A 144,179-nucleotide genomic window follows, 5' to 3' on the forward strand; every position below is an offset into this window, starting at 1 on the left:
TGTAGAGGGTAATAGTAAGATACATACATAAGATAAGAGAAATAGCTTTAAATCAGGAATCGGAAGAGGAGAAGGAGGAAGTGGTAGAGCTGCTGCCTCACAGCAGCAGAGACCTGGGTTTGATCCGGACAACTGGCTGTTGTCCATGCAGAGTTTGTACGTTCTCCTTGTAAACTTGTGGGTTTACTCTGGGTGCTTCGGTTTCCTCCCACAATTCAAAGATGTGCAGGTTTGTAGGTTAATTGGTTTCTGTAAATTGTCCCTAGTATGGAGGATGTGAAAGTGGGATAACATAGAATTAGTGATGGTCAGTGTAGATTTGGTGGGCTGAAGGGCCTATTTCCACACGGTATCTCTAAACAGTGAAACCTTGGGAATATGTGAATTATCAGGGAAATGGTACCGAGCTCATTGTGGGAGCAGTGGGCTGACATCTTTGGACCTTGATATGCTATTCCAGAGTCTTAAAATTTAAGTGGCTGATGAAAAAGGCAGATTAGTTTAGTTCAGAGATACAGCGTGGAAACAGGCCCTTCGGCCCAACATATCCACGCCGACCAGTGATCCCCACACTTTAACACTATCCTACACACACAAAGGATAATTTACAATTTTACCAAGCCAATTAACCTACAAACCTGTACATCTTTGAAGTGTGGGAGGAAACCAAAGATCTCGGTGAAAACCCATGCAGGTCACGGGGAGAACGTACAAACTCTGTACAGACTAGCACCCGTAGTCAGGATCGAACCCGGGTCTCAGGCGCTGTAAGGCAGTAACTCTACCACTGCACCACTGTGTAAGTTCTGATTGTCTTTATTATCTATGGCTCTCAACATTTTATGTACTTCTTTCAGGTCTCTCTGCACCCTCTGGTGTTCCAGAGAAAACAACCCAAGCCTGTCCAACCTCCCCCTTATTCCAAGGAACATAGTAATTATTTTGCTGAACACTTGTACTCACTTGTACTTAGCAGAACACAAGTCCTTCTGGATCTCTTAGTTGCTAACCATTTTAACTCACCCTCCCGTTCCCATATGGACCAATTTTGGCCTTGGCCTCCCCCATTGGCAGAGTGAGACCACACGCAATTGAAAGAACAGCTCCTCATATTCTGCTTGGGCAACTTATAACTGAACAGTATGCACATTGAATTCTCCAATTTTAGGTAACAATCCTGCCCTTTCCCCCCCCCCCCATTCCTCCTGTGTTCCCCATTCCGTGCATACTGGTTTCTCCCACTATTCTACCATACCTTTTCCCTTCCTCCACCCCCCCTGTTCTCTTCCACCTCTCTGTGTAAAGGAGCTGTCCCACTTGGGCGACCTAATCCGCGAGTTAAGAAGAGTGTCTTCGACCTTCAAGCTCAAGGGCACTCGCCTGGAAAGCCTCGAGCTGGATCGACCGTCCGCGTTGAAACCGCAAGCTGGATCGACCGACCGCGCGCACACGCACACGCGCGCACACACACAAAATCATCACAAAGGCGGGGGCCAGGGAAAGCGGGAAATTCAGACCCGCGATGAAGAAGAAGGTAAAAGACGGTTGCACAGTGTACGGTAAGTCCTTTAGAGAGTGCGGGGGGAAGGGGAGAGAGGGGGAGAGAAAGGGGGGGGGGGGGGGGGGGGGGGGGGGGGGGGGGGGGGGATGGGGAGAAGAAGGGGGGGGGGGAGGAATGGAGACACTTTTAAGAAGTATAATAAAGTTTAGCGGGGATTTTACCACCGGTAGGTTTTCTTTGGTCCTGAAAACTCCAATGAGCCAATCATAATGCCTGGTTAGCGAAGGAGATTCCCTACGGCTGCCCTTGACTGCCTGTAACTAAATAGCGACCCCACTCCACTGCACTACGAGTTTAAAAGACCCATGCCGACCAAATTTTACTTGCAAAAATTATTTCAACATGTTGAAAAATTTTCCGCGACCTAGCTGAGGCCATGAGTATTCGGGAACTTCCCTTGAGCATGAAGGAGAGTTCCAGCGACCTCATAGGACCTCCTAGGACCGCGTGTCGACCATGCTGCGAGTTTGAAGGTCGAAGACACTCTCCTAAACTCGCAGATTAGGTCGCCCAAGTGGGACAGCCCCTTAACAGCGCCATACATTAAAGGGGCTGTCCCACTGCGGCGACCTAATTGGCGAGTTTAGAAGAGTTTGTCCTCGACGCATACTCACAGCATGGTCGACACGAGGTCCTAGGATGTCTGTGTAACTCTCCTTCATGCTGGAGAGTAGTCCCCGTTGTTATATTCCGGATGGCAGAATGAAGAAAGGGGGTGTCCCACTGCAGTGACCTAATCCGCCAGTTAAGAAGAGTGTCCTCGACCTTCAAGCTCGAGGGCACTCGCCTGGAAAACCTCGAGCTGGATCGACTGTCTGCGTTGAAACCATGAGCTGGATCGACCGACCGTACACACACAGAAACACGGGATTGCAAATGCGGGGGGGATGGCCAGGGAAAGCGGGGGAGCGCTGCCTGAAATTCACACCCGCAATGAAGAGGAAGGTATACGGTAAGTCCTTTAGAGAGCACGGGGGGGGGGGGGGGGGGGGGGGGGGGGGGGGGGGGGGGAGGAAGGAGGGAGAGACGGGGAGAGAAGGGTGGGGGGGGGGGGGGGGGGGGGGAGGGGGAGTGGAGTGGGGACACTTTTAAGAAATATAATAAAATTTAGCGGGTATGTAACTTACCGGTCAGTCTTCCTTGGTCCTGAAAACTCCAATGAGCCAATCAAAATGCCCGGTCAATGAAGGAGATTGCCTATGGCTGTCCTCAACTGCCTAACTGCCTGTAACAAAATAGCGACCCCATTCCACTGCATTACAAGTTAAAAAGAACTATGCCAACCAAATGTTACTCGCGGAAATTGTTTCCAACATGCTGAAAAAAGTTCCGCGACCTAGCTGAGGCCACGAGTATGTGGGAACTTCCCTCGAGCATGAAGGAGAGTTTCAGTGATGCCATAGGACCTCCTTGGACCATGTGTTGACCATTCTGCAAGTTTGAGTTGAACTCTTCTAAACTCTCAGATTAGGTCGCCGCAGTGGGACAGCCCCTTAACAACTTACACGCAGGTTGCCTGGATCAGATAGAGAGTTTTATTACCCAACATTCCCTGCTTATATTGAACACCAACTTATTAACATGTACATGAATATATATGAATACATTACGCTGCTCTCCTTTTTTAAGTATTAAATCTAAGTACATGGTTACAATTTTGTTGTTGTGATACTTGATTTAAACCAGTATTTATGAAATCTTAAATGATAAACATAATATACTTATTTTACATATCTACACATTTCGTTTTACTTATTCAGTGAGTTACTTAACTTACAAACCTAATCTGACTACTGGTTTACGAATCCTGCCAGATCGTCTAACAGTAACAGATGTAACAGGTTTAGGTGTTGACTCAACTGTTGGCTTGTTTGGCTCTGTTTTAGTACCCTGACTTTGACCAGAGGAATCTGTTTATTTGTCAGTACTGACTGAACTTTGTGCTTCAATCACAGTGGTCTCTTCCAACTCACTTTCCGATAAAAACTCAGGGATTAGGACTTCATGCTCAGTTTTTGGTTCATCTTTGTCTGGAATCATTTGATCAACATGAACACTTTTGATCCTATCTCCAACATCAACTAAGTATCTTTTTGTTCCACACACTTCCATTATTTTCCCAACATCCCATTTGTCTCGACTGGACGTGATGGGAGGACTGAGAATATGAACTTGCTCATCTGGCTGAAGTACCTCTCCTTTTTGTGGCAGTCAAAAAGGTGTTTTTGACTCAACTGTTTTTGCTCAACTCTCAAGGACAAATTGGGTTGAACTAGACTTAGGCATCTTCTTAGCCTTCTCTTCCTCAACAGTTCTGCAGGTGAGTAACCCGTCATGCTGAGCTTTGAACTTCCCTGCAAAACCTGTTTCTTGAGAGCGTCTTTGACAACTCTAACAGACCGTTCCGCTGCCCCGTTGGAGGCTGGATGGTATGGGGGAACAAGTGTGTGTGTGTTACACCATTCTGCTGCATGAACTCTTTGAACTGTTCTGAACTAAACTGAGGCCCGTTATCAGAAACAAGTTCTTCCGGTAAACCATGAAATGCAAAAATGGATCCCAACTCAACTATGGTATGTTCAGTAGTAGTGCTTGACCCCATATGCTTAACCTCAATCCATTTGGAATGACTATCTACCAGCACCAGAAAGTGATCATTACCCTTTTCACAAAAATCTACATGAACTCTCTGAAAAGGTCTCATTGGCCATGACCAGGGTTGCAGTGGTGTTTTTGGTGGTTTACTCCGGAAATTTTGGCAGCCGCTACATTTGCAAACCAGTGACTCGATGTCACTGTCAATACCAGGCCAATACACAAAACTTCTGCCAATTGACTTCATGCTTACTATGCCAGGATTTCGGCATGAAGTTCGTTCGTAGTTTTGTTTCTCAAAGACTCTGGTACAACCACTCTGTAACCCCACTTAACGCATCCCTGCTCACATGATAATTCATGGCGTCAATTATGGAAAGGCTTCAGCTCTGAGTTCAGAACTGAGTTCAATCCATTATCGATTTCAGTCCAACCGTTCAATGTCTGGTCATAGACCCACTTCAGCACATTGTCTTTCTTTGTTTCTGCTGCAATTTCTGTTGCAGTCACCAGAAAGTTTTCATCTACAACTTGGGTACGGCCACAATTGGCGTTGCCCAGTTACTCTGGTCTGTCTTCATGAGTACGTCATTCCGCTCTAATCTGTCGAGTTCTTTCTCCACTTGTTGTTTTAGTGCATATGGTACAGGGCTTGGTCGACAATACACAGGGCTTGGTCGGCAATACACAATACACATCTTGCTTAAGTCGAGTGTGTGCAGAGTACCCTGTTATTCCCCTGTAACTGTCAGCAATAATGTTTGCATGTTTGCTTATGACGTTTTCAAGACGTGATTTGGACAAATTAACGCTGAAAATGTTCTTCCAGTCTAATTCTATTCTACTCAGCCAACCCTTTCCAAGGAGGGTTGGTTTATTTCTGTAGCTACTATGATGGGCAGTGTTACTGACTGACCATTATGCTGAACTTTACAGTTCATTTGTCCACATGTCTCCAAAACCTCGCTCGAGTAGGTTCTCAGCTTGACCTTACTCGCACACAATGGTATCTGTGGGAACTTTGTTTCATACAGGTCTTTGCTCATGACCGAACAATCTGCTTCAGTGTCAATACACATATCGATTAACTGTTCATTTATCAATAGTTTAGTTCAAAGGTCCTTGCCTTGGTTGGTTGTAGGCTTATCGATGTTGGTTGCATAAATGGTGTACAACCCAAGTTCATTTCCATCTGAGTTCACCTCCACGTTGTGAACTCCTTTCTGGTGTTGTTGCTTGATTCCGCAGATGCTGCTTGTTGGTTTCCTGTTTTAAGCTTGGCCCGGCATGCTGAGGCGATATGGCCTTTCTTCTGTCAATTTGAATTGACACAATTTGGATGAGTGATTACCGTTGCAACGATTAACAACTGGCTGAACTCGGTTCCCCGGCATACTTTGGTTTTGGTTTAGCACCTTGTGATTTGGCCATAGACACTGCCTTGTGACTGTAAACAACCACTGTACTCCGTGGTGCATGAAACTCGCGAGCATTCTTTGATGCCATCTCCATTGTGGTAGCAACCTTGCATGGTTTTTCGAATGTAAGATCTGGAGTGTTCATGAGTTTGGACTGAATTTGTTCATCCTCTGGACCACAAACAAATCTGTTGCATAGTGCGCATCCGAGAAAGGTTCCAGAATTACAGTGCAAACTTAAGATTTTCAAGGCAACAATGATGGTCTCATTCTGCTTCTGATTTCTAGTGCAAAATTAATAACTTTCTGCAATTTCCAGAGGCTTTAGGTTGAAGTGCTCCTCCAACTTCTTCATACTGTCCGCAAGTAAAAAAAGGTCGCCATGGAAAAAATTTATATATTTTTTAATCGTAGGTCTAGTCGAAGTAGGTCGTAGTAGGTCGGCATGTTATTCGTAGGGAATTGAGGGTAGTCGAAGGTAATCAAAGGTAGTCGAAGGTAATCATAGATAGTCTTCAACATAGTGGAAGGGAGATCGAAGGAGATCGAAGGAGGTCGTCTTCACTCTCTACTATTTGGTGTCCAATTTTCCCGAAGCTAGTCGAAGCTAGTCTTCAACATAGTCGAAGGAGATTCTTCAACATAATCGAAGGAGGTCTTCAACATGACACTTTTTCAAACTCTCCTAAACTGTTCTAAACTCGCCAATTAGGTCGCCACAGTGGGACAGCCCCTTAACAGTATAAACTATCCCTCACAAAAGAACACAAACATTGTTTGGAATCCAAACTGTAAATGATTCCCACAATTATGTGATTATTATAGTCAACAAATGGCAGTTTTCAAAATAAATCACCATCTTAGAGTTAGAAGAATGATCCTAATCCAAAATGTCACCTGTACTTTCCCTCTACAAATGCTGAGTTCATCCAGATTCCAGCATCTGCAGTTTGTTGGAACTTCCAATCTTGGTAGTTTTTGTTTCTGTAATCCCCATAATTATCTTTTTCTAGTGGTTGGTTTATTTTTGGTTATACGAACTTGCCGGTCATCTTCTGTAAACGATGATAACTGTGATTAATGTGTAAGCTTGTGTAATGTGGAATCCAAACAGCAGTGTCCATGTGAAATGGCTTAGTAGCATAAGGGATAAAGAATATATTTCTGTTCAAAGATATTTCAGCTAGAGGATGCTCAGTGAAGAATCTTCCTCAGCACGTCTGCTGGTAGCAACTTGCCGCGCTACTTCACAACATCCCCATTATCTCATATTTATCATTTGATTTTAACAGATTACTGGATGCAGTTGAATATGCAATATTTGAACTATAATACCTTTCACAGGAACTCGACTAACACTTCCAACATGTCTTGAATAGCACTTCTTTCTTAACATCATAGAATTAGCACTTACATCCAAATATAGCAACATAAGCTGATAGAGAGCCACAGTTGTATATTGCGGTATGAGATAACTGACTATGATTCTTGTTGAATATCTTGGCATACTTCTTAGTTTAGTTTAGTTTAGTTTAGAGATACAACACAGAAACAAGCCCTTCCCCCCCACCGAGTCTGCGCCAACCAGCGATCCCTGTAGATCAGCACTATCCTACACACTAGCGACAATTTACTAATTACAGAAGCTAATAAACCTGTATGTCTTTGGTGTGGGAGGAAACCAGAGCACACAGAGGAAACCCATATGGTTACAGGGAAAACGTACAAACTTCGTACAGACAGGATGTTTAGTCAGGATTGTACCTGGGTCTCTGGCACTGTAAGGCAGTAGCTCTACCACTGCACCACTGTGTAAGTTCTGATTGTATTTCTTATCTATGCCTCTCAAAATGTTATGTACTTCTCTCAGGTCTCTTTGCATCCTCTGGTGTTCCAGTGAAAACAACCCAAGTCTGTCCAACCTCCCACTGATCCCAACGAATATATCAATTATTTTGCTACTTACAGAAGCCAATAAACCTGTATGTCTTTTGAGTGTGGGAGGAAACCAGAACACACAGAGAAAACCCATGTGGTCACAGGGAAAACGTACAAATACCGTACAAACAGGACGTTTAGTCAGGTACACAAAAATGCTGGAGAATACTCAGCGGGTGCAGCAGCATCTATGGAGCCCGTTTAGTCAGGGTCGGTCCCGGGTCTCTGGTGCTATAAGGCAACAATTCTACCGCTGTGCCACTGCGCTACCCTTCTACAGTTTACAGTTTATTGTCACATGTACTGAGGTCCAGTGAAAATCTTTTGTTACCTTCTATCCAGTCAGCAGAAAGCCAACACATGATTACAATTGAGCCATTTACAGTGTATAGATACATGATAAGGTGAAGCCAACAAAGTCCGATTAAGGATAGACTGATGGTCACCAAAGAGGTAGATAGTAGTTCAGCACTGCTCTCTCGTTGTGGTAGGATGATTCAGTTACCTGATAACAGCTGGGAAGGAACTGTCCCTGAATCTGGCGGTGTGCGTTTCCATTCTATACCTTTTGACTGATGGGAAAGGGGAGAAGAGGGAGTGACCAGGGTGCGACTCATCCTCGATAATGCTGTTGACCTTGCCGAGGCAGCGTGCGGTATAAATGGAGTCAATAGAACGGAGTGTGGTCTGTGTGATGGTTTGGACTGCAACCATAAATCGTTGCAATTTCTTGCGATGTTGGATGGAGCTGTTCCCAAACCAAGCTGTGAAGCATCCTGATAAAATGCTTTCTACGGTGCATCTGTAGAAGTTGGTGAGAGTTGTAGGGGACATGCCAAGGTTCCTAATCCTCTATGGAAGTAGAAGCATTGTTGTGCTTTCTTGGTCGCTGCTTCGATATGGGTGGTCTAGTTGTTGGTGATATTGACTCCTAGGAATTGATACTTTTCAACCATCTCTACTTCAGCACCGTCAATGCAAACTGGCGTATGTGTACCGCATCACTTCCTGACGTCTGTGCATGTGTCCAAGGTAATGGATTGTTGAGTGCACATTTCTCTACAATGCTGGACCTCTGTGTACTCTGAGCAGGCATTTGACTCTTTGAAGGACACTTTGGCATGTTGAGGGCATCCACACCACACGCGATGATTTGTAGTCACCACCTGAGAAATGTCCTTGAAATCGTGGCACCCTCCATTACAATTTCCAGATTACGGGCACACCGCAGGTTACGGCTGGATTTTGTTCCTGGAACTGTGCATAATGCAAAGAGTTCACAAGTCAAAAATGCTGCTACCAACTGAGTTTTCACATGGCAGATGTCTGCAGAGGTGGAAAAGGAATGGGTCGTCTGGAAAAGCATTTTATTTAAGTTTCATTTTGCCATTCTTCATATTGAAGTTGATAATTAACATATTTAGCGTGAGCCTTGCTTGAGCTAATAGTAATGTTTGTTTAAAGGAGTTTACTGCAGACAAGGTTTTAAATTATATTGTCAGTTTTAAAAAGGACACTGCTGCTGGCCCAGACAGTATGTTTCTGGATAAAATTAACAAAATGGACATCAACATGTTAATTAGACAATAGTATTGTACTTCCGGTGGCGCTGGTGTCAGCAGCCTCCACCTACAGCCCGGTATCTTTTTGTATTTTTGTTTATTTAGTTTGAAAAAGTGTGTTTTTTTGTGTTTTTATGTGGGGGAAGAGGGCACGGTGCGGGGGATACCGTCCTTCAGCCGCTTCCTGGTGAGGACGCGACTATTATTCGAGTCGCGTCCTCGCCCCCCCCCCCACCCCCCACAGTGGCCTACCTACCTGGATTGGCGTGGCCTTTCCTGCCGGGATCGACCGGAGCTCCAACAGCGGCGGGACAGCGCTGGAACATCGCGGGGTTGGCGATGCCTTACCGGGGGGCGCCGTCTGGAGCCCGGAGTGCTGGACCTGCTGCACCGACATCCTTGAGCTGCGGTTTGCAGAGCTCCCAACGCGGGCGGCACTGATAGACAGCGCGGGGTCCTGTGACTCTGCCCGGCTCGGCCTGTGGACTCAGGAGCTGCAGACTCCGGCAGCGGGAGGCGGCTGATCAGGTGGTCCGGGCCGCTGAGGAGGAGGATGCTCACCGTCGGGGTTCGGCGGCGGCGTTCCACCAGCCCGGCGTGAGGGCCTGAACATCGGGCCACCCGGGGCGGCGACTGCGGGTGCTCGGAAGGCCCCGACCACGGATGAACACGGAGGGGAGGCTGGCTGGACTATGGTGCCATCCTCACCTTGGTGCCATTTATGTTATGTTGTGTCGTGGACTTTCTGTGTTTGTGCTTTTTTTTAATTCAATTTCAATTTTATTTTTAATATGTTTTATTATTTATTTATTTATTTATTTTTTAATTTATTTTTTTTATTTTATGATACTGCCTGTAAGGGAAATTCATTTCGTTGTCTCAAATTGAGACAATGACAATAAATTTGAATACAATACAATACAATACAATATTGTTCCTGAGTTCAATCTGGTAAAATTCCAGCTGCTCCAGGTGTTAAGAACTGTCACCTGCAGCCTTGCAGCAGCCGGCAAGTCCATCCCATCAGTTTCCCAAACCATCGTTTGTATGTACAGGCTGTATACAATTCAGGTCTTTGTAAACCTGGTGCGAGCTGTAATGTCTGATAGTCTGGTTAACTTTCTTTGTATTCCTTTATGGGTCGTGAATATTGCTGCCAAAGTCTGTGTTATGGATTATTCAGGAGTTATATATAGAATCACATGGCATTAATTCAAACCAGAATTAGTCTTCAGAATACCTGTTCCAGTGTACATTTCAAGTAGTAATCTGTTTGAAATTAAAAGGATAGCTTTATAAACAAACAATTTACATACGGGATTGTGCACGCCATCAGCTGAATGCAAGTAAAGTTGAGTTTACTCTAATATGCACAGGTAGAGTGACGTACAGGTACCATGAAATCTTGCATGCAGTAGCATCACAGCAACATAGACCCACACAAAAACATGTTACACATCAATTATACAAGACTGCGCAAAACTAGACATTAGTGCAAAAGCAACATTAGAATACAAGTCCAGGCTAGTGCAAGAGGAGATCCCTTGTGTTTCATTGTCATGGTGGGATTATAATTGTGTAGGTCAATTTCAGAACTTGATGGTTGTAGGAAAGTTGCTGTTCCTGAACCTGGTTGTGGGAAACTCAGGCTTCGGTATCTCCTGCTCAATGCAGCAACAAGCAGAGAGCATGTGCCAGATAGTTGGGATCCTTGATGATGGGTACTGCCTCTTGGGGTGTATGTTAATTGGCCCACATCAAACATCTTGAGCCTAAGTTATTTTGCACCATTGTGATATAGATCAACAAGCTTCCAAACCAGACTTATGTTTGTTTCTTGGTACATCAGACATGGTCCATCAATAGGTGAAACAAAGAACTGTAGATGCTGGTTTATACCAAAGATAGACACAAAGTGCTAGAGTAACTCAACGGTTCAGGCAGCATCTCTAGAGATAAATGTTTCAGGTCAGGACTGAAGAAGGGTCCCAAAATGAAATGTCACCCATCTTTTTTCTCCAGAGATGCCGCCCGACCCACTGAGTTCCTCCAGCACTTTGTGTCCATCTTTGTTCCATCAATAATTGTGTACTCAGAGGGTCAGGCCTCACAATACAAATTTTGGGTGATGGATTACTCAGAAGCTTTTAGACTATCTGTTTGAATTACTGTGTCCTAGCAATGGTGTTTGGACATTCAGAAGTGTCTCATCCATTATAATGCACCCACAGTGTATATGTGTAATTCAATGAAACCATTTGTCACACTCAAAGTATCAAAGCAAACACTGTCATTGGAGCTATTGAAATCATATTTAATCACCTGCTTTTATCTTTGATGTTAAGAACCTTAAAACTTGATGTACTTTGGGTCTGGGAGAATTTACCTCAGTGGTCTCCAAGAGAATGTCTGTTTCTCCTGATAAATGAAGACTTTTATATCAACAACTTCAATGTCTGAGTAACTCAGTTCAGTAAATACTACAGTTGGTGTTTACTGGAAACACAAGGAACTGCAGAGCTTGAATCCGGAGCAAAACACAAAGTACTGGAGGAACTCAGCGGTTCAAGCAGCATTTGTGGAGGGAATGGACTGATGACTCTATGGGTCGGAACTTTTCTTCAGCTTTCTGAGGTCGCCTATCCATCCCCTCCACAAATGCAGGCGCCGTCCTGTATGGGTATGGCTGCCCAGCCTGCAGCTGTCCGTTTTCTCACCTCTTTTTTAAAAATTTTTAGTGAGTCAAGTGTTTTGTTTTTGGAGGTCTATTCTTTTTTTATGTGGGGGGGTGGGGGAGGGGGAAACTGCTTTTCAGGGCCTCTGCCTGGTCGGAGAGGCGGCTTTCCTCCGAGCAGCAACTTCGACCTGTCCTCACGGCCTTCCATCGGGGTCTGGAGCGGCGTTTCCTGAGGGGCCCCGACCAGAACCTCGGCTTCGGCGGCGGCACAGTGCTGGAGCGCTATCGCGGAGCGGAGTGGGCGATGCCTTGCCCGGGTCGCCGTGCTGGTACTCCAATGAGCTGGGACCGCCGATAAAAACATCGCGGAGCTGCGGGTCTGTGAAGCGGCCAGCTGGGGGCGGCGGCGCTGAACTTTACATCGGGAGCCTGGGTTCTCTCGCCGAGATCGGCAGTGGTGGAGCTCCATCCAGCACAGCCTGTTGGCTTCGGAAGTCGCGGTCTCCGGTAAGGACGCAGCCGTTCCAGTTTTCCCAGGCCGCTGAGAGGATTCTCCCGACGCCGGAGCACCATCACCCGGCGAGAACGGCTTGGAACATCGGGCCTCCGTAAAGGCGACTGCGGAGGCCTCAATAGGCCCGACTATGGTGGACATGGGGATGGGACCTGGACTTTGTGCCTTCCCTCATAATGGGAACCATTGTGGGGGGGATGTTTTTATGTTTAAATATCTTTATTATTGTTATGTTGTATTCTTTTTTAATGTGCTGCATTGGCAATAAGCATTTCACTACACCAATTGGTGTATGTGACTAATCAAGAACCGTTGAACCTTTGAGCACTGTGTTTTGCAGGCAGTTTATTGTCCATTCCTAATTGTCCCACTTCTAGAGTGACTGGCAAGATCATTTCAGAGAGCAGTTATGAGTTAACCACATGGATGAATCACAGTACCACACGTTTGTTGAAGTTGGCTCTAAACTAAAGCAATCATAATGACCATTGCCTCGAGATAGTTCTCCAAATAAACTTTCCAGGAAAAAGCGAAGCAGAACCTGAAAACGGAGAACAAATTACATCCACTGGCGGCTGCAGATCCCAGAAAACTTAACCCTCAACTGACATTTTACTTTATTTGACTAATCTATAACAAAAATATCAATAGTCCAGAATCAGAGAGCCATACAAAATAGAAACAGACCCTCGGGATCAAAATGTTTAAGAAAGAATTGTAGATGCTGGTAAAATCAAAGGTAGATAAAAAATGCTGGAGAAACTCAGTGGGTGAGGCAACATCTATGGAGAGAAGGAATTTGCGACGTTTCGGGTTCCTGAAATGTCGCCAATTCCTTCTCTCCATATATTCTGCCTCACCTGCTGAGTTTCTCTAGCACTTTTTGCCTACCTCCGGCTCAATTTATGTCGCCTGTGTAAATCCCACAAAGATCACTTTCATGAGAGAGGTACTCATTAACATCAGATATACGGTACCTCCAAACAAGTTCCGGATTTCCCTCACTTGCTGGATTATTTGGACATACTAGTCGGCGGGACTGTGGAGGAACAGCACCTCATATTCCGTTTGGGGAGTCTACACCCCCGGGGCATGAACATCGAATTCTCCCAATTCAGTTAGTCCTTGCTGTCTCCTCCCCTTCCTCAGCTCCCCTACTGTCTCCTCCCACCCTCCAGCCTTCTGGCTACTCCTCCTTTTCCCTTTCTTGTCCCCCCCCACCCCCACCCCCGATCAGTCTGAAGAAGGGTTTCGGCCCGAAACGTTGCCTATTTCCTTCGCTCCATAGATGCTGCTGCACCCGCTGAGTTTCTCCAGCTTTTCTGTGTAACCTTCGATTCTCCAGCATCTGCAGTTCCCTCTTTAATTCTCTGATCATTGTTTTGTTTAGTTCACCTTACTTCGACCTACAGGCAGACACTAAAAGCTGCTAAGCCTGTGGTCAGAACAATGAAAAAGTGGACAAACGAAGGCATTGAAAACCTACAATTCTGCTTTGACTGCACGGATTGGAATGTGTTCAGGGAAGCAACCACAAGCCTCGATGAATATACAGACACCGTGACATCATATGTCAGCTTTTGTGAGGGCAGTTGCATTCCCACTAGGACCCGGATCAGGTTCAACAAATACAAGCCCTGGTTCACTGCAGAACTCAGACAGCTCCGCCAGTCTAAAGATGAGGCCTACAGGAGCGGGGATGCATGCCTCTACAGGCAGGCCAAGTACAAGCTGAGAAGAGGAATCAGAACTGCCAATGAAAGGTACTCTGAGAAGTTGAGCAGCAAGTTCTCAGCTAGTGACTCATCTTCAGTGTGGAAGGGCTTGCAAGAAATTACCAGCTACAAGAGGAAACCCCTCCGCTCCTTGGTTAATCGTCAGCTGACCAACAACCTGAATGAGTTCTACTGCAGGTTCGATAAACAGAAACATAACCCTGACACCCCCTCCCATTCCCCACTTCACACCCACTTACTGCCTGACCAGTCTGCAAAGACTGGGCCCTCGTCCACTTCCCACTTCCCTTTGCCCAACATCAGTCTGCCCTCTTCTCCATCACTAACAATAGAAATTAAGGAGGTGGAGAAGCTATTCAGGAGACAAAGCTGTAAACCTCTAGGACTGGACAATGTTTCTCCCTGTACCTTCAATCTCTGTGCCGAAGGTAGAGTTAGATAGAGCTCTAGGGGCTAGTGGAGTCAAGGGATATGGGGAGAAGACAGGCACGGGTTATTGATAGGGGACAATCAGCCATGATCCCAATGAATGGCGGTGCTGGCTCGAAGGGCTGAATGGCCTCCTCCTGCACCTATTTTCTATGTTTCTATTAACAACTGGCATCAGTCTACACATACATTTTTAACCAGTCCCTGCAAACCTGTACTGTCCCTGCCTGCTTCAAAGTCTCCATTATTGTTCCCGTATCCAAAACACCAAAGATTACTGGTCTTAATGGCTACAGGCCTGTCGCACTGACCTCTGTAATCATGAAGACCCTTGAAAGGCTCACCTGAAAAGTATCACATGGCAAGGTGATGTGCTGGAGGGTGCAGGCGGTCCCTGATGGACCGCCTGCAGTTTGCATACCGGGCAAATAAATCTGTGGATGACGCAGTCAACCTGGGCCTGCACTTCATCCTCCAGCACCTAGATCACAAGGGAACCTACAGTATGCAAGGATTTTGTTTGTTGATTTTAGCTCTGCATTCAACACCATTGTGCCAGAGCTACTACACTCCAAACTCTCCCAGTTAACATTTTGCTGTCCACCCTAAGAATGGTGGCATATAAATTAGGGATTAGAGGGGAACATGAGAGAACTGGTCCTTCTTGGGACATTGTGACTGATCAGGCATTTAACCCAGTATAATGTGGATAAATGTGAGGTTATCCATTTTGGTGGCAAAAATGGGAAAGCAGACTATTATCTAAATGGTGGCCGATTGGGAAAGGGGGAGATGCAGCGAGACCTGGGTGTCATGGTACATCAGTCATTGAAGGTGGGCATGCAGGTGCAGCAGGCAGTAAAGAAAGCGAATGGTATGTTAGCTTTCATAGCAAAAGGATTTGAGTATAGGAGCAGGGAGGTTCTACTGCAGTTGTACAGGGTCTTGGTGAGACCACACCTGGAGTATTGCGTACAGTTTTGGTCTCCAAATCTGAGGAAGGACCTTATTGCCATAGAGGGAGTGCACAGAAGGTTCACCAGACTGATTCCTGGGATGTCAGGACTGTCTTATGAAGAAAGACTGGATAGACTTGGTTTATACTCTCTAGAATTTAGGAGATTGAGAGGAGATCTTATAGAAACTTACAAAATTCTTAAGGGGTTGGACAGGCTAGATGCAGGAAGATTGTTCCCGATGTTGGGGAAGTCCAGGAGAAGGGGTCACAGCTTAAGGATAAGGGGGAAATCCTTTAAAGCCGAGATGAGGAGAACTTTTTTCACACGGAGAGTGGTGAATCTCTGGAACTCTCTGCCACAGAGGGTAGTCGAGGCCAGTTCATTGGCTATATTTAAGAGGGAGTTAGATGTGGCCCTTGTGGCCAAGGGGATCAGAGGGTATGGAGAGAGGGCAGGTACGGGATACTGAGTTGGATGATCAGCCATGATCATATTGAATGGCGGTGCAGGCTCGAAGGGCCGAATGGCCTACTCCTGCACCTAATTTCTATGTTTCTAACCTGCTGCCATTGACTTCTGTTCTAACTTCCAGCCTCCCACCGGCCTCAGTATTGGATTGGATCCTATCACCTGACAATCTAAATCTCATATAATAAAAAAATATTCTAACTACATCTGAAGATTTTCTGGAAATACACTCATCATTATTTGGAGAGCCCTGTGTTGCATTAATTAATTTTTAATAAGACTATAAATGCAAGTCTAAAAATGGGTTTAAAATGCAATCAGATAGGAGTTGCTGGTTCTTGGATTGCTTTCAGGTTGTATACTTTACCTAAAATGTTCTCACTTACCAAAGTGAATGTATAATTAATATATAAACTGCAATTTTAATAAGAGTATTGGGTAATCCAGAGACCAGGATTAATAAATTAATAGAATATAAATTCACAAAGTAAGAACTACCAATAAAAAGCTATTATCATTAAAATTGAACAGGAAATTGCTGGATGACTATACAAACATACTGGCTCACCAATGAGAAGGAAAGCTATGCCAAAGATTGGAATATAAATCAGGGAATCCACTGCAGATGCTCATTTCCCAAAAATAGACACAAAGTGCTGGAGTAACTTTGTGGGCCAGACGCATCTCTAAGAACATTAATATGTGACACGGGTCTGAAGAAGGGTCCCAACCCGAAACGTTACTTATCCAAGTTCTCCAGAGTTGCTGCTGTGTTACTTTGTGTCTTTGATGGAAAATATTTAACTTGAGATTTTAATCAAATACACTAAAAGCCAATTGGTGCATTCAAAGTAGACTGAAATAAAATCCACCTTGTGCTTTATAAACAGATATTCCACCCCCCCCTCGCCCCTCTCTCTCCCTCTCAACTCCCATTACATGATCCTTCCTTTAATCCACATATTTGAGAAGATACAAACACATAACAGATGCTAAAGGTCGTTCTTCAAACATCTAGGCTGAGATCTGATGATACTTTTGGATTTGACTGCAACTTTAATCTGCTCTGTGGAGAATTCCAATCTAACGTCTCAAAAAACATACTTTGATGGGATCAGGAGGATGAATTCATTGAGGCAAGATTAGTTCTGATTGACACGGTCTTGTTTATTTTCCTACAACTTCTCTCTCTTCCACAATCAAATCATTTGTTTTTAGTAACGGTTTACTATTGTCACAAGAACCGAGATACAGTGAAAAACGTTGTTTTGTTCGTTATCCATGTAAATCATCCAAACATGATTATAGTCATAGAACATAAAATAGTACAACACAGGAACAGATCCTTCAGCCACCAATGTCTGCGCCGAATATGCCGACTCTTACCAGCCTGCACATAATCCATATCACTCCATTGCCTGCATATCCTTGTGCCTCTTTAAAAGTCTTTAAATGCCTCTATTTTACTTCAGAGTCATGTGAGTGACTACATGAAGAAGCCCGTTCAGCCGCACGTGCGTCATTACGTCAGACGCAATGGTGCAGGCGACCGGTTGGGGCAGCAGGAGCTCCCCAGCCCGGTAAGTTTTAAACTAAAGAAAGGTAATCTTGTTTTCTTACCTGTTTTGTTCCTTGCAGGAACCTCTTGTTCCAGAGGCTTCCTGCTGGCGGATTCACAAGGCCCAACGAGGGAACCAGCTATGGGCTGTGGGGAAACCCCGGTTCTTGCCGCGGGAGCGGATAGCTGGGAATGTCGGGTGTCGCGAAGTCGGTCGCTGACGGGTGGTCAGTGGCTTCCAGGTGCTCCGGGTGCCGAGAGGGTTTCCCACCGATAGGCAGGTACACGCTGGGGTTCCCGGGGGAGGGGACCTCCAGTAGACCGGGAGTCAGGTGGGTTTCCCCCTGATATGAATATTAATGCCGGGTGTCGGGAGGATTTTCCCTGATATACATATAGAGGCTGGAGTTCTCGGGTAGGGGAATCCAGTAATTATGCGGCTTTCAGACCGCCGGGGTCCCCAGGAAAGGGGTTAAACGGACCGGAACGGTCAGCTCTGATGCCGGTAGGGGTTTTCCCTCTGGTAATATATAAGGGTGCTGGGATTCCCGAGGGAGGGGAAATCCACCAGTTATGCGGTGACCAGACCACAGGGGTCCCCAAGATATGGGGTAAATCAACCCAAGTGGTCAGTCCTGGTGCCAGGAGGGTTCCCTTCCGGTAAAATGAATAATGTGGAAGTTGACCAAGGAGCCTTATTGAGAGGAGGCTCAAGATAGATACACCCTAACATCAGGAGTTGTGTCAGTACGGGACTATAGGAAAGTCCACGCCAGCAGCAGGGCTGCTTAAAGGGGACGCTGAGTCTATGGCAGTGTTGGGCAGATGGAAGAGCCAGTGCCAGCAGCGTCCTGTAACAGGGCTACTTAATGTCTCCCTTATGGAAGAGGAGAACATGCCGGGTCAGTGTAATCTGATGCCGAGGCTGAGGGTATAGCGTGGAGCATACCTCAAGGGATGAAGGGCACATGTCAGAGGTACGATTCCTGGCAGCAAGGTTGCCATCCCAACACAATGCAGTGAACACCGCTATCAGGGGACGTTAGAGCCACTCGCCGAATCTTCTACTCAGGTAAGACCTATTCCACAGGCAAAACCTGAAGGACGAAGCATAAGCTGTTGGACCAATTAGGCCAACGACGAGTAAGGATTCATAGTTTAGGGGAAAACGCACCCCATGGCCTCATCGGCAGTAAGCGGTTCACTGAAGCTGGTAGCAGCATTGAAGCTGACCAGAGTTACTCTACAACTAAGTGACCACGAACAAGTTGGTAAGATTTACAATTGGTTGTGCAATACACAAATGATTGAGACATTGTCATCTACTCAGAGGCATTTTAACCAGGTAAACTGGACATTACTAGTATTCCAAGAAGGTTGGAATTTGGCCAGAAGAGTGTTACATAGAAACATAGAAAGTAGGTGCGAGAGTAGACCACCAGGTCCGTCGAGCCCGCACCGCCATTCGCTCATGGCTGAACACGAAACAGACACACTTACCCACAAACAGTAGACACAAGACACAGAACACAAGACACTACCCTCCCCTTTATACCGCTATCACCCCTCTCCACCCCAAGAACCTCGTGATCTCCTGGGGGAGGCAAAAAACCGGATAAAAACCCAGGTCCAATTCGGGAAAAAAATCCGGGAAATTCCTCTCCGACCCCAATCCAGGCGATCGACACTTGTCCAGGAGATCACTCAGGTCTTACTATACTAACCATACCTAGGTCCATATCCCTGCCCTCTCCCCGTAGCCCCTTATCCCCTTGGCAGCTAAAAAAACATCTATTTTAGTCTTAAATATATTTAAAGTTTCTGCTTCCACTGCTCCCTGGGGCAGTGAATTCCATAAATTAACCACCCTCTGGGTGAAGAAGTTCTTCCTCATCTCAGTTTTAAAAGAGCCCCCCCTTATTCTGCAACTATGTCCCCTAGTTCTAGTTTCCCCGATCATTGGGAACATCCTCGGTGCATCCACCCGATCAAGGCCCCTCACGATCTTATATGTTTCAATGAGATCGCCTCTCATTCTTCTAAACTCCAAAGAGTAGAGTTCCAGCCTACTTAACCTTTCCTCATATGTCAATCCCCTCATTGCAGGAATTAATCTTGTAAACCTTCGCTGCACTGCCTCCAGGGCTAGTACATCCTTTCTTAAGTATGGACCCCAGAACTGTACACAGTATTCCAAATGCGGTCTCACTAATACTGTGTACAGCTGCAGCAAGACCTCCGTGTTTTTATACTCAATCCCCCTAGCAATAAAGGCCAAAACTCCATTGGCCTTCCTGATTGCTTGCTGCACCTGCATACTAACTTTCAGTGATTCATGTACTAATACCCCTAGATCCCTTTGCGTTGCATTACAACGCAGCTCCTCCTCATTTAGAAAATAACTTGCCCTATCATTTTTTTTCCCAAAGTGAATGACTTCACATTTATTAGTATTAAATTTCATCTGCCAAGTTGTTGCCCACTCACCTAGCTTATCTATATCCTTTTGCAGACTCTTCCTATCCTCCTCATCCCCTACTTTTCCTCCCATTTTTGTATCGTCCGCAAATTTTGATATATTACACTTGGTTCCCTCCTCCAAATCATTTATATAAATTGTGAACAACTGGGGTCCCAGCACCGACCCTTGCGGAACCCCGCTAGTTACCGGTTGCCATCCCGAGTATGAACCATTTATCCCCACTCTCTGCTTCCTATTTGTTAGCCAATCCTCTACCCATGCTAATATATTACCCCCAATCCCATAATTTTTTATTTTTAGCAATAGTCTCTTATGTGGCACCTTGTCAAAAGCCTTTTGGAAGTCCAAGTATACCACATCCACCGGTTCCCCTTTATCCACCCGGGTTGTTACTTCCTCAAAGAATTCGAGCAGATTCGTTAAACAGGACTTCCCCTTCACAAAACCATGCTGGTTCTGTCCGATGAAGTCATGTTTATCCAAGTGCCCCGTTAGTGTTTCTTTAATAATTGTCTCTAACATTTTACCCACCACCGATGTTAGACTAACCGGTCTATAGTTACCCGCCTTCTGTTTACTTCCTTTTTTAAATATAGGTGTTACATTGGCCATTTTCCAATCCACTGGGACCGTTCCTGCCTCCAGGGAGTTTTGAAAAATTATCACCAATGCATCCACAATCCCCACCGCTATCTCCCTCAAGACCCTTGGATGTAATCCATCAGGCCCAGGGGATTTATCCTCCTTCAGCCTCATTAATTTCCCTAATACCACCTCCTTGGTGATCTTAATAGTATTTAGCTCCTCCATTCCTACCGCCCCCTGTTTATCCAGCGTTGGAATATTTTTTGTGTCTTCTATGGTGAAGACTGATACAAAATACTCGTTTAATGCCTTTGCCATTTCCATGTTCCCCACCAACAACTCTCCAGTCTCACCCTCCAATGGACCAACGTTCACCTTAGCCACCCTTTTTCTTTTTATATAGCTATAAAAACTCTTACTATTAGTTTTTATGTTGTTCGCTAAATTCCTTTCATAGTCTATTTTCCCCGTCTTAATTAATCTCTTAGTTATTTTTTGCTGACCTTTAAATGCTTCCCAATCCTCTACCCTCCCACTATCTCTGGCTACCTTATATGCCCTTGCCTTCAGCCGAATACTATCCTTTATAGTTTTACTGAGCCATGGCTGACTGTTCTTACCCTTACCCCTTTTTTTCTTCATAGGAATAAATTTTTCTTGAAGGTTATACAGTATACCCTTAAACGTACACCACTGCTCATGTACCGTCTTATTCTTGAGTCTGCTATCCCAGTCAACTTTGATCAGCTCAGTCCTCATACCTTCATAATCCCCCTTATTTAGACTAAGCACCCTAGCCTGAGTTTCAACCTGCTCCCCTTCTATTTGAATATGGAATTCGACCATGTTGTGGTCACTTGTTCCCAACGAGTCCCTAACTATGACATTTTTAATTAATCCTGCTTCATTACACAGGACCAGATCCAAGATTGCCTCCCCCCTTGTCGGTTCTGTGACATACTGTTCTAGGAACCCGTCTCTAATACATTCTATAAACTCTTCCTCTAGTCTACCCTGCCCAGTTTGGTTTGCCCAATTAATATGAAAATTGAAGTCCCCCATGATTACAGCAGTTCCCTTTTTACATGCGTCAACTATTTGCAGATTTATGTTCTGACTAACAGCGTCACAGCTATTTGGAGGTCTATAAATTACACCCACTAATGTTTTTTTCCCCTTATTATTCTCTATCTGTACCCAAGCTGTTTCACTATCCTGATCCTTCAACGCAATATCCTTCCTCTCTATTGCCGTTATTCCCTCCCTTATTTAAAGGGCCACCCCTCCTCCCTTTCTTTCCTGTCTATCTTTCCTAATTGTCGAGTACCCCTCTATATTTAACTCCCAGTCCTGATCCCCTTGCAGCCATGTCTCCGTAATGGCCACGATATCATAACTATATATACTTAATTGCACCGTTAATTCATTTATCTTATTACGAATACTCCGTGCATTTAGATAAAGCACTTTCAGATGATTTTTACTACCCTTCCTTTCCGTTTTTGCCCCTTTTACATCTAAAGCTTTATCTTCACACATTCTGTCTCCTGTCACATTTTGACTTTCCGCTTCCCCACTGATACCCTGCTCTATTTCCTCTACCCCTGCCGTTATTACCCCCCTTGATACCTCCCCCCCGCTACTTAGTTTAAAGACCTCTCTACTGCCCTAGTTATATGATTTGCCAGGACCCCAGTCCCAGCACCGTTCAGGTGAAGTCCGTCCTTACAGAACAGATCTCCCCTGTCCCAGTACTGGTGCCAGTGGCCCAATGTTGAGCCAGGTCCAGTATTTTAGCCAGGTTTGCCTTCAAGACAGTATGGCAAGAGTTATCTTGGGACATGTGAGAATTATCAGAACCAGGCCAGAGTTGCCGTTCAGGGCAGACACGAAATGATGGCAGGTGTGGCCTGTTCATTATGAAAGAGGGGTGATCAAACTAATTTCATAGGGTTTTCCATGTACAATGATCATCACAGATATTTGAAGGCATTGCTATTATGAGGCAATTTAACAGTATGATAACAATAAATCATTCAAAGGACTACTCAGAGTTCAAAAACACTTGTGATGTATTGTCCGGATTATATTTTGACGCTGTATTTGGCTAAAATCCAATGTTTCAGTCTCAAGCTACTTGAGAAATTGTTCTCTCATATCCAGTTAAATTGGGTTGTTATCAAATGGATAGTTGGCCTGTGACTCCGCCCTGAGCAACAGATTGGAGTCAATAGAAACCTGGAACTGTCTTGTTGTTATAAAGCAGTTCTATTCATTAGACTAACTGGCAAAGTAATAGATGTGATGCAGCTGTGTAAGTGGGAGAACTGACAGCATGCTTAATGGCAAACAATAAGGGCCATGAAGGTCATTGATAATACAACATTGCTATTACCAGCTGATGCTACTAAAGTCACTATGATAGACAAACAGTATTCAGCATTGCTCCAGTAGTTGATCAATAAATATGTAATTATATTGCAAAATGATGCTATGGCTTAAGGTGGGAAAATGCAAATGTCATCTAATTGGAGGTGCAGGAGAGTTGCATGAGTTATTCACTCTTCAGTATTGGTATCAACTATCTATAGACCCTGTGCATTTTATGGGTTAAAGAGTGATTGAGTGAATATGCATAGGAGCATGCGCAACTTCATGTTGATACATTATGATGTGGCATATGATAAGCACGAGGGTGCAATCAGGTAAAATATCCTGTAAAAGATACATAATCTCATTTGCCACTGGAGTATCATTAAGTACAGATCAATGTCAACACAGAACGGGTGTTGGACCACACCGTATTTATGAAATTCTGATTCAATGCAACACCGAATATCGATATGTTTTTTTCATGCTATTTCAAAGGTTGCAAAAATGTGTGGCATAACAGTGGCGAAAGATACATTCTCACTACAAGCATGAGGAATGGTCTTTTATGTCTTCCTCCATTTTGCTTTATGAGTCAGGTCTTGAAATAAAGTAATCAAGAGCCGCTTTAGGTTCCAGCTGTGGAATTGGCCTATGCAGTTTGATTCACGATTTGTCGGGAATAATAATAATGCAACCTTATATGGTTATTTTAAACGTAACTTGCTGGTTCAGCCTGTGGCTTGGGAGATCAGCCGTCGCATGATAAAATCAATATATGTTCTACAGATTCTCAATAGACTGCTTACGGCTTGGGTTATCACGCCTATTTTTGTATGTATTCAGTGCTGGAATGGTACCAAAAAGCGGTACTTTGCTGCTTGAGGAGATGGGAAGCGTTTGTTTAATGCTCATGTTACATTTAAAATGGTACAGATTCTGAGTTATTGCAGTTCATTTAAATGGTCTTTGACAATATTGAGTTATAGGATCATTAACTGTGCCAAGATGCTTTCCATCAGACTTACTGCAGCTAACGAGGTCCAAGTTGTTGAGTTCACCTCGGATATCGAGTTAGTAAAGGATATCTGTTACACAAGTTTCCCAGGACAAGTACAATGCAGTATGGGAGATTGACATTGTGTAACACTATTTCACCAGGGGGTACCAGCTACATTCTTAGCTTTGATCGGACCTCATTAGGTAGTTATCCTCCTGGCGCTGGTTAGCGCAACGGGTCACTTGCTTCATTATTACGACAGGAGAGGATGATTACATCTGCAAATATATGCATGGTATTTTATGTTATAATTAATTTAAGCAGAGCAGTAGGGGTTTCAGGTTTCAAAATAGTTCAAGACATACCCAGGAACCTTTCGTTATGTGGGGACACACATATACAACAATACGTCAAGGTCACCAAGAGCCTTTGAGGCTGAGCTAACTACGATTGTTAGTTACAAAATACGTTATAAGAACCTATCTGATCAGATCTTGCAAGGTGTTAAAACAGAGTTGAGTTATGCAGGAGTAGATACTGATCCGTATCTCACTCCACCAGGGCTGCTATAACAACAGCAGCAAGGGATAATTACGTTCTGCTGGACCACATCCTAACGGCTGTAGCGTGGTCAAACGAACAAATTTCAAACATGTTATAATAAGCCAAACCAGGGGTATTTCTCAATTTATTTTATGTTCAGATTCAGATTCAGATTCAATTTTAATTGTCATTGTCAGTGTACAGTACAGAGACAACGAAATGCATTTAGCATCTCCCTGGAAGAGCGACATAGCAAATGATTTGAATAAATAATAATAAGTGTCCGGGGGGGGGGGGTGGTGATTGGCAGTCACCGAGGTACGTTGTTGAGTAGAGTGACAGCCGCCGGGAAGAAGCTGTTCCTCGACCTGCTGGTTCGGCAATGGAGAGACCTGTAGCGCCTCCCGGATGGTAGGAGGGTAAACAGTCCATGGTTGGGGTGAGAGCAGTCCTTGGCGATGCTGAGCGCCCTCCGCAGACAGCGCTTGCTTTGGACAGACTCAATGGAGGGGAGCGAGGAACCGGTGATGCGTTGGGCAATTTTCACCACCCTCTGCAATGCCTTCCGGTTGGAGACAGAGCAGTTGCCATACCATACTGTGATGCAGTTGGTAAGGATGCTCTCGATGGTGCAGCGGTAGAAGTTCACCAGGATCTGTTATAGGTCCCATCCGGATGAGAGATGTGACTATTGTTATTGTTTATTTAACAGCATCAGCATGTTTAAATCTATGTCATGACTGTATGCATTATGAATGTTTTCCCTCATTTGTCAATGGGGCAGTTGTGGTTGTGTAGACTTGTTTCTCACGGCATGAAATCACAGAGCTTTGAAATCTTCACATAGTCACTCACGTGACTCCGAAGTAAAATAGTAAGATTAAACTAGAACTTACCTGTTTGAAGTTTGATCTTTATTTTATGAGGAGTTACGATGAGGGATTACGTACTCTCTGCTCCAAGCCCTCATTAAGATCATCTGGTAGTTCTAGTCGTCTTTCATCTTACTATCATACTTCAGTCACTATTACCTGTGATTTCACAACGCTGCTTTGAAGATTGACGCACGTGCGGCTAAACAGGCTTCACGTAATCCCTCATCGTAACTCCTCATATAATAAAGATCAAACTTCAAACTGGTAAGCTCGTTTAATCTTGCTATTGTATTTGCCTCAATAACTACTCCTGGCAGCACATTACAAGCATTCTCCACCCAATGTGCAAAGAAAGTGCCCCACACATCACCGTTAAACTTTCTCCCTCTCAGTTTAAGCCTACGTCCTCTAGCAGTCAATGTTTCCATCCTGGGAATAAGTTCCGACTGTCTCCCCTATCTATGTCTCTCATAATTTTTGAAGGTTTCAAAGGTCTTTTATAGTCACGCAAACCAATTAAGGTAGTGATATTTGATTTACCATATTGCCCTACTCAAAAAAGCAGCAAGACACACAACACAAAAGTTAACATAACCATCCATCACAGTGGATTCCCCACATTCCTCACTGTGATGGAAGGCAATAAAGTCTAATCTTCTTCACTCCTTATTCTCCCGCAGTTGTGGCAGTCGAACCATCCGCAGTCGAGGTGATTGAAACTCCTGCAGCCAGCGATCGAAGCTCCTGCGGCTTGGAGTTCCGATGTCGGTCTCTAACCAGGGACTGCGAGCTCCACGATGTTAAAGTCCGCAGGCTCCCACAGTTGGAACTCCAAGGTTGATCCCTGACAGGGATCGCCAGTTCCATGATGGTAAGTCTGCAGCCTCCCTCGGTTGGAGCACCTGAAGTCGGTCCCCAGTAAAGGCCGCCAGCTCCACGAAGTTAGGCCACAGTGCAGACGGAAATACGATACGGAAAACAAATAGCATCTCCGTTGAGGTATGAGATTAAAAAATGTTTCCCCACATAAAACAAGGTAAAGAACACTGACAGACATTTAACACATACTAAAAAACAACAAAGAAGGAAAAGGACAAGACACTATTGGCGAGGCAGCCATATACTTGTGTCAGATCTCCTGTCAACCTCTGGCATTCCAGAGAAAACAATCCAAATCTGTCCAACAGCTTCCTGTAGCTAATACCCCCTCAACAATGCATCATTCTCATTAAGTACATTAAGACTTACTAATCACTCCATTCTCATTCAAATCATTAATATATAAACAACAGGGAATCTAGCACCGATCCTTGCCACACACCACTGACCACAGGCTTCCAATCTGAAAAAAAAACCTTCCTTCACCACCCTCTGACTCCTATCAGCAATGCAATTTTATATCCAATTGGCTAGTTCACCTTGTATTCCATGTGATTTAAACTTTTGGATGCTACTATGTGGGACTTTGTAAAGGCACTGCTAAAGTCCATGTAATCAATTTCTACCACCCTGCCCTCATCAATCCACTTGACCATCTCTTCAGAGATTCAATTAAACATTGAGAGACATGATTTCCTATGCACAAAGCTATGCTGACTATCCCTGATCAGTCTTTGACAAATGCAAATGGTTCCAGTCTTTCAGAATCCCCTCCAATAACTCTCACAAATGATGTTTGGCTCACCAGCCTGTAGCTCTCTGGCTTGTCCTTTCAGTTCATCTAAAGTAAGGCCCAACAATCGCCACCCTCCCATCTTCCAGTATCTTGCCTGTGACTTAGAAAGTACAAAATATCAGCCAGGGCTGCAGCAATTTCTTCCCTTGGACACACGTAGTCCTGCCCTCGGGATTTATCCACTTTTATCTTTCTCTGAGCTGCCATTAACTACTTTTCATAATGTTGACATGTTTCAGGGCATCACTGTTCTCTTCCCCAGCTTCCATGACCTTCTTGGTAAAATGATTAATTTAAGTCCTCACTCAACTCTTTTGGCTCCACCCACAAACATCCACATTCTCTCTAGTTATCCTTTTAACAGGATATTTATAGAATCTTTATAGTATTTTTACTTATAGTATATATTATTTATAGTATATTTATAGATTCTTTACCCTATCTGCCAAAAAATGAAAAATCATGTTGTCATTTCATTGATTCAAAAATCATTTTGTCCTCCTGATTTCCTTAAGTATATTCCTCAAAAGAATTGCCTGAATATGTAGGAAGTTACTGCAGATGCTGGTTTAAACCAAAGATAGACACAAAAAGCTGGAGTAATTCAGCGGGTCAGGCAGCATCTCTGGAGAAAAGGAATGGGTGACATTTTGGGTCGAGACCTTTCTTCAGACCAGTTAGGGAAAAGGGAAACTAGAGATATAGATGATGATGTAGAGATAAAGGACAATGAATGAAATTACCTCTCTCTCTCTATCCCTCGCCCACCGAAGATGCACCAGCTTGTCGTTTTCACCCAACAGCTAACAATGGCCTGTTTCCTTTATCATCGTTACCTTTTTACATATCTTTCATTCATTGTTCTTTATCACTCTACATCATCATCTATATCTCTTGTTTCCCTTATCCCTAGCTAGTCTGAAGAAGGATCTTGACCCGAAACGTTACCCATTCATTCTCTCCAGAGATGCTGCCTGTCCCACTGAGTTACTCCTGCTTTTTGTGTCTAGGCCTGATAAAATATACTATCTTATGGGTTAATGTATCAAGGTTCTCCAAGGATTGAGTCATGAGGGTGTTCTGAATTAACTAAGGAACAATTATGTTATAAACCTGAGATTGTAACAGGAGCAACTGGAGATACAGATACGACATAGATGCAGCCTGACTGCTGAATGGTTCTAGTTTTTTTCTGTTTTTACTTTCTCCCATTTATTTAATCTGCACAGCAAACCTCTATTATCACATTAATAAAAAATTAAAAGATAAGTTCAGCAACAAAGCATATTTCGAATGATATCTTTGATTGATAAACTGCATAAATTCCACTGGCCCCTCCGTCGTCTTTGTTTAGGAATGTCAAAAGAGCTTCAGTTTTAATCAGAGGGGAAAAGACAAATCTGGAAATTGTTATAAATGTGAAGGAGTGTGGTTGGCTGAAGTATTGTGGTGCTGTGTTTATATTGTTGTGTGGATTAACTTTCTTATGACCAAGGTTAGGAGAGTTTAATGATCAATTTGACTGGAATCATCACTCTTCTATCATCTATTTCTTTTGGCAATTCTCTTATGCTGTTCAGTTTGCTTTGATGTACCTTGGCTGAGCTGTGCTCAATGATACTGCACAAAGCCCAAGCACAAAATGAACAAAGAAACTGCAAGAACTGGTCTCTCAGCACAGACATCATTTCCTGCACAGCTGACAGAGATCTGCTCTGACAGCAAACTGCATTCTAATCTGTGCCAATTCAAGCAGCAAACCTAAAACAGCAATAGTGAGAATGGAACAAAGATCTCGCTGACAGCTGGCATGGGGGAAATGAATCATTTATATATAGTATATGATGTCAAATTACTTTAATAATAAGACTCACTGAACTGATGTATGCAATTCCTTTATTTGAAAACAAACAGTTTTCATTCTGAAAAAGAAATGGCAAGACCATTATATTTTTATACATTATATACTTATATTTTTAAGTTGAATAGTAGAAAACATTTTAACCAGAAAATAATCTTGATATTGTTAATGAATGCGTGGTAGATACAGCATAAAATAAGAAAATTATGATCTTTATTCAAGGCCAGATTGGCCGTTAAAACAAAAGAATATTGCGCATAATAATTTATAAAGTTATCACATTCTTATAATTAATTACCAGCCAATATGTTTATATTGCTTAAAATATACACGTCATTTTGTACAAAACCAAATACACTTAAATATCAATTCAAATAGCTTATTTGACGCATATTGTTGAATGCATGAAATGAACGGATAAAATATCACTCGTTAGTGTAAGGATTCATATAATTAAGTAAGAGTTTCAGAGATAAATAAAAATGTTAGGATCATTTAAAAATATACTATCTTTTGTATTATTTACAGTTAGGAATCACAATAGATTTAATGCTTCTATCAGAAGATAAACAAATCTAGTTTTCATTTATTTCAAAAGCTGTATCCTGCTGCTATTAAAGCCTGATCCCTGATTGCAATTTTATCTTTTATAATTATCCATTTTGCAGCATTTTAATTAGTGAATTGGAGAATGCATAGTAATAACACAGTACTTCAAAATGTATCACTTTTGGGCTGGTGCGCAGCAGAACCAAAACTCTCCCCATCAAAATAAAGATCTCTCAATTTTCTGGAGTAAATTTAAAGCAATCAGAAATAGTGGTTGAGGCATCAGCCTCTGGACTTTACTGCAAAAAAAAAAATGAAACTTCCAATGCAATTTCAGGCACATTTACTCTTGGAAGGTTAGAACAAAAAAAAAAATGACAAGTGACGTGCACTTTATTACACCTTAGCAGTTCTTGGTCCAATATTAGTAAATTGTGTAGGATTTTCATTACAGGGAACAAAATTGCAAAAAGATAAAATTTAAATGTTTTTGAAGAATTAAATGAAAAGGTGGAATTAATTTAAGAAATCCTTGACTGCAAAAACCTTGAAAGATAATTCAACTTGCATAAAGCTTTGCCATGGCTAAAGTGTTTAGGTATCGTTTTATTGTTGTCCCATGTACCAAGGTACAGTGAAAAGCTTTGATTTGCATGTTATCCAAATAGATCAGATAAACCTAACAGAATCAATGGATATGGGGAGAATGCAGGAACGGGGAACTGGTTTTGGATGATCAGACGTGATCATATTGATCATGGCTCAAAGAGCTAAATGGGCTACCCTTGCACCTATTTTATATGTTTCTATGTTTACATAGATACAATCATTTCATACACAGGTAAAATAAATAGACATAAGGAGAAAATACAATTTAGAATATAGTTCTCAGCATCGTAGCGCATCAGTTCCATATGTAAAGTCCAATGTCTTTAATGGATGAGAGGTGAATCGAACAGTTCCCTAGTTTATGGAAGAACTGTTCAGAAGCCTGATAGCAGAAGTTCCTGAGTCTCGTTGTGCTCAGGAAGTGGGCAGAACTGAAAAGAAAGAAAGCAAAAAGGAACAGGCAGAAATCTGGTGGCAATTCCTCACCCGAGATCCTAATAATGATCTGTTCAAGTGCATGTGCAGGGTGAACGTGTTCGCATTGCAAAGAACCACCCCCACTGGTCTGTTTCACAGTGTGCTTTGAAGGAACTAAAGGCAAATTTTGAGGTCTTCACTGATCATATCCCTTATTTGAGCTGCAGGTGTTCTCAAATTTGAAGCAGATATCAGTGGATGAGTGAACCAAGATCTAAAGCTGTCATCATATGTAGCTGGGCAACATGATCAGTGAGCATTCGTTCACACAATACATTTACATCATGGGCTGAGTGTTTTCCTCAGTGGTAGCATTCCTGCTCTGAGTTACAACACATTTCTCTTGACATCAAGGCAGCATTTGATTTACTCTGGTATTGAGGTAAAACAAATTCAATGGATATCAAATGGAAAACATTCCAGTGGTCGGTGTTGTATCTTGCATCAAGAAAGATGACTGCAGTTTTAAGAGGTTTTGTTTTTTTCAGATGAATTAATGATTAGATGGAGATGTATTGCAGTCTCAATATATTGCAAAGGCTTGATCCAACTTCAAATATCTATCTATATCAAATGTTACATAGCCACTAAATGTACCAACTTGGAGACGTGCCAATATTCCTGATTAAATCACGATTACACTCCACTTGTTTTAAAGTAACTGATGCTTAAGCAAGAAATAGCTTACCTGCTTTTCATACATATTTAAAAGTAAAATTGCTAAATATGTATTTTATCTTCTAACTATTAAAATTCTGTTCTTGGATGTGTGTGTGTGTGTGTGTGTGTGTGTGTGTGTGTGTGTGTGTGTGTGTTTATTTATTTGTGTGCCGTTTGTCTGTGATTCACATCTCCTCGAAAACACGACGTGCTAATGGTGAAATGTTTACATATTCCGATAGATATTTACCTCATGTCAAAAATATTCTGATACATATTTACCTATGTCAAAAATTGCCTTATCTGAAAATTCGATTAATTATTTTGTGAGTTATTTATTAAAATTGTTCACAAATCTGAAATCTTTTTTAAAGTTAACAAGCTGATGATGTCACAATGGCTCTGCTCCTCGCGGCCCGCTGTGCTCAGTTTTCAACGCACAGCCTGCTGGGCACTGTTTTACACACGCTGCGAGTTACAGCACCCTAACTCTTCAATATCGAGTATATCTACAGCGGCTAAGATGGCACATGTTTACCACCTGCAATTAATAAAATAATTCTACAAATATAGCTCAAATGTATTTTTAAAACAAAAAGAGTAAATCTATGACACCATTGTGCTAACCATGGGCTTGCCAGGAGATAACAGTTCCCAAACCCCTGCCTTTCACCTCTGAGACCATCACAAATACCAGGATTGGGAGACCATCATCAACTCCATGTTCCTGTCTCATTATACATAGTTCTAAATTTGAAGTATGCCCTTATTTCTCAATGCTATTGTTTCATGATCCTTTCATTTCATATCTAAGATCACCATAGATGTATTCTCATTTGAAAGACTCTAGCGGTTCAAGAGGAAATGTCACTGGCACTTTATCAAAGTAATAGACAATAAAAAATGTCACATCTTCGGACAAATCACATAAACCACTCCCGACAATGCAAGAAACTAATCCATTCATTAAATTGGAAAACAAATGAAATGACAATCAATTTTCTTTGCCAATGTGAACTAGAGGTTACTTGACATACATTAAATCATTTTGGGTAATTTGTATGCCTTTACTTGGTGAAGGGTTGAGGTAGTCCCAAAGGGGTAGTGTGATTAGAAAAAAAATCTCCAAAAGGTCAGGTGGTCACCAGGGGTTTTAAACTATATATGAACATATTTTACCTTTTTTTCCATTGAGTCATAATTATACCATGTGTAAAATGCTGACTAATTGATTCCAGATGCTGGTAAAATGGGCACCAACTTACTGCAGGGTACAAAGTGAATTTTATTTTCCATATTATGACACTGTAAAAATCTATTCCTCATGTCTGGTGAGGAAAACTGGAGTATAGAATTGCATTCGCTTTAATAAATGTGGCTACTCGCAAAGTTTATAACAAAATTACAGTGAGAAAACTGGAAATTTAGCCACAGGATAAAAGTTAATCTCTTAGCAGTCCTTTAATCACTTTAACACAATTGTGCATTGAAAGGTTGGTGATTGTGTTAAAAGTTTTTTAAAAAATCCATTACTCATTTGTAGGAAGATCTGCTTTTACTAATTCTAGCAAAAATTTAGTTAAAAAAAAAAACACTATTTTGTTACTTCATGCAGGTGTTTAACTTACAATTAAAGTTTCTCAGGAATTTCATATCTATTACTTAAAACGCAAACTTATTCTTATTGTGTAACTAAAAGTAAACTGTTTCTTCCCAACATATTCAACCATGTTTAATGGAAAACAATTGATTTTAGTTGCTTCAAGTACACTGTCACTTGAAAGTGAAAAGCATTTTTTTTTATAATGGTGAAGTTATTCCATTTTACTGAATTAGGCCAGAGGGTCTTTTGCTGTGCGTTCGACTGAATCTTACTCTGATACTCTGTACTGAAGAAGTGATAAAACGTTTAGGAGGTTCTATGTGTGTTCATGTCTGTCTCTCACTTTTTATTTACCTTATTCATAACCCTCCACATAAAATATAAAGTGGTGAATATTTAGGTGATGGAATTATAACCTGTGTGGCGGGACTCGCAGAAGTCCAGCCAGGAATGAAACGGGACACAAAGTTTGTGTAATCAATCGGCCTTTAATGGTTCTCACAGTACTGGTCCCTATTCCTATAAAAGGGCACAGGCGTTGCCCGACCTTATATATTCCCAGGGAAGCCCCGTGACCTGCACCACCCACACCAAGACACTCGACTCCTTCCTCCAAAGCCGAGGGTTCGCTCTGTGCCTGGTTCACCACCAGGTGCCATCACATGACGACCCGCCAGCCCGCATGCGCGTCAAACTTCGAAGCAATTGTATGAAACCACAGACCACTTGCACCAAATTAAACTATAGAAAGATTAATAACCCTTCACTTACCGAATGATCTTTATGAGATTCAGGGTTGGGAGTGGAGGGCACGTAGTCTCTCACTCCGACTTCTCATAAACTAAAGATCAAACTTCAAATAGTAAGTTCTCGTTTAATCTTTCTATTTTATATCAAAGTCTCGTGATGAGACTACGTGAAGCCTTCGAAGCTCTGTAGTTTCATGCAGTAAACCAATCTGTATGTGAACACATTACACAGATAAACCATAAATGGTTGAAAGAAAAACATAGGCCATTCAAACATGATGCTAATTATACATACATGTATATCGCCCTTAACAAACCAAAATCCCATTACATCGGGTTAGACAAATGTCTTAATTAACACAAACCAGAATTCTATCTGCAAATTGCCCAGTTCTGTTAATCGGTTTATTATAAAACTTCCGAAACGTGCGTTCATCTGACCATCCTGGCGTTGCGAGAATGTGATCACGAAAATAACACTTTCTTGTCAGATACAACAGAGTTATCCAGACAGTGTTTGTGCAAAGATTGAGCTCTTTGCGCTGAAATAAGTGCCAAAAGCAAAAGGGGGTATGGAGAGATGGCAGGTACAGGATACTGAGTTGGATGATCAGCCATGATCTTATTGAATGGCGGTGCAGGCTCGAAAGGCCAAATGGCCTACTCCTGCACCTATTTTCTATGTTTCTTTATCATCCACTTGTTCAGGGGATTCGAGTTCCTTGTCGATTTCCCCACAGTCAGAGTCAACCATGTAATAATCCTCAACACTTCCCTCCTCTGAGCGGGAGATATTATAATGTAACCCTGAACCAGGTACTGCTGCCGCATGCATCTGACTGGAACTGTGTACGGAGCACATTCCCTTCCACCAGCCTCTCAATCAGGTTTTTCTAATTTTGAGAGCCGGCAGATGATATCCTCAATGGACGTTGAGTTGGTACCTTCCTGCCCAGAATTGTCCTTTTGGACATTTTTTGCCGATTTGGCCTGGCCTTCCCCAAACTCGGGGTTACCAAACTGCTCCCTTTTGGAGCTGAAGCGGAGGTTGCTGTGCAGGCTGTGCCTGCCAGCGTTTCCGAGATAGATACCGACGGCCACCGACCTCTCCCGTCGCCGCGGTTATCTGCTGCTGACTATTCAGCTGCACGTTTGCCTTTGGTTTTAGGTTTCTCCATTCTTGGGACTTAAACCAACGTCGACCATTCTCCGTGTGCTTATCTTCCGGCTTTTAAAGCTGTATCGCTGGGGAATCCTGACGTCCATTCCCCATCTGAATCTCGCGCCATGCGTCGACGTATTGAGGTGCATGCGGGCTGGTGGGTTCTTCACGTAGTCTCATCACAAGACTTCGATATAAAACAAACGTCGTTTGCCAGTGCCGCAGCACCTGAAAGGGACCCTCATAAAGGCGCTGCAAGGACGACCTGTGGGCGTCGTGGCGCAGAAAGACGCAAGGACTGTCCGCGAGCATTGGTGGCACATGGAATGGAGCCACCCCATGACGAGACGCGGGATGGGAGACAAGGCGTTGACCCTCTGCCGCAAGCACACAACAAAGATGACGGCGGCTCCCGGGACCCATCAGCGACCGGGATAAACTCCCCGGGAACGGTGAGCGGAGCACCATAAACTAATTCTGCCGAGGACGATGATAAATCCTCCTTCGGGGTGGTCCGAATTCCGAGCAGGACCCACGGCAACTCGTCCATTCATTCAGGGCCCGTGAGGCGGGTCTTCAAGGCGTCCTTAAATAGTGGTGGAACCGCTCCACCAACTCATTCGATTGGGGATGGTATGCTGTCGAATGGTGGAGCTGTGTCCCCAGCAGATTGGTCATTGCAGACCACAGTTCGGACATGAACTGGCACCCCGGTCGGAAGTGATGCCCAGCGGCACCCTGAAGTGGGGAATCCAATTGGCCACGAGGGCACGGCTGGGCAGATGTGTCCATGAGCGGGATGGCCTCCGGCCACCGTGTAAAATGATCCACCATCGTCAGCAGGTCCAGAACACCCGGGATGGAGGCAGCGGCCCCATGATGTCCACGTGCACGTGGTCGAAGCGTCGGCGAGGCACTGCAAATTCGTGAACCGGTGCCCGGATGTGCCGAGGTACCCTTGATGTTTGGCACGGAATGCATGCCCGGGCCCAGCGACCGACTTGCTTCCGCAACCTGTGCCGTATAAACCTCGCGGCCACAATCACCACCGTGGCCTGGATAGGTGGGTGGGCAATCCCATGAATTTCGTCAAAAATGCGACGGCGCTAGGCTGCCGGAACAATAAGCCGCGGCTGCCCCGTGGGCACGTCGTACAGCACAGTACTGCCCGAGGGAACCAACGGCACGTCCTTGAGCACCAAATCCGAGGTCGCAGTTCGATATGCCAGCATCTCCTCGTCCACCAACAGCACCGCAGCCAAGGCGGTGTAGTCAGTTCCGGAAACCACGTTGAGAATGGCTGTGATAACCAGGCGGGACAACGCATTCGCAACCAGGTTATATTTACCGGCAATGTGTCGGATGTCAGTGGTGAACTCCGAAATTGACGCGAGCTGGCGCTGCTGGTGGGCGGACCAAGGATCCGAGAACTTGGAGAACACAAGGGGCTTATATAACCATATAACAATTACAGCACGGAAACAGGCCATCTCGGCCATTCTAGTCCGTGCCGAACACTTATTTTCCCCTAGTCCCATCTACCTGCACTCAGACCATAACCCTCCATTCCTTTCCCGTCTATATACCTATCCAATTTATTTTTAAATGATAAAATCAAACCTGCCTCCACCACTTCCACTGGAAGCTCATTCCACACAGCTACCACTCTCTGAGTAAAGAAGTTCCCCCTCATGTTACCCCTAAACTTCTGTCCCTTAATTCTGAAGTCATGTCCTCTTGTTTGAATCTTCCCTACCTTCAGGGAACTATGCACAGTTATTCCTAGATCCCTCTGTTCAACTGCATTCCTCAATTCACTACCATTTACCATGTACGTCCTATTTTGATTTGTCCTGCCAAGATGTAGCATCTTAATGCTGATAAGATGTAGCACCTCACACTTATCAGCATTAAATTCCATCTGCCATCTTTCAGCCCACTCTTCCAAATGGCCTAAATCTCTCTGTAGACTTTGAAAATCTACTTCATTATCCACAACACCACCTATCTTAGTATCATCTGCCATACTTACTAAACCAATTTACCACACCATCATCCAGATCATTGATGTATATGACAAACATCAGTGGACCCAACACAGATACCTGAGGCACCCCACTAGTCACCGGCCTCCAACCTGACAAACAGCCATCCACCATTACTCTCTGGCATCTCCCATTCAGCCACTGTTGAGTCCATCTTGCTACTCCTGCATTAATATCCAACAATTGAACCTTCTTAACCAACCTTCCATGAGGAATCTTGTCAAAGGCCTCACTAAAGTCCATATAGACAACATCCACTGCTTTACCCTAACTAATTTCCCTAGTAACCTCTTCATAAAATTCAAGAAGATTAGTCAAACATGACCTTCCAGGCACAAATCCATGTTGACTGTTCCTAATCAGACCCTGTTTATCCAGATGCTTATATATATTATCTCTAAGTATCCTTTCCATTAATTTGCCCACCACTGAGGTCAAACTAACAGGTCTATAATAATAAGATTAAACGAGAACTTACCAGTTTGAAGTTTGATCTTGATTTTATGAGGAGTTACGATGAGCGATTACGTGAAGAAGGGCCGTCCGTCTGCGTGCGCGTCAATCTTTAAAGCAGCGGTGTTAAATCACAGATAAAGAGAAGACCTGAGAATAGTAAGATTGTGAAGAACTTCTATATGACCTTGATAGTATGAGGGTGGGAGCGGTGGGCACGTAATCGCTCATCGTAACTCCTCATAAAATCAAGATCAAACTTCAAACTGGTAAGTTCTCGTTTAATCTTACTGTTTTACTTCGGAGTCACGTGAGTGACTACGTGAAGATTTCAAAGCTCTGTGATTTCACGCCGGTTACGAATCAAGGCGTCTCACACTGAATGGATTGACCATGGATGAGAGTATTATTAAAGCATTCAGACATAACGTAGTTTGTAAAGACACTGATGCTTTAAAGAAAATAATTTTCTTTTTAATAGCTCCCCCACCCAACCTGGGGGAAACCTAGGTAACAGAACTTAAGATGGCATGAGCAAATACCCCTGGTCCAGTTATGGGTTTGTTATAAAACCGTTGGAACGTTCTTTCATTCGCCCATCCTGCAGCCGCTAGGATGTCATCAAGGGGTACGTCCATCGTTCTTGCTGCCGATGTAGATGCAGCCCTGATGGAGTGAGATTTGAAGATGAGTGTTTACTCCCGCTACCACCATTACCTCCTTTAACCATCTGGAGATAGTTTGTGTTGACACCTTGTGGTGTGGTTTTTTGAGGCTGATGAGGACCGATTGTTCTGAGCCTCTGAGGTTCTCCGTAACTCTCAGGTAGTGGTGTGTAAAAGAATATGTGTGTTATGATTGTGTTTATAATTTGTTTGGTTGTTTGTCTTTTGCACAAAAGTCCGCGAGCATTGCCACTTTCATTTCACTGCACATCTCGTATGTGTACGTGACAAATAGACTTGACTTGACTTGACTTGAAATGTGTTACCACACACAATCGTTTGTCCTCTGGATATGCCAGATCCCGCGACACATGCCCGATCGCCGATCCCATGCGATGGATCTTGCTGACCACCGCGGTGACTATCGGCGGCGGGCCCCATCGTTTCCTGGAAACGAACATTCGGACAGCATTGGCAGACTGCTGAACTCCAGCGCAGGTGGTAGAAACACCACATTCTTGTATCAGCTTCTTATGCGCCCACTTCCTGCTGCCTGGTCACGCGGCTTCTGCTGGAGGAACTTGTATTCTAAAAGTAGGCAGGGCCGGCGCTCGCCCATGAGCGTGAGCATCTCGTTCATGAGGGCCGAAGGCTTCTGGTCGCTGAAACCGCCCATGTTAAGTATGCGCGCTGCTCGCTCCAGGCGGCTGAGCCCGAAGGCACGGAGCAGCAGCTCCTAAATACCTTCATATTTATTCACCGCTGGCAGATTGTCCAGGAACAACATCACCTGACCGACTGTTTCCTGGTCGAGTGCACTCATGACGCAGTGATAACGGGTTTCGACGATCATCACCCCGCGGATATGGAATTAGGACTTGGCCACCCGGAATCATACCTGCGGCTGCAAGGTCCAGAAGGTTGGTAACCTCAAGGCAACTGCGTTCACTTCGGCCTGGTCGGCGGCAACAACGCGTTAGGCGTTAGCGGGGCGCATTTTCTCTTCCAGAATGACAATTCTGGACGTCGGCGTCACCAATGTGGCGGGACTCGCAGAAGTCCAGCCAGGAATGAAATGGGACACAAAGTTTGTGTAATCAATCGGTCTTTAATGGTTCTCACAGTACTGCTCCCTACTCCTACAAAAGGGCACGGGCGTTGCCTGACCATAAATATTCCCTTGGGAGCCCCGTGACCTGCACCTCCCACAACGAGACACTCGACTCCTCCCTCCAGAGCCGAGGGTTCGCTCTGCGCGTGGCTTCAGGTTTCTGCTACTTATCCATATGGATCACACAGAATTACATAGTGGTTCAATTAAGCAAATCTAAACAATGAAATGGCATCAGGATGTCATTTGCTTGGTAAACAAAGTTACTAAGAAAGACAATCTTTAGGAAAGGTATGTGATTTTAGACCTTCATTAAAAATCGTGAAATCAATATTTACTTGGAAAAACTTTGAGAAATCCAAGGACACCAAAATATTGCTTAACTTGTGCAATTTTGCTCTAAAATTAAATTACAATGGCCTCTTTGGGGGCGTAAAAAAAGGTGACTGGGATGTCCCAGGGTAGGGATGTCTAAAACATGACTGCATATATTGAAGGTGAGAATGGAAAGATTTAAAATAGACCCAGGAGCAAATTTTTCCATACAGAGGGTGGGGGATATCTGGAATGAGCAGCCAGAGGAGATAGATACAAAAAGCTGGAGTAACTCAGCGAGTCAGGTAGCATCACTGGAGAGGAAAAAAAGGTGACGTTCAGGTTGTGACCCTTCTTCATGACTGCGAATCAGGGGGAAGAGGAACAAGAGATATAGGCAGTACTTAAGAGAAATGAATGGAAGATATACAAAAAGCAATGATAATCAAGGAAATGTGAGGCACACAATAGGCCATTGTTAACTGTGGGATAGGTGACAGCGAGTATACAGACAGAAGAACCAACATGAAGACAGTAAAACTAGTACGACAACTAGGGTGTGGAGGGATGGAGAGAGAGGGGATGCAAGGGTTATTTGAAGTTAAAGAAATCAATATTCATACAGCTGGGTTGCAAGCTGCCCTAGCAAAATATGAGATGCTGTTCCTCCAATTTATGTTTGGCCTCACTCTGACAGTGGAGGAGGACAGAAAGGTCAGTATGGGAATGGGAAAGGGAATTTATGACAGGTACAATTACAAGACATTTTAAAAACATTTGGATGGTGTATGAGGCATATATAACCAAATAGAACTAGCTCCAGTCACCCAGACCTAATTGGTTGGCAGGGACCAGTTGGGTCGAAGGGCCCTTTTCTGTGCTATATAGCTATGATTCTACGACTCCTCATTTTAAGAATCATTATAATTTGACCTGCTCGATCAAGCAGACTTTTGGCACAGGCTGTCATAGAGATGGGGGATTGTTACAAACCACAGAGGTGTTGAGAAAAGGGGAGCATGGGTGTAATGGCATATTGTGTCCATATGCGAGTCTTCCTCCCACCAATGTGCAGTAGACCAATCGCACCCCAAGCCACAGCAGCAGCTTAGTACTGCTGGTTGAGGCAAATATAACCTGAAGATATCCATCCACTTTACCCTAATGCAAGATTCAACACTTTCAGCTCGAAGTGCTCCTCCTTTATTCAGACCAAAAATAAGTGATAGGTCAAGATCTTTTGATCTGATTTCTACTGTAACTAATGAATGGAGGGTGTGCATATTGAAGACATATCATGTAAGCAAAATATGACAGTGAAGTAATACTTGTATTAGCGTGGATAGTAACAGCATGTGTCCTGTCCAATTTTTTGATGGATAGAAATGCAACAGGAAATAGGCACAAACAATTCTAATCATTCATACAATGTGTTTTTTGTAGATGTTTCATGCATAAATTCATAAATCATGCAAATTGACTTAATATCTGGACAATTATATCCGTCTGTCGTTTTAAATATTTTGGAAACTTCAGTGGAAAACATAATTTTCAAGATGTCATGTTGTCACTTTTACGTTCTGGCCATTTTCTGTAAAAATGAACACCAAATTGAGATTCCAACTGAATAAAGTTTGCTTTGCAATGTTTACTATTAGAAATAGGTTTGTTACCTTGTCAAACCCAATACTGATTGTGCCTCAAGGTTGGATTGGTCGTACGACAATGCTGTACCATTTCTGCATCAATCTGTTTACAGTTATTAAGTAAAGTCGCGGTTTCGTTTGACTTGGAGGCTGTTGAGGAAGTTTGGTTCTGTCTGTCTGCCAATGAGGGACTGCTGCTATTACCAGTATTAAGGTGCGTGACGGTGACAGACGGCACTGTTGGGCTCCTCTCTACTGGGAGAAAGCTCGTAGTGTTTATGCCACCGTTATTAGGACAATTAGTTGTTAAAGGTTTGCGGTTTGGTTTCTTCTTTTGTTTTATCAAAATCACAATAAAGATAACGATGATCAAAAGTGCTAGAAAAGAGAGGGCCAGAATTATATACAGAGACCTGGAACTGCGAATGGGATTTGCAACAGGTTTTGCACCGACTGGCCCTATTGTTACCCGTGGCACATAACCTCTCAATGTCACATCTGGGACAGAGGCATTACTCTTACGATTTTCCCAGTGTGATTTGTCTTGCCACCGTAGCATAATTGTAGTAGGCTTGAGAGTGGGAACCTCTGTTTGTGCTCCAAGTCGTAAACTTCCTGAAGTTGCTGCAACTGATGTAAATGAATCGAGAGGTGGTGGATTTTCACATGTGTTGTTTAGTGTTGTGGAACCATTAAACGGGATAATGCTATAGAGAAAGACACCCTCCGCTGGTTGGACATCGTTTGCAGTCAAAATAAATACAAAAGAATCATTCAACAAGTCTATTCCTGTCATATTGGCTTCAACCTCAAGCAGAACAAGACCTAGTTCAATGTCTTTCTGAGTAAAAATGTTTGTGGCTTCTCTGTGGCCTCTGACCATGTGGTTTGGTCTTACAAATCTACCATAGATAGGTAAATGTTTTATTTCAAACCTGGGAACACTTCCAGTCTGGTTGGCCAATCTACTTGCATCAAGCACATCTGTTCCAAAATAGCAAGTAGTTCCAGATGGTATCTTAAAGTCTTCTGCCATTTTCAGTAGAGGCCGTACAATAATGCTAACTAGCTGCTCAGTGACATTACCTTCAGAAGTCTTTACCATGAACTCAAAACTATCCTGTGATGCAGAAAGGTTGGTCATATGATAAACCAAATGTCCTTTTACAAGGTCGTCCTGTTCAAACAAGGTCACCCTGTTGTTTCCAAGTAAAATGTGTCCAGCCCGTGGGGGCCTAGTTATTTCATAAAGTATCATCGTAACTTTCCCATTAGTTTGTGCAGCCAAGTGTTCATTGGTGATAGTACAAATACTTTGTCCTTGTTGAATTTCCAGTTGAGTGTTGTTTATAAGCGTGATGACTATAGGTATAACCTCAAAATTAAATAATTTGTACAGTGGTCGGTGTTTGCCATCAGTGACACTGAAGTAAAACACCGCAGATGATGAGCTTCCATCCTGAACAAACCAGATTTCACCACTATTTATATCAGCTTGAGTAAAGTGCTTGATCGACCCACTCAGATTCTTTGATGCTGCCACATAGCCATTATTCGGTCCACTGATAATGCTGTATTTAATTTCTTCTGGAGCGTTATCTAAATCTACAACATTTAAATGGTCAGAAGTAATTGCAGCATTGTAACCCTGCATAACCTTCAAACTGGGAGCTTTGCTTTTCAGCTCCAGGGGTTGATCATTAACTGGAATAATGGTAATATTGAACATCTCTTCCACCACTTCACTGTCGTTCAAGGGCCTTGATGCAACTTTGCTCTTTAGGTTTCCCCATGCAGCAAAGGTAAAGTTATCCTTAAGGCTTTCTGAATCATCGTGCAGATAGGCTATCCCATACTTGTTCACAATAAACTGCGAAAAGTAGGGTTTCTGCTTGGTAATGTTACGCTCACCAACAATAATCACACCATACACTGGCAAGGATGTCACTTGATACCATACTTCATACAGCAAGCGCTGAGATTCCGGAAGTCTGGCCATTAGGTTTGAAGCATCCAACTTGAATTTGTCAATTATTACTTTTTCACCTTCTGTAACAGTAGCGCCTGGAGAGAAAAATAAAGACTGCCCCTAAGTAAAACAAACTGTACACGGTTGGAGACACAAAGAACTGCAGATGCTGCTTTACAAAAAAAATAAATAAATAAATGTTGGAGTAACTCAGGTCAAGAAGAATCTCTGCAGAACATGGATAGGCAATGTTTTGGGTCCCTACTAAAAAGCTGTTCATATCCTCCAGAGATGTTGCCTGATCCATTGAGTTACTCCAATACTTTATGCAAAGTTTACACTATTTTACATTTGCAAAAGCCCTTCCATACCCCGAGACACTGAAAATTTGGATCTTCATGAGACACAAGGCCATTTCTTCCTATCATTATGACACTGAGGATCAATTTCAGGGTGGAGTAATAACTGAACTGATGCTTGTAGGTGTTTGGGGAAGATGGATAGACTATAACGGGGGTGAACGGGGAAGCGGAAGGATCTATCTGTAGAGTTGATCAGAGAGGGGCAGTTGAGAAGGAAGATGGCTGGTGAGGAGGCTCGGTTGTGAGACGGGGAAGGGCAAGAAGAAAAAATGTTGAGGGAATTGTTATGATTGTGTACTTTGAATGATAGGAAGGCAAGCCTCGACCTAGCTGTTATGATCTGCTATTACATCTGAGGTTTTCACCGTCGGTAGTCCTATTGTGCGGTACAATCTAACCAAGAGACTTAGAAGCTTTACTATCAATACTTCACCTGCATTTGCAAGAAGACGACTGGATCGTCCAACAATATCATACGAGATGATGATGTGAAACTCCTGGGGTTCCAATGAGGCCGGTGAGGAATACACTATAAATTGAAATGAGTCTTCAACACTCCAATTTACAGCCTCAGTGTGTGTATGCTCATATGCAATCATATTCTCATCAACCTATTGGAAACAATAAAGTTCAGAAGCACAAGTTTACCCCATAAATTAGTAAAGTATTGATGTTAAAATCTAACATTATGACTTAAAACATTTTGTAAATAACTATGGACACCTTCTAACCACTGGCCTTTCTCTCATCTACGTAACTATTATACTTATAACTTTCAATAGATCAAATTTAAAAAATGCATGAGGCAAGGCATAATAGGTACATTTTATTATCTGGTTCTTTTGAGGATATGTAAACCTTATTAATCCTTTGGAAAGCTTAATGCATTGTTATTCAGATTTTTGGAGAAGGGGTAATCAGTGTTACTCTGAAGAAAATTCTCACATGCTAGATATGACTAGACATTTGTCATGGAATCATAGATTCATATAGCATGGAAACGGGCACTTCAACCCAACCAACCAGGCTGACCAAGCTTTATAACTGAGCTTTTCCATTTGCCTGCATTTGGCCCATATCCCTCAATATTTCCAATCCACGTACCTGCCTAAAGATCTTTTAAATGTAAACTTTGTATCCAGCTTCCTTTGATAGCTCATTCCATGTGCTCTGTGTGAAGGAAATGCCCTTCACGCCTCTAAATCTCTCCTCTCTTACCATAAACCTACGTCTTTGAGTCATGCAGCTTGGAAACAGGCCATTTGGCCCACCTCATCCATGCTGACCAAGATGCCCCATCTAAGCTAGTCCCATTTCCCTGCATTTGGCCCATTTCTCTCTAAACTTTTCTTATCCGTGTCCAAGTATATTTTAAATGCTGTTATAGTACCTGCCTCAACTTCTGGTAGCTTGTTCCATACATCCACTCTGGTTCTAGACTCCTCTACCCTGGGGAAAACATTCACCGTATCTAGGCCTCTCATGATTTTGTACACAACCACAAAGGTAATCTCTCAGCCTGCAATGCTTAAGGAAAAAAAGTTCCAGCCTCTTCATAATTCATGCCCATCTGGTGACATCCTGGTCAATCTCTTCTGCAGTCTTTCCTGCTTGTAACAAGGCAGCCTGAACTGCACACAATAAATGTAGAGATCATGAGATGCCTCCAAATGCATGTGATAAGCACGTGATTATTGAAGTGGCTGCATAACGTACTCTGGAATTATGCTTCCAAATTCTGGAAGTGGTGCACAATGCAGATAAATTACTTTATTGTGTGTTTAGTTCATGCGACAATGGATGAACTTGTGCATCAAAACATTTCTAACATAGCACCATCTAAAGGCATAACTGGTATTGAAGACCACATTGTAAATGTAAACTCAATTCCCAACAGCGGATGGACTGGGGATGTGTCAAAAATTAAATTGAAAAAATAAATCTTTAGTGGCGATGGAACAAGCATTGCCAGATGATCCGCTCGAGGGAAATGGACCATATATAATATAGTAATGAGATTACCAGTCCTCATTTTAATGGAGAGCTATCTTTAAAAAACAACACATAGCTGAAAGCAAGCAAGGAGGGCTAAATCCATGATGCAAGTGTTTGTGGGGAAAAAAGATCAGCAGTGATTCCTGCAGGGCCCAACAAGCTAATTTAATTAACGTGCTATCGTTGTCCATTATCCATCTGATCCCCGCATTATCAATGAAAGAAATTAGGATAGTCAGCAGTAGTGGAAAAGTCCTAATGTAATCCTCGCCTCCCTGCAATTTAGGTCCTTTGAGGTTCTATATCTGCCATCTTCACCATCTAACAATAGTTACTTACCCTTACCTACCTGTTGTTCTAAGGTTTGATCGTGTAAAACTATACTTACCTTTGGAAAGACCCGCAACCTGTCAATGAACTTGACATCACTATGTCAGTCAATGAACATGAAGCCAGGAGGGAGGTTTCTCTTTTGGAACGCTGCAGAAAATGTATCATCTAGCAAACTGAATCTGTTTAAAGTGCAGAGCAAACAGAAACTGCTGCAACTTCTCTCTGTGATTGAGAGTAATTTGGGACAGGAGAAATATTACATATGAAATGTGTATATTAAATCAAACAGTGTCAATAAATTATCAACATTTATTGATTCATGAAATCACCTCATCATTTCCATTCTGGTTGCCTAAAACAATGCCATTATTTCCAGCCAATAAAAAAAACTGCTTACATGCAGTTGACCCTCAGAGCTATTCCAGCACGTTGTATTTTTTCCAGCAAATTGTTGCTGTGTAACTTGCATCAATGAACATCTGTGGGCTCAGCACCTGACCACAAGCTCAGGGCACCGATCTGGCATTACATTGGGGTTGCAAGATGGGGAAGAGGGGACAAACACTTATGTACATCTCATATTACTGGTTCAGAATTATTGTGTAACTATCCATGTTATTTGAGGGATGAATGCCATACCATAACTGCAAAGTGATTTATGTTGAAGTTGGTTTAGGACAATAATTTAAAAAAACTGAGCAAAATGCCTAGTTTAAGTCTATAAGCAGCTGCTGGAAGAACATTCTTCTAGTACATTACTATCTTCACAATTATGGTAATATATGAACTCGTAATAGTCTATTCTTACCAATTTTGCATATCCAGTGAGACAGGCATTCTGAAGCAGTGTCCCTGCCCAAAATGTGGCCATCCATCCCTTCACAGATGCTGCCTGACCCTCTGAGAACCTCCAGCACTTTGTGTTTTGCTCAGAATACAGGTTTATTTATTAGCCAATTAATAGAGAACAGATACAGTTAACAAGGTACAGTGAAGGTTAACTATGCTTGTTGCAGCAGCTTGTTGAAACATCTCTGTTGTTTCATACTGAAAATAAAGGGTGACAGTACTTTTGAGATGCAAGTGGTCAAACAAATGTCCCAAAGTAAATCCGAGGAGCGGCATGGTGGCACAACATTAGAGTTGCTGCTTTACAGTGCCAGAGACCTGGGTTCAATCTATGCGGAGTTTGTACGTTCTCCCCATGACCGCACGGATTTTCCCCGGGTGCCTCAGTTTCCGCCCACACTCCAAAGGCGAGCACGTTTGTAGGTTAATTGGCTTGGGTAAGGATTGTAAATTGTACCTTGTATGCGGGATAGTGCTAGTGTACGGGGATCGTTGGTTGGCTCGGACTCAGTGGGCCGAAGGACCTGTTTCCGCGCTGTATCTCTAAACTAAACTAATATCCTCTCACAAGACCAACTCAGCAGCGACATCATGCCGGTGCCTCCAGGTACTCGGAATTCCATTAGTAGTAGTTCAAAAAGCTGTGTTTTACTACTTTGTAAAAAGTTTATACATTTCTGTACAAGGATACTGGAACAACAGTTACATGTAACTTGATCCCACACACCTCCTCAGCTTAGCAGTAGGAAGTCTGTTGAAAGTATGTTGAACATTTTCAAAAAATCCAGATCCCAAGATCAAACATGCATCTTGGAAACAGAAACAAGAAAAATAACTGCATGCATACTCTAACGAGTTCTTTGAAGTAAGCGTGGTTTTCATTTATTACAAAGACTGAACAAATAAAAGTTAATGAATCGGACCAAATTGTGCAACTATCCAATATTGGGTCTGATCTCTCGTTATTTTTGTTGGATATATAGATCCTCTTCATCACGTCTACAAATAATGACAGAATATTTCATGTGGCTCATGATACTGTGTGAATTATTTAAGGTGCTTTTACAGGAGTTAAATTCAATACGGTAGGTAGACATAAGATGCTGGAGTAACTCAGTGGGACAGGCAGCATCTCTGGAGAGAAGGAATGGGTGACGTTTCAGGTCAAGACCCTTCTTCAGACTGATGTCAGCGGAGTGGGCGGGACAGAGATAGAATGTAGTTGGAGACAGTAACATTGGTGGGAGAACTGGGAAGGGGGAGAAGATGGAGAGAGAGGGAAAGCAAGGGCTATTTGAAGTTAGGGAAGTCAATGTGAGCAACCAGGAGATCATACCGCTGGGGTGTAAGCTGCCCAAGCGAAATATGAGGTGCTGTTTCCCCAATTTGCACTGGACTTCACTCTGAGAATGGAGGAGGCTCAGGCCCAGATCAGACTCCAACCTCATCTACCAAATTCGCTGTTTCAAGTGTCAACTTCTGTACATCGGCGAGACTAAGCACAGGCTCGGCGATCATTTCGCTGAACACCTCTGCTCAGTCCTCCTTAATCTACCTGATCCCCCTGTTGCTCAGGACTTTAACTCCCCCTCCCATTCCTAATCTGACCTTTCTGTCCTGGGTCTCCTCCATTGTCAGTGAAGTCCAGCGCAAATTGGAGGAACATCACCTAATATTTCGCTTGGGCAGCTTACACCACAGCGGTATGAACATTGACTTCTCTAACCTCAAATAGCCCTTGCTTTCCCTCTCTCTCTCCATCCCCTCCTCCTTCCCAGTTCTCCCACCAGTCTTACTGTTTCCGACTATATTCTATCTCTATCCCGCTCACTCCCCTGACATCAGTATGAAGAAGGGTCTTGACCCGACACGTCACCCATTCCTTCTCTCCAGAGATGCTGCCTGTACCGCTGAGTTACTCCAGCCTTTTGTGTTTACCTTCGACTTAAACCAGCATCTGCAGTTCTTTCCTACACAATTCAATATAGTAGTTCTTTATTCAATTATACTCCCTGTCCGACTGTTTTCTTCTATTAATAACAGTTCCTTTGTTTTGACAAACTACACATGAAAATATGTTGGGATATATACTTATCTGAATACCTTATCATGGATCCTTAGTTAAATACTATTATAGATTAACAAACACCACCGCAGATGCATGCTGAAGTAACAAGTATCATCTGAGGAATGATTATACAATGTAATAGACTAGAAATTCTTTACAGCATGCAGTTGAAGATTGGCAGCTGGGACAAACGCAAGTCCGTGATCAGAGGGGTCTAAAGCTCAGTTGACCCTCTATATGAAAGGAGACTTATCTGAGATTAGGATATGGTCAGGATGTTGAAAAAGCGCGGAATGACGCAAACTGCCTTCCCTAAGCTCCAGTCAAGTGTTAAAGAGTCAGAGCACAGAAACAGGACCTTTGGCCCAACTTGCTCATCCCGACCAAAATGCCCCATCTACATTAGTTCCACCTGCCCATGTTTGGGCCATATCCCTCTAAACCTTTCCTATCCATGTACTTATCCAATTGTGCTGTAAATATTGTTGTATTACCTGCCTCAACTACCTCCTCCGACAGCTCGTTCCATACACCTGCCACGTTCTGTATGAAAAAGTTATCTCTCAGGTTCCTAATAAATCTTTCCCCTTTCACCTTAAATCTATGTTCTCTGATTCTTGATTCCTCTACTCTGGGTAAAAGAAGGCCCTGTGCATTCCCCAAACTATTCCCCCATGATTATATATAAGATTATTCGTCTGCCTCCTGCACTTCAAGGAATAAAGTCCTAGCCTGCCGAACCTCTCCCTATAGCCCAGGCTCTCAAATCCTTGCAACATCCTTGTAAACCTTCTCTGCACTCTTCCCAGCTTAATGCCATCCTTCCAAAAGCAGGGGTGACTGATTGTCTTAAGTCCATTGTTCAGATGAAACTGAAGTCTCAACTACTTTTCAGGGTTTATATAAAAGATCCCATGGCACTATTTGAAGATGAAAAGGGATGTTCCTCTGGTGGCATGAACTGAATTTCCAAAGCCAAACTACTAGCTGGGATAAAATGGGTAGGAAAGAACTGCAGATGCTGGTTTAAATCGAAGGTAGACACAAAATGCTGGAGTAGCTCAGGTGGTACAGGCAGCATCTCTGGAAAGAAGGAATGGGCGACGTTTCGGGGCGAGATCCTTCTTCAGACTGATGTCTGAGGAGTGGGCGGGCATTCTAGAGATAGAATGTAGTCAGAGGCAGTAAGACTGGTGGGAGAACTGGGATGGGGGAGTGGATGGAGTGAGAGGAAAAGCAAGGGCTATTTGAACAATAGCTCCTTCTTTTCCTCTCACTCCATCCCATCCCCTTCCCAGTTCTTCCACCAGTCTTACTAGTCTCCGACTACATTCTATCGCTGTCCCGCCCACTCCCCTAACATCAGTTTGAAGAAGGGTCTCGACCAGACACATCACCCATTCCTTCCCTCCAGAGATGCTGCCTGTCCCGCTGAGGTACTAGCAGGAAAACACGCAGTCTCAATAACAGGCGCAAAGTAAATATAACAATAATAATACATTTTATTTGTGGGCGCCTTTCAAAAGTCTCAAGGACACCTTACAGAATTTAACAAGAGTAAAAAACATATAATCGGAGTAAAATAAATAATAAAGACATCACCAATACACAAATTAAAGACAGAATTCGATCCAAAGACAAAAAAAATCAAAAACACAATGTGAAGAGAGAGCAGCGGCAGCTAAACCGCGCCAGCGTACACTCTCCCTTCCGACAGCCATCTTGGACACAAACTAAAATAATCACTTACACACAAAAATCATCCCCCCACAATGGTTACCACTGTGGGGGAAGGCACAATGTCCAGTCCCCATCCCCAGTTCTCCCAAAGTCAGGCCTATTGAGGCCTCCGCTGTTGCTTCTACGGAGGCCCGATGTTCCTGGCCGTTCTCACCGGGTGCTGTTGCCCCGGCGTCGGGAGAGTCCTCTCAGCGGCTGAGCCACGTGGAACGGCCGCTTCCTTACCGGAGACCGCGGCTTCCAAAGCCGACAAGGCCGTGCCGGTTTGGAACTCCCAGGCTCCCGATGTTGAAGTCGGCGCCACCCGCTCCGCTCCGCAGACCCGCAGCCCAGAGGTGTCGAACACGGCGGTCACAGCTCACCAGAGCTCCAGTGCGTCGATCCAGCGCGGCGACCCAGGCAAGGCATCACCCGCTCCGCTCCGCGATAGCGCTCCAGCGCTGTGCCGCCACCGAAGCCGTGGTGCTGGGCGGTCCCCACCAGGAACCAGCGCTCCACGCCCGCTGGTAGGCCACGAGGACGGGTCGGCGGGGCAGCTCGGAGAAAAAGCTGCCTCACCGACCAGGTAGGGACCTAGAAATATAGTTACCCCCTTCCCCCCCCATTAAAAAGTCTATTTCTCCCACAAACAAAACACAGGACTCACTAGAACTACAAAAAAAAAGTGAATTAAACGGATGGCTGCTGGTTAGCAGCCGTTCCCCAAGATGGCTCCTCCTCGACTCTGATATGAAGTATGAAATCCTTAGACTCAGAATTGTACAGCATGGAAACAAGAATGTCAGCCCACTTTGCCCTTTTAAATTATTCAATCTTAGATCAATCAGATAAGATGGGGGCGGCACGACCAACGTTGCAGGCGGCCTCTGCAGCCCGTCTGTCTTTTTTATTTTTTTGTCCCGTTGAGTGTAGTTTGTAGTGGTTTTTACATTGTTTTTAACTGTATGTGTGGGGGGGCAGGAACTTTTAAATCTCTTCCCTGCACCGGAGACCCGATCTTTTCTTTGTTGGGTGTCCGTTGTCTTTGGGGCCTAGCACCATGGAGCAGCTTCTGACCGGATCGACCTGGGGCCCCAGTCGCGGAGCCTGCGGACCTACCATCGTGGAACGCTGGCCGAGTTTGGAACGGGAGAAGCTGTGGTGGCGACCCGACTCTGGAGCTCGGAGGCTCCAGCCGCAGGTCCGGTGGATGGTGACATCGGGAGCTCGCGAGCCCCTAGTGGGAGACCACTTTTCGGAGCTCCCGCAACGGCAACTTCTCCCGCCCGAATTGCGGGGTTGAACCTGGAGCGGGACCTTACATGGCCCACCGCGGCTTTAACGGCCGCGGGACTTGCTAGCACCCGCCGGGGGCTCCAACATCAAGACCCGGAGCGCGACCTTGCATCACCCGGCGTGGCCTTAATGGCCGCGGGACTTACCATCGCCCGCCGGGGGCTTTGACATCAGGAGAAGAATGGAGAGCAGGGGAGAGACAAGACTTTGCCTTCCATCATAGTGAGTGAGGAGATTCACTGTGATGGATGTTTGTGTAAATTGTGTTGGTGTGTGTCATGGTTCTTTTCTTGTTGTATGACTGCAGAAACCAAATTTCATTTGAACTTAATTTGAGGTTCAAATGACAATAAACGGTATTGTATTGTATTGTATATTGACATGTATTCATTATTAAACTTATAAGATGCAGACCAAACAGTTCAATGAACACGAAACTTACCATTCTTTGGGTGAAGTTAGCCACTTCGAGCGTCACATTGTCCTTCTCAACCTTCACAACTCTGCCAAGCTTTGGAAAGTCCACCACAGTGTATGTTATGAGTCGATTTTCAATGTTGGCATCATTGGTTACAGCTTTTAAATGTTGGGAATTAATAAATTGTAACATTCCTGTAAGAACACAGCGAAGATTGATTCTATAATTGGTTCAATTTGGATCAAGCAGAGAAACCACAGAAGATCACTCAGTAACTTGTGGCACAAAAGTATTTTACTATCATTAAGGAAAAATATTTATTCCATATAATTTGCACTAAAATCAAAAATGCACAAGTACATTGGATTGCATTGCGTTTATGTGGTCATATATTGAGCTCGCTGAATTCCTGCACCTGCCCCAACTCTGAGGCTCTATGAAGGCCTCGGCCTTGTTGCCAGGGTCATTCCATGAGGTGGACCATTATGTGAATGGTAACTTGGCCTCAGATGATGGATCTTAAACCTCTGCACTGCCCTGCCCTGCCCAGGCATCTTTAGACAGATATTTTTTAAAGGTTGTTAAATGTCTCTGATAATCAGAAATATTAACATATTTTGATTGATTTAAATAATTAAAAAACTGTTAAAAGTATTTTATGTATCCAGATTAACAAAAAAATATTAAAAAAAAAAAAAACCTGAACCTTCCTTTTCTAATCAGATCAGCAACCCTACTCATTTAGTAAAGTTTGAGTGCTGCCTGACCACTGAGTTACTCCAGCTATTGTGTCTGTCTTCGGTTTAAACCAACATCTGCAGTTCCTTCCTTCACAGTCAAGTTTGAATGTTGGATGTGAAGTGCACCTGCCCCCTCGGACCATCCCAGCTAAACTCTGCACCAGATGTATTGACATAACAAGGTATGTTTCAGATGACTGTTTCAGATGGCTGTTTGACATTCACAACCAGTGAACTCGACTACTTCTGCTTGATCTCTTTTATGCAGCCATTTACATAAATGCTTCATTGGTGTTAGGATAGATTTTGGGCAGAAGCCAATTGGTTATTTCAGAACGGATAGCACTCTGCCACGTTGCAATCCAAATTTGGTGTGCCTATAGGAGAAAAATCATTGAAAAGAGAAACACTGACATTTCAAGCCCTTGTAAACTTACCCAATTCCTCTTTAAAAGTGATGCCATCAGGAAGAAGATATAGGAGCCTGAAAACTAATGTCCAGGTTCAGGAGCAGCTTCTTCCCTATAACCATCTGCCTATTAAACTACAACCTCAAATAGGCAAACCAGATGTATGACATAACAAGGTATGTTTCAGATGACCTGTTTCAGATGGCTGTTTGACATTCACATCCAGTGAACTCGACTACTTTGCTTGACTGCAAATATTTCTTCTTTGATCTCTTTGGCACGCAAACATTCCATAAATGCTTCATTGGTGTTATTGGATACATTTTGGGCAGAATTTTCATTGGTTATTTCAGAATACCCACTCTCCACGTTGCAATCCAAATTGGTGTGCCTATAGGAGAAAAATCATTGAAAAGAGAAACACTGACATTTCAAGCCCTTGTAAACTTACCCAATTCCTCTTTAAAAGTGATGCCATCAGGAAGAAGATATAGGAGCCTGAAAACTAATGTCCAGGTTCAGGAGCAGCTTCTTCCCTATAACCATCTGCCTATTAAACAGTACAACCTCCAAATAGGCTCCAAACTATATAGACTTGTGGATATTTTTGACTTTGCAAAAACTACTATTGCCTATTAAGAGTAAATTGTTTACATATTTCTTGTGCTTCAGCAAGTAAGAATTTCATTGTTCTGTTTCCAGACATAAGATGATAAAAAAAACTCTTGACTGAATCTACTTCCAATATCCTTTCAGATTATTAATTCCAGTTCCAGTCTGTGCTAAAAAGATTTACCTCGTGCCACACTTGCAAGGTTCTCAGTAGGTCACATATAGCACCTTCTTGGAAATGTATCAACTTTGCTTGATCATGCTTTGTTCAAGCACAGTAATTGAACAGTGACTAGTGGAGTTCCACAAGGGTCGGTGCTGGGGCCACTACGCTTCACGTTGTATATTAATGATTTGGTCGAGGTAATTGAAGGAGTTGGGGCAAAGTTTGAGGATGATACGAAAGTAGTTGGAGGGGCAGGTAGTGCAGAGAAAGCAGGGACTCTGCAGAAACATAGAAACATAGAAATTAGGTGCAGGAGTAGGCCATTCGGCCCTTCGAGCCTGCACCGCCATTCAATATGATCATGGCTGATCATCCAACTCAGTATCCCGTACCTGCCTTCTCTCCATACCCTCTGATCCCCTTAGCCACAAGGGCCACATCTAACTCCCTCTTAAATATAGCCAATGAACTGGCCTCGACTACCCTCTGCGGCAGAGAGTTCCAGAGATTCACCACTCTCTGTGTGAAAAAACGTTCTTCTCATCTCGGTTTTAAAGGATTTCCCCCTTATCCTTAAGCTGTGACCCCTTGTCCTGGACTTCTCCAACATCGGGAGCAATCTTCCTGCATCTAGCCTGTCCAACCCCTTAAGAATTTTGTAAGTTTCTATAAGATCCCCTCTCAATCTCCTAAATTCTAGAGAGTATAAACCAAGTCTATCCAGTCTTTCTTCATAAGACAGTCCTGACATCCCAGGAATCAGTCTGGTGAACCTTCTCTGCACTCCCTCTATGGCAATAATGTCCTTCCTCAGATTTGGAGACCAAAACTGTACGCAATACTCCAGGTGTGGTCTCACCAAGACCCTGTACAACTGCAGTAGAACCTCCCTGCTCCTATACTCAAATCCTTTTGCTATGAAAGCTAACATACCATTCACTTTCTTCACTGCCTGCTGCACCTGCATGCCTACTTTCAATGACTGGTGTACCATGACACCCAGGTCTCGCTGCATCTCCCCTTTTCCTAGTCGGCCACCATTTAGATAATAGTCTCCTTTCCTGTTTTTGCCACCAAAATGGATAATATCACATTTATCCACATTATACTGCAGAAGGACTTGGACAGGTTGGGAGAGTGGGCAGAGAAGCAACAGATGGAATATAGTGTAGCAAAGTGTGGAGTCATGCATTTTGGTAGTAGGAATAAAGGTGTAGACTATTTTTAAAATTGGGTGAGAATCCAGAAATTGGAGGTGCAAAGGGACTCGTGAGTGCTGCTGCAGGATTCCCAAAAAGTCAATCTGCAAGTCGAATCAGTAGAAAAGAAAGCAAACTTAATGCTAGTAATTATTAGGACGGTAGGCGGCGCGACTCTGGTCAGCAGTGGCCTCTGCAGCCTGTCCGCGTTTTTATTATTTTTTGTCTGTGTTTTTATGTAGTTTTTGTTATTTTATGTTGGGGTGTGTGTGTGGGGGGGTGGGGGTGGGGTGGGAAACTTTTGAATCTCTCCCTGCACTGGAGACCCGACCTTTTCTCGTCGGGTCTCAGCTGTCGTTGGGGCCCCAACGAGGAGCGGCCTCCAACAGGAAGAAGCCGGGGACTCAGGTGCCGACTCACCTCACCGTCGCGGAGCTGGCCGAGACCGGAGCGGGTGGAGCGGTGGAGGAGCGTTGCCGCTGCTGCTGCTGCTGCTGCTGCTGAGTCGGAGGCTGCTGCTGCGGGTCTGCGGACGGCGGCACCGGGAGCCCGCGGATCCCTGGAGGGAGACCGCTTTTCGGGGCTCCTGCAACGGCGACTTCTCCCGCCCGAGTTGCGGGGTCGAAGAGCTCCTGGAGCGGGGCTTAGCACCACTGCCCCGCGCGGCTTGGAATGCGGGACTTTGCGAGCGCACACCGGGGGCTCCAACATCAAGACCCGGTGTGCGACCTCGCACCACCCGGCGTGGCTTTAATGGCCGCGGGACAATCGCCATCGCCAGCCGGGGGCTTTGACTTTGACTCTGACATCGGGGGGGAGAGAGTGCAGTGGAGAGATAAGTTTATTTGGCCTTCCATCACAGCTATGTGATGGATGTTTATGTAAAATGTAATTATGTTGTGTCTGGGGTCTATTTGTGTGTAATGTATGGCTGCAGAAACGGCATTTCATTTGGACCTCCAGGGGTCCAAATGACAATTAAATATACTCTTGATACTCTTGATATTTCAAGAGGGCGCGTATACCAAACAGGGACGTAATGTTGAGGCTCTAAAAGGTGCTGGTAAGGCCACATTTGGAATATTGTGAGCAATTTTGGGCACCATATCTGAGGAAGGAATGTGCTGGCTCTGGAGAGGGTCCAGAGGAGGTTTACAAGAATGATCAGAGGAATGAGTAGGTTAACCTATGATGAGCGTTTGATGGCAAGGGGCCTGTACTCACTGGAGTTTAGAAAAATTAGGGGGAACCTCACTGAAACATACAGAATAATGAAAGGCTTGGATAGAGTGGATGTGGAGAGGATGTTTCCACTAGTGGGAGAGTCTAGGGCTAGATGTCATAGCCTCATAATTAAAGGACGTTCTTATAAGAAGGAGATGACGCAAAATGTATTTACTCAGAGTGTGGTGTATCTGTGGGATTCTTTGCCACAGAAGGTTGTGGATGCCAAGTCAGTGGATATATTTAAGGTGGGGATGGATAAATGGACGGGTGTCAGAGGTTATGGGGAGAAGGCAGGAGAATGGGGTTAGGAAGGAGAGACAGATCAGCCATGATTGAATGGTAGATTAGACTTGATGGGCTGAATGGCTGAATTATATTCCTATTCCTTATGACTCTATGACCTAATTCCTCCACATAACAAAACTATGGGAGCATTTTCATCAGATAACAACATGAGAAATAGCACGTATGCCATCTGTGCAAAAAATGCAAACTGCTAGAAGAACTCAGTGGGTCAGGCAGTAAATGGACAGACGACAAGCTGGGTCAGGGCCCGTCTTCTGACCCATTTCTTCAGATGCCATTTGTGCTTATACAAACATGCCGCTTGTACAAGGTAAGTTGAGTTTCTTCATTAAGAATGTAGTTGATTTTTTTTTAAACTTTGGTTTAACATTTATTCTGCCATTTTCCTGCACAAACAGCCTGTTGCCAGATTGCCTTGAATTACAAAGGCACACTACCACCTTGTTCCAACAATAAATGTTGCCTTTGCCAGCATTGCCCACAACTTTCAAATGAACATAAGTGTCTCACACCACAGTCCATGAAAGTAATGGGCTACATGCAACATAATACATTTTCATTTGACACAAAATTATTTAGAGTTCTTCCTGCAATAATTCAGCAGTATCTGACATTTGAAATCAACACTCAATCCAAATATCTCAGAACCTGTGGAAATCTCGGATGACTGTACACTCATTTGATGTATCACAGTGATGAGACATTTTCATCGGAAATAGACAAGGTAAAGCTACCTTAAGTAAAAAACACACAATACATTCATCGTGAATGTAATTATGAAGTCAGAGCGATACAGCATGAACATAGACCCTTCAGCCCACCAAGTCTGCACCTATAAATCAACCACCCATTTACATACATCATACACTAATCCAATTTTGTGATTCTGCCCACATTCCCATCAAACCCTCTCCAGAATCTACCCCTCACCTACACTCTAGGGGCAATCACTGTGATCAATAAACCTGCAAACCACACACCTTTAGGAAGTCCTACCCCTCCTGATCATTTTCCAATGTTCAATCGATTCAGGATCAGTTCCTGTGGATTGGAGGATAGCTAATGTTATCCCACTTTTCAAGAAAGGAGCGAGAGAGAGAAAACGGGGAATTGCAGACCAGTTAGCCTGACTTTGGTGGTGGGAAAGATGCTGGAGTCAATTATTAAAGAGGTAATAATGGAGCATTTGGATAGCAGTAAAAGGATTAGTCCAAGTCAACATGGATTTATGAAAGGGAAATCATGCTTGATTAATCTTCTGGATATTTTTGAGGATGTGACAAGTAAAATGGATGAAGGGGTGCCAGTGGATGTAGTGGATCTAGACTTTCAGAAAGCCTTTGATAAGGTCCCGCACGGGAGACTGGTGACTAAAATTAGAGCACATGGTATTGGGGGTAGGGTGTTGACATGGATAGAAAATTGGTTGTGAACTGTGAAGAGGATGATAGGAGGTTGCAGGGTGAGGTTGGACAGGTTGAGTGAGTGGGCAGATGCGTGGCAGATGCAGTATAATATAGATAAATGTGAGGTTATCCACTTTGGCGGCAAAAACAAGGGGGCAGATTATTATCTCAATTCAGATTCAGATTCAAACTTTATTGTCATTGTGCAGTGTACAGTACAGAGACAACAAAATGCAGTTAGCATCTCCCTAGAAGAGCGACTTAGGGGGGGGGGGGGGGGGGGGGGAGGGGGCAATCACCGAGGTGCAGTGTTGAGTAATGTAACAGCCACAGGGAAGAAGCTGTTCCTGGACCTGCTGGTCCGGCAATGGAGAGACCTGTAGCGCCTCCCGAATGGTAGGAGGGTAAACAGTCTGTGGTTGGGGTAAGAGCAGTCCTTGACGATGCTGAGCGCCCTTCGCAGGCATCGCTTGTTTTGGACAGACTCAATGGAGGGGAGTGAGGTAAGGGGGAGGTGCAGTGAGACCCGGGCGTCCTTGTACACCGGTCACTGAAAGTTGGCTTACAGGTACAGCAGGCAGTGAACAAAGCTAAAGGAATGTTGGCCTTCATAACAAGAGGATTTCAGTATAGGAGTAAAGAGCTTCTTCTGCAGTTGGACAGGGCTCTGGTGAGACCACATCTGGAGTATTGTGTACAGTTTTGGTCTCCTAATTTGAGGAAGGACATCCTTGTGATTGAGGCAGTGCTCACGAGATTGATCCCTGGGATGGCGGGACTGTCATATGAGGAAAGATTGAAAAGACTAGGCTTGTATTCACTGGAGTTTAGAAGGATGAGGGGAAATCTTATAGAAACATATAAAATTATAAAAGGACTGGACCAGCTAGATACATGAACATTTTTCCCAATGTTGGGCGAGTCCAGAACCAGGGGCCACAGTCTTAGAATGAAGGGGAGGTCATTTAAGACTGAGGTGAGAAAAAACTTTTTCACCCATAGAGTTGTGAAATTAATGGAATTCCCTGCCACAGAGGGCAGTGGAGGCCAAGTCACTGGATGGATTTAAGAGAGAGTTAGATAGAGCTCTAGGGGCTAGTGGAGTCAAGGGATATGGGGAGAAGGCAGGCATGGGTTATTGATAGGGGACGATCAGCCATGATCACAATGAATGGCGGTGCTGGCTCGAAAGGCCGAATGGCCTCCTCCTGCACCTTTTTTCTATGTTTCTATGTTACACATCTTAAAATGGTTGTGCAGCTCCAGCAGCATTATACCAAGGCATCGTGTGTGGTAGAATAAGATTCTCATCCGCAAGTGCATTTATTTCACAATTTCCAGTCACTGTAGTGACTACAATTAATTGGCTTCAAATTACTTTGGGATGTCCTAAAAGGGATGCAAAATCCATCAAATTTAACTCTAATTGAGGTAACCTTATTATATTTAAGCCTGCATTATATTTAATGTATATTGATTTCAACCTTGGTTCTCATGCTTCACAATCATGTGGCCAAAGATTCAAGCCTCCTACAAAAGTAGTAGTGAGTTCTAACATCAGCTGACATACAACCCCTTTGTTAAGTGATTCATAATAATAATCTGTATAATCTAATTACATTGTTGCTCTTAATTTTTTCCTGAGAGAACATTTCTGCTGCATTTTTGTAATACAACATTGATTATAATTCGAATGTACTTATTAGTTCTCAAGTGCTTTCAAGTAACTGAGGTGATGAAAAATGCAATTCTCATTAATAATTTTCCTTTACAGAGCATGGAAACAGGCCCTTTGGCCCATCAAGTTCTCACAGACCTTCAATCAACCACTCACGCATGTTCTGCTATCTCACTTTCTCATCCGATCCCCACCCATTTGGGGTGATTTAATTTAGACAGCCCAATTAGCCTACACATACACACATCTATGGAACATGGAAGGAATCCAAAGGAAACCTACGCGGTCACAGGAAGAACGTGCAAACCATACCGACATATCAAACCCAGGACACTGGCAGTGAGTCAACAGCTCAATCAGCTAACTCCCCACAACACCACCCCTCCACCTTGTCCCACCAGGTCTAGCACCCATTTCTCCCCAACTCTTCCACCTACATTCCTTACTCTAGCCTCATTATTCACAACTCTCCAATCCTTTTGTCTCTCGACTTGTTTTTTTGTGGCCTTTGTCCAACCATCTGCCTACCAAATACCCCACCCACTTGTGTTACCTGCCAGTCTTTATCCCACCCCTCCTTTCTTTGAGGCATTCTCCCCTCCCATTAGTCTGAAGAAGGGTCACAACCCAAAATGTCACCCATCCATGTTCTCCAGAGATGCTGCCTGACCCACTGAGCTACGCCAGCACTTTGTGTCTTCATTTGTAGCCCAGCATCTGCAGTTCCTTGTTTCTACACCTCTACCAGCTTGCATCGTATTCAGAGTAAAGGAAAACAAAAGGCAATTTATATTTAAACATTTAACACAATTTTATTTTGAACAAAGTATTAACAGGACACACCCACAGAAGATTAAAAATATGACCTCTGAATTGTTTTTCGATTCTGGAACCCGGTGAGTGCCAGGAAGGGAACCTTGTTCACAGGATATGGAAACTTTGTCCCAAGTTCACAGATGCAGGGGTGCATTCCTGTATGACTCTTATGCAATTACATTTGTGGTAATGTGGTTCCCAATATTCTACACCCACCCTTCCTTGCTGCAACCTTATGCACCACCACACTTCAACAAAATGCAGGGGTGCATTCCAACTTTTCCATCCCTTAGCCCACTGCACCAAAAATAACCTCCAAAAACCAACTTGTATTTACATCTTTAAATAATACAACATTGCTTCACAGTGCAACTCCAAAGACGGACAGGTTTGTAGGCTAATTGTCTTGGTTACATGTAAATTGTCCCTAGTATGTGTGGGATAGTGTTAATGTGCGCCGAAGGGCCTGTTTCCCTGCTGTATCTTTTTTTTTAAAAAGTGGGCACTTTATGGCAAGAGACCCAAATAAGCTGTTGCTAGGAAGCTGAAGAGAAAGATTTTATGTTCACCATTCATCGGAAGCAAATTCACAAGCTGGAGGAATAGGGAATTTGGGGATTGTAAAGCTGGTGGTAAGCATTATAAATAGGGAGGTGCGAGGCCAAACAGGGATTTTAACGTGATACACACATCTTAAATTCACCCAATTGAGAGATTAGGAATTTAAGTGAATGGGAACTGGAGCAGTGAGTGAATAAGATTTAATGTGGTATACACTAAATTCATTAGAACTTCAAATGAACCAAAATATATGTGGAAGGAGAAAGAAAGGGTGGAATGAGAGGCACTGTACTAACATAAAACAGACGGTAAACAGTCCCGATGTTTGGCATGACACTAAACACAAGATCACTCTATTTTGCCTGTACACTTTGAAAAGATTGCTTAGTTGATGGAAAGAGTACAAACCGTTTGTGCAGAGGATGTGTAATCAAGACAGATTGAGAAGGGATGGTTCACATGGTAGCAGTCACATTGAATGTAATTTGCCACTTTGATGGGATTATTTCAGAACAATGATAGGGTGGAAACCTAATTTAGAATGAATCAAACCAGAAGTTCTGGGAAGGATAACACATGGTTTTTGGAGGAAACAACACATTCAATGTTTTGTAGAGGTAATATAATTCAAAATGATACAGAAAAGCTCACGGACAGATATAAAGGATCAAGATTTGAGCTGCAAAATAAAACTAAAGCATTTTTTTGGATTAACATACAAAGATAGATAATTAAAACTTTTTGTGATTGTCTAAAGTGGACAATAACAAATTGACATTTATTTGTGCTTTAATACCAATGATGTCCATTGAAATAACTAATAGAAGAGATATAAAACTGGCTACTGAGTCACCATTAAATGCAGTCCAGGCTTCGATCTTTATTATTTTTGTTGAAATACTGCCTAATTTTACTATTTTTCTATGTACAAAATAAAAACATTAGAACGCCCCAAATCCCTCAATTTACAAAATAGAAACAAACTACAGATTTCAAATAAATTTTAAGTTATGTCTGCATCAGTAGCCTCTTCTTGAGCCTCTGTGGAATTCAGTCAGTTAATGTGGATATAACATTGCTTCTGAGGAAATCACAAACAGACAACATTCCTTGATTCTAGATAATACTGGAATGTCTCAATTTGTATAAAAATCTGACATAGCTTCCTTTAACGTCTGCAGCTCAGACTAGAGTGAACACTTAAATCAGTGATTGTCCTAAAAAAATGTTTGCTATTCTAATAGCCTCATAGAAAGTGCAAATCAACAGCTTGAAATACGTTTGGGCTCACACGATGTAGCCTCCACAGTGGAATAGCTTTGTGCACTCATTGTCTGGACTTGCACACGAGGAACTGGAGTAACTTGTTGGTAGTCTGCTGAACTGCCAGATTAGTACCTTTTGGGACAGAAGGGGAGAAGATTGGAATAGGTATATATTTCAGCATCTTCTGGATAATTTCAAAACAATTAAAAATCAGCTCCAAATTCAAAATAAGCAAGTTTGGAAGCTTACTGATCAGGAATACACAATTACAATACACTGCTGTCCAGATGGACTAAAAAATTCCCTACAGAGCCTAAAATGAAATTAAATCTCATTATTTTACTTCCCAAATCTGATATTATAACAAAAGGTATGAAATGTAAACTTATTTCAAGTTGTCTAATTGATTGATGGCCTTGTAATGGGGAAGGGCAGGGAACGTGGGTACAGATTTTAGGCTCAAATATTGGGATTAATATGTACCCAAAATGGTGGTATTTTACCCCCTGCAGATACCCTACTGGTGAACATCTGAAATACTGTTGGATCAGGTAACAGATCACTCACATAGGACCCATTGCAGAAGCGTCCACGTTGCGGGGCTGGAAACTGGATGTATCCTGAGCTAATTCTGCAACCACAATCATCTATTGCAACGTGATGGCTCCCACTGATTGTCGCCGGAAGCTTGTGTCCTTTTCAGGACGGACGATGACAGCAATGTCAAAATTTCAAACATGGAAGATGGACACGATAGAAGAAGACTCACATAGAACTCCAATCACTACTTCAGGAAATAAGATATCAGTGCTTGCACCATGTGCGTTCTAACCAAAGTTACTACCAATAAAGATGAAAAGAACTCTATAAAAGGCAAGTTATGTTTGTAAAGCAAACTTGTTGGGACCTGCAAAGCTATTGTGTGCCATTATTGTTGTGAACTACCAAACCTATAATTGCCAAAATTTAACCGATTCTGAGAACCTAGTAAAGGTAATGGATAAATGTCAAAGAGGTACATATTTGATTCAGATTCAGATTCAACTTTAATTGTCATTGTCAGTGTACAGTACAGAGACAACGAAATGCAGTTAGCATCTCCCTGGAAGAGCGACATAGAATATGATTTCAATAAATAAATCTATTTACATGTATACAGACATAGTGTTTTTCCTGTGGGAGGAGTGTCCGGGGGGGGGGGGGTGATTGGCAGTCACCGAGGTACATTGTTGAGTAGTGTGACAGCCGCAGGGAAGAAGCTGTTCCTGGACCTGCTGGTCTGGCAACGGAGAGACCTGTAGCGCTTCCCGGATGGTAGGAGGGTAAACAGTCCATGGTTGGGGTGAGAGCAGTCCTTGGCGATGCTGAGCGCTCTCCGCAGACAACGCTTGCTTTGGACAGACTCAATGGAGGGGAGCGAGGAACCGGTGATGCGTTGGGCAGTTTTCACCACCCTCTGCAATGCCTTCCGGTCGGAGACAGAGTAGTTGCCATACCATACTGTGATAGTTGGTAAGGATGCTCTCGATGGTGCAGCGGGAGAAGTTCACCAGGATCTGAGGAGACAGATGGACCTTCTTCAGTCTCCTCAGGAAGAAGAGACGCTAGTGAGCCTTCTTGACCAGAGTTGAGGTATTGTGGGTCCAAGAGAGGTCATCGGAGATGTTGACCCCCAGGAACCTGAAGCTGGAAACACGTTCCACCTCCATCCCGTTGATGTGGATTGGGGTGTGTGTGCCGCCCCTAGACTTCCTGAAGTCTACAATGAGCTCCTTGGTCTTCTTGGAGTTAAGGGCCAGGTTGTTGTCAGCGCACCATGCTGCTAGGAGCTGGACCTCCTCCCTATAGGCCGACTCATCGTTGTTGCTAATGAGGCCAATCACCGTTGTATCATCAGCATACTTGATGATGGTGTTAGTACCATGTACAGGTGTGCAGTCGTAGGTGAAGAGCGAGTAGAGGAGGGGGCTCAGCACACAGCCCAGTGGAACGCCAGACTTCAGGGTGAGGGTTGAAGAGGTGTGCTTGTCTAACCTAGCAGACTGTGGTCTGTTGGTTAGAAAGTCCAGTATCCAGTTGCAGAGGGAGGGGTCGATGCCCAGTTTACCGAGTTTGGTAATCCGAGGGTATAATGGTGTTGAATGCTGAGCAGTAATCGATGAACAGCATTCTCAGCATTTGCCACGATTGAACGCGTTTTCCAGTGCCCAGGGATGCCTTCTATAGGTAATTCATGTCTTGACAGGCAGAGATTACTGCTGCCTTGCAGACAGAGAGTTTTGTACCAGGTGTGAGGTCTGATTCTTCAAATATCATTTTTCTCAATTGGAAAATGCAGTGCTGGCGAACTGAAGGTGGTGGCAGAAGGATAAGTAAACTTCCATCAGCATCCCCTTCCAGGCCAACTTCCTCAGTACTGAAGCCCTGATTACTCTCAGTTGGATATTTTGTGTTGTTGTTTCTGTGCTGAACGCCACACTCCCAAGACATACATTTCATTGAGCTTTGTTGTGGCAAGAGATTAATAGGCAGACAGAGAAGAACCAAGAATGTCCACAAAGCATTTTTGAAGATGCGCAATATCCTCAATGACTCCTGGGAAAATCTGGCCCATGGCCTCACCAAATGGTTGACCATTGGGATGGTATAGAGAATTGAGTCTATGCAAATAGACGGAGAGTAGCTAGAAGGTCTACATAAGCAGCGCACACCTCAAACTATCCGTCCGTCCATCCAATCAATGGGATTGGGAAATTGCCCATCTGTGGAGGAAACTATAGTTCCACATTGGTTTCATTAGCCAACTCAGAACCCACAACACCCAAGTAGATGCAAGGCAATCTTGATCCCGAGAGACTGCCTAAGGCGAAATACTTCCGTCCTTCCTTGGATTAATTTCCAAATCTTCCAGTAACACCAGCCCACAGAAGCCCACTGCACATATTTTATGTGCTCAACTGGCAGTGTAGTTGTTTAAAAGCCACAGTCCTTATTAAGAACACGTTTCATAATATCCAGGCTGCTGAAGTTGAAAGCTAGTGTGTTGGCGTGCTCCTTTAAAGCATGGAGCTTCCCAGGAAATAATGTTGTGAAAACATGGCTTGGTCTACAATTGACCAAAGACAGATACAGCAGTTTGAAAACGTTGTTGTATGTCAGGAAGCGTGCATTGATGTCACAATTGCAATGCAAGTGTCAATTGCCATTAGAATTATCCAGCCTAATTTCCAGAGTGATTCAAAATTACCATAAAATTGCATTATTACATTCTACTTCTGAAAAAAAACTCGATTGCAAAATGTTGTAAAAGTATCGTTTGATTGAATTTTGGATTTCAATCGTTATAGCATATATTTTTACTGCTACCTGTAGTCACAATCTGATTCACAACAATAGTGAATGTACTATTCACTAGTCAAGTGAATGTACTATTGTGCTTTTGGCAGACCATCTCAAGACCTTGACAGGTTCATGCAACACAGGAAAATGACAACAGTGAACATCTTCCTTACAATTATCTCGGGTGCATCAATGTGTTTTTTCCAGAACCATTCAGATGAGGCATAACTCCAGCATTTAATGGAACATGTTTAAATAAGCAATTTGTTTTGCCTACAGAACATCTTATAAAATGTTTTACTCAGCTCATAAAAAGCCTTCCTCCTTAATTATTGATCCACAGTATAGCAAATACGTTTTATAGCCAGCAGGTAATTAGTTTCTTGCTTGGGATCTAGGATAGTTTTACTATCCAAAGAACACAATTCACAAAACTGGAAAACTTGAAACACAAATTGCCCCAGAACTTGTGCCAAAGAAACAGTGCTTCTATCTCATTCAACATCACTTAAAACTGCAGAACACTGCAGTGTAACATAACTATTAAAAAATCTCCAAGTATATTTATGGAACTGTGTTAAAATCTTCACAGCAAAAGGTTAACAGTTAATAATCATTCTAGTTCAATTCAAAATAGTGTGATATTGAATTTTCTTAATTTGGGCCAATACTTTGATAACTTGTGAGTATACGAATTATGAGATGGTACAGTAGAGTCAAGAGCGCTTAGTATCATGTTAAAATATCCCCCAATTATCAATCAGCAAATACATTAAAGTGACAGTCTTTCCATGACAAGTTTAATGTCCTTTTTAAAACTGTTCATTTCTGTTTGTGATTTGTAAACTTAAAAGGACATAAAATACAAAGGCCTAGAAATTACCGTGTTCCCAAATTGATGAAGATTGGAGACAGATGAATAAGGTTCGGTATGTCCTAACTACCTTCTTACAGATGACTGATAGAAGAATCGCCAGACATGTTACAGAAAATAGGTTAGAAATAAATAAGTGGAGTAAAATGGAATTTATGGGAAAGCTCTGAGAACTGGCAGTAGACTTCTATGATGTAGAAATAAAGTGAGGAACCTGGACCCGTGGAGGTTAGTTTGGGGGGGTTGGAGGATTGAGGCTTGAATAATCGGGCTCTGTAGGGCAGGGATGGGGTCCTTGGTGTAACAGTGCTTCAGTTTTGCAGCCAGCTTGAGGTGGCATTAATCAGGACCACAATCAAGCGGTCCATATACTCTCCCAGCATGCACCCGAAAGAGGACTTTCCACATTCCTCCACCACCATCATCAATAAACAGGAAGGTTTCCTTGTCAGTTTCCTTGGAGCTATTCACAGGATCCTGGTAATCCCTCATGCCCTTGGTATGGCAAATGGAAGGTAAATCGATGGGAAAGGTTTAGTGGAATATAGGCCAAATGTGGGAAAATGGGACTAGTTTAGATGTGGCATTTTGGTCAACATGGACTAGTTGGGCCAAAGGGCCTGTTTCCATGCTGTATCACTTTATTGATGTATTCATATGTTCCGTATACACATCTAGGAATGTGTTTGATCACAGTGCCTAAGCATGCCTCTTTTTTCCTGACTAGAACCTCACCAGCCTTCATCAGCCAGGGTTCCCTAATCCTGCCAGATTTGCCCTTCACTCTAACAGGAACTTGTTGGCCATGATCTCTCCCTTTCTCTAATTTGAAAACCTCCCATTTGTCGTTCAACATCTCTTTACCTACTTGAAGCCTCTCCCAAGCAACTGTTGCAATGTAATGCCAGTAAAACCAACCTTGCAGCAATTTAGGTAAAACCCTGCTAATCCAGTAAAACTGATAATCCAGCATTTTAAACTATGGAGGAAGCAAGTGAGCTATAAAATTAAAATAAAGACATAATTGTAGACCAATCTCCTTCCGGGGGGGGGGGGGGAGAGGGTGCACCTGTAAATATCAATTAGGAATCAAAAGCAACTGAAAAGAACTACAAAGATTTAGATACACAATGAACTGTAGATGCTGAATCTTGAGCAAATCCCAAAGTAATGGAGTAATTCAGCAGGTCAGGCAACATCTCTCCAGGGAATGGATAGGTGACATTTTGGGTTGTGACCTCTTCATACTGATTGTAGTAGAGAATAGAAAGTTGGAAAGATATGGGAGCAGGACAAAGCCAGGCAAGTGATAGGTGAACACAGATGAGGAAGGTTTGATGGACAGATACTGAAATTACACTGCCGGATTCCGAAGGTGCCGGATTCCGAATGCCTCATGGCCTGGGCCTCGCGGGCCGGAGGTAGAGCACCGCAGGCCGGAACCTCGCGGGTCAGAGGTGGAGCCTCGCGGGTCGACGAAGCCCGCAGCCATCGGTGCCTGGGTCATTGGGGCCTGGGTCGGCGCCACGGCGATGTCCGGAGAAGACCCGGCAGCGTTAGTAGAGAGGTCAGTGTGGCGTTCGGTGATAACAACGACTGACGGATGAGGATGGAAACGTGGAAATGAGGGGCGTCGCTGCCGAGGGAAGGAATAAAGGAGGACCCGGCATGGGGAGTCTGTCCTGAGGGAGGGGGTAAGTGAAGTTTTAACTTTGTAAGTGGCGACTATGGTCTTAGGTAGGCAAGCACATGTGACAATACATTATTCAATTCAATTACCAATACAATACGAATGAATCAATGTCACACATTTCCAAGAGAGTTACACGTGGTACATGGTTTATTTAAATACAACATTTTTATTAATGCCTTGGTGTTGCCCTGTAGACAACCTTATACGAATTACATCCTCAGTAGATACTGAGTTACTGATATTGTTTGCTGACAGAAACCAGCTTTTAGAAATTTGCAGATGACACTAAAGTGGAAGGTTTAGTAAATAATGAAGCTAGTTGTCAAAAATTGCAGCAGGATGTTGTTCAGTTGGGCAGACGGGTTGAAGAATAGTTGATGGAGTTTAATAACGAGAAGTGTGAGGTGTTGAATTTTGGGACTTCTAACCAAGGCAAGACCTACATAGTGAATGGCAGGGCACTGGGGAGTGTTGTCGAGTAAGAATGCAGATACATAGTTCTTTTAAAGTGGCATCACAAGTAAATAGTGTGGTCAAGAAGGCTTTTGGCACATTGGCCTTCATCTGTCAGAGTACTGAAAATAGAAGTTAGGAGTCTACGTTACGGTTGTACAAGGCATTGGTAGGGCCACATTTTGAATATTGTATTCAGTTTTCCTGTTATAGGAAAGATGGTGTTAAGCTGGAAATGGTGCCGTGAGGATTTACGAGGATATTGCCAGGACTTGAGGGCCTGAGCTATGGGGAGAGGTTGAGCAGGTTAGGACTTTATTCCTTGGAGTGCAGGAGGATGAGGGGTGAACTTATAGAGGTGTATAAGATCTTGATAGGAATAGATAGGGGAAATGCATCAAGTCTTTTACCCAGAGTAGAGGAATCAAGAATCAGAGGACATAGTATTAAGGTGCGGGGAAAAGATTTACAAAAAACATTTACTCAAATGGTGGTAGGTATATGGAATGAGCTGCCGGAGAAGGTAATTGAAGCAGATACTATCACAACTTTTAAAACTCAGTGCTAAAAATACCAGAAAACAGACAAGTTTATTTTGGACAGTTACAGCCAGAACAACGAACAAAGTTCTCCCTTGCTAAGAGTACACATCAAAGTTATTTTTTCCCTTTAGGGATGATGGAACTATGGAATGACCACCAAAGTTCGTATTTATTGAGTATTAACAGTAGAGATAAATTAACCCTGGTGTGACCACAGCCAGAACAACGCACAAAGTTCCTCCCTTGCTCAAAGAAATTATGCACTTATGATGAGTTTCACAAAAGTACATGCTTAGGATAGGTTTATTGGAACGTGGGCCAAACACAGGCAGGTGGGACTAATGTAGATGGGGCATGTTGGTCCGCGTGGGCATGTTGGGCCAAGGTGCCCGTTTCCACACTGTACGACTCCATGAAATGCTGACAAAAGGGCCAGACACAATTCTCCTGCATTCACTGAGTGCAACGTAATTCTTTGCAACTCAAATCTCAGGGAAACTGTCTCAAACAATGATCCCGGTCATCATAGCACTGGTACTTACAACAGACTCCCATAAAACTCAGTGCTAAAAATACCAGAAAAATGCCTGTTTTGCCGTGTTCATCAGTTACAGTATATTAAAAACAACAACCAGGATAAGAAAAGACATCAAACAGTACACATCAAGCTTATTTTTCCCGTTAGGGAATGATAAATAAATGACCACAAAGTTAGTATTTATTGAGTATAACAGTAGAGACAATTTACCTTAGAGAGACAATAAATTACCCTGGTGTGACCACAGCCAGAACAACACACGTAGTTCTCCCTTGCTCAAAGAAATGATGCACTTATGATAGGAGTTTCACAAAATGTTCACAAGTTTGATTTATGAGATGGCATGTTTAGCTTGTGAGATGTGATATGGCAGTCTGGGTCTCTATTATCTAGACGACAGATGAATGAGGCCCTCTCACTGAATCATGAAGAATCTTCAAGAGGCTTGGCAGGAAAGATTTAGAGGGTACACAAAAATGCTGGAGAAACTCAGCGGGTGCAGCAGCATCTATAGAGCCAAAACCCGAAACGTTGCCCATTTCCTTCGCTCCATAGATGATGCTACACCCGCTGAGTTTCTCCAGCATTTTTTTGTACCTTCGATTTTCCAGCATCTGCAGTTCCTTCTTAAAGATTTAGAGGGCTTTGGGCTAAATATAATGGAGGTGGGGACTAGAATAGATGGGGCACGGTAGTCATCAGGTTGGGCCGAAGGGCCCATTTTCTTGCTATATGGCTATGTGATTGCAGTAATAACCTGTTTTCCGGCTGGGGTGTCTTGAACCAGGGGTCACAATCTCAGAATGAGGACTGGCTATTGGGGGGGGAGCGGTCAAGATGCAATTTCTTCACTAGGAGGGTGGTGACATTCTCAACCAAAGAGAGCAGTGGGGATTCAATGCAGCGAGTATATGTTCAAGATAAAGGTTGATTTAAAATATTGTGAATTAAGGGATATGAGGATTATACAGGAAAGTCAAGCAGAGGTAAAGATCCACCATGACTTGATTGCATTGCAAGGCAGTCACATGGTGTGCTACTCATTCTACTTCTGACGTTCTTCATTTCGGAAACAAATGCTATGGGCATCATCAAGGATACAAAGGGTTATAACTCTGAATGGGTAGGAGAACAAGCAATAGAGAGTGTTATATCAACAAAACACGAACCAAAGGATGTTACAAGATTAATAACAATACCTTGCATTTACTGATGATTATGTAAGCCCTTTCTGGATGAAAATATCATTAAATGCTGCCTTTAAACTGTGATCCACCATCAACAACATCACTGGTTTTAATACATCTTATTTGTTATCGTTAAATTGCCAAGGGATTTGTACTTAAAAAGCAGATCACGAGTAAGATTAGTCATTGACTTTGCAATGCTAAATATGCTGAACTTTATAATCCAGGTCTTGATTGAGGGAGGACAACTTCAGGCAATTCGGTATTAAAATTTGAGATGGGCTTGTGGATTCTCTGCATAAAGAAAACTTAATACAAGATACAAGATACATTTAATACAAGATACAAGATACATTTAATTGTCATTTGGACCCCTTGAGGTCCAAACGAAATGCCGTTTCTGCAGCCATACATTACAAACAAATAGACCCAAGACACAACATAATTTACATAAACATCCATCACATCGCTGTGATGGAAGGCCAAATAAACTTATCTCTCCACTGCACTCTCCCCCCCCCCCCCCCCCCCATGTCAGAGTCAAAGTCAAAGCCCCCGGCTGGCGATGGCGATTGTCCCGCGGCCATTAAAGCCACGCCGGGTGGTGCGAGGTCGCACACCGGGTCTTGGTGTTAGAGCCCCCGGCGTGCGCTCGCAGAGTACCGCGGCCATTCCAAGCCGCGCGGGGCGGTGATGTCAGTCCCCGCTCCAGGAGCTCTTCGACCCCGCAACTCGGGCGGGGGAAGTCGCCGTTGCGAGAGCCCTGAAAAGCGGTCTCCCTCCAGGGACCCGCGGGCTCCCGGTGCCACCGTCCACAGACCTGCCGTTGAAGCCTCCGACTCTCCGGTCGGGCCGCAGCAGCAGCAGCGCTCCTCCACCGCTCCACCCGCTCCGGACTCGGCCAGCTCCGCGACGGCGACGGTGAGTCGTCGGCACCAGAGTCCCCGGTCTCTTCCTGTTGGAGGCCGCTCCTCGTTGCAGCCCCAACGATAATGGAAACCCGACGGGAAAAGGTCGGGTCTCCCGTGCAGGGAGAGATTTAAAAATCCCCCCCCCCCCCCCCCCACCCCCCCCACCCCCCCCCCCCCCCCCACACACCCCCAACAAAAAATAACAAAAACTACATAAAAACATAGACAAAAAATAATAAAACGCGGACAGACTGCAGAGGCCGCTGCTGACGAGAGTCGCGCCGCCTACCGGATGGATTCACATGAGATTTTTTTTAATCTTAAACCCAATTCCCATACACATGGAGGTCACTGGACATATGAAATGTTGGCAATCGATGTAGAGTGGCGGATGATGATAGATACAGAACTTTTAACTACACAGTTCCATTTCAAAAACTGTGTAGGCCTCAAAATTACTAACTGTTGAGAGTGTCCCTGTCCCACTTTCCCGAGTTACTCACGAATTCTCCCAAGTTTTCCCCTTGATTCAAACTCGGAGAATGTCCGTAGCGAGTCCGTAGATATTTCGTAGCGGCTCGTAATACCAGCCGTAAGTACTCGGGGAATCAGGTAAGTTGGGACGTTTTTTCAGCGTGTTGAAAAATGTCCACGAGTAAAAGAAATTGCATCGAGTACCTATGGCTGGCATCTCCTAGTTTGAATCAAGGGGAAAACTCGGGAGAATTTGTGAGTAACTCGGGAACGTGGGACAGGAGCTTTACTGTAGCAATTGGTGTCCCTGATCTAAAATAAAGCTGCTGCCAAAAGATCTGAGGTGTTGATCCACCTTAAGTGCCTGTATCCTCTCATGTGGAGCAGCTTCCCAGCTCACTCACCCTCCAACATTCATGAACTAATGTATGCATGAAAGCAGCGTAAATAATACTCTTCTTTCTGATAAGATATACTTTTCTTTTCATGCTGTCTAGGTATCAAGCATTCTCAATTTTACATGAAGCAGATATATTTTATGTCTATTCTCAAGTTCTTCGAAGAGAGGTGCCAACATGTCCAAATTAATGCGCCCTGGGCTAATAAAAATGAGAGGATGCTCTTCAAGCATCTCATTTAAATTACCAAAATACTTAGAGTGATGAGACCAGAACCGAGGAACTGACAGCTTACCTGGGAAGATGTGTAAACCGTTATTTGTTTCCATGTTTATCACTAAAGCTGCGGCTGTAATGGTGAAGATTTGTCGAGGAGTAAAGTTTAATCCATCCGTAACCTGAAAATTAAATCCACCTGACATGGCTCCTGAAAATAGAGAGTGGACAAATTAAGTATACCTGGAACCAACCGGATTTTTGTTACCCGCACAACTTAACTTTAAGTCAAAGGAACTCCAAAATCCAACATATAGAAACAAAGAACTGTAGATGCTGGTTTATACCAAAAATAGACACAAAGTGCTGGAGCATCGAGAGAGGAAAAGGATCGATCAAAAGGGTCGCGAACCAACCCCATCCTTTTCCCTCCAAGATGTGGCCTGACCCGTCGAGTTACTTCAGTACTTTATGTCTGTCTTCCAAAATCCAACAGCCCAGTTCCCCACAGCAAAAGAAATGGAGGCAGAACATGTTTACCCAGCAAGGACATGCTCTAATATTTTAGGATAACTTCATGTAGATAAAGGGAATGTTTAAGAAAGAACTGCAGATGCTGGAAAAATTGAAGGTAGACAAAAATGCTGGAGAAACTCAGCGGGTGAGGCAGCATCTATGGAGAGAAGGAATAGGCGACATTTCGGGTAGAGACCCTTCTTCAGACTGATGCCGGGGGGTGGGGGGGGGGGTGGGGGGGGGGGGGGGGGGGGGGGCAGGTCTGCCTTCTCCATTTATGGTGTTCCTTCGAAGATTTCATGCAGATTACACGGAACTCCAGGGCACCATGAAAATACATCAGCCAATCGGTGTCATTTCTTTAAAACAAAGCCCAGAAATATTCTCATTGCATTTAGGAACTGACATTAGGATGTATTTTTAGTTACGTCAGAACAACGAAAGGCAAAACTGATGGTAGTTCTGGGGGGATAATAATAGCCTCCTTGACCACATCATCCAGCGAGCCAAGGCAGAGGCAGCACAAGCAAGAATCCTATGACCCTCATGTCTAGATTACTGTTTAAAGGTGAGACAGTAATGGGACCAGTGCCAGCAGATCTCATCCTGAATGCCAATCTGCCAAGTATAACATTCGCCTAAGCACTTCAAGACTGGAGTCTTTTACAGAACATTTTAAAGATTGATGCCAAACATAGAAACATAGAAAATAGGTGCAGGAGGAGGCCATTCGGCCCTTTGAGCCAGCACCGCCATTCATTGGATACTTGGATACACTAAATGAAACTTGGATACTTGGATACACTTGGATACACTATGAAAGGTAAATCATGTCTGACGAATCTTATAGAATTTTTCGAGGATGTAACTAGAGTGGATAAGGGAGAACCAGTGGATGTGTTATATCTGGACTTTCAGAAGGCTTTCGACAAGGTCCCACATAAGAGATTAGTATACAAACTTAAAGCACACGGTATTGGGGGTTCAGTATTGATGTGGATAGAGAACTGGCTGGCAGACAGGAAGCAAAGAGTAGGAGTAAACGGGTCCTTTTCACAATGGCAGGCAGTGACTAGTGGGGTACCGCAAGGCTCAGTGCTGAGACCCCAGCTATTTACAATATATATTAATGATCTGGATGAGGGAATTGAATGCAACATCTCCAAGTTTGCGGATGACACGAAGCTGGGGGGCAGTGTTAGCTGTGAGGAGGATGCTAGGAGGCTGCAAGGTGACTTGGATAGGCTGGGTGAGTGGGCAAATGCATGGCAGATGCAGTATAATGTGGATAAATGTGAGGTTATCACTTTGGTGGCAAAAACAGGAAAGTAGACTATTATCTGAATGGTGGCCGATTAGGAAAAGGGGAGATGCAACGAGCCCAGGGTGTCATGGTACACCAGTCATTGAAAGTAGGAATGCAGGTGCAGCAGGAAGTGAAGAAAGCAAATGGTATGTTAGCATTCATAGCAAAAGGATTTGAATATAAGAGCAGGGAGGTTCTACTGCAGTTGTACAGGGTCTTGGTGAGATCACACCTGGAGTATTGCGTACAGTTTTGGTCTCCTAATCTGAGGAAAGACATTCTTGCCATAGAGGGAGTACAAAGAAGGTTCACCAGACTAATTCCTGGGATGGCAGGATTTTCATATGAAGAAAGACTGGATAGACTCGGCTTGTACACGCTAGAATTTAGAAAATTAAGGGGGGATCTTATAGAAACTTACAAAATTCTTAAGGGGTTGGACAGGCTAGATGCAGGAAGATTATTCACGATGTTGGGGAAGTCCAGCACTAGGGGTCACTGTTTAAGGATAAGAGGGAAGTCTTTTAGGACTGAGATGAGAAAATCATTTTTTACACAGAGAGTGGTGAATCTGTGGAATTCTCTGCCATAGAAGGTAGTTGAGGCCAGTTCATTGGCTATATTTAAGAGGGAGTTAGATGTGGCCCGTGGCTAAAGGGATCAAGGGGTATGGAGAGAAGGCAGGGAAGGGATACTTAGTTGGATGATCAGCCATGATCATATCGAATGGCAGTGCAGGCTCGAAGGGTCGAATGGCCTACTCCTGCACCTATCTTCTATGTTTCTAAGCAACTTTTCCTATTCTACTAATTACATTAACTGTTATTTGAACAGTGTTAGAGTCGTGTAGCACAGGAACACGTCATAGCCTTGTATGTCGGTGAATTAAGAAACTTGTTCAATGTTGTGAGAATCTCTGTCTCCACCACCCAAACCCATCTTATTTCAATCTCATCTCATGCCCTATTCCAGTCAACTCTGCTGCATTCTCTCCTGTGCCATCACGTCCTTCCTATAGTGTGGCATCCATTGTTGCACATGGTATTCCAGCTATGGCCCAACTGATACATAATAAGTTGTCCAACTTCTCTTATATCCAATGCACTGGCTAACAGGTGCAAATATTCAGTATATCTTCTCCACTACCTTTCTGCCTTTGTTGCCGCCTTCAGTGATCCTTAAAATTATACAGCAAGTTCCTGTATACATCCGTTAGTATGCACAACACATCCAAGTTGGCAATATCCAGATTACAGCCCTGCCAACTACAAATTCAGATGGTTCAGAAGGTGTTCCTCAATACTCTTAGAGTCATAGCATTCTCTGTGTATATTCTAGCCTCCAACAGGAGAAGACCGGGGACTCTGGTGCCGACGACTCACCTCACCGTCGCGGAGCTGGCCGAGTCCAGAGAGCGGGTGGAGCGGTGGTGGAGCGCTGCTGCTGCTGCAGCCCGACCTCCGGAGATTCAGAGGCTGCAACTGCGGGTCTGGCGGACGGCGGCACCGGGAGCCCGCGGGTCCCTGGAGGGAGCCCGCTTTTCAGGGCTCTCGCAACGGCCACTTCCCCCGCCCGAGTTGCGGGGTCGAAGAGCTCCAGGAGCTGGGCCTGACATCACCGCCCCGCGCGGCTTGGAATGGCCACGGGACTCTGCGAGCGCACGCCGGGGGCTCTAACACCAAGACCCGGTGTGCGACCTTGCATCACCCGGCGTGGCTTTAATGGCCGCGGGACAATCGCCATCGCCAGCCGGGGGCTTTGACGTTGACTCTGACATCGGGGGGGGGGGGGGGGGGGGGGGGGGGGGGAGTGCAGTGGAGAGATAAGTTTGTTTGGCCTTTCCATCACAGCGATGTGATGGATGTTTATGTAAATTATGTTGTGTCTTGGGTCTATTTGTTTGTAATGTATGGCTGCAGAAACGGCATTTCGTTTGGACCTCAAGGGGTCCAAATGACAAATAAATTGAATCTTGAATCTTAATCTTCTATCCTTTTTTGTCTTAAAATACACCACCTCACATTATTAGGGTTAAAATCCATTTGTCATTATTTGACCTTCCTACCAAGTGATCAATTTTGCCCTATAGCCCAAGGCTTTTTTCTCCATCTCATCAATAACACTGCTAATGATTGCATCCTCTGTAAACTTAGTGAGCATATGCCCAACAATCACATAAATTGTTAATATCCCATTGCCGATCCCTGTGGTTATCAGTGGTCACAGGCTTCCAATCACAAAAACAACCTCCACCAACTCCCTCTGCTTCTTATTATCAAACCAGTTTTGGATCCAATTTGCAAACTTGCCTTGGATCACATGAGCTTCTTACCAATGTCTCCCACATGGGGCGTTGTCACAGGAAATCCATGTAGACTACATCAATTCCACTGCTCTCATCAATACACTTTATTGCTTTGAAAACTCCAATCAAATTTTTCTAATAGGAGCAAAAAAAAAAAAAAAAAACTGCTGGAGAATTTAGTGTGTCAAGCAGCATCTGTGGAGGCAAAGGGATAGGTGATGCCTCAGATCTAGACCATGCCTCAGAACTGAGAAAGTAGTGGTGAGATTGCCAGTATGAAGAGGCAGGGTGAGGCAGGGCAAAGGATGAATTAGGTGATGGAGATGACGAGCAGATGGGGGAAGGAGAGTGGTGCAATTGCCAGTGACAGGTGGGGTGATAGGTAGAGCAAAAGAGGTCAGATGGAATCAAATGGGGGGGGGAGGGAAGAGTGGAGGAAGAGATGGAATCTAGAAGGTGATAAGTGGGTACACAAGAGGCAATGGATGCTGATGGCAGAGTAAGAAATGAGGGTGAGAAGTGGAACCAGGCAGGGTATAGGAAGGAACTGCAGATGCTGGTTTAAACCAAATATAGATACAAAAAGCTGGAGTAACTCAGAGGGACAGGCAGCACCTCTGGAAAGAAGGAATGGGTGACATTTCAGGACAAGACCCTACAAACTTGTACATCTTTGTAGTGTGGGCAGAAACCAGAACACCTTGGGAAAACCCTCACAGTCAAGGGGAGAACGTACAAACTCCGTACAGACAGCATCATACTCAGGATCGAACCAGGGTCTCTGGTGCTGTAAGGCAGCAACTCTACTGCTGCACCACCCTTTCTGCCTCCTTAATGTACAATCCTCACAATTTCCTGATTTTTCTCTTAACTATTTGCACATTTTTCCGTATTTAAGTCTTTGAATAGGATAAATGATTCATCAATTTGAGTAAAAATTTTGTCTTTCTTCATAACAAATTACTGGTCACTCGGTAAGTAATCTCATCTCTAAAAGCAGGATGGCTGGCGAGTTTGTGGGCCTTGTTCAGTGGGGCTGCTAATTGGTTAATCAGCTGTTACAATGTTTGAAAACAACTAGGTAATGCCACAAATATACACAGCTTATCTCCATGACTGAGGACACTCATAACAATCAGAACCTCCAGAAAAAAACGTTATACATGGTGTAGGTCCCTTAAATAAAGTAAAGGCTCTAATTAATGCTCAACAGCCAATTTGGCATTAAGTGTTTCATTTGTGAAGTGAACCTCTCCTCAAACCCAGCCCACATCAGCAATAGATTTGATTAATTGGATACTAGTCAATGGCAACAAAACTCTCCTCACTGTCTGTGTTAAATTTTACTTGTTTCTGAAACAATGAAGGCCCAGGAACCAGTATGGAACAATTAGTCTCTTCCTAATCCAGAACTTGATACTATGCTGTTAACGTTAACTTTTTCCATGGTTTCTCTTCGAACTACATCAGTCGATCAATGCAAAACTGCTGCCATCTGGTGGTACAAACAAGTAGATACAGTTACACAAAAATGCTGGAGAAACTCAGCGGGTGAGTGTCTCCAGCATTTGTGTGTACCTTCGATTTTCCAGCATCTGCAGTTCCTTCTTAAACAAGTAGATACAGTTGTCTTGTGTTATCCAGCATCTGCAGTTCCTCGTTTCAACTTCTAAATATAGTAATTTATTAAGATCAGCATGTTTTCATCAAGCGTGTGGGAGTTGCTAGAGGATGGAAATTTCTCTTATGCTAAAATTCTGTTGCCCTCTTCTGAGATGTTATTAAAAATGAGCCAACATCAAATCATCACTACATTAATTCATGGAATTATTTTTACATTATAATTAAGGTGATCCCCTATTTATGAGTAAGCCTATATGCCAAATTTGGAAGGTGAATATCTGTGTGGTCCAAACCATGTAACAGGTTGCATATGTAACCTAAGTGTAGCATTTCAATTGCCATTTTGTCAAAAAATTTCAAAACCATTAAAACACGGAGGAATTTCACGTGGAAATTTTGTCTAACACAGATTTGGGTTGCCCGATCTTTCACTCCTCTAGAAAGCTATTTATTTCTGGAATGGAATGTAATTGAAAACATTTCCATCTCCAGTTTTTCCAGAAATTCAGTCGGACATTTCCAGACAACAGTGTTGCAGCAGTTAGTTCTGCTGCCCCATAGCTCCACGAACCTCGATTTTATCATGACCTTGGGCACTGGCGGTGTGGTGTTTGCATGTTCTCCCCTTGGCTATGTAGGTTAGTACAAAATAATTTGGTTTCCTTCCCCATCACAAATACATGTCACTACGCTAATTGGTTAGTTAACTTGCCTTTTAAAATGTTGGTAAGCAATAAAAATAACCAATGGGGAGTTGATAGACATGTGAAAGCAAATCAGTTGCTAGGCAACAGGAAGAATGCAGAGTCACAGTGACATAGCTGCTACCTCTTGGTGCCAGAGATACAGGATTGATCCTGACCATGGGTATTGTCTGTTTGGACTTTGCACATTCTCCCAATCACCACGTGACATTTCTCCAGCTGCTCCAGTTTCTTCCCACATCCCAAAGAGATGTACGTTTAGAGGTTAATTGGCCTGTTGATTGTCACTAATGTGTCGGGAGTTGATGAATGTGGAATATCACAGAACTACTATGAACGGGCGATCAATGATTCGTGTGGACTCGGTCGGGCAAAGGGCGTATTTTCACACTGTATCTCTAAACTAAACTAATGACACTGGATTGCCCTGGTGGCTTCCAGCATGAACCCAATGGGATGAATGCCTCTTTCCAGGCCATAATAGGCAAGTCATGCGTAAGACAATATTGTGATCTCTGAGAATACAATCATAACATTGTGCAGAGGTGGCTTTCTGGACCAAGTCCAACCCAGTGCCTGAACATGATCTTGAACTTCTCAACACTCCTTAGGCTGCCCTCCAATATACCAACCACACACACTGCATTGATGACCTACCATCTCTGCCAATCCCCACAATCTTGCCGACATTTACGGTTAGATTTGTGTTTTTACTAAAAAGATTCCTGGATAAGAATGTATTAGCTACAAGGAGAGGTTGGACACATTTGGGTGGTTTTCTGTGGTACATCAGAAGTTGTGGAGTGACCCAATAGAAGTATATACAATTATGAGGCATAGATAACTAGAGCATAAATTTAAGGAGGGACAAGGTTTAAAGGAGATATGGGGGGGGGGGGGGGGGGGGGGTTGTTTTTACCTGGTTGAGTGCCTGGAATGCACTACCAGTTGGGAGGGAGGAAACAGATACAAACGTGGCATTTAAGAGTTTTAGATAAGCACACACAGATGCAGGGAATGGAAGAATATGGATTATGTGCAGGCAGGTAAAGCTTGGTCTTGGCGTCAGTACAGATATTGTGGGCCAAAAGACCTGTTCCTGTGCTATACTGTTTATGTCCAATGTTGCATTATTAACACGAGTACCGAGGTACAGTGACACACTTTCTTTTGCATAATATCCATTCAGACACTACATAAATACAATCAAATCCAAGTGAGCATTGGGGAAGGTAAGAGTACAAAATATAGTTCTCAGCATTGTACTGCACCTGTTCCACAGACAAGGTCCAATGTCTGCAATTAAGTAGATGAGACTTATCCTAACTTCCAGCAGGATCATACAGAATTCTGATAACAGCAGCTCTTATGGCGTCTGGTGGGGCACACTTTCAAGCTTCTGCTCAATGGGAGCAGGGAGAAGGAGGAATGACTGAGGTGGGACGTCTTTGATTATGCTAGCTGCTTTTCAGAGGCATTTCGAAGTGCAGATGAAGTCAATGGTGTGTGTCTGGTCTGTGTGATGGCTGGGGCACATCCACAACGTTGCAATTTCTTGCGTTCTTGGGCAGAGCTGTTCCCAAACCAAGCTGTGATGCAACTTGACAATATGCGTTCTGTGCTGCATCTGTGGACATTTGTAAGTCTTTGGAGACATCCCAAGTTTCCTCAGTCTCCTAAGGAAGTAGAGGCTTTGGTGTGCCTGCTTGGCTGTCATCTCACTATGATTGGTCCTTCACAGATTGTTGGTAATATTAACAACAAGGAACTTGAAGCTTTCAACCATTTCCACTTCGGCACCATTCATGCTGATCGGGGCATGTACTTCATCATTCTCCCTTAACTTCATAATTGCTCCTTCATCTCGCTGACATTGAGGGAGAAGTTGGTGTCCTTACACTGTGCTACTAAGTTCTCCATCTCCTTCCTGCACTCCATCTCATCATTATACGTGATCTGGCCCATCACTGTGTCATCGTTGATGGAGTGAGAGTTAAATGTGGCTGCACAGTCGTGAGTGGATAAGTAGTATAATGGTGGACTGAGAACACATCCTTGTGGGGCACCTACATAGCGAATTATTGTGGAGGAAGTGTTGTCAACTCTCCTCATGATTGTGCTAATGGGTCAGGAGGTTGGAAACCCAATGGTAGAAGTGGGGTGCCGATTCCTAGTTCCAGGAATTTGGAGACCGGATTAATCTTCAGAGAACCCAGATCAAGTCCATGCTATCTCTACCCAGGCCCTGATATTTGAACTGTGCCACACACACAGGCATTTTTCAAAGCCCCAGATGAATGTTAGCATCGACCGACTGATGACCAATACTTAAAGAGAAAACCTTGGGAATATCTATGGATCCCAAATTTAACTGCTTTAGATGCCAAATCAGGGAAATACTAAATTCTGCACTCATTTCTGAGCCCTTCAACAAGCATTATTTGAGTAGTTTTTATTATGAGCATCCGCCAGCACAAGGTTCTGATCTCTGGTTGCGGGCTCCAAGCTATAAGGCTAGCCAACCCTCTTTAAGCTCACAGCCTCATGTGGCCTTCTGCCACCTGGTCCCTCTATGTACCAATGTGTTGCATCTTCCAATGACTGAAGTTAACTGCAGGATGCCCACAATCTAATTGTTATTGGCTCACCATGTAATGTCTTCTTAACTCACTTTTAACTGCCTAGATAAACGTCAAGGTAATCTACACCCTATAGTCCACACCCTAATGACGATTTGATCCTCGTTCAAATTAGTGGGGAGTTCCCACTAATTGTGCCCATTCATACAAGCTCATAAAAAGCTTATTGTTAGGTTCAATGATACCAGTGGCCAGATTGTAAAACATCGAATAGTTTTTCATTAAATATGAAGCTGCCTTGACTAAACTAATGAAGTTAGTAAATATTCTTAACTAGCTAGCTAACTTAACTAATTAGCTTTGTTTTAACAAAGTCGTTTTCAAATGTTTAATATATGGTTATATAAATTTCCAAAATGTTATTCCTCCTGAACCTATTTTCATTTATATTATTAAGAGTGGACCATGAATACCATTGCAACCAAAAAGTTTGTTCAATAGTGCAGTCTCATTAACCAGATCCATGCAGGTATTATGCATTGGATTTAATTGGAAAACTGACAAAAAAAAACTCTGAAAGCTACTGCAAATTCCCCCCCCCCCCCCCCCCCCCCCCCCCCCCCCCCCCCCCCACCCCCCCCCCCCCCCCCCCCCCCCCACCCCCCCCCCCCCCCCCCCCCCCATCACCAATTATGCAGAAGTTCTTAACTTCAACATTCTTCCTTAACTACTGTACTAAAAGTTCATAAACTAATCCCAAGAACATTACATATAAACTGGAGACACAAGAAACTGCAAATGTTGGAATCCTGAGCTAAACACAAAAGTGCTGGAAGAACTCAGTGTCTCAAGCAACATCTGTGGAGGAAACGGACAGACAGCATTTGGGCCAGGACCTTTCTTCAGGCCAAGTTCCACCAGTACTTTATATTTTGAACATTAAATGTAAAATTATTCAAAATGTAAACTAATTCTGAACTATCAGACCTTCTGCTAATGCAAAATGTTACACTAATGTAATTTTGTTCCTTTTGTGGATGTTATCTCACATTATACAGTCACACAGTAATTTCTTAGACAGTCATAGCATACTGGACCAATTAAAACCCTTCCTCACTGATGTTTCTAGAACTCCAGTTTAAAGAATATTGCTACCTTTGATCATGAAATTATTTATGTGTCCCACTATTTACATTTTTACATTAAACTTAGTATTTCACTCATCAGTTTATTTCATTCTAATTTTAGTTCATTTACTGGCATTTGGCTGAAAGGTTTAATTTCATCAATATATTCTGCAAAATTACATAATGCAATAACCTAATGTGTAACATTATGCAACTACTGTGATGATCCCAGGAACAGTCTATTGTTACCTATTACACTAGTCCAGGGGTCGGCAAGCTAAGGCCCCCGGGCCAAATGCGGCCCGTAACCCAAAATCATCTGGCCCGGATTCTATTTTCGGTAATCATCCGGCCCGCAGTCTTCCTTCATCCCCGGTACCTCCCAGGCCCGAGGCGCCCAGGTGCGGTGATGCAAGGACGCAAGAAGGCCTGCGCTGGCTGCCGCAATTGCCGAGCTCTGGCTGTACCGCATACTGCGCAAAGCCGCCGGCACGGGCTCGCACCTTCTGTGTCTGGGCTTCACTGTCGGGATCGGGGATGTCAATAGGCTGGGGACGAGTGAGTGTATTTGAGCCACTGCCTTCAGGACAGAGCCAAGGCAATGGTCCGTATGTACGCCATGTTCGTGAGCGCCCATAATTAGGGGCCAGTGCTCCGGGTAGCATTCTCGAAGGGGCGGGTTCTATGTGATATGTGATTTGATGCCTGCCATGTGGGGCGGGCTGGGGGCGGGATCCATGTGTACACGTGATAGATGTGGCCCACCATCCACTCACAGACATGCGTCCCGGCCCCTATGCAGAACAAGGTTGCTGACCCCTGCACGAGTTCATCTTTGAATCCAACAAATTACTAATAGAATATGCTTTAAATTATCAAATGCCTTCTGAACAAAATCATAAGAAAATAGGATCACTCGATCTATCCTGAATCCCCGGTCATTCAATATGATGCCTGATCTGCCCCAGGCCTTATCTGCTCTTCTATGCCCTCAATCTTCCAAAAATTGTTTCCAAATACCCTCAATGATCTAGAATTTACAACTCTGAGATAGAGAATTCCAGTAATTCAACGTCCTAACTGCAAACGAGATCCTGCACACTCCAGTTTTAAATGACTGCATTTGTTATCTTGTAATATGTTCCCTCATTCGACATTCTTCCATGAATGCAAACATCCTGACATCTCCAGCAAGTTTCACCAACCCCTCTAAATCATGCCTTGACATCATATTTATGAGTCACTATATTTAAATCAATGATGTAGCTCTTTTGGCCTCAGCAATATTCGGATGAAACTTGATTGTATTCTTTCCACATGCAAGGCTAACTTGATCTCCAAGTTGCAGTCGTACAAATTATTTAACCAAAATTGCCTTGACGTCCACCGTTCCCCTGTGGGTCAGCATTCAATATTATATTTAGAAAACTGCCAAAATAGTACCCAATATACATCCAGTAAAATATTGTGTTCTGGCTGTAAACACATTGCATTGCAATCACACAAACAAACGTGTAAGTTAAATAACTGCAAAACATACCATTATGAACAAAGACAAGTTGACCATTATTTATATGAAGCTGGGTAAAGTTGACAATATGCTTATTTGGTGACATCTTTAGAGCAAGGTGGCCATTGCTAGGAGGAGTGACAGAGTAAACTAATTCTTTGGGGATCGAGTCTTTATCTTCTATATTCAGAACATTTTTTGTTATCTCTGTGATTGAGCCAACCCATACCTAAAGAAAAAACAAAGCAATGGTAAAATAATCAATTTGTATCCATTTTCAATTACTTGCTGCCCCAGAGAAATAATCTGAAAATTCTTTCATATTTATACTGAGAAATGCAGATGTTAATAAATACCAGTCATGTCCATAAGTAAAATAACTTTATGCTTTCTATCCCATACATTAAATTATATTTGTTTATATCTTGCTGCTCATATTTGTAATATACATTGGTCAGTTGCCATTGACAATTTTTGTTGAGCAACTTTGTTCACTGTGAACTGTAATCTCCCATGGCAGGATTGCAAAATTGCAACACAAAAGCCACGTTCTGTCCGATTCCACTCAGACTGTTTAATATACCGAAATATCTTTCCCAATGAATATAAAAGGAGATTTGAACAAAAGCAGTACTGGGCCCTTAAATTGTCATTGTGGTCACAAAATGATTTCTATTCACATTGCTGGGAATTCTTGCTCCCAAGATGGTCAGGAAATAAATGGCATTTTATCTAAAATTTTCAAGCATGCAACCCAGAAAAACATTATATTATCAATCCTTCATAAATCCAACTGAAATACACACTGCTTTATTATTTTGTTACATTTCTTCTGGACTTTCCTCAGTTTGTTTACAAAATCATGTATGTCTGTAAAATATTATTAATGTACAAACTAAAGTCATTGATCTAAACAAAATCTAAGGTTATAATAATTAGTAGCAGAGCATTTACAAAAACTAAAGAACAAAATGCAACATAAAGTTTTGGCTTGATGTACAGAAAGTTATCAATTCTAACTCAGTTCAATGCATCATTTTACAACTCAAGTTACATAAAGTAATGAATGAGAGCTGCATTTTTAGAAAGGTAGTCTGAAGTTTATGATGATAGACAAAAATGCTAGGGAAACTCAGCGGGTGAGGCGGCATCTATCGAGCGAAGGACTTAAATTGTCTTCGGAGGGAGGACGAGAACTTCAAAGTAGACATATCTTGAGGAGATTTCACAGTGGAGTAGACAAAATGTTTAAGAAGGAACTGCAGATGCTGGAAAATCGAAGGTAAACAAAAATGCTGGAGAAACTCAGCAGGTGAGCCAGCATCTATGGAGTGAAGTTTATGATATTGGTCCAGAATGTAAAGTGTAAATGACTTACCAGCACTCACAATTAATGAATAAGTGTTTACCTACTTTCTATTCCTTTTCAAAAAAACTTAGTCTCGCTTCTGCATTTTAAAATCGAAGACCTAATCATGGCCCACAAGGTAAGGGTCGTTTGCAGATCATCAACATCTGGCTCTGGACATGGGGGTGAGAGGGGTGTTAGGTGTGGCCATGATCTGGGAAATCAATAGAACCAAGCCTTAGGACACGAGGGTGGTTCGGGGATTGGAAGGGTCGGCACCAGGGGTAGGGGATGCTCAAAGGATAAGAGTGGTGGGATTGCGATTGGTATGATGCCTTATGAACCGAAGGAGCACCTGAGCACTCTTTGATTGTCAGTGCTGGCAGCGTGCTGACAATGGCCTTTCCGACAACATCATGAAAGATCTCTTAACTTATTTTGTGTACATGTTCACCACCTCTGATTAACAAATTTGAAATATAGCTAACTTACTTTAAATTCTTTTTTAGTAACAATGATGGGGGGTTCATCATTCACAGGTATAATGTTAATGAAAACTGTCCAAAGCAAACTCTGTTTTCTTAACTGGATATCGTTCACCATTATGGAGAAGTTATCCCAAAGACTCTCGCTGTCATCATGAACGTAGTAAATAAACTCTTCCTCAACCTAAAAGACAGTATAGAAATCAGTATTACCATCAGTTTGCTTTAAAAAAAAAATTTTAAATGTGAATTAAACAATCAGTAGAAATTATACCTTTATTATATAATTCACTGGATTTTAAACCAAAATCTTATTCTGAACTTGGCTCACAAACAATACATCTTATGAGGAGGATAACACTAAATTATTATTATGGAAAACTTTTCATTGACAATTATTAGCAAAAAAATGTCTAATGAATTATCACATTACCTGATGTCTAGTAAATGACAAGAGAGTCTGTCCAGGAAAATGGGAGTTTTCTATGTGCCCGTGGTTTGGTACTTTTATTAATAAATATTCAAAATTAAGCTCTGCAAAATGTGGACTTGCAATTTTTATAAAGTCTTCAGTCAATGCCTTAGATGCACCTTCCTCTATTGTAAAGTTATGTATTTTGACAGGAATCAGGGTTGGAATAATATCGATCATGATAGGAATTTCAGACAGTTCTACTATTCCATTAGAGATGTCCACGGTAAAAATATCCTTTGTCTGATTTTTTCTCACTTGCACGTATTGGATACTGCCATCATTTACGTCTTGTTGACTAAAGTACTGGATGGGATTATGTTCTGTACCGACGTAGAATCCTTCGGTTTCTGTAAAGCTTCGTATGTAGCCATGAGCAGGTGCAACATTCACTTTGTAAATTATTTCAGATGGCAGATTATCCTCATGAATCACCTGAAAAAGTAGTGGATGTGAAATTACTTGATCAACAACTAATTTACATGCAGCTAATAAGGATAAACTATCATACCTGAAATTTTCCAACATGTTCAACTACAACTCCAACATAAACACTGAAGGAGCACATATAGCAATTCTCTCCACATTACAATACTCCAAAAATTACTCTAACCACAGTGTAATAGCATTCACAACAAACTGACTTGATATTATTTTAATTAAACTAGCAACTGATCAAATTGACACCAAAATTCAAACAGCTGTTAAGAATGCAAGTGCTATTTTGCACTACAATTGTAGAAGGTGCAGACTCCTTTTACAAAATCAGATATCTGACGGGTATTAAATTTATATACCATGGCAAAAAAAAAAAAATTTGTAATTAAGATTCTAACCCAACCATTGTGAATTACACATTTCTTTTTAATATATATATTTTGGTTTGTTAGTTTTTATAATGTTAGTAAAATGTTTATATATTCAATGATTTTCAAAAATATTTGTTTGATGCAAAAAGGTAAATATGTTATAATATACCAATATATAAAATTATTACTATTGCTACCCATCTGCCAATAACCCCATCTCACCTGTATCTCCCTATCTTGCTCCACCCCTTCCCCTCATCTCTCTTTATGCTCTTATCCGCCTTCTATTCCATCAGTCTAAAGAATGGTCCAGATCTGAAATGTTGTCTATTTCATTCCACAGATGCTGTATGACCTGCTGAGTTCATCCAGAGGTTTGTTTTCTTTTGTTCAAGATTCCTGGATCTTCAGTCTCATATCATATATATCTCACACACATACATTAAGAATGAAGAGGGTAGACAGAAAATGCTGGAGTAACTCAACATGGCAGGCAGCATCTCTGGAGAGAAGGAATGGGTGACGTTTCGGGTTGAGACCCTTCTTGAGACTGATGTCAGGGGAGTGGGCGGGACAGAGATAGAATGTAGTCAGAGATTGTAAGACTGGTGGGAGAACTGGGAAGGGGAGGGGGTGGAGAGGGAAATCTCCAACTTCAAATAGCCCTTGCTTTCCTTCTCTCCCCATCCACTCCAGCATTTTGTGTCTACCTTCGATTTAAACAAGCATCTGCAGTTCTTTCCTCACATTAAGAATGAAGAGGTCGGATCACTAAGTTTCTGCCTAGTTTATGCTATACAACATACATCATCATTTAATAATAACATGGAAATAACGTCAGATAAATACTGAAAGATTGCAACATACAATATGATGTGCAGACCAGGGCATTTTATAGGCTTGGTAAGGAACCAGGATTTCTACAACATGAACACTGCATGTCAATCTTGAAAGACCCATTTCATTAGAAGTTATAGAATAACATCCTGTTTATTCAACGGTAACATGTGTGGGCAAACAAGACTTTGAGGCACTACAGCAAAGTCAGAGTCCAGCACAGTTGCAGAAAATGGTTCTTTCTCAAGGATTGTTTTGAGAAACAGACAAGGATAATGAATGTTAACTAGGAATATAAAAACACAAATAACTATGCATTCTGCTGCCATCTCACCTGCAGATTTGTTTTGCTGATCTTCACGGGTTTTCCCTCCTCAACCAACAAATTGCTGTTGTGCACAATTTTTGGAGCACGCTGATGGCTTTCCAGGTATATACGAACATTAACACCCCCATCCAGCAGCATATTCTTGACCTTTATTGTGAAATTGAAAATGTCCACAAGGTTGTTACTGTTGTCATGTCGGTACATGACGCTTCCCTTCCTCAGATCATTCTGTGTGAAAGACTCTGTGCGTATATCATTTAAATACAGTGCCCCATGTTTTGGTAACAGAAACACTCTATAAATAATTTCACTTTCGTCTGTGATGTAAAGATTTGTATTAACACTGAAATTGGCTGTTGTTATTGACTCTCCTTGTCCCTTCTGCACCAGAAGACCTGTGTTGTTGGCTATTTGAATGTACGGATCAGAGGCTCTCACTTCCAGTAGAGACGATGTGTAGTGTTTGCCATCAGTAACGAACAAGACAAATCTGCTACTGTCTGCACCATGATGCACAAAAAGAACACGTTTCTTCTCAAGGTCTTCTTGAGAGAACTGGAAGAGTTTTTTGGAGTGGTCATTTACTGAAACTAGGTCACCATTTGAGATACCCCGGCGAGTGTACAACAACTGCGCATCATTAAAGTCCGAATCGGGATCATGGTAGCGAAGATCTTCAGAGGTTAACAGCCGTTGACCACTCCTTACCACATGGAACACTTTGTCTACAACACGAATGGGCTTCTCATCATTTTTTAGTTGAATAGTTACGGTGAACGACCCTAGAGCAGATAAAGAGCCAGTTTCCGAATTGCCTGTGGCCTCAAATATAAACTCATCATGTGTAGACTCAGAATTGTCATGCACATACATGAGACGATGTCCAACAATATCTTCATTAGTAAAGGATGTTATATTATCATTACTATCAGTTGAATCAGAGCGATTGATTCGTTTCAATTTGCCATGTCTGGGACTCTGTACAATAGAGTACAAGAACTTTTTAGTGGTCAAGGTTTCTGCATATAATTCTGCTCTTGTTATTAGTTCTCCTTCTCCCTCTGCTAAATTGAGACCATTATTTGTTAAATTAATAGAATTGACATCAGCTTTAATAAATATACGGAAATTATGTTTTACTGATACTACTTGCTTGAAGGAAAGCTGAAAGCTGAAAAAGTCTTCTTTGTCTTCATGAAGCTTTCCAATTGGTTCATATTCCACCCTCTGAGCAGATACATCTTTCTGACTGAAAGAAGAATTCTGTGTTAATATCTTGCTATCCATCAGAAGTTGTCCTCTCTTGGGTACAGTCACCAACATGTAGCGTAGCTCACTCTCAGGGATGCCAACACCTTCTATGACAGCGTGGAGATTCTCAGAGGTGAGCGCTTGTTTCTTCCCTTTATTAATCTTCAACCACAGATTTTTTAGGAGCTTGAAATTAAACCACTTCACGGTTACGGGAAAAACCAGCTCCTCACTCGTTTTGCTCCCTATAATAACTTTAAATTTGAACATATCAGTAACATTTCTAGTCTGAATTTTATGATAAATGCCAAAGTATCGTATTCGGCTCCGATCGACTGATCGCTGAGAAAAAGAATTAGTTTGCTTCCATTCCCCACCAGAATGCAGGCGTTGAATTTCTCCATACGTTGGAGGTTTAGCAATATTATAACGTATTTCCACTTCCTGATTAACTGCATTAGTTTCAACTGACAAATTGTAATTGGTGATTAAGGCTGCATCACTCTGTCTCACTACCATACCTGTATTATTGACTACTTTATAATCCACAGGTACAGCCATTACACGCAAAACGACAGTGTTGCTCACTCTATCCCCATCACTGACACGCAACACAATCCTTGAGGTACGAACACCCCGGTGAATGTAGTATACGTTTCCTTCTTCCAGATCAGTGTTGGAGAATGTGCTGATAGGAGTACCTGGATTAATGGCATTTTCTAAAAATCCTGCATTTGCATTAAGATTACCTAGAATGGTGAAATGAAGTTCTGTTGAATTAGTGTCAACATCAATGGCCTTAATCACATTGCTGGCAAGACATTTCTTGGAATTCTCTAGCAAACTGAATATGTTACCTTCTGGAAGGACAAGCTCTGGAGCATCATTGGTTGGAGTTATAGTAATGTTAAAAATATACAGCTTGTCTCCTTTCAGGTGTTTTGGGGACATGTTATTTGTAATGACAGAAAACAAGAACTGATCATGGGAATGCTCAGATCCATCATGAACATAAAGTACTTTTTCATGCCAGAGGTCCGACAATGTGAATGAATTCTGCTCATGCTCTGAATCAGTGTCCAATTTCAGATTTCCATGCTTTGGATGCTTTGCTATCTTAAATACTATTTGTGACTGTTGTAGACCTAACTTACTGAACTCCAGGTTCAATTGTATGTGTTTAGTCTCTAGCGCTGCCTGTCCTCCCTCTGCAACTACTAGATTGTTGAGAGTCAGGAATTTCTTCGTCTTCGGCTTTTCTGTGGATTTAAGTGCCTTCTGCAGAGTGGAAGTTGTTGAAATAACTTGAATTTGCGCAGGGGTCGTTTTCGCGGTTGAAGAAAGTTCTTTCACCGCTGTGCATCCAGCTGAAATATCTTTTGTCGCAAGCACGTTTTTCAAGCTTTTGTTCTCTGAGTTTGCTTTGATATCCTTTAGGCAACCCCTGAAGGATCCTCCTCTTGCTTTTCTTCCTGCAAGGGACTGAAGACCAATCTTCAAGACCTCAACACGGTTGCTTTCATCAATGCCGCCAATAAACAGTGGACCCCACAGCTTAAGATTTTTGCCACGAGGACTCAGAGTAGCTTTTATGGTTTCCTTATCCACAGTGAGATAAATACGCTTAGATGTCACTTGCAGCTTAATGTAATGCCAAATGTTGTCATTAACTTGACTTGGAGAAGTGAGGTGTGTCGTCTTTCCAGATTTCCCAACAACCACTCGAATCAATCCCTCTGCAATCTCCATCGTAATAAAATCACCTTGTTGGCCAGCATTATATAGCAACAGTCCCAATGGCTCAGCAGTGCTTACAGCACATTCAAACACTGCTTCCTCTTGTGCATTCCATGTAGTAAATTCAAGATACGATTTGTAACTAAATAGACTGATAGGATCGCTGTCTTCAGCAAAAAAATCATCACTGCAGCCCGCTGAAACCTCATGAACAAATTTAAAGCCGGAATATGTTCTCAAAGAGGACAAGATGTCGTACTGGTTGAAAACCACCTCATCAATGCAACCGCGGAATGAATCTGCAGCTCCTTCCAGGTAAGGTTTATCAAACTCACCAGTACCTCCTACATAAATGCCATGTTGAATGTTAAGTTCATGGCGCTCTGGAATCTTCACACTAGTGTTGTGCTTGTCGATTATCAGAGTCACATCATCACCTTCATGGTGTACTTCCAACATGTGCAATGCCAAATCATTTAGCTCCACCCCTCTTTCAGAGCGGAGAACCTTTTCACCAGAACCAAGCTCCAATTTTACCTAAGAAGAGCAAAACACACAATTAAAGCAGGAGTGATGAACATCAATTTAAAACACTGCTCCAATTTTCCCCATAATCAGCATACCTGTACATGCCCAGACCATAGCTCCACCAACCAGTAATTGGTTTCCCCTGCCGCAAGGAAAAGTAATCCACTTGATTTTGCGGTTTGAAATTGTAAACTTAATGACGACTTGCTGGAGGCCTCTGCTATTTTCAGATGCACATAGCTCTCTCCAAAAAAAGATGCTGAAAAAAATTAAAGGAAAACATCTTGTGAATCATTAAATGCAACAAAAGTCTTTACTTGAGGTTACACTTCAAACACCTGCAGTGCAACCAATCATAATAAAAGTCAGCAAATTGAAAATATAGAAATGCCGCCATTTACAGTGCAGTTTTAGGCAGGACCCGTCCCAACTTTGGCAGCAGAAGACGAACACGACCTACTGTTTCAATGCTCAGCATCATACATTCAGGCCATTAATGGCCTTTGCCACCACAGCTGAAAAGCTAACCAGTGAAAGAAGTCCTGTGGATTTAATACAGTCAAACATCACTATTATAGTCTCAAAATGTTGATAGCTTCTGATCAGACAACTGGCTGCTCACCAGCACCTCCTTAAAGGTAATAAATGCTGACCTTGCAAGCTCTACTGAAATTGACAAAGTATATGGAATTGATTTAAACTGACAATGTAAAAGAAAACTGGAGTAATTACACTAGCAAAATCTATTTTTCACATGTTAATGGTGGCTAACATTATAGTAAGTTAGTTCATAAAGTCATCATTAAACTTACCACGTGATATATTAGAAAAATGCATGGCCCGAATGACCACCCAAAGTGCTGCCGAGTCATTTTGCCCGGCTTGGCACTGCAGATACTGGTTTATACCGAAGACAGCTGGTAGACTTGCTGCCTCACACTCCAGAGATCTGTGTTCGATCCTGTCCTCGAGCACTATGTTGAATTTGCAAATTCTCCCTGCAAGCGTGGGGTTTCCTCCCACATCCCAATTGGCTTTGTAGGTTAACTTGTCTCTGTAAAATTGCCCCTAATGTGTAGGAAGTGGGCGAGGAAAGTGGGTACACTTGTGTGAATGGGTGGTAGACAAAAAAGCTGGAGAAAATCAGCGGGTGAGGCAGCATCTATGGAGCAAAGGAATAGGCGACGTTTCGGGTCGAGACACTTCTTCAGACTGATGTCAGGGGGGACGGAATAAAGAAAGGGAGAGGCGGAGACAGTAGGCTGTGGGAGAGCTGGGAATGGGAGCAGAAGGAGGGAGAAAACAAGGACTACCTGCAATTGGAGATGCCAATGTTCCTACCGCTTTTGTGTAATCTATCCAAGCAAAATATGAGGTGCCGTTCCTCCAATTTGCGGTGGGCCTCACTATGGCCTTGGAGGAGGCCCAGGATAGAAAAGTTGGATTCAGAATGGGAGGGGGAGTTGAATGGCCGAGCCACCGGGAGATCAGGATGGTTATTGCGAACTGAGTGTAGGTGTTGTGCGAAGCGATCGCCAAGCCTGCGCTTGGTCTCACCGAGGTTGATCATACGGTGAATAAGCCAACCACACTTTTGTTTGGAAGTGGAAAGAAATAATAGAAATTGGATTCATTGCAATGTGTAAAAAGAGTTGAGATACTGTATTATAATTTTGCTGCATGTCATTGTGATATATATCATGTCCTGATTGGTGAATATATTTAGTTTGTGACTTTATTTGAAGCAGAAATAATATGAGAATGCTTCATTGAGCATAATTCCGATTGGTAACTACACACTTCGTCCGAGCACGCATCGTGCAAGCCATCTTAAATGACCACCTAAACTGTAATTTGGCAACTTAAAAAGCTGCCCAGGTTGCCCGGCTGGCAACAGGGAAAAAAAAGTTATGTGAGAGCCCTGAAATGTAGACAATAGGTGCAGGAGCAGGCCATTCGGTCCTTCGAGCCAGCACCACCATTCACTGTGATCATGGCTGATCATCCACAATCAGTACCCTGTTCCTGCCTTCTCTTCATATCCCTCAACTCTGCTATCTTTAAGAGCTCTATCTAACTCTCTCTTGAAAGCATCCAGATAGGCTGTGGGCCGAGCATCAAAAATGTATCTAGAACTCAGTTTTCGTGACCCAAGTCACCAAACTACATGAAATTTTCCACAGATTTAGATGAAATATAATTGAGAAGGATGTCATAACTCGTCATTGCCGAAAGTTGCACATTAATTAATTAAACTAATTAGAAAATGAGAAAGTAAGCGCCATCTAGTGGCCAATGCCCATATTACACGATGGGCAGCTTATTTCCGTGTTGCAATCCATTTAAACTATATATCATTATACCTATACATATTCCAGATAGTAATATAGGTATAATAATATAATATATCATTATACATATATATATTCCAGATAGTAATATTCCAGATAGTAATATAGGTATAATAATATAATATATTATTATAACTATATCTATTCCAGATAGTAATGTAGGTATAATAATATAATATATTATATTATTATACATATATATATTCCAGATTGTAATATTCCAGATACTAATATAGGTATAATAATATAATATATATTATTATAACTATATCTATTCCAGATAGTAATATAGGTATAATAATATAATATATCATTATACATATATATATTCCAGATTGTAATATTCCAGATACTAATATAGGTATAATAATATAATATATTATTATACCTATATATATATATATATATTCCAGATAGATATATTCCTCCGTTTTCCTGGAAACGGCCGCTATGGACAGCACTATGTACACCCCCCCCACCACCGCCCGCGGAGAAGATCCGCGGCTCCGCGTTCGCGAATCGGCCGCTTTTTCATTGAGACCGCGGCTTCACTATGTCAAATACATAGGCCCCGCGATCGGAGCACCTTTTCCCGGTAAGTTATCGCAGGCAGCAACGAGATTAGATGATTAAGACTTATTATTCTACAACAAGCTGGCATTAGTGAAAATGTTTAATTTACCTTGTTATTGATACATATAGTTTAGGCCCTCAACTTCATGAATGAATGAATAAGTGAATGATTGAATGATTGAATGAGTGAGTGAATGATTGATTGAATGAAGGATGAATGAAGGAATGATTGAAGGTATGAATGAAGGATTGAATGAGTGAGTGAATGAATGATGATTGAATGAATGAGTGAATGTACAGCCTCCAAATCTCATTTTTTGACATTATAAAGGGTGCAATTAAATTAAAGTCCATACAGATTAATTTTCATAAATTCAGACTTTAGATCTTACCTTTCAGTTTGAGTTGATTCACAAAGTTTCACAACTTTGTGCTCAGCAGGAACTTTTCTTTCAAGACTTTCTTCCACTTCTATCCACATAGCTGCACATTTTTCAAACTTCTAAGTGCTTTTCTCACTAAATTCAATTACCCTGCTGCAAGTTTCCACGACAAAGAACCTTCATCAGAATCTCCAGTAAAACAGGCATCAGTGAAGCCCTCTCAGCTATGATGTGTGCTAGCCTGAAACAAAGCGCGTGATTGGCCAACTGGCAGACAACTCAATGTTAAAGGTGCTTTGATTGGACTAAAAATACACAAAATGTTTCCGGTTTTTCTCTAATTTAATAAAAAATGTGCAAGTCTTGTTCATGACGAGTTTCAGGGGTGATTTATATAATTTTTTTTCACAATATGTGAAAATTTCATGTCGTTCTGTGACTTGGGTCACGAAACACTGGAATAAAGCTTCTCGGCCCACAGCCTAAGAGAAGCTTCTCTTGAAAGCCCCCAATTCCATGTGTTCTCATTTTGCCCACTAATCAAATATGTGGAACCTTATCAAAGGCTTTCAAATAGTCCTTGTACACTACATCCACTGGTTCTTCTTTGTCCATTTTCTGAGTTACATCCTCAAACAATTCCAGAAGATTAGCCAAGCATGATTTCCCCTTCGTAAATCCATGCTGACTCAGACAGATCCTGCTACTGCTATCCAAATGTGCCGCTATTTCATCTTTTATAATTGACTCCAGCATCTTCCCCACCACCGATGTCAGGTTAACTGGTCTATAATTTCCCGTTTTCTCTCTCACTCCTTTTTTAAATAGTGGGATAACATTAGCAACCCTCCAATCTACAGAAACTGATCCTTAATCTATAGAACATTGGAAAATGATCACCAATGCGAACATGATTTCTAGAGCCACCTCCTTAAGTACCCTGGGATGCAGACCATCAGGCCCTGTGGATTTATCAGCCTTCAGTCCCATCAGCCTACCCAACACCATTTCCTGCCTAATGTGAATTTCCTTCAGTTCCTCCGTCACCCTATGTCTGGTCACTAGTACATTTGGGAGATTGGATCTGTCTTCACTAAGGAAGACACAAACAAAGTACTTGTTCAACTCGTCTGCCATTTCCTTGTTTCCCCATAATAAATGCAGCTGTTTCTGTCTTCAAGGGACCTACATTTGTCTTAACCAATTTTTTCCTCCTCACATACCTATCCTCCTTTATATTCTTGACTAGCTTTCCTTCGTACCTTATCTTTTATTGCCTTTTTTGGTTATCTTCTGTTGCTCTTTAAAAGTTTCCCAGTCCTCTGGCTTCCTGCTCATCTTTACAATGTTATACTTTGCTTTTATTTTTATACTGTCCTTGACTTCCCTTGTCACCCACGGTCGCCTCTTACTCCCCTTGGAATCTTTCTTCCTCTTTAGAAAGAACTGATACTGCACCTTCTGTATTATTCCCAGATATGTGCCCTAATTTGTGGATGGACATCCTTGTTATTGAGGGAGTGCAGCGTAGGTTCACGAGGTTCATCCACAGGATGGTGGGACTGTCATACGAGGAAAGATTGGAAAGACTGGGGTTGTATTCACTGGAATTTAGAAGGATGAGAGGGAATCTTATAGAAACGTATAGAATTATAAGAGGACTGGACAAGCTAGATCCAGGAAAAAATTTCGCAATGTTGGGGGAGTCCAGAACCAGGGGCCACAGTCTAAGAAGAAAGGGGAGGCCATTTAAAACTGAGATGAGAAAAAAAAATTTTCACCCAGAGTTGTGAATTTGTGGAATTCTCTGACACACAGTGCAGTAGAGGCCAATTCACTGGATGGATTTAAAAGAGAGTTAGATAGAGCTCTAGAGGCTAGCGGAATCAAGGGATATGGGGAGAAGGCAGGCATGGGTTACTGATTGTGGCTGATCAGTCATGATTACAATGAATGACGGTGCAGACTCAAAGGGCCAAATGGCCTCCTCCTACACCTATTTTCTGTGTTTCAAAATCCTGCCATTGTCGTTCCACTGTCATCCCTGCTAGGATCTCTTTCCAGTCAACTTTGACCAGCTCCTCCCTCATGCCTCCATAGTCCTCTTTGCTCAACTGTAATACTGACACTTCTGATTTTCCATTCTCCCTCTTAAATTATACATTAAAACATCATATTATAGTCACTCCTCCTTTACCTTGAGTTCCCTTATCAAATCTGGTAGATTGCACAACACAAAATCCAGGATTGCCTTCTCCCTGGTACAAGCAGCTCTAAGAATCCATCTCGGAAGCACTCCAGAAACTCCCTTTCTTGGGGTGCAGTACCAACCTGATTTTCCTAGTCTACCTGCATGTTGAAATCTCCCATAACCACCGTAGCATTATCTTTACAACATGCCAATTTTAACTCCCAATCCAACTTGCACCCTATATCCAGGCCACTGTTTGTAGAAATAGAAGGGGCTATGACAGAATTGTGGATGTGGATAGAGAACTGGCTGGCAAACAGGAAGCAAAGAGTAGGAGTAAATGGGTCCTTTTCACAATGGCAGGCAGTGACAAGTGGGGTACAGAAATGGCTCAGTGCTGGGACCCCAGCTATTTACAATATATATTAATGATCTGGATGAGGGAATTGAAGGCAATATCTCCAAGTTTGCGGATGACTCTAAGCTGGGGAGCAGTGCTAGCTGTGAGGAGGATGCTAGGAGACTGCAAGGTGACTTGGATAGGCTGGGTGAGTGGGCAAATGTTTGGCAGATGCAGTATAATGTGGATAAATGTGAGGTTATCCATTTTGGTGGCAAAAACAGGAAGGCAGACTATTATCTAAATGGTGGCCGACTAGGAAAAGGGGAGATGCAGCGAGACGTGGGTGTCATGGTACACCAGTCATTGAAAGTAGGCATGCAGGTGCAGCAGGCAGTGAAGAAAGCGAATGGTATGTTAGCTTTCATAGCAAAAGGATTTGAGTATAGGAGCAAGGAGGTTCTACTGCATTTGTACAGGGTCTTGGTGAGACCACACCTGGAGTATTGCGTACAGTTTTGGTCTCCAAATCTGAGGAAGGACATTATTGCCATAGAGGGAGTGCAGAGAAGGTTCACCAGACTGATTCCTGGGATGTCAGGACTGTCTTATGAAGAAAGACTGGATAAACTTGGTTTATACTCTCTAGAATATAGGAGATTGAGAGGGGATCTTATAGAACTCACAAAATTCTTAAGGGGTTGGACAGGCTAGATGCAGGAAGATTGCTCCCGATGTTGGGGAAGTCCAGGACAAGGGGTCACAGCTTAAGAATAAGGGGGAAATCCTTTAAAACCGAGATGAGAAGAACTTTTTTCACACAGAGAGTGGTGAATCTCTGGAACTCTCTGCCACAGAGGGTAGTCGAGGCCAGTTCATTGGCCATATTTAAGAGGGAGTTAGATGTGGCCCTTCTGGCTAAGGGGATCAGAGGGTATGGAGAAAGCAGGTACGGGATACTGAGTTGGATGATCACCCATGATCATATTGAATGGCGGTGCAGGCTCGAAGGGCCGAATGGCCTATTCCTGCACCTAATTTCTATGTTTCTATGTAAATATTTCAAATGTCATTAGAAACGGGAATAGTGCCGGAGGATTGGCGTACTGTGCATGTTGTTCCATTGTTTAAAAAGGGTTCTAAGAGTAAACCTAGCAATTATAGACCTGTTAGTTTGACGTCAGTGGTGGGCAAATTAATGGAAAGGATACTTAGAGATAATATATATATAAGCATCGGGATAAACAGGGTCTGATTGAACAGTCAACATTGATTTGTGCCTGGAAGGTCATGTTTGACTAATCTTCTTGAACTTTTTGAAGAGGTTACCAGGGAAATTGATGAGGGTAAAGCAGTGGATGTTGTCTATATGGACTTCAGTAAGGCCTTTGACAAGGTTCCTCATGGAAGGTTGGTTAAGAAGGTTCAATTGTTGGGTATTGATGGTGGAGTAGCAAGATGGATTCAACAGTGGCTGAATGGGAGATGCCAGAGAGTAATGGTGGATAACTGTTTGTCAGGTTGGAGGCCGGTGACTAATGGGGTGCCTCAGGGATCTGTGTTGGGTCCACTGTTGTTTGTCATGTACATCAATGATCTGGATGATGGTGTGGTAAATTGGATTAGTAAGTATGCAGATGATACTAATTTAGGTGGTATTGTGGATAATGAAGTCGATTTTCAAAGTCTACAGAGAGATTTAGGCCATTTGGAAGAGTGGGCTGAAAGATGGCAGATGGAGTTTAATGCTGATAAGTGTGAGGTGCTACATCTTGGCAGGACACATCAAAATAGGACGTACATTGTAAATGGTAGCGAATTGAGGAATGCAGTTGAACAGAGGGATCTAGGAATAACTGTGCATAGTTCCCTGAAGGTGGAATCTCATGTAGATAGGGTGGTAAAGAAAGCTTTTGGTGTGCTGGCCTTTATAAATCAGAGCATTGAGTATAGAAGTTGGGATGTAATTTTAAAATTGTACAAGGCATTGGTGAGGCCAATTCTGGAGTATGGTGTACAATTATAGGAAGGATGTCAACAAAATAGAGAGTACAGAGGAGATTTACTAGAATGTTGCCTGTGTTTCAGCAACTGAGTTACAGAGAAAAGTTGAACAAGTTAGGTCTTTATTCTTTGGAGCGCAGAAGGTTAAGGGGGGACTTGATAGAGGTTTTTAAAATGATGAGAGGGATAGACAGAGTTGACGTGGATAAGCTTTTCCCATTGAGAGTAGGGAAGATTCAAACAAGAGGACATGACTTGAGAATTAAGGGACAGAAGTTTAGGGGTAACATGAGGGGGAACCTCTTTACTTAGAGAGTGGTTACTGTGTGGAATGAGCTTCCAGTGGAAGTGGTGGAGGCAGGTTTGATATTATCATTTAAAAATAAATTGGATAGGTATATGGACGGGAAAGGAATGGAGGGCTATGGTCTGAGTGCAGGTAGATGGGACTAGGGGAAAATAAGTGCTCGGCACGGACTTGAAGGGCCGAGATCGCCTGTTTTCCGTGCTGTAATTGTTATATGGCCTGTAGATAACTCCCATTAGGGACTTTTTACCCTTACAATTTCTCAGTTCTATCCATACTGACTCTACCTATTCTATGTCACCCCTCGGAAGGGACTGAATTTCATTCCTTACCAACAGAGCTACCCCACCCCCTCTGCCTACCTGTCTGTTTTTTCGACAGGATGTATATCCCTGAATATTTAGTTCCCAGCCCTGGTCCTCTTGCAGCCATGTCTCTGTAATTCCCACATCATACTTGTCAATCTGTAACTGAGCCTAAGGTCATCCACTTTATTTCTTATACTTCACGCATCCATGCAACACTTTAACTTCGGTGTTCACCTCCCCTCTCACACCGGTCACTATTACCCCTGACCTTTCTCTCTTATCCCTTCTCAAACTTTCCTTCCCATTAATTCAGGAGTCTTTTGTAACTTTTCCTGTAGTCACTTCCCCTTCCACATTTTCATCATTAATAGCCAATATTTTTCCACTTGCCAATTATAGAGCTGAAATCTACGGAGGCAGATTTGATCCACATTACAAGTAGAGCAACAATCAAGGTATGCACTTATACTTAAATTAATAAAAAAATTGAAAAGAATGATGACAAATGGTCACTAGGATATCAGATTATTCATTTTGTAATTTGGAGCTAGCAAACAGCTCATGGTGGCTCAGTAAAAGTTGTCCGTGCATCTGCCATTAGTAAATCTATTCATACATGATGTCCTAGGGGTTGTCAAGTAATGAACAGGCCATGCATATTGAAAGCCAAGAAAATCGGGCACATCTCGTGACAGGTCTGAGTCTGAAAGCCACACACAACCATATGGTTTAAGGTAACAGAAGCTACTCCACCCAGTGAAAAAGACTGACTATCCACTTTTTCTGCCACCCTCGCAATAAACTCTGCAAGTTAGAGTAAAGTCAGAACCTTTCCCTTCCCCCCCCCCCCAGAGTGAAAATGTAAAATACCAAAATGCATAACTTTAAGGTCAGAGGGGGAAAGTTTAAAGAGATGAGAGGGACAAGTTTTAAAAATAAAACTTGTCCCCCTAAAAACTAGACCAAGTGCAGACCTGTTGGGTCTGTTTCCCCAACGGCGTTTGCGGGGGGGGGGGGGGGGGGGGGGGGGCATCACACCAACCTTAACCACCCCCCAAACACACGTGGGAGGAGGGGGGGGTGAGAAAAGGGGAGGGGAGAGGAGGAGGAAACGGGACAGATTTGGGAGAGAAAGGAGAGCGGGGGTAGGGGGTGAGAGAGGGGGATGGGGAGAGAGAAGAGTGGGGAAAGAGTGGGGAGCGAGAGTAGAGGGGAAGGGGGGAGAGAAGTGGAAGAGTGGGGAGGGAGGAGGGAGGGAGGGGTAGGGGGGAGTGATGGAAGAGGGATAGGGGAAGGGGGGGGGGTAGAGAGGGAAGGGGGTGGGGGGAGAGAGGGATGGGAGAGGGGGAGAGGGGTGACGAGAGGGAGAGGGGGGGGAGAGAGAAGGGAAGAGAAGTGGAAGGGTGGGGAGGAAGGGAGGGGTAGAGGGGTAGCGGGGGTGGTGGAAGAGGGATGGCGAGTGGTGGAAGAGGAACAGAGGGGTAGGAGGAAGGGTGGGGGGGAGAGAGGGGAAGGGAGGGGAAGAGAGAGGGGGGGGGGGTGGGAGAGGCGTGGGGTAAGGGGATAGAAGTGGAAGAGTGGGGAGGGAGGGGTAGGGGTAGTGGTGAAAGAGGGACAGCGGGGTAGAGGGAAGGGGGTGGTGGTAGAGAGGGGAGGGGGGTGGGGGAGAGAGAGAGAGATGGGTGTGAGAGGGAGAGGGGTGAGGAGAGGGAAACATAGAAACATAGAAATTAAGTGCAGGAGTAGTCCATTCTGCCCTTCGAGCATGCACCGCCATTCAATATGATCATGGCTGATCATTCAACTCAGTATCCTGTACCTGCCTTCTCTCCATACCCCCTGATCCCTTTAGCCACACGGGCCGCATCTAACTCCCTCTTAAATATAGCCAATGAACTGGCCTCAACTACCTTCTGTGGCAGAGAGCTCCAGAGACTCACCACTATCTGTGTGAAAAATGTTTTTCTCATCTCTGTCCTAAAGGATTTCCCCCTTATCCTTAAATTGTGACCCCTTGTTCTGGTCTTCCCCAACATCCGGAACAATCTTCCTGCATCTAGCCTGTCCAACCCCTTAAGAATTTTATACGTTTCTATAAGATACCCCCTCAATCTTCTAAAATCTAGCGAGTACAAGGCGAGTCTATCCAGTCATTTGAAAGTCGTGACATTCCAGGAATCTGTCTGGTGGACCTTCTCTGTACTCCCTCTATGGCAACAATGTATTTGAGCATTGGGCATTGTGACATCACACGATGGAACGTTCACCATGGGCTGGGGCTGGTGCTGCTTCTATGGGTGAGAAGCCAGTTTATTTTTGAAATATTGGGGGGGGGGGGGAAAGAATTTGATTAAAAACGTGTACTTAAACACGACGAAATGTAATGAGGAGCGGATACTTTGAAAGAAAAGTGAAATCTCTACCGAAATGGAAAAGATGTCGGCGATTCTGCGTCTGGTTTCGGAGTTGCAGGGAATCAAAGGAAGAAATGCGGCTGGAAGCCTTACATGTAAATGGATCCATTCTGATTGGACGTCTGCGAGCGTCGGGCATCGCGTTTGGACGTCTGCGAGCATCGGGCATTGTGACATCGCACGGCGGGAACGAATCGAAAGGCAGGAAGGGCGCCGGACGGCAGGCGGTCGGATGGGACGAGAGTTTTATATATATATAGATAGATATGAACAGAGTGACAGGTGCCTGGATTGTATTGACAGAGGAGGTGATGAAAGCATATATGATAGTGGTGGTTAAGAGAAATGATGGTGGTGTTTTAGATAGGCATTTGAATATATTGGGAATGATGGGATATGGATCACATGCAGGTAGAAGCAGTTGGTTCAATTAGGCATCAAGTTTGGCACAAGATTTGTGGGCTGAAGGACCTGTTCTATGATCTAAGGTCACCTCTCAGCCTCCTATGCTCCAGGGAAAAAGGTCCCAGCCTATCCTGAAAACTAAAGCCCCCAAAAGGTCCGGTAACATCCTCATGAATCTTCTCTGCACCTTTCCAATTTAAAGACATATTTCTTACAGCTGGGAGACCAGGTGTGTGCACAATATTCAGAGTGCGGTCTCATCAACATAGCAGATGTTTAGTATGCTGGTGAATTCATTGTTTTTTTTTTAATTGAAGTTGTACATCCAGGCAAGCGATTTAAGAGTGACTTTGGGAGCCAGGAGAAGTGACATTTACTGCAAAATGCACAAATATGACCTGCTCTATTTATATCCTAGCTCAATTAGGTTTGCCCTCAAGGCATCTCACAGAATATTGACACTGGGAGATTCAATGATAATGTCAATAATTGGTCAGGAATGGTAGATAAGCTCGTGTTGGAGATTACTTTGTGTGACACAAATATCTTCTCATTTATCAGCCCAAGTTTGAAAAATTGCCACATCTAAGGACTTTTAAGAATAGCTTATCAACAACTAAAAACATTGCAAGGTAAGTTATCATTAGAATGTTTTTACTCAATGAAAGAGTAAGGGAACTAAATGTTTAAATACTTTCGTTTGATGCAGGAAAAAAAAAGCATGGCAAATTAAAAGCTCTGAAAACTGACTGGAGGCTGCAACAACAGGATTTTGTATTTTTGTCAGCAACAAGAATGATCAGAGAATCAAAAGGATAGGGATGCCTATGTTTTAATGATACACATGGAGGTATTTTGAGGTAAAACGTGTACATAACCCAACTGCTTACCTCTGATAGTTTGGACAATTATTCAAGCGTGAAATAATTCTACACTGCTCCCATTTGCATTTAATGCGGATTGACTCTGTTATTTACTAATCTTAACCCAGTATTATCATTCCTTTTATCTGTAAATTCTTCTGTCACTGTACCTCAGTACACATGACGATAATAAACAACTAAACTATTTTGGAAATTAAATGCAATTCCATCTAATTGTATTGGTCTCCTACTCCATCGGTGCAGTTCGTATCACCCCCAACTGTGTGAAGAATCTTCGAAATCCTGAGCATCAACACAAAATCAATCAACATCCCTAAGTCTGAAGAAGGGTTTCGACCCGAAACGTTGCCTATCTCCATCGCTCCATGGATGCTGCCTCACTCGCTCAGTTTCTCCAGCATTTTTGTCTACCTTTGATTTTCCAACATCTGCAGTTCCTTCTTAAACACAACATCTCTAATTATTATTTCTATTGGGAATCCACTCCAGGAATGCATTTTAATAATGTATTAGAAGGGCATGACTTTAGTCTTAATTTCTTCCGGAAAATGCTGAGAACCCGAATCATCACACAAACATAAAATAATTGTGTATTCCATGTAGCAATTATCACCTTAAAAGATAATTAGGAATAGTTAAGCACGGAGATTTAGGGACTGTTTACTGCAGGGGTCAATGCTGGGATCGCAAGGTTTCAAGGTCAGTTTATTGTCACATGTACCAATTAAGATACAGTGAAATTTGAATTACTAAATAAAAGCAAGACGCACAACTACATAAAAGTTAATAAACATCCACAACAGCGGATTCTTCACATTCCTCACTGTAATGGAAGGCAATAAAGTCCAATCTTCTTCCTCGTTATTCTCCTGCGTTCGGGGCAGTCAAACCATCTGCAGTCAGGGCAATCGAAGCTCCCACAGCCAGCAATTGAAGCTCCCATGTCGGGGCGATCGAAGCTCCCGCGTCGGGGTGGTCGAAGCTCCTGCGGCTTGGAGCTCCCGAAGTCGGTCTCTAACCAGAGTTCGCGAGCACCACGATGGTAAGTCCTCAGACTCCCGTGATTGGGCTTCCCGAAGTCAGTCTCCAGCAGAAGCCGTCAGCTCCTCGATGTTTGGCCGCAGTGCGGACGGAGATACGATACGGAAAAAAAAAAAATCACATCTCCGTCGAGGTAAGAGTTTAGAAAAAGTTTCCCCAAGGTGGCTTGGTTCGGCAACCTGAGCGTCCAGGAGCGGAAAAGGCTGCAAAAAGTTGTAAACACTGCCCAGTTCATCATCGGCTCTGACCTCCCTACCATCGAGAGGATCTATCGCAGGCGCTGCCTCAAAAAGGCTGCCAGTATCATCAAGGGCACCACACCATCCTGGCCACACACTCATCTCTCCGCTACCATCAGGTAGAAGGTATATATAATTGTCCTATCTGGGGCACATGACAATGAACTCTTTTGACTCTTGACTTGACGACATACATTTAACACATGCTATTAAACAACAAAGAAGGAAGGGACAGACAGACTGTTGGCGAGGTAGCCATTGCTGGTGCCACCCGGTGAAATCACTGATGTTTGTTATATATAGCTTCATTTTATCGGTTTATTTCTGTGTAATATATATGGTCTATGGTATATAGACACACTGAACTGTTCTGTATTGATGCTTACAATATTCTGTTGTGCTGCTGCAAGCAAGAATTTCATTGTCCTATCTGGGACACATGACAATAAAACTCTCTTGACTTTTCTTTACTCTTGACTATATATGCACAACCTGAACATGAATAAAGGGGAACAATTAATAAATTGAAACACAAGAGACTCCAGATATTATAATTTAAAGTAAAAAACTAAATAAAAATACTGCTCTCACAGCACCAGAGACCCAGGTTCGATCTTGACTTTGTATCTCAAAACTAAAGTAGGACCCCGGAGAGTCTAAAAAGAATGGGGAAAAGTGGAAGGATCAGAATTATGCCATTTGGCCCATCAAGTCTACTCTACAAAGCAATGAAGACAAAGGCCGAATCAGCAAACTTAATATCATACTTATATAACACTATTTTAAATATAGAAATACCTACAACTGACAGTATTAGAAGAGACTGGGAACAAGAACTAGCTATAAAAAAAATTCAAAAGAGAGCTGGGATAAACACTTACTATATGTGCATAAATGCTCGATTAACGTAAGACATACTCTAATTCAATGCAAAACATTACATAGACTATACTATTCAAAAACCAAAATAAATAAACTTTTCCCTAACGTCTCACCCATTTGTGATAAATGCCAGTCTCAAGAAGCTACCATAGCGCACTCATTTGTTTTTTGCATAAAAATCCAAAAATTCTGAAGATCGAAATCTTTGAAATCTTCACAAAATTATTTAAAATAAAACTGAAACCAAAAGCAGAATGGATCATCTTTGGAAAAATGGAAGGTAGCCCTGAACTAAACGTTTAAAAAACGCTTATACTCAAATTCTGGAAAAAAGCTCCTATACCAACAATAAAAATGTGGATTTCAAATATGTTCGAAACATTACACCTGGAAGATATGAGACTCCTCCTCGCAGACAAAGCAGACCACTTCCAAAAGACGTGGTCTGCATTTATGGACTTACTACAAGTATAAGGTGCAACAGTAATTTAAAAAATAAATGGTGCCAGGATCTGGTAACGGGATATGAAAAATATGGTTGGTATATCCCTTTTTGCGTAGTTTTTTTTATAATAGAGCAACTGTTTCTCTTTCTTTCTCTCTTTTCTAGGGTCTATTTCTTAAATTTCTTCTCTAACTCTCTTTCTAATGGGCTTTTTTTCCCCAACACTCTCTCGCACTATCATGACTCTTTCTCACTTTCCTTACTTCCTTTATTTCTATCTTTCTTAAAGCTCAAAAAATGAAGGGGTACAACAAATGTAATAAGATATATGTGGTGTGTATTACTGTAACTTATTGTACTTCTAATAAATAAATTTAAAAAAAGAAAAAAAAAAGTCTACTCTGCCATTTAATAATGGCTGATCTAACTCTCCCCCTTAATCTCATTCTCCTGCCATCTCCCCATAACCCGTGTACTATTCAAGAGTCTATCTATCTGCCTTAAAAATATCAATTGACAGCCCCCACAGCCTTCTGTGGTAACAAATTCCACAGATTCACCACCATCTGAATAAATAAATTCCTCCTCATCAACTTCCCTAAGGAACGTCCTTCTATTCTGAGGCTATGACCTCTGGTCCTAGACTCTCCCACTAATGGAAACAGCCTGTCTACATCCCTCTATCCAGGCCTTTCACTGTTCAATAAGTTTCAATTAGGTCCCTCCTCATCATTCTGTTTCGGGGCGTATGATAATAAAACACTATTGACTCTTGAACATTAGAAATTTAAGCAAGAGTTGGCCCGATGGGTGTCAGAGGTTATGGGGGAATGAGGTTGAGAGGGAAAGATCTATCAGCTATGATTGAATGGCAGAGTAGACTCGATGGACCGAATGGCCTAATTCTGCTCCTACAACGTGTGAACTTTAACTCCCATGCTTGTTCTGCATTTAAATGAGATTATGGCTCGTATGTTATTTTGACATAATTTTCCAGTACTAATCCTATATTCCTTGTTTTTGTTCAATCTAACAACCTATTAATCTGTCTTCAATATATTCAGTAACTTGGACTTCAGAGCGCTTAAGACTGTGAAACCTGCGACAACCTTTTTTACATGAGACACTTGCCATTTCAGGTGAACCTTCACTGCACTCTCTCTCTTGCACAAGTATATTCTTCCTTTGGTTTAGATGCCAGCCCTGTTCACAATATTCTAGATGCAATCTCACCAGGCATCCATATAATTAAAGCAAACTATTTCTACTGTGTAGACAATGCCCATGTACAGGTATGTCCATTTATTTCTCCACAGGTCTGTACTAGCTCTAGACATAATATTCTAAATTACAATGAAATGATATACTTGACTCTAAAAGTTAAAGATAAATCTATAGACTGAAAATATATATTTTCCTCTTGGAATGTAAATAATTCACAACATGTTCAAGCAAAGAGTATACTTACTATGAAGTAATAAGCTGTAAAACAATTTTTATTTCAGCCTTAAAATTAAGTTGCAGCAGTTCTTTAAATTGCCATGTTTCTGTTAAATGCAAATGTTCTATACAATGACTCAATTAAACCAAAGTAAAATAACATGCATAAATTCAAATTGATAAACATTTCTACTTCATTCACAAACTATTGTTTTCTATGATTAACCATATAACAATTACAGCACGGAAACAAGCCATCGCGACCCTTCTAGTCCGTGCCGAACACGTATTCTCCCCTAGTCCCATATACCTGCGCTCAGACCATAACCCTCCATTCCTTTTCCGTCCATATAACTATCCAATTTATTTTTAAATGATAAAAACGAACCTGCCTCCACCACCTTCACTGGAAGCTCATTCCACGCAGCCACCACTCTCTGAGTAAAGAAGTTCCCCCTCATGTTACCCCTAAACTTTAGTCCCTTAATTCTCAAGTCATGTCCCCTTGTTTGAATCTTCCCTACTCTCAGTGGGAAAATCTTATCCACGTCAACTCTGTCTATCCCTCTCATCATTTTAAAGACCTCTATCAAGTCCCCCCTTAACCTTCCGTGCTTCAAAGAATAAAGCCCTAACTTGTTCAACCTTTCTCTGTAACTTAGTTGCTGAAACCCAGGCAACATTCTAGTAAATCTCCTCTGTACTCTCTCTATTTTGTTGACATCCTTCCTATAATTAGGCGGCCAAAATTGTACACCATACTCCAGAATTGGCCTCACCAATGCCTTGTACAATTTTAACATTACATCCCAACTTCTATACTCAAAGCTCTGATTTATAAAGGCCAGCACACCAAAAGTTTTCTTTACCACCCTATCTACATGAGATTCTACTTTCAGGGAACTGTGCACAGTTATTCCCAGATCCCTCTGTTCACCTGCATTCTTCAATTCCCTACCATTTACCATGTATGTCCTATTTTGATTTGTCCTGCCAAGATGTAGCACCTCACACTTATCAGCATTAAACTCCACCTGCCATCTTTCAGCCCACTCTTCCAACTGGCATAAATCTCTCTGTAGACTTTGAAAATCTACTTTTTTCTATAAACGAATTATATCTGCCTGCTCATAGGCTATATCCAGCTCATCCCCTATCTTTTCACGTATCTGTCTAAATGCCTGTGTGATCAAACCTGCCGACAAGGGACCGAGCGGAGTTGCCATGGTAGTCTAGAGCAGCGGACGCAATAGATGAGGTTGGAAGAGATGCAGGTAAACCTCTGTCGCACCTGGAACGATTGCTTGGGCTTGAACGGAGTCGAGGGGGGAGGTAAAGGGACAAGTGTTGCATCTCTCTAGGGGGTGGTACCGATGGAGGGAGCGGTCTTTGCGGAAGTCTATGGGGGGAGATGGGAAGCCAGTCGACAACTCTGGGGTGAAAGAGACTACCTGCCTGGGGCCTAGTGTTGCGGGGTATGGAAGAGACCCTGGTGCGAGCCTCTTATGGTGGAGGAGGGGAACCCCCGTTCCCTGAATAATGAGGACATTTCAGATGTCATGTTAGTTGCCATGGTAGTTGCCATGGTAGTCTGGTGCGCTGATCTCTACCGGCCTGAGGCCAGTCGACACCTCTCAGACACCTCCTCCTACTTATCCTTGGACCAGGATCCCACAGACGCGCACCAGGCCATATAGGCAACGTTTCGGGCCGAAACCCGTCTGAAGAAGGGTTTCGGCCCGAAACGTTGCCTATTTCCTTCGCTCCATAGATGCTGCTGCACCTGCTGAGTTTCTCCAGCTTTTATGTGTACCATCTCCAAAAATCTACAAACCCGACTGCCCTCGAGGCAGACCCATTGTTTCTGCTTGCCCGATTCTACCTTCTCCCCAAAACCAAACCCGACTTATCTCAGACCCATTGTTTCCTTGTCATTATCCTATCCCCCCTGGTTAAATCCCTCCCTAACTTTGTCCAAGACACCTCACACACTCTTCGTCTCCTCCATGACTTCCGTTTTCCAGGCCCCCACTCCCTCATCTTCACCATGGATGTCCAGTCACTCTACACCTCCATCCCCCTCCTTTTAAAGCCCTCCTTTTCTTCCTCAAGCGCAGAACCAAGTAATCCCCGCCTACTCTCCTCCGCTTAGTGGAGTTGGTCCTTACCCTTAACAACTTTTTGTTTGACTCCTCCCATTTCCTCCAAATCCAAAGCGTAGCTATGGGCATTCGCATGGACCCAGGCTATGCCTGCCTCTTTGTAGGGTACGTCGAACAATCCTTGTTCGAAGTGTGCCGTGGCCCTATCCCCGAGCTTTACCTCCGCTACATTGACGACTGCATTGCTGCTACCTCCTGCACCCACACACAACTCACTGACTTCATCCATTTCACCACGAACTTCCATTGGACACTCAAATACACCTGGACCATTTCCGACATCTCCCTACCATTTCTGGACCTCACCATCTCCATCGCAAGTAACAGACAACTGACCGACATCTACTACATCCCGCTGACTCCCATGACTATCTGGACTACACTTCTTCCCACTCTACTTCCTGTAAGGACTCTATCCCCTACTCCCAACTCCTCCGTCTACGCCGCATCTGCACCAGGATGAGGTATTCCAGACCAGGGCATCTGAAATGTCCTCATTCTTTAGGGAACGGGGGTTCCCCTCTTCTACTATAGATGAGGCTCGCACCAGGGTCTCCTCTATTTTCCGTAGCTCCCATCTCACTCCCCATCCCCCCCACTCGTAACAAGGACAGAGTCCCCCTTGTCCTCACCTTCCACCCTACCAGCCGTCACATACAACAGATAATCCTCCGACATTTTCGCCACCTACAAAGGGATCCCACCATTGGCCACATCTTCCCATCTCCTCCCCTTTCAGCTTTCCGCAGAGACCGCTCCCTCCGTAACTCCCTGGTCAATTCATCCCTTCCCACCCAAACCACCCCCTCCCCTGGTACTTCCCCTTGCAACCGCAGGAAATGCTACACTTGTCGCTTTACCTCCCCCCTCGACTCAATCCAAGGACCCAATCAGTCTATCCAGGTGAGGCAGAGGTTCACCTGCATCTCCTCCAACCTCATCTATTGCATCCGCTGCTCTAGGTGTCAATTGCTCTACATCGGTGAGACCAAGCGTAGGCTTGGCGATCGCTTCGCTTGAACACCTTCACTCGGTTCGCAATAACCAACATGATCTCCCGGTGGCTCAGCACTTCAACTCTCTCTCGCAGTCCGAATCCGACCTTTCTCTCCTGGGCCCCTTTCATAGCCGGAGTGAGTCCCACCGTAAATTTGAGGAGCAGCACCTCATATTTCGCTTGGGTAGTTTACACCCAGCTCTCCCATAGCGTACCGTCTTCGTAACTGCCTTTCTTCTTCCCATTCCTTCTACAGCATTTTTGTCTACCTTCGATTTTTCCAGCATCTGCAGTTCTTTCTTAAACAAATGCCTCTTAAATGTTACTATCATATCTGCTTCCGCCACCTTCCCCAACATGGTATTCCAGGCACCTACCACTCTCGATGCAAAAGAAATACCCTGCAAATCTCTTTTAAACATATTGCATCTCACCCTAAATCTCTGTCTACTAGCATTTGACAACTCCACCTTGGGGAAAAAAAATCGACTATTTATACCTCTCATAATTTTATATGCTTCTATGCACCCATCTCCTTCCAAAGAAAACAATCTAAGTTTGTTCACACTCTCTTTATAGCTAATCTTCTCTAATCCAGGCAATATCCTGGTGAGACATTTTTTACACTCTCCAAAGCCGCCACAACACTCTTCATCGATAACTATCGTCCCACTTCCTTCAACCAATGTGCACTGAAAACTGCAGATGATGTTAGCAAATATTATAACAAGAATAATGAAATACTCAATAAAACAACACATGTTTAGGTGTTGGGATATGGACCATAAAGTCTGTGGAATGCATTTGACTAGGGTGAATTATGTTCATTAAAATGTTGCTTCTTATTAACATGAATATTAGCACTGACAGCTGAGGATGATAACATTAAAAGCGCAGTCTTCTCGCATTCATCTCAAGGCAGCAACATAGAAGTGAGGCTTTTCTGCCAATACCTCATAGCCTATTGGTAGTCTTGGAAATCTTGAGCTTTATTAGAAAAACGCAAATACAATTGTTATCCTCCGTATGCAAGGACTAAAGAATAACAACTGTAAGGTTCACTTTGCATGCAATATAATGTACTGCAGCTGCTGGCATCATACTTACATTTCTACTACCTGTATATGAATTCTAAGTTATGTACCAAAAATCTTATTTGCAGTTTAATTCATCTCATAACTAATAAAGTGCAACATTTATGTCAGCATATATAATAAGCCAATTGCAAATAGTCCCATTGACAATCAATGAAATGAATAACCAATGTTAGGGATGTTTTAAGAGAAAAAGAGATTGCCGTAGATAACCAGGAATCTTATTGTGCTTTTCAAATAATCTTACATTGTTACAAACTTATGAGGCCCTTCATTCCATAGCTCACTCAAGGAATGGCACTACAAGAATGCAGCTGCCGCTTGGTGTTGAAGTGATCTTACATAAAATCTGTATGTGCTTTTGTTCTACTTTTGTTTGAAGTTTGAACCCACTCCAGACTGGCTCCATGGAAAGTATGTTATCAATATTTGAGTTCTTTAGGAGATAAAGGCTTTTCATTTAACACATCACCAAAAAGAATCAGTGCAGCTATTTGTATCCCCAAATCCCTAAAAATAACAAGCCAACTGCGCAGTAATCTGGTAAATGAGCACCCTCTGAAATAACACCTCCCAGTATAAAACTGGTCTAAATAAAAGTGTAAAATAAACCCAGATTTTCTTTCCACTAAAGCCTGGCAATATGATTAACAAATGTACACAAGCAATTTCATTGAAACAGAGAATGAAAATTATAAAGTGATAGCAATATAATGATCCATATCATGGCTGGAATAATTAAGAGGCTATAGGTTTTTAAAACTGATTAATAAGTTCTAGTGTCTGCACATGAACAATTGCACAGATCACGAAGCTGCCGTCCCTCTGCTCCACCAGAAGCATAACTGGAGAACCAGCCACAAGTTTGCAGTCTAAACACAGTTTGCAAAATTAAGCATTTAAAAAGATGAAAGGCATGAAGGAGCACATTTAACAGATGATAAAATAAGATTGGTGCATATCAACAATAAACTTGTACCTGAAGGCAATGTGATAAATCTTACTGCCACCGCAACCTATCGCACACAAAATCTACCTCTCTATAGAGTCATACAGCTTGGAAACAGGCCCTTCAGCCCACATCAATCAAGATGTGCCTCATTTACACCTGCCTGTGTTTTTGACGCATATCCTTCTAAACCTTACCTGGCCAAATATTTTCTTTGGACCTCTAAAGAAGTTTCAAGAAACATCTACCCATGTGACCCACCTATTGCCACTAAGTCTGGGCTCCTGAAGATGTTTTTACTTTGTTTCTATGCATTGAATTTGTGATTGGTTTGTAGGGGTTGCCTCCCCCTGTATTTTTGCGCCATTAGTTTCCCCGCCACAGTTTGGGGTATAAGAGGGTGATCGATTCGTTGGGGCGTGTCGGTTGTCATTTCTTCTGTTCTGTTTGCATGAGGCTGCTGAGGGCTCGAGTGACTGGATCGAGACAGTGACCCTGGAAGGTGTGAAATACATAGAGAAGATAATTTAGAAGTATAGTAAAAATATGGCTGCTATGGAGCATATTTGTCTCTGGAGACAACATTATCAAGCGCCGAGATAACAGAAAGAAGCCGTAATGTTAGCAAATTGGCAAGAAACAGCTCTGAAACTGGGGATAGTGCTTACAGAAAGAAGATTGGTCAAACCTATGGATACATTGAAAAGAGAATGTACTTGTGCTTATAAGGAACGGGAGTCCAAACAGTCCCAGGATGGGTGAGAAATAGATAAGAAAAAAGGATTATGTGATCCAATGGTTGGCTTTGGCTTAGAAGAGGGAGACAATTAGTATTTAATAGATTGGGAAAGTGTCCGTATTAGGACCCATCTACAACCCCAACCTTATGCAGATATTGATCCCACAGCACCACCCGCATCCCTTGCAACAGCACTAACTCAGAATTTCCTGACCCCAACGGCCCCGACATTAACAGACGCCCCGGTTGTGTTCAGAACTAAGAGTAAAACTATAAAATGTATACTCATGCTACGAGTTCAGGAACCCCCTAAACCAAGAAGGGTAAAGCGTAGACCGAGAGAACGGGACCAGTCCTTTGAAAATTATTGCCTTCCTCTCATAACCGAGAACGAGGATTCTGAGACTGATTTGAGCCCCTGGGAATCTGGAGCTGAGCCCGAGGCAGGGACAGACAAGATAGTTGAGTGACGACCCGCTCGCTGCCAATTCCCGGTTAGAGAAATGTCTAACCTCGCTTGTAATCCAGCAAATGCAATTGGCGCCAGTAACGCCCAAACCATAGGTGTTTATTCCCCTTGGAAACCGAATGAGATGATGGCCATACTGAGCCGGATGCCTGATAGAGAGAAGTAATCGGCCTCATTTATAGACTACCTCCGAACTACCATACAAGTATATCATGCCGATTCAAGAGATTTGTGGGCTCCAGTGCAACAAGTTTTAACCCCAATAAAACATGCAAGATTCTTAGTTAACTTGGGATCCCCAACTCATGATGCACCAGCTAACCTGCCCAGAGGACGACATGGGAGGATGCAATCCCATCTGCTCATACTACCACTCTGCAGAAACCCATCGATATCTCCAACATTTTGGATATTAGACCCCGGAGAGAGGGGCAGAAGAATTTTTGGAAAGATTTTCGGAGATGTATATAGACTATTCAGAGGATGCTAATTATCATAATGGTGCAAACTCAATAGACAATAGGTTAGGTAGGCCATTTGGCCCTTCGAGCCAGCACAGCCATTCAATGTGATCATGGCTGATCATCCCCAATCAGTACCCCGTTCCTGCCTTCACCCCATATCTCCTGACTCCACTATCTTTAAGAGCCCTTTCTAGCTCTCTCTTGAAATTATCCAGAGAACCGGCCTCCACCGCCCTCCGAGGCAGAGAATTCCACAGACTCACAATTCTCTGTGTGAAAAAAACTCACCCCAGTATTGTGCTATTTTAATAAACTGTCTGCCAGCCACTGTTGCAGAGGCAATAAACACTAATAATAAGGACTGGTCTGCAAATAGTCCGAGTCAAATGGCCCGTGCTATTAGGTACCATTGGACGGATAGTAACAGACAGGAGAATCAGCCCCAGGTTAAAGCAAAAACGGAGTATGTAATGAAATAGGAGGGACCGAGAGTTGTTCCAGATACCAGCAATTACCAAGCGGAACCCAGTACTGTGTGCCAGGATGGGTGGAGAGACATGGAGACAGGTGTACAGGTTACCCCAGCGGACCATGTACCCCCGCTTACAGCCAACCCTACGTTCCCCCAAAGCCGCATTTTAAGAGTGAGCAGAGCATTGGGTCCAGTCCGTTGCGTTAGCTCTGGCGGGTATGGTCATTGGAGCAGGGAATGCCCATCACAAAAACAAGGAGGAGGGGGCTATCCGCACGAGCAAAGTGGAGGTTGGCAAGGAAATTGAGGACAGGAGGGGCATGCAACTTCTCCCAGAATCATCTGTTTTCCCAGAACTGACTGGCCAATTTAGTGGTGAACGGGTGCAACATTGATGAGGAACCTGTTTTATGACTACAAGTTGTGGGAAGATGCACCTTTTTAGTGGCCATAGGGGCATCCATGTCATCTATGTAGTCCATTTAAAATCTTCCTAAATCTGACAAAACCCAGAGACTGTCCGGATTCCAAGGGCAAGTATGCCAATAGGGTGATTTCACGAAAGGTCACTGGAGCGTAGATCCGCACCCACGTGACCGAAAATCTCAACTGGAGTACATGTTATAGTGAATGGGAAAACACGCACTTTCCCACCCGTTAAAAACATGGAAAACGGCCGATATTTGAGGTGAAATTTTCTGTGCTAGTCGGGGTGACCGTGAAGCACAGCGACCTAAATTTTCAGGCAAAAAGAAAGATAGAAAGTAAGGTAATTACAAGAGGGAACTGAAGGTGGAAAAACAGCGGAAGTGCTTAGCAGACATTTGCCGTGGAGATTTAAAGGTCCAAAATATCGGGAATTATCGCGTTTGTTCGCTGAATTTCATCAAAAGTAAGGCATTATTAACTTTAATCACATGGCTAGTGACAGAACTGCAGCGCCGCTGAAGGTAAGTTTTGTAGCATCTCTACTTGTTACAAGCCTTAATGTTGCCAGAACAAATTTCCGTTATGAAATGTAGTGCTCATACTAAGGGCCAAACCTCAGTAGATATAGGAGATTGTCGTGCTGGCCAAACAGCTAAAGAAATGTCCCGGGAGTGCAGGGTGGTTGTACCTAAAATGATGTGGCACACTATACGTGTAGAAAAAGACAAGCCTCCCCAGAAAAGCCAATGCCAACTATCCAAGACATCATTAGATTACAGGAGAACTCTCCTGAACGAGATGTAGAAATATGGAAGCAACTCGGTTGTCTGGTTGATTGTATGTCGGGATTGTGGGTTACCCCGGCAGGACAAACATGTATGTCAGATGAACTCGTAATGTGGGTTATTGATTGTGTACGCTTTGAAACTCATTGTGGTGCTCAAGCAGCAAGCGATACACTATTAGCTACATGGTGGCATCCAAAGTTGCAAACTCTGCCTCCACTAGATGACCCCTGGTAAGAGCCCAGACTAGAGACCTTCCGATATAATGTGTAATTAGTTGGAAAGGCTGTAGGACTGATTATTGATTAGACTCCATGCAATCAATTTCAAAGCCTCACGCAACAGTACATTAATCACTTTCTTTCCCATTGCCTTTTGTTCCTAAATGTGCTAATAAATATGGTTGAGTTTTTAATATCTATTTGTCCCCTTAATCATGTGAAAATATCAGGTCCCTAACCGTGAAATCCATTTCCAAGAACACATTTCACAAAAATATTAAAACGTAGTACCCAACCATTCCAGGAGAATGAGGTTGAGAGGGAAAGGAAAATCAGCTAACATTGCATGGCAGAGTAGAATTGATGGGCCAAAAGGTCCTAATTCAGCTCCAAGAACATATGGACTTGTTACACTGATGCAGTGATTTAAACAGGGGATCAGCATCTTTACTTCCATCGCACCTCATGTAGATGCTGTCGATGGAGCAGGAGGCTATGCCCATGATGGATTGGGCTGAGCCCATCACTCTCTGCAGCCTCCTGTTCTTGCGAGTTGAAAATGCCATACTAGGCCATTATCGAGGAATCTTGTTGCTGAAGGAAATTGCATAGGAATCACTTTACGAAGCATCTGTACTCCATCTGCCACTTTAAATCTCCATCCAATTCCCACCGTCCTCTTTGCCTGTGGCCTCCTAAACAGTTTGAGGAACAGTTCAAGGAACAGCACCTCACCTTCCCTCTGAGGAGACTGGAGCCCGTGGGACACAACAATGAACTCTAACTTTAGATAACTCCCTTTTCTGCCTGCATCAGACTTGGCCGTTATTGCTGCAAGACATGTCTGTGATTTGGCTTTGTTTTTCCTTTCTCCCTCTGTGCAGCCTGATCCACAATCCTGATATTAACACATAACAATGAATCATAACAATCATCATATAACTGCCAGATTAACCCATTTGGCCAATTATGGATATTCCCTTTGACCTATCTACCCCTCCCTCCACAATTTAAAATTACCTTATTTTTCCCCTCTCTCATGGTTCTGGCAGTTGGTCTCCAACTGGAAAGGTGAACTCTTTCACTTTCCACACATGATGCCTAATTTGCTGAGCCTTTCCAGTTCTTTCTGTTTTTTAAAATGTCTGGTATCTTGAAAGACAGCAGGATGGTAGTACACAATGACCAATTTCTACATTAGTATAAATTTGTGGTGAGGACGGCATGTATTGAATAGAATACGTAAATTAAAATTAAGATATAACATTGGAGTATGTATGTTCTCCACGTGATCTGTGTAGGTTTTCTCCGAGATCTTTGGTTTCCTCCCACACATGCACAATGTACAGGTATGTAGGTAAATTGGCTTGGTAAATGCAAAAATTGGCCCTAGTGTGTGTAGGATAGTGTTAATGTGCGGGGAGTGATGGTCGGTGCAGGATCTCTAAACTAAACTAAAAAATTTGCAAAATTGCTTGATGATTCTTCAAAATCTGTCTTGGTCAATGACTCAAGTAAAATGATATATATTTTTTTAAAACAGCATCTTGCGAAAGGTTTGACACGTGATAAAAAGGTGGACAGGCGAGGAGAGAGACATCGGTTTGCAGTTCAACCCGTACGTCCAAGGAAGGCAATGCTGGAGGCCTGCAATAACCTGGGGCTTGCCTGGAACGGGCACCCCTCATAATACCTAGAGCGTGGACAGGAATTTGAAATTGGCGCAAAAACATTTTGGCGCCTCTTGCATTTATGTACAATTTGTTAATCAGAGATGTACTTAGGTATGGCAATACTCTACTGGACTGTTTGTAAAAGAAGAATTTCACTGTGCGTTTGCACCTCGCACCAGTGAACCATTGAACTGAAAGATTGGCAGGATCAGTGGCAATCCAATCCCGCAGCCAGCTGTGAAACGCTAGAGTGACAGCAAATTACTCCAAATGCTAATCTCCACTTGTCAAGAATCCTGATTTTACTCATCATCTGCTATGTGTGAAGAAGGCATGCTCCATTATAACATGCACCTTTCAGAAATTGACCTCCAGTTTGCTGAAAAAATAGAAATGACAAGTAAATTGCCCCAAATATCAACCTCCACATCAAGAATCCTGATGCTACTTTGTATATGTACAGGGTATGCCCAATAAATAAATGATGAAAAAACAAAAAGTAGTAACTCTAGTGACAACCAAATGCCTGCATAGCTAGTACTTAAAACTAATGACATTACAGTTAACTGCAGGGCAAGTGCTGTCATGTCCTTGACAGGGATTTGTGTGGCAAATTTATTGGAGTGGAAGACTCAAACATTCCCAATCATTTATCCGTTTGAATGCACACTTGCAAAACTACATGCTTCATTAAACAATACAAAAAAAAGATTTTGAATAAACATGCTCTTACTGTACTTATATTTTCAATAAATAGTGCAAACAAATGACAAGGTATGGTAATAAATATTTCAATTAATTCTGCCGTTTTTAAATGGTTAAAAACCTCGACGTTTTAACCCCATATGGCCCAAGCCCTTTTGAATCTATAGATAACAAACAATTGACAGTAAGTTCACTTTTAACTCTTATTGCAAGGAATTTGCACAGTATGGAAAAGGCAACAACGCGGGTTCTAAAACTGCCAAACACACTCTGAAAAAAAAACACATCGCAAATGAGAAAACATTAAGGGGAGAAGAGTTGAATGGCCAAAAGTTGATGGAAACAAGCCTGCATTATTCCCCCGAGAAAAGTAGTTCTAATTACTTTAAAGTTGCAAAACTTACCCCCGAGAGCAAGCCCAGCCGTAGATAGAAACGTCCCCAAGAGTAAGAAAGTGTGTCTTAACTTTCCCGAAAAGTCCATACTTGGTTGCAAACTGCCTCCACACTTGCTTTGTTACATGTTGGGTGGCAGTCCTTGTTAAATGAAACTCCAGGCACTGCGTTCGCGCCGTACCTGCTCCGCCAACACACAGGCGCACGGCGTCAAATCACGTCTCACGCATCTGCTGCTACAGACCCGCCTCATCTGTGCCCGTCAGTCTCCAACTGCAAGCAACCCCCTCTCTCTCTCTCCCGTCAGTCTCCAACTGCAAGCAACCCTTGCTCCCTTGCCGACTAGTTTCCCTGTCCTCCTGCTTCATGTTGCTGCTGTAAGCCTCGTTGTCACCTTCCCCTCAGCTAACAATGAACCATTCAACATTTCCTTAATCATATAAGAAAGATCATGCGTAAGAATTTCATTGTTCTATCTGTGACTTATGACAATGAAACACTTGACAAATGGACACAAAATGTGGAGTAACAGCGGGATAAGCAGCATCTCTAGATAGAAGAATTCGGTGACGTTTTGGGTCCAGACCCTTTTTCAGGCTGAGAGACCACCCTCTCTCTCTTCAATCATTTATCATTTGCGATGTTTTTGTAACAGGATGTATTTGCCAGTTTCATAACCCATGTTGTCTATGCTGTTCGGTCATTTCACATCTTACCGGTCCATATCTCTATGTCCCCCTCTCCCCTGAGGAAGGGTCCCAATAGGAAACGTCACCCATTCCTTCTCTCCAGAGATGCTGCCTGTCTCGCTGAGTTACTCCAGCATTTTGTGTCTATAATCTGTGCCTCTGGTCAGCATGGAGCCCAGCCAAAACTGATGGGGCGGGGAATGTCATAACTTAAATTGTCTGCAGTCTGTTTTAGTGTCTTTTAAAACCAACAGTCTCTTTAATCTACCAAGAACACCTGGAAGGAGTGAGGAGGAGGATCTTTAACAAGCACAGTACATAAATCAAGGTGGCAAATGAGTGGGTTGGTTCAACTTCGCTGTGAACTTAGCAGATCAGATGCTGAAATAGCACAGGAAACAGCTTGGAAATCTTAGCTGGGAATCCATGAATCAAGAGGGTGGTAATCAACAGTCTTGAAAAAAAAACGAAACATATTTCTACTTAGGTGGTCCCTTGGGGTTTAGGGTGACTTCCAACACTCCAGTTTGGTGTTTCTGAGGGTGGCTGATGAGAACAAAATGAGGTGGAGACTTTGCCATAGGTGGGGCAGGAGATACTGAATAGGTGAGGTGGATGGATAGTTCGGGAGATGATATTAGTTCCTACTTTTGTTTTGCTTCTGGGTACTGCTGATGAACTTGAGGTTCTCAATGCTACACCATTCACTATCTTTGCAATTTTCAATGGTTCAATTGTTTATTTATTATCACGTGTACCCAAGGTTCAGTGATTTTTTGTTTTCCGTACAGATCAGCAAGACTAATAACATACATAAGCTGAATCTCCCGGTTAATACAGAATGTACAGAACAGCTCATTGATTGAGGCGCCATTTTGAGCTGTCTTCAGCTGACAATCCATACAGGCTGGTAAAATTATTACACTTTTTAGGGATATCACTCCCTTTTTTTGTAACTTGATAATTTCTAACCGTGATAGAACTTACTGTAAGTATCTATTTTGGAATTGAGGTATTGAAGCCTGCAAATGACAAGACTTGTCCATTGGAGGCACTGTGGTGTAGCAGTGGAACTATTGCCTTACAGCACCAGAGACCTGGGTTCAATCCTGACAAGATACAAGATACAAGATACAATTTATTTGTCATTTGGACCCCTTGAGGTCCAAACGAAATGACGTTTCTGCAGCCATACATTACAAACAAATAGACCCAAGACACAACATAATTTACATAAACATCCATCACATTGCTGTGATGGAAGGCCAAAAAAACTTATCTCTCCACTGCACTCCCCCCCCCGATGTCATGCCAGTCAAAGTCAAAACCCCCGGCTGGCGATGGCGATTGTCCCGCGGCCATTAAAGCCACGCCGGGTGATGCAAGGTCGCACACCGGGTTCTTGATGTTAGAGCCCCCGGCGTGCGCTCGCAGAGTCCCGCGGCCATTCCAAGCCGCGCGGGGCGGTGCTGTAAGGCCCCGCTCCAGGAGCTCTTCGACCCCGCAACTCGGGCGGGAGAAGTCGCCGTTGCGGGAGCCCTGAAAAGAGGTCTCCCTCCAGGGACCCGCGGGCTCCCGGTGCCGCCGTCCGCCAGACCCGCAGTTGCAGCCTCTGAATCTCCGGAGGTCGGGCCGCAGCAGCAGCAGCGCTCCACCACCGCTCCACCCGCTCTGGACTCAGCCAGCTCCGCGACGGTGAGGTGAATAGTCGGCACCAGAGCCCCCAGTCTTCCTGTTCGAGGCCGCTCCTCGTTGCAGCCCCAACGACAACGGAGACCCGACAAAGAAAAGGTCGGGTCTCCCGTGCAGGGAGAGATTTAAAAGTTACCCCCCCTCCCTCCCCCCCCCACCCCCACCCCCCCCCACACACACACCCCAACAAAAAATAACAAAAACTACATAAAAACATAGACAAAAAATAATAAAAACGCAGACGGGCTGCAGAGGCCGCTGCTGACGAGAGTCGCGCCGCCTACCGTTGTGATGGAAGGCCAAACATCCATGACTATGGATGCTTGTCTGTACGGAGTTTGTATGTTCTCCGCATAACCTGCGTGGGTTTTCTCCGAGATCTTCGGTTTCCTCCAACACCTTAAAGACGTGCAGGTTTGTAGTTTGTATAAATGTAAATTGTCCCTAGAGTGTGTAGGGTAGTGTTAATGTGTGGGGATTGCTGGTCGTTGCAGACTCGGTGGTCCGAAGGGCTTGTTGCTGCGCTGTATCTCTAAACTAAACTTAACTAAACTGAATTAAATTAGGCCAATAATGTAATTTATCCCTCTTATGGATCAAAACTTAATCATCCCACATTCCTGTCTGTTATCTCAGGCTTATTCAGACTCTTCATATTGTTGTTGCATGCATGTACATTTTAAGCTTCGGATTCCTAAATCTCCTTTTCATAGAAACTGCCTTCATTTGCCCTGTGACTTTGCCGTTGAAATTCTGATCCATGTCTTAATCACTTCCCAATCCAACTACAGCACTGCTCTCTTGGCCTGCCTCCTTTAATGCACTCTCTATAAACTTATATAAATCCACACATTTTGTGGCCCTTATTCCATCCCTACCCTCAGGCCTCACACCACATCTTCGAAAAATATTCTGTTTCAAACTTCTAATTATCTCAGCTCGCACTACATCAACGACCTCTCTCGTATTGCAAATTGCAATCCATCAAATGGTCTGATTCTTTGTGCCCATTGCATATTTGTCTTCCCCACTTGGTATTAGTATTGGTTTCTTACATGTGTTGCAAAATACTGTGAAAAACGTTGTTTGTGTGCTATCCATTCCATCATACCGTACATGAGTACAATCATGAGTACAAACCTTGCTGACTATCCCTAATCAGCCTGTACCTATCTAAATGCCAATAGATTTTGTCAATAAGAACCCCTCCATCAATGTACCCACCACTGTCAGGCTCATCAGCCTGTAGTTCCCTGGCTTCTTCTTGCAGCCCTTCCTAAATAATGGTACAACATTAGCCTTCTAGAACTTCACCTGAGGCTAATGCTTGAACAAATATCTCTGCAAGGGCCCCCACAATCTCTTCCCTATCTTCCCACAAGATATGGGGATCTAGTTAGTCAGGCCCTAGGGATTTAACCAAATCGCTTTAAAGCTGCCAATACCTCCTCTTTGGTCATCTGAGCACGGACAGTATTCTATTCACTCCTGACGTGCCTTGTATATGTTGCTTGCAGTGTCAGATATCAGTTGGTGAGTCACATGGCATGAGATACCAAACCTCTGATTTGCTCTTGCAGCCATTGTATTTAAGTTTGGGTCATTACTGAATCCTAGGATGTTTTTCATAAGGGACCATTTGACACAATTGAATCTCGGGGGTAAACTGTTAAACTCTCCATCTCATGTTTTTAGGTGGTTATTGCCCAGCACTTTTGTAAAGGAATGTCTAGTTATATGATTATTTGGATAATGACCAGAAGCAGAGATCTCCAAGGAACATGGTGATCATTCATGAAAAGTAATGACAGAAACTGTTGATCATACCCTTATTTCAGGTTGGCTAACAGATGATATACAATTTTACATCCAATGGTTCCATTGTGTACTTATCTCCAACATGTGATAAGAATATCATTTGAATAAATTGGACAAAGAATGTGGAACACACCTATAAATTGAATTGGATCCATTTCTTGCTAAAAAAAGAGACATTAGTAGTTTAGTTTAGAGATACAGTGCAGAAACATTTAGAACGTTCCATTTAGAACGGAGACGAGGAAACACATTTTCTCACAGAGAGTGGTGAGTCTGTGGAATTCTCTGCATCAGAGGGCGGTGGAGGTAGGTTCTCTGGATGCTTTCAAGAGGGAGCTAGATAGGGCTCTTAAAAATAGTGGAAGCATCCTCTCCACATCCACTCTATCCAAGCCTTTCACTATTCGGTATGTTTCATTAAGGTCCCCTCATTCTTCTAAACTCCAGCAAGTACAGGCAAGTTCCATACTTTGCTACACCATATTCCATCTGCCACTTCTCTGCCCACTCTCTCATGTGGCACCTTATCAATGGCTTTCTGAAAATCTAGGTAAACAATGTCCACTGACTCTCCTTTGTCTGTCCTACTATTTACTTCGTCAAAGAATTCCAGCAGATTTGTCAGGCAAAATCTCCCCTTCACAAACCCATGCTGACTTTGGCCTATTTTATCATGAACTTCTAAGTACTCCGTAACCTCATCCTTTATAATGGACTAAAACCTTACCAACCACTGGTCCGACTGACCAGCCTACAGTTCCCACTATTCTGCTTTGCTCCCTTCTTGTACAGCAGGGTAATATTGGCAATTTTCCAACTGTCTTGAGCTACTCCTGACTCTAATGATTCTTGAAATACCACAATCTCAAGTTCAAGTTACATTTATTGTCACATGCACCAATTGGTACAGTGAAATTTGAGTTAACATACAGCCATACAAATAAAAAGAACATAAACATCCACCACAGCGGAATCAACTTTTCCCACTGTGGTGGAATATAGTTAAGTCATCTTCCTCTTTGTTCACCCATGGTCTGAGCCTTTGAGCCCTCTGCAGTCGCCGCTACGGACGGCCCGATGTACAGGCCCTCTCACCGGGATGATCGAAACTCCGGCATCGGAACGGAACGAAACACACTCGCGGTTTGGAGTTTTGTAATCAGCTACTTCCTACCGAAGACCGCGGCTTCCGAAGTCCACAGGCCGAGATGGGTGGAGCTCCAACACTGGTGATCCTCGGCAAAAGATCCCAGGCCTCCGCGATGTTAAAGTCAGCACCCACGGCTAGAAGCTCCACAAACCACAGCTCCACGGTGTTAAAGTCAGCAGGCACAACACTCCTATCTCTAAATCTCTAAAATCTCTAAAGCCACCTCTTCCAGAACCCTAGGGTGCAGTCCATCTGGTCCATGCGACTTATCCAAATTCAGCCCTTTCAGCTTCCCAAGTATTTTCTCCTTAGTAATAGCCACTCCGCTAACTTCCACCCCCTGACTCTCGTGAATTCCAGGCACGTTGCTGGTATCTTCCACTGTGAAGACTGATGCAAAAAGTTATTCAACTCCTCTTGCATTTCTTTATTTCCCCATCATCACTTCTCCTGCATCATTTTCCAGTGGTCCAACATCCACTCTTGCCTCTTTCATACTCTTTATATAGCTGAAGAATCTTTTGCTATCCTTTTATAGTATTAGCTAACTTACTTTCATATTTCATTTTTTTCTCCCCGTATTGCCTTTTTAGTTACCTTCTGTTGTTCTTTAAAATCTTCCCAATCCTCTGGCTTTCCACTAATCTTTGCAATGTTACATGCCTTATCTTGTGTTTTTATACTGTCCTTGGCTTCCCTTGTCAGCCACGGTCGTCTTATTCACCCCCTGGAATCTTTCTTCCTCTTTGGAATGAAAAGATCCTGCATTTTCTGAATTATTCCCAGAAACAAGGGAAAATCAGGGAGTGCAGGGAGTCTTAGCTCATGCAACAATAGATGCTTCAGATTGTTGGCGGTCAATTATCTCAGGCCAAGAATATAACTGCTGGAGTTCATCAAGGCTGTGTCCAAGGCCTAAGCATCTATTTCATCAATGGCATGACTTCCATCATCAGGTCAGAACTGGTTTTGTTCACTGATAGTTACACAGTGTTCAATTACATTCTCAATTTCTTGCCATATGAAGTAACCCAAGGTCGCCTGTAGGTTGACTTGACAACCTTTAGACATGGGCTGACATGGCATGTCACAAAAGGCAATGACCATCTCCAACAAAAGAATCAAATAGACTTCCTTTGAAATTCGATAGTATCACCAAGGCTGAGATACATTATCTATTAGTTTTGAGTCACTGCTGACCAGACTTTCAACTGGACCAAACACATGAATACTGTGTCAACAAGTGCTGGTCAGAAGTTAATAATCCTGTGGTGTGTGGCTCACCTTTTGACAGTCCAAAACTGCTCAATTATCAATAAGGCACAGTGGCGCAGCTGGTGAAGCCACTGCCTCACAGCGCCAGAAACCCGGGTTGATTCTGAGGCAAACAATATGCCAAAGATGTGCAGGTTTGTAGGTTAATTGGCTTCTGTACATTGTCCCTAGTGTGTAGGATAGAAGTAGTGCACAGGTGATCGTTGGTCGGCATGGACTCGGTGGGCCGAAATGGCCTGTTACCACACTGTATTTCTAAATTAAACTAAACTAAACTGACCTCAGGTGCTTTCCGTGTGGAGTGAGCGCATTCTTCCTGTGACCATGTGGGTTTCCTCCAGATGTTCAGGTTTCCTCCCACCTTACAAAAGTGTGCGGGTTTGTAGGTTAATTGGCCTCTGTAAAGTTCCCCTTGGTGTGAAGGGAGTAGATGCGGAAGTGGGATTACATAGAGCTATTGTGAACGGGTGATCGAAGGTCGGCATGGACGCTGTGGGCCAAAAGGCCTGTTTCCAGTCAATATCCCAAAACCTAAATAAGTCAGGAATGTGATGGAATACATTTTATTGACCTGGATGAATGCAGCTCCAACAACCTCGTGAATCTTATGAAGACTTTCTGAACAGAGTTGGATTGAATATATTATGCTTCCCTCTACTGGAGACAATTCAATACAATGACATGAAAGCTCTTCAGACCAGACTAAGAATATTCAGAGTCATAAACAAAGTGGTGAAAACTTCATGGAGTCACAGATAAAAAATAATCTGTATCCATTACAGGAGCACAGAGACATTGGAGATATTAAGAACAACTTGCAGTAAAGCGTTTTAGAGATAAGGATATTTCAGAGATTGAGATCGAGAGAATCTATTAATAAAAAGTAAGTCTCGAACAAGATACACAGAACACACAAATATCATCATTAATACCTGGTATTTTTTCAATTATAAAAAATAAGGTATATTTAGAAATGTAAGAACTTTCTTTCTTTGAATATTTATAACTTCCCCTATTACATATATTTTTAATATTTATTTGATTTGTATTTGTAATACTGTGTCAACCACAACTATAAACTCATTCAGCACTTGTAAATAATATTATCCGTCCCATTTTTGATACACAAGTATGCCTCATTTTTGCGTTTGAAAACCTTCATTGTTCTGAGAGTGCCACAAAGTTTTTACTGAACTGGTTATAGTTTTGTATGCACTGTACTCTTTATAGAAAGTATTGAAGCAACAGAATAGTACTGATTACTCACCAGTAGAGGGAAACATAATATGTGCTATCAACTCAAACACTTTGTTCAGGAGGAATTATCGTTTCACATTTTCATCTGAATAGATGGAATGTAAAGAGATTGACATTTCAGTGCATGTATTAAAGTGAAACAGTTCAATAACTGTGTGTGAATAGTGTGAACTGTACTAAATAGTAGTTTGTTCAATAATCCAATAAACTCCTCAAAACAACAGATGGTTACAGCAAGAAAATCAATTCTCAATTCTTTTCACAAAAAATAAAGTCTTGAATAGATGGTTAAAAGTTAATCACATTAAAATGCCGATGAAGAAAGGAGAGGGACAGAAAACACAAAGGCATGGGTCAATTAATAACAACTGTGCTAGAAGAAATACTATTAAAATGCAGTAACATAGACATCCACTACAAACCCACTGACTCCCATGGCTATCTGGACTACACTTCTTCCCACCCTGCCTCCTGTAAGGACTCCGTCCCCTACTCCCAATTCCTCCGCCTACGCTGCATCTGCTTCCAGGATGAGGCGTTCCACACCAGGACATCTGAAATGTCCTCATTCTTCAGGGAACAGGGATTCCCCTCCTCCACCATGGATGAGGCTCGCACCAGGGTCTCTTCCATACCCCGCAACACTGCTCTCTCTCTCCCCATCCCCGCACTCACAACAAGGGCAGAGTCCCCCTAGTCCTCACCTTTCACCCCATCAGCCGTCACATACAACAAATAATCCTCCGTCATTTTCGCCACCTCCAACGTGACCCCACCACTCGCCACATCTTCCCATCTCCCCCCATGACTGCCTTCCGCAAAGACCGCTCCTTCCACAACTCCTTTGTCAATTCTTCCCTTCCCTCCCGTACCACCTCCTCCCCGGGCACTTTCCGTTGCAACCGCAAGAAATGCAACACCTGTCCTTTTACCTCCCCCCTCGACTTCAGTCAAGGACCCAAGCAGTCATTCCAGGTGCGACAGAGGTTCACCTGTATCTCCTCCAACCTCATCTACTGCATCCGCTGCTCTAGATGTCAGCTGATCTACATCGGTGAGACTAAGCGGAGGTTGGGCGATCGTTTCGCCGAACACCTCCGCTCAGTCCGCAATAACCAACCTGACCTCCTGTTGGCTCAGCACTTCAACTCCCCCTCCCATTCCCAATCCAACCTCTCTGTCCTGGGTCTCCTCCATTGCCAGAGTGAGCAACACATTGAATTCTCCCAATTTAGTTAGCCCTTGTTGTCTCCTCCCCTTCCTTAGCCCTCGAGCTGTCTCCTCCCATCCCCCAGCCCTCAGGCTCCTCCTTCTCCTTTTTCCTTCCTTCTCCCCGCCACCCCCTATCAGTCTGAAGAAGAGTTTCGGCCCGAAACGTTACCTATTTCCTTCGCGCTATAGATGCTGCTGCACCCACTGAGTTTCTCCAACATTTTTGTGTAACATGGAATTTAGCACGGTTCTCTGAACTGATTTCTGAAATGAAGACGGTTTTCACTAAAAAAGATTGAATGGAATAATATAGTGAATAGTCAGCATGGAACTGAAAAAGAGATTGTTGACATATCTGAAAAAGTTATTTTTCTTTGTAGCTTGTAACTAGCAAGATTGTAGAAAGAAAACAGTGATTATAGTATATGCCATACAAAATGACATTTTACAAAATTAGGGCTCATGGTTTAATATACTGGCATCGATTTGGAACTCTTTCTCGACAGAATTTTCAGGTTGCTATCTGTCAATAATAGGGTCCCATAAAAAAATAGTGCTGGCTCCTCAGCTATTTAAGAGACAGATTTCTAGTAAAGCCACTGCCTCACAGTGCCAGAGATTCGGGTTTGATGTTGTCTATGTGGAGTTTGCATGTTCTTCCTGCAACTACGTGGGTTTCACCCGGATACTCCACTTTTATCCCACATCCCAAAGACGTATGGAATAGTAAGTCAATTGGCCATTGTAAATTACTCCTGGTGTGTAGGTGTGTGGTAAGATCTTGGGGATCTGATGAGTATATGGGGATTAATATAATGTTGGTGTGAATGTATGGTGGATGGGCAGCATAGACCCAGTGGATCAAATGGCCTATTTCCATGTCATTTCTTTCCATTGCTAGTTCATGTGAGTGAAAAAGAATAAAGGACTGAGTGTCATGTCCATATTTGATGATGAGACCCATTCCACCCCTGCAACGGACTGTTCCAGCTGCTACGATCAGGCAAACGCCTCCGTTGCCATGCGGTGAGAACGGATAGGTTGAGAAGGAGTTTCTTCCCAGAGGCAATTCGGACTGTAAACGCCTATCTCACCAGGGACTAACTCTACAGAACGTTTTTCCTTCCATTATTTATTATGTAAAAGAATATGTGTGTTATGATTGTGTTTATAATTTGTTTGGTTGTTTTGTTGTTTGTCTTTTGCACAAAAGTCCGCGAGCATTGCCACTTTCATTTCACTGCACATCTCGTATGTGTATGTGACAAATAAACTTGACTTGACTTGACTTGCAAGGCTATGTGGGAAAGTAAACCAGGCAGAGGCTGTAAAGAGCCTGTAATATGATTTAATTAAGTGAATGGACAAAAATATGACAGATGGAACATAATGTAGAGAATTGTGTCTATTTGCATCGTGGGGAAAATAGAAAATTGTTTAGTGGATATGACCCTGGAAAACGTTATTATTCAGAAATTCACTTTGTGTCTTTGTACACACAAATTGTTCACAAGAAAGCATACCAACCAACCACGTGACTAAATTGTATGGCAAGTCTTTTTTATAATAGTTTTGAAATATGAAATTAAATGTAACATTATAGCATATTGTCGACATCTTAGCACGTGTACTGTGTAATAAATCTGAAAATCCTGGGAATACTCAGGCAATAATTAGGCAACTGATCTTGACAGAGGGACAGAGTTAATGTTTCAGCCTGAGGATCTTTCAGAATAACTGAGCAAACTTATACGTTAGATTTTAGAGATACAACGCAAAAACAGGCCCTTCGGCCCACTCAGTCGGCACCAACAGTTTTGCGGACATTTTCAACCTCTCATTACAAAGGTCTGAGGTTTAAGAGGGCATCAATAATACCAGTGCCCAACAAGAGTAAAGTGATGTGCCTGAATGACAATTGACTGGTGGCACCAACGTCCATGGGGATGAAATTCTTTGAGAGGCTAGATATGGCTCATATAAACTCCTACCTCAACAAGAACCTTGACCCATTACAGTTTGCCAGCTGTTTATAGACTACATCACGGCATTCAATACCATCATTCCCTACAAACTGGTTACCAAGCTGATGGAATTGAGTCTCTGTGCATGTTTTTGCAACTGGATCATCGACTTCCTCATCAACAGCCCCACAGTCTGTCTGAATTACCAAAAACACTTCTCCCACAATAACAATCAGTCCGGGAAAATCTCAAGGCTGTGTGCTCAGCCCCCTGCTCTATACGCACGACTATGTAGCCAGACACTTTATGTGTCCACTAAGCCCACTTCTACTATCCCCTCTAATACTCTCACTGCCTGTCTCCATGATATACAGATATGGATGACAAACAACTACTTCAAGCTCAACTGAGCTCCTCATTGGGTCTAAATTTACACTCTCAAAAAACAATATCTGTTCACTCCCCATCGCTGAAGCCTTCATACCAGTCTCCACACAGGTTAAGAGCCTTTGTGTTATCTTGGACAGTACCCTTTCTTTCTCCAGTCATATAAACAATGTCTATTTCCATCTACGAAACATCTCCATACTACGCCTTGCTTTAATCTTATTGAAACATATAAGATTATCAAGGATTTGGACATGTTAGAAGCAGGAAACATGTTCCCGGTGTTGGGGGAGTCCAGAACCAGGGGCCACAGTTTAAGAATAAGGGATAAGTCATTTAGAACGGAGACGAGGAAACACTTTTTCTCACAGAGAGTTGTGGGTCTGTGGAATTCTCTGCCTCAGGGGGCGGTGGAGGCCGGTTCTCTCGATACTTTCAAGAGAGAGCTAGATAGGGTTCTTAAAGATAGCATAGTCAGGAGATACGGGGTGATGGCAGGAACGGGGTACTGATTGGGAATGATCAGCCGTGATCCCATTGAATGGCGGTGCTGGCTCAAAGGGCCGAATGGCCTACTCCTGCACCTATTGTCTATTGTCTATTAACACAACACTCCATGGAAGTTCTAGTCAATGCTTTGGTCACATCATTCACTGACTACTGCAATACAATCCTGGCCGGCATCCCCAACAAACCTATTCATCGACTTCATCCAGAACTCTGCAGCACGGATTATCACACGCTCAAAGTCCACTGATCATGTCACACCCCTGCTGATTCAATTACACTGGCTCCCTGTGTTACACTGACTCCCTGAGGCCAGTTCATTGGCTATATTTAAGAGGGAGTTAGATGTGGCCCTTGTGGCCAAGGGGATCAGAGGGTATGGAGAGAAGGCATGATCATATTGAATGGCGGTGCAGGCTCGAAGGGCCGAATGGCCTACTCCTGCACCTAATTTCTATGTTTCTATGTGTCATAAGGGATTAACTTTAAAATTGTATTATTAACATTTAAAGCGCTTCATAACCTTTCAAAGGTATCAAAGGTATTTTATTGGTCACATTCACATACACCGAGGTGTAATGAAGTGACATGCTTTTTGCCATTTTGCAGCACACAAAGAAAGAATACAGACATAACACCAATGAGTCTTAAACACAAAGAACATCCCCCCACAATGGCTCCCACCATGAGGGAAGGCACAAAGTCCAGTCCCCAACCCCAGTTCACCCATAGTCAGGCCTATTGAGGCCTCCACAGTTGCCTCTACGGAGCCCGATGTTCCTGGCTGTTCTCGCCGGGTGGTGGTGCTACGGCGTCGGGAGAGTCCTCACAGCGGCATGGGAACCCTGGAACGGCTGCCTCCGTACTGGAGTTTATCTCCGTCCCCAGTTTATCTCACAGACCTCCTTCAGACTTACACCCCCTCCCGCTCCCTGCAGTCTTCATCAGCAGGTCTACTGGCACTATCACCCATCAAACTCAGCACAATGGGTGCCAGGGCCTTCTCCCATGCTGCACCTAAACTTTGGAATTCACTACCCCCTCACATCCGCATACTGGACTCCATGACAGAATTCAAAACCGCTCTTAAAACCCATCTTTTTAAACTAGCTTACTAATTTTAACTGCAACAACTGCATCTTATTTTATATCAATCTTAACTCGTTGTGCTATGCTCTGTTGCTTAGTGCATGATTTATTGGTGATTTTTTAATTACTGGTGCTTTTTTGCTTATTGTATGTTTATTACTGATATTATGTGATGTAAGATGACCATGAGTGTCTTGAAAGGCGCCATTAAATAAAATGTATTATTATTATTATTATTATTATTATTATTATTATTATTACTATTATTATTACTAAGTGCGAACTCTATCCTCAAGTTCGACTACATCACGTTTGTTGGGCGAATTACAGATGGTGATGGGTCAGAGTACAGAAGGGAGAATGATCGACTGACCAAGTGGTGCCAGCACAACAACTTGGTTCTCAATGTCAGTTAGACCATAAAAGTGATTGTGGACTTTGAAAAATGAAGGATGAGGACCCACAAACCTGTCTATATGAAGGGGACAATGGTGGTTCTTGTTTATTATTTAGTTTTTCGCTTACTATGTTTACATGATTTACATCGGGTGGCACCATGCGCGGCAGCCTCGCCAGCAGTTTGTCCGTCCTTTCACCCTTTTTGTTGTTTTTAGTCTGTCTAAAAAGTGTGTTTTTGGAGGTTTATTTGTATTTTTTATGTGAGGGGTGGGAGGGGGAAGAGGGGAAACCATTTCCCAGTCACTACCTGGTCGAGGATGTGTCTTTTCTGCATCTTTTCACATCTTCGCCTCCCCCTCGCGGCCTACCATCTGAATTGGCACGGCATGTCCTGCTGGAGACCGCCAGAGCTTAAGCAGCGGTGCAGCACTGAATTCCACCGCGGAGTGGGTGATGTCTTACCGGGCATCGCCTGTTGAAGCTCTGGAGTGTTGGGCCTGCTGATTAACACCGTGGAGTTGTGGTTTGCGGAGCTTCCAGCCGCGGGCGGTGTTGACTTTAACATTGCGGAGTCCTGGGATCCTTTGCCGAGGGTCGCCAGTGTTGAATCTCCACCCAGCTCGGCCTGTGGACTTCGGGAGCCACGGTGTCCTGTAGGAAATGGCCGATTCGGAAACTCCAAGCCACTGAGTGTGTTCTTCCGTTGTGATGTCGAGGCCTGAACATCGGGCCGCCGTAACAGCGGCTGCTGAGGGCTCCAAGGCCCCAACCACGAATGAACAATGAGGAAGATGACTGAACTTTATTGCCTTCCCTCACAGTGGGAAACGTTGATTCCGTTGTGTGGGTGTTCATGTTGAATTCTATCATGTATTGTGTTCTTTTTTATTCGTATGGCTGTATGGTAACTCAAATCTCATGGCACCAATTGGTGCATTTGACAATAAATGTAACTTGAACTTGAACTTGAACATATTCTGTTGTGCTGCTGCAAGTAAGAATTTCATTGTTGTGTCTGAGTCATATGACAATAAAACACTTTTGACTCTTGAATCTTGACCAGCAATCACCCCGTGCACTGGCACTATCCTACACACGAGGGACAATTAAAAATTTTACCTACACCAATTAACTTAAAACTTCTACATTTTTGGAGTGTGGGAGGAAACCGGAGCACCCGGAGAAAACCCATGTGGTCACAGAGAGAATGTACAGACTTCATACAGACAGCACCCATAGTCAGGATCGCACCCGGGTCTCTGGCGTTATAAGGCAACAACTCTATCGCTGTGCCCACTGTGCAATTAAATGTTTTAAGTTGCATAGATGTTGGGTGAGTAGAAACACCAAAGAGTATATAAACAAAAGTGTAGGGACTAATAAGAACTGAATAGTGGTCATAGTCATGGAAAGATACAGTATGGATTCGCTGACTCTGCACCAACCACCAACCACTCATTTACACTAATCCCACTTTAATCCCATATATTTTATTCTCGCCACATACTGAAGCTGCACCATAGAAAGCATCCTATTGGGTTGCATTCATAAATTCATAAGTTCTAGGAACAGAATTAGGCGATTTGGCCCATCAAGCCCGACATTCATTCATGGGTGATCTATCTTTCCCTCTCAACCCCATTCTCCTGCCTTTACCTCAAAACCCCTGACACCCTTGTTACTCAACAATCTGTCAATCACTGCCTTAAAAATATCCATTGACAGCCTCCACAGCCGTCTGTGGCGATGAATTCCCCAGATTGACCATCTTCTGATTAAAGATTACAGGTTGGTTTGGCAACTGCTCTGACCAGTACTGCAATACATTACAGAATTTTGGATGTAGCCCAGCCCATCTCACAATCCAGCCAACCCCCACCCCCTCCGGCCCCCCTCTTAATTCTATCTACACATCATACTGTCTGAAGAAAGCAGACAATATAATCAAGGTCCATTTTCATCCTGGACATTTCCGTCAGGCAGAATATACAAAACCTTAAAAGCATACACCACCAGACTGACTTCTTCCTCACTGTTGTCATACCACAGATCGCTTCTCCCACAAGCTGGGTTGTAATCTAGATCTTCCAACCTACCTCATTGTAGACCTTATACTTTTCTATTCTTTACATTTTCTCCGTAATAGTAATGCTATAACATTATATTCTGCACTCTGGTATTTTTCACTTTGCACTATCTGTTGTACTTGTGCATGGCTTAATTGTATAGTATGCTTTGACTGAATAGCATAGAAACAGGCATCTTGGTAAATGTGACAATAATTAATCAATAGCAATACCAATGTAATAGTCAATGGTGCCACACTGATGTACCCAGCCAGGCCAACACATTAGGAAGCCATATGCTTGATATGATGAAAATGTTTTGAAATGCAATTCATTATTTTTAGATTTTTATTTTGTATGCATAAATGCATTTAACTCAAAACTGGCTTATTCTTCAGAAGTTGACAAAACAATTGCTTTTTTTCCCCCAACATTCCATTGTGAACTGTAAATAATTGCTTACAAGAATGACTTTGTTTAGAGCTAAACACTTGTTTTCTGCGAAAGAGCCAGACATAATCTAATTTCCTGTTATGTGGATGTGTGAAGTTAACAATTCCTTTTTCTTCTGTTGCTGTAAACAATATTGCACATTCTCCTATGAAATCCTGATTATTTACCCTGGTGTTCCCACATCTCAGTCTCCGAGGACAATGGTGACGCGGGTTTGCAGGAAGATGAAGGGTATTTCTCACCAACTCTTTCCTGTTTTTGATTTGCTATTGTTTAGATGTAAACTCCTGACATCTAGGTTCTCCAGAGAAATGTCAACAACAAAGTAATATAGTCCACGCATGAAGGATATCTTTTACATAATCTAGCCAATTAAGCCAAACAACGTAAACTTCTGAATGAGCATAAACTTCCATCATTTACTTAAGAACATTTCTCAAATCCTAACAACATTGGAATCTATAATGTTAGTCTTAACTCTATTTGAAAGACTGCATTTTTGTAAGATTTGGGTTATGAAACTTTGTTTATTAAACCTTTTCATTTCATATAATGAGGGAGAAATGACATTTCTCTAATATAAAATTCCATTTCAAAATGTTAAACTTCTTATCTAGATTTCAGCAAATATAGTTACACATTTGGTGAAATAAATTGTGCAGGGAAGAACTGTAAATGCTGGGTTAAACCGAAGATAGACACAGAAAGCTGGAGTGACTCAGTGAGTCAGGCAGCATCTCTGGAGAAAAGGAATAGGTGGCATTTCAGGTTGAAACCCTTCTTCTGGTAAAATTAATTAATATTTATTTAGTCTATCTATAAACCTGAAACAATAAACGTACGATTAGGAAAGAAAACCTTCTTCTGAATTGCCCACTCCAGTGACCTAACTAGCATAAATTGGAAGTAGTTCTTATTGCGTCTTGCTACTTAAAAATTGCAACACTCCATGGAAAACACCTTAAATATCCTTTATTTCAAACTACCAAAATTGGATCATTATTGTCAGATGCTCCCTGGTATCATCTTTGTCTGCCTTTTCAGCCTTATGTTTGAAGTTAATACTGTTTTCATGTTCCAGAGACTTCAAAAGTAGTACTGTAAGTAAGAAAGACGATCTTTACAAAAATTACATGGTGCAGAGGGAACTGTGGGTACAAGTGCACTGTTCCTTAAAAATGGCAACACAGGTAGATAGAGTGGTAAAGAAGGCATTTGGCGTGCTTATCTTCATCAGCAAGGGAATTGCATACAGGAGTTGGGACATCATGCTACTGCTGTACAAGACGTAGGTGAGACATTCTTTGGAGTATTGCATGCAATTCTGGTCATCCTGCTATAGGAAGGATGTCATTAAGCTAGATAGGGTGCAGAAAAAGTTCACCAGGATGTTACTAAGCTTCGAGGTCTTGAGGTACAAGGAGAGCTGGATAGGCTGGGACTTTTTTCCCTGGAGCACAGGAGGCTGAGGGGTGACCTTACAAAGATATACAAAATCAAGAGAGGCATAGTCAAGGTGAATGGTCACAACTTTTCTCCCAGGATAGAGCCGTCCAGAACTAGAGGACATAGGCATAAACCATGGAGGGATTTAAAAGATACCTGCGGGGCAATTTCTTCATGCATGGAGGATGGTGCATATATGGAACAATCTGCCAGAGAAAGCAATAGAGGGGGATACATGGGCAATGCTTAAAACATACTAGGCAGGTCTATGGATAGGAAGGGTTGAGAGACCTTTCTAAACAAGATTGCATGTTCTCCTATGACATCCCAATTAATTACCCTGGTGTTCCCACATCTCAGTCTCTCAGGACAATGGTGATGATGGTTTGCAGGAAGATAATGGGCCAAAGCTCCTGTTTTCATGGTTAATGACCCTATGAGTCGATTATATAAGATGCCTCCTTTTAATTTTAGCAGGTGATTTAGTAGAAAGACAACAATATATAGAAGATGACAAGGGAATAAAATACTTCTTTCCCCCCTATAGTACCTAAGAGTTTGCAAAGGAAGTAAAGCCTCCAAGACCTGGGGGTATCTACTAAAAAGGAAAGAGATGTTTGAGTGAAATCAATGATCTAGAATTAAACGTATTTTAGGCAAAAGTGCTGGCGTAATTCATTGGCGGTGAATGGAAAGATGACATTTCAGGTTGGGAACCTTCTTCAAGAAGAAAATTGAGAAAATGCCGAGAGGAAGACAAAGGCAAGCAGAATTAGAATTTTATTAAATGATGAAAATAAAAGAGTGCAGATGCGTGGAATCTGAAATAAAAACAGAAAATGCTCAAAAACAAGAGGTCAAGCAGCATTTGTGGAAAGAGCAACAGTTAAAAAAGCAATTTAACAAATAAGACCTACCTTTATAAAGATATTCCTGATATCTTAAAAATATCAATATTATGGTTAGATTTGAAACCAGGGAGGGAATTAATTTAATTTTCTCTCAACTAGTCAGCTTATTAGAAATAAAATATTTATTTCCTCTCTATTCTGTCAAAGAGTTCACAAAGAAAGTAAAGGGGCTGTCCCACTTGGGTGACCTAATCCGCGAGTTAAGAAGAGTATCTTCGACCTTCAAGCTCCAGGGCACTCGCCTGGGAAGTCTCGAGCTGGATCGACCAACCGCACACACACACACACACACACACACACACACACAAACACATCGCAAAGGCGGGGGCCAGGGAAAGTGGGGGAGCGCTGTCTGTGCGATGAAGAGGAAGGTAAACGGCTGCCACAGTGTACGGTAATTCCTTTAGAAAGCGCGGGGGGTGGGAGGTGGGAGGAGAGAAGGTGAGAGAAGGAGAGAAAAGGAGAGAGAAGAGGAGGAGGGGAGAGAAGGGGGGAGAAGGGGAGAGAAGCGGGAGAAGGTGGGGAGAAGCGGGGGGAGACATTTTTAAGTAGTATAATAAAGTTTAGCGGGCATTTAACCTACTGGTCGGTTTTCCTTGGTCCTGAAAACTCCAATGAGCCAATCAAAATGCCCAATCAACGAAGGAGATTGCCTACGGCTGCCCTCGACTGCTTGTAACTAAATAGCAACCCCACTCCACTGCACTACGAGTCAAAAAGAACCATGCCGAACAAATTTTACTCGCGGAAATTGTTTCAACGTGCTGAAAATGTTTCTGCTACCTAGCTGAGGCCACGAGTATTCGGGAACTTCCTCGAGCCTGAAGGAGAGTTCCAGCTACCTCAAAGGACCTCCTAGGACCATGTGTTGACCATGCTGCGAGTTTGAAGGTCGAAGACACTCTTCTAAACGCGCAGATTAGGTCGCCCAAGTGGGACAGCCCCTAAAGGCTCCCAAGACTAGGCAGTATAAATTGTTAAAAGAAGAAGAGATTTTTTCATGTTTTTATATTTCAATCTTTTTATATTTTTAATAATAACTTGATGAATTGAGTAAAAATCATATTTTCTTTGACTTGCTGCCTTGCATTTGTGTGGATGATTTGCTTTATTTTTGTCTTTTCAGGCAGAGCAGATTTCGATTGCGTGTGAATAATGGCAACAATCCAGTGCCAGATTACCAAACACGTCTCAGTGTTGAAAATAGTACAGTATTATGAGAAAGTCTTATCACATTGACACACTTAATGGATAGAATTACAGCATAATTACAACACGGTATCATAAATATTTGCCATTAACAAACTTGGTTTATCCCATTTTGCCACACATGATCAGAGGGGACCACATTGAAACATACAGAATAGTGAAAGGTTTGGATAGAGTGGATGTGGAGAGGATGTTTCCACCAGTGGGATCGCCTTCATTTAGGAAGGAGATGAGGAGAAATGTATTTAGTCAGAGGGTGGTGAATCTGTGGAATTCTTTGCCACAGAAGGCTCTAGAGGCCAAGTCAGTGGATATATTTAAGGCAGATATATATAAATTCTTGATTAGTACAGATGTCAGAAGTTATGGGGAGAAAGAAGGAGAATGGCGTTTTAGGAGAGATAGATCAGCCGGAGCAGACTTGATGGCCGAATGGCCCAATTCTACTCCTATCCCTTATGACCTTATGACGATCCTTAAAATGATTTTAACCATATAACCATATAACAATTACAGCACGGAAACAGGCCATCTCGGCCCTACAAGTCCGTGCCGAATAACTTTTTTTTCCCCTTAGTCCCCACCTGCCTGCACTCATACCATAACCCTCCATTCCCTTCTCATCCATATGCCTATCCAATTTATTTTTAAATGATACCAATGAACCTGCCTCCACCACTTCCACTGGAAGCTCATTCCACACCACTACCACTCTCTGAGTAAAGAAGTTTCCCCTCATATTACCCCTAAACTTCTGTCTCTTAATTCTGAAGTCATGTCCTCTTGTTTGAATCTTCCCTATTCTCAAAGGGAAAAGCTTGTCCACATCAACTCTGTCTATCCCTCTCACCATTTTAAAGACCTCTATCAAGTCCCCCCTTAACCTTCTGCGCTCCAGAGAATAAAGACCTAAGTTATTCAACCTATCTCTGTAACTTAGTTGTTGAAACCCAGGCAACGTTCTAGTAAATCTCCTCTGTACTCTCTATTTTGTTGACATCCTTCCTATAATTGGGCGACCAAAATTGTACACCATACTCCAGATTTGGTCTCACCAATGCCTTGTACAATTTTAACATTACATCCCAGCTTCTATACTCAATGTTCTGATTTATAAAGGCTAGCATACCAAAAGCTTTCTTTATCACCCTATCTATATCAGATTCCACCTTCAAGGAACTATGCACGGTTATACCCAGATCCCTCTGTTCAACTGTATTCTTCAATTCCCTACCATTTACCATATATGTCCTATTTTGATTTGTCCTGCCAAGGTGTAGCACCTCACATTTATCAGCATTAAACTCCACCTGCCATCTTTCTGCCCATTTTTCCAAATGGCCTAAATCGCTCTGTAGACTTTGGAAATCCTCTTCATTCTCCACAACACCCCCTATCTTGGTATCATCTGCATACTTACTAATCCAATTTACCACACCTTCAACCAGATCATTGATGTACATGACAAACAACAAAGGACCCAACACAGATCCCTGAGGCACCCCACTAGTCACCTGCCTCCAACCCGACAAACAACCATCCACCATTACAGTCTGGCTTCTCCCATTCAGCCACTGTTGAATCCATCTTGCTACTCCTGCATTTATACCCAACAGTTGAACCTTCTTAACAAACCTTCCATGAGGAACCATGTCAAAGGCCTTACTAAAGTCCATATAGACAACATCCACTGCTTTACCCTTGTTAACTTTGGTGGCAAAATAGGAAAGTAGACTATTATTTGAATGGTGGCCGATTAGGAAAAGGGGAGATGCAACGAGACCTGGGTGTCATGGTACACCTGTTATTGAAAGTAGGCATGCAGGTGCAGCAGGCAGTGAAGAAAGTGAATGGTATGTTAGCATTAATAGCAAAAGGATTTGAGTATAGGAGCAGGGAGGTTCTACTGCAGTTGTACAGGGTCTTGGTGAGACCACACCTGGAGTATTGCATACAGTTTTGGTCCCCTAATCTGAGGAAAGACATTCTTGCCATAGAGGGAGTACAGAGAAGGTTCACCAGACTGATGTCAGGACTTTCATATGAAGAAGGACTGGATAGACTCTGCTTATACTCGCGAGAATTTAGAAGATTGAGGGGGGATCTTTTAGAAACTTACAAAATTCTAAAGGGGTTGGACAGGCTAGATGCAGGAAGATTGTTCCCGATGTTGGGGAAGTCCAGAACAAGGGGTCACTGTTTGAGGATAAGGGAGAAATCTTTTAGGACCGAGATGAGAAAAACATTTTTCACACAGAGAGTGGTGAGTCTCTGGAATTCTCTGCCATAGAAGGTAGTTGAGGCCAGTTCATTGGCTATATTTAAGAGGGAGTTAGATGTGGCCCTTGTGGCTAAAGGGATCAGGGGGTATGGAGTGAAGGCAGGTACAGGATACTGAGTTGGATGATCAGCCATGATCATATTGAATGGCGGTGCAGACTCGAAGGGCCGAATGGCCTACTCCTGCACCTATTTTCTATGTTTCTAAAAGATCACCTATCCATTTTCTTCAAAGATGCTACCAGACCCGCTGAGTTACTCCAGCACTTGTGTCTATCTTTGGTATAAATCAGCATCTGCAGTTCATTTTTATTAAAAAATACTTTTGGTGCTTTATGAATATACAAAATAGTGACCATTTTTATTATATTCATAACTAATGAAACTACGGTTCATTAAAAGGTGATCAGCAACTTTCTTGAGACACCGAAGATGCAACAATGAAGATCGCTCCTGGAATAACATGTTGCTTTTTCCATAATTGGAACCAAAATGCATGGAGCAGCAGTTGGTGAAATTTAAGCTGATCATTAGCCATTGCACCCACCTTCTGTCCTACCAGCCCAAGGGCAGATAGTTGGGATGGAACCACAATCATTGGGTGCCTGCGCATGGAATTAGGGTGGTGGATATATGGAACAAGCTGCCAAAAGAGGTAGTTGAGGCAGGTCCTATAACAGCATTTAAAAGACACCTGGACAAGTATATGGATAGGAAAGGTTTCAAAGCATATGGACCATATGTGAGCAAATGGGACTAGGTTAGATGGGGCATCTTGGGTGCCATGCACCAGTTGGGCTGAAGGGCCTGTTTCTGTGTTGTATGACTCTAACTGCAGGACTGTGGCATTCTCAGCTAGGCGAGATGGATTGTGTTCTGCCTCAAACCATTGTGCCTCCAATCAGTTAGATATAGAGTCATACAGCACAGAATACGGCCCTTCAGCCCAACATGCAATCCAACCACATTGCCCCATCTACACTAGACCCACCTGCCCGTGTTCAGCCCGTATACCTCTAAGTCTTTCCTATGCATGTACTTGTCCAAATGTCGTTTAAAGTCATGGCAGAATTAGTGGAGGGAGTGGTTGTGTCTAGCCCAGAATTTCCACTCATTACATTCCTGACAGAATTTATGTAGATCCTGAATACCTTTAAAGAGGAAATATAGTAAATGGAACCTATTGGTTAAAAATAACATTTTTTATTCCCAGATCAATTCTTGCTGGTTCTCTTAGTGGCCATCAAGTTATTTTGCCTCCTTTTATTGAAAGTCATGATGTTTTTCCAGTTTTGCAGCCCTCCTTGAGGGAGCATTGATTCATTTTGGTCTCCTAATCTGAGAAAAGACATTCTTGCTATAGAGGGAGTACAGAGAAGGTTCACCAGACTGATTCCTGGGATGGCAGGACTTTCATATGAAGAAAGACTGGATAGACTCGGCATGTACACGCTAGAATTTAGAAGATTGAGGGGGGATCTTATAGAAACATACAAAATTCTTAAGGGGTTGGACAGGCTAGATGCAGGAAGATTATTCCCGATGTTGGGGAAGTCCAGAACAAGGGGTCACAGTTTAAGGATAAGAGGGAAGTCTTTTAGGACCGAGATGAGAAAATCATTTTTTACACAGAGTGGTGAATCTGTGGAATTCCATGCCACAGAAGGTAGAGGCCACTTCATTGACTATATTTAAGAAGGAGTTAGATGTGGCCCTTGTGGCTAAAGGGATCAGGGGGTATGGAGAAAAGGCAGGTATGGGATACTGAGTTGGATGATCAGCCTTGATCATATTGAATGGCGGTGCAGGCTCGAAGGGCCGAATGGCCTACTCCTGCACCTATTTTCTATGTTTCTATTGCCCCTCTACGTGTATAACTACCCTAACATTTGAAATTAACCCACCTTTACATGTCAGGATGTGGTCAATTCCAACGCACATTAATGAACAGAAATATCCCCCACTTCACGAATGGGGTTGGGATTTTGAAATGTTAGGCCAAGTACCTTTTCCGTCAATGTCTGTTTTTATTAGATAAAGAAACACTTTCATTATGTGTAGGTAAATATTTTTCTATCCAACCCAATTACTCTATTTGGTATTTTTGGTAATGTTTTTTGTTTTTTGTCATAGCTGAAATAAAAGGAATCTAAAAGATAGCTAATGGATTTTTTTGTGAATGTGTTGAGATTATTACTTAAAAGCATCGATTGTACTTCTGATTATTTAACTGTGAAGAGGATATTTACAATTTAGATTTGCAAACTGTTTTACAGGA

At 42.9% G+C, this 144,179-nt stretch overlaps 1 protein-coding gene across 1 annotated transcript; it reads right to left on the reverse strand.

Annotated features, from left to right (window-relative positions):
- Positions 1-28,827: 28,827 nt before the first annotated feature.
- cspg4ba (chondroitin sulfate proteoglycan 4ba) lies at positions 28,828-120,793 on the reverse strand. Its single transcript, XM_055634126.1, has 10 exons — positions 120,107-120,793; positions 92,432-92,595; positions 88,827-92,345; positions 86,808-87,281; positions 86,382-86,558; positions 84,572-84,770; positions 72,951-73,082; positions 51,884-52,053; positions 43,615-43,792; positions 28,828-42,914 (listed from the first exon to the last, which is right to left on the reverse strand). Exons 1-10 carry the CDS (start codon positions 120,183-120,185, stop codon positions 40,882-40,884), a joined length of 7,125 nt encoding a protein of 2,374 aa, XP_055490101.1. The 5' UTR covers positions 120,186-120,793; the 3' UTR covers positions 28,828-40,881.
- Between the last annotated feature and the right edge of the window lie 23,386 nt (positions 120,794-144,179).

This window comes from Leucoraja erinacea, chromosome 1 (assembly GCF_028641065.1).
Source record: "Leucoraja erinacea ecotype New England chromosome 1, Leri_hhj_1, whole genome shotgun sequence".
Taxonomy (NCBI): Eukaryota; Metazoa; Chordata; class Chondrichthyes; order Rajiformes; family Rajidae; genus Leucoraja; species Leucoraja erinaceus.

Bases quoted from the DNA above. Each gene is read 5' to 3' on its own strand.
- cspg4ba (XM_055634126.1), bottom strand. From the start codon at position 120,185: ATGGACTTTTCGGGAAAGTTAAGACACACTTTCTTACTCTTGGGGACG. The intron at 73,083-84,571 runs GTATGTTTTGCA...CTCTATTTTCAG, and splicing joins ACTTGTCTTTGTTCATAATG to GAGCCATGTCAGGTGGATTT. The intron at 52,054-72,950 runs GTAAGCTGTCAG...GTGTTCTTACAG, and splicing joins CGGTTTACACATCTTCCCAG to GAATGTTACAATTTATTAAT.